This window comes from Bufo gargarizans, chromosome 2, assembly GCF_014858855.1.
Source record: "Bufo gargarizans isolate SCDJY-AF-19 chromosome 2, ASM1485885v1, whole genome shotgun sequence".
NCBI classification, from domain to species: domain Eukaryota; kingdom Metazoa; phylum Chordata; class Amphibia; order Anura; family Bufonidae; genus Bufo; species Bufo gargarizans.
The window spans coordinates 324,523,117-324,667,295 of NC_058081.1; the positions used below are offsets into that span (position 1 = coordinate 324,523,117).

At 44.4% G+C, this 144,179-nt stretch overlaps 1 protein-coding gene across 1 annotated transcript; it reads right to left on the reverse strand.

Moving 5' to 3' along the window:
• Nucleotides 1–35,575: 35,575 nt before the first annotated feature.
• Nucleotides 35,576–111,110, reverse strand: XPOT (exportin for tRNA). Its single transcript, XM_044280545.1, has 25 exons — nt 110,940–111,110; nt 107,879–108,015; nt 106,205–106,287; nt 101,702–101,758; nt 93,888–93,957; nt 80,984–81,202; nt 79,394–79,578; nt 77,711–77,879; nt 76,798–77,034; nt 76,315–76,353; nt 75,737–75,799; nt 73,046–73,170; nt 70,509–70,653; nt 62,875–62,994; nt 60,591–60,685; nt 59,665–59,734; nt 52,385–52,623; nt 50,427–50,712; nt 48,610–48,799; nt 47,079–47,195; nt 45,940–46,055; nt 44,977–45,024; nt 44,164–44,235; nt 36,597–36,653; nt 35,576–36,504 (listed from the first exon to the last, which is right to left on the reverse strand). The coding sequence occupies exons 2-25, from the start codon at nt 107,936–107,938 to the stop codon at nt 36,478–36,480; spliced, it is 2,889 nt and encodes a 962-aa protein (XP_044136480.1). The 5' UTR covers nt 107,939–108,015; nt 110,940–111,110; the 3' UTR covers nt 35,576–36,477.
• Nucleotides 111,111–144,179: the final 33,069 nt, after the last annotated feature.

Here is a 144,179-nt window from a genome sequence, read left to right on the forward strand (position 1 = left end):
TTTATATTTATATAGTTTCTGTATATGGGGTAAGTTTAGTGTATATAGTGTATGTATATGACATGTGTAGTCATTATAGTGTTACATGCGGTATGTGTAGTGTATATAGTGTGTGTGTGTGTATATAGTATAATTCATGTATAAAGTGCCTGTATATAAGGTAAGTGTAGTATATATAGTGTATGTATAGTGTATATAGTGTGTGTATAGGGTAAGTGTAGTGTATACAGTTTATGTGTAAGGTAAGTGTAGTCTACATAGTGTTTACATAGGATAGGTGTAATCTATATAGTGTGTATGTGTGTGTATATAGTATAATTCATGTATAAAGTGCCTGTATATAAGGTAAGTGTAGTATATATAGTGTATGTATAGTGTATATAGTGTGTGTATAGGGTAAGTGTAGTGTATACAGTTTATGTGTAAGGTAAGTGTAGTCTACATAGTGTTTACATGGGATAGGTGTAATCTATATAGTGTGCTTTTAGGATAAGTGTAAGTTATTTAATGTCTGTAAAAAAGGTAAGTGTAGTGTATAGAGTGTGTATATAGGTGTCAGCATATAGGATTAATGTAGTGTATATAGTATATGTATAGTGTAGTCTCTGGAGTTTGTATATAGGTGTAATCTTTATACTTAGTCTGTATATTGAGTATGTGTAGAGTATATAGTGGATATATTGTGTATATAGTGCTTGTATAGAGTAAGTGTTGTCAATATTTAGTGTATAAGGTATGTGTACAGTATATAGTGTATGTATAAGGCAAGTATAATGTATATAGTGTATAGTTAGGATACATGTACTTTATGTAATGTATATATAGAGTAAGAATAGTCTAGTGTATATTTACGGTAAGTGTAGTCTATATAGTATGTATATCAGGTAAGTGTAATGTAGTGTATATATATATTTATATATATATATATCTACTGTGCATACACAGGGTAAGTGTAGTCTATATAGTGTATGTGAAAGGTAAGTGTAGTCTGCAGTGATATAGTGTCTGCATATAGGTTAAGTGTAGTGTATATAGTGTATGATATCACTTCCTGTGTGATATCCATAAAATGTTACACAGTAATAGGAGAAAAGTTCTGTTCTAAATTTTACATTTAAGAAAAATCAAAGCTTGGCCTCCGCCACATAATGGACCAAAAACAAAAAAGCTTTTCCTCTGCAGTGACTGACTATACAAACATTGCATGGTGTACCAGTTGCAATCAATATTGTTATAACATTTCATGGGTTGAATTCTAACATAGTAACATAGTAACATAGTACATAAGGCCGAAAAAAGACATTTGTCCATCCAGTTCGGCCTGTTATCCCGCAAGTTGATCCAGAGGAAGACCCCTCTCTAGTAGCTATAGCCTGTAATATTATTAAGCTCCAGAAATACGTCCATGGCCCTCTTGAATTCCTTTATTGTACTCACCATCACCACCTCCTCAGGCAGAGAGTTCCATAGTCTCACTGCTCTTACCGTAAAGAATCCTTTTCTATGTTTGTGTCCAAACCTTCTTTCCTCCAGACGCAGAGGATGTCCCCTCGTCACAGTCACAGTCCTGGGGATAAATAGCTGATGGGATAGATCTCTGTACTGACCCTTGATATATTTATACATATTAATTAGATCTCCCCTCAGTCGTCTTTTTTCTAAAGTGAATAACTCTAATTTTGATAATCTTTCAGGGTACTGTAGTTGCCCCATTCCAGTTATTACTTTAGTTGCCCTCCTCTGGACCTTCTCCAGCTCTGCTATGTCTGCCTTGTTTACAGGAGCCCAGAACTGTACACAGTACTCCATGTGTGGTCTGACTAGCGATTTGTAAAGTGGTAGGACTATGTTCTTATCACGGGAATCTATGCCCCTTCTGATGCAACCCATTATCTTGTTGGCCTTGGCAGCAGCTGCCTGACACTGGTTTTTGCAGCTTAGTTTGCTGTTTATTAAAATTCCTAGATCCTTTTCCATGTCAGTGTTACCGAGTGTTTTACCATTTAGTATGTACGGTTGACTTGCATTTTTCCTTCCCATGTGCATAACTTTACATTTATCAGTGTTAAACCCCATCTGCCACTTATCTGCCCAAGCCTCCAGTCTAACCAGATCCCTCTGTAGTAGTATACTGTCCTCATCAGTGTAAATTACTTTACACAGTTTAGTGTCATCTGCATTTTTTTATTTTACTATGCAAGCCTTCTACAAGATCATTAATAAATATATTGAAGAGAATAGGGCCCAATACTGACCCCTGAGGTACCCCACTAGTGACAGTGACCCAATCTGAGTGTGTACCGTTAATAACCACCCTCTGTTTTCTATCACTGAGCCAGTTACTTACCCACATACAGATGTTTTCTCCCAGTCCGAGCATTCTCATTTTATATACTAACCTTTTATGTGGTACAGTGTCAAATGCTTTGGAGAAGTCCAGATATACGACATCCATTGATTCGCCGCTGTCAAGTCTAGAACTTACCTCCTCATAGAAACTGATTAAATTAGTCTGACATGACCGATCCCTCACGAAGCCATGCTGATATGGCGTTATTTGCTTATTTCTGTTGAGATGCTCTAATATAGCATCTCTCAGAAAACCTTCAAACAGTTTACCCACAACAGATGTTAAACTTACCGGCCTATAGTTTCCAGGGTCTGTTTTTGGCCCCTTTTTGAATATTGGCACCACATATGCCATGCGCCAATCCTGTGGGACATTCCCTGTCAGTATAGAGTCTGCAAATATCAGAAATAAGGGTCTGGCTATGACATTACTTAATTCCTTTAGGATACGGGGGTGTATGTCATCCGGTCCTGGCGATTTGTCTATTTTAATCTTTTTAAGTCGCTGATGTACTTCTTCCTGGGTCAGACAGGACACTTTTAATGGGGAATTTATTTTTGCATTCTGCATGTCATCTGACAATTTATTTTCCTCAGTGAATACATTGGAGAAAAAAATATTTAACAGCTTTGCTTTCTCCTCATCGCTCTCTGCGACTTCCCCCTCATTACTCTTTAAAGGGCCGACACCTTCAGATTTATACTTTTTAACATTTATATAATTGAAGAACATTTTAGGGTTAGTTTTACTCTCTTTGGCAATTAATCTCTCGGTCTCTAGTTTGGCCGCTTTTTTTTTTTTTTTTTTTTTAAATCTCTTTATTGGATTGAGAAATCAGTTGTACAGCATTGGGTATCGAAACAATACAATACAGGAAACTTGCATCAAAGCACAGTTGTGCAAGCAGTTTGGAAAATAAGATTTCTCAATACACATTTTATCATAATATTCCCCAACTCCCCTCCACTCCTCAACCCCCATCCCCACCCCCCCCCTCCCCACCCCTGAACACCAATCTAAGCTTTTTGGACTTGAAGTGGTTCACCCGCAGTACCCCATCCTCCACCCTGGATGATTCCCTCGCCTACCAGTCGAATTAATGGGCCAATCTCCCCAGCCTATCTGCCAGCTGAGCCTCTAGATACCACCCTGTGAGTTTAAATGGGGCCATAAGTTCCTGAATTTCAATAACCGAAAGTTGTTTCTCTATGAACCTCCTCCATTTTTTAATAAACTTCTCGACCAAGCGTTCTTTATCTTGTTCTACTTCCAGCCTTTCTAAATAAAGAACATTCTTCATCACCCCTATGACCTCCTCCCACACTGGAACTTCCTTTTCTAGCCAGTGTCGTAGGAGAGACTTTTTAACCGACATCAACAGAAGATGTACACCTGGCTTCGCAACCAGCGATCCCATTTCCTCCTCCTGATTTCTAGGTATGTAATGGAATACGCACTGTTGTGGTGTGGTACCCACCGTATCTCCCCAAATGTCATCAATAGCTTCTATGGCCTGTTTCCACAACGGTTGCACTTTCGGGCACTCCCAAATGGCATGTAAAAGACCCGCCTTCTGGAGGCTACACTTCGGACACTCACGAAGATAATGGGCAGGGGCGTCACGATAGGACAAATTGAAAGCATACGTCGCTCGATGCATAAGTCTTAATTGTGTCTCTCTCCACTGCTCATTATATGTCGCCCGTCTGACCAATTCCATGCCTTCCCTCATCTTTTTTGTTATGTTCGGGTCAGATAGCTCTCTCTCCCAGGGCTTGTAGGCCCCTTTTACCAGGCCAATCGTCTGGATACTATGAAGCCTGCGTTGTAATTCAGAGAGGGGCATGTGAGAGCCATCATTGCCTAGCAAGGCCGCAAACCATGCTAACCTATCAGCATCCCCAACAGAAGATGCCTGGGCACTACAATAGCTTTTAATTTGCTGGTAGGGAAGATAGTGGGCATCCTGAAAATCATATTGTACCTTAACCTGATCCCAATCTAACCAGTGGAGACCAGAAGTATGAAGCAGGTCTTTAAGTCTCAGTATATTTTTCTCCCTCCATGCCTGAAACATACTATTCTCCCTACCTTGGGGGAACGCCGGTAGCGACCATAATGGTAATCTGGGTGACAGGTAACAAGGTAGGCCATAGATTTTCCTGATCGCCTTCCACGCCATTATGGTGTCCTTCAAAAGAATGCACTGCCTTATTGACACCGGTATGTCTTTTATCCTTGTATGTAATAGGGCCTCCAAGTTTTCTCCATCAGCTAACTCCCTTTCGAATGCAATCGCCGAATAATACCCCGTGCCCCACACCCAGTCCCGCACATGCCTGAAGAGCGCCGCCAAGTTATAGTGGCGAATATTCGGCAATTGCAACCCCCCTTCATATTTCAGCATCGTTAATTTAGCATAAGCGATGCGAGGTCTCTTAGTTTTCCAGAGGAAACGGTTAAACGCCCTTTGCATCCTAACCACATCCACGTGTTTTATCAACAATGGAATTGTCTGGAGCGGGTAGAGAAGCTTTGGGAAGCTCACCATTTTGATTAAGTGAGCCCTCCCACACACTGACAAGGGCAAGTCCTGCCATTTCTCCAATTCATTCTCTATTTTAAGGAAGAGAGGGGGGTAATTCAGAGTGTATAATGACGCTGGAGTGCGGCCTATCTTAATGCCCAAATAGGTCAGGTAATCCCTCCGGACCTCCACTCTATTCTGTAGGTGTTTAGCTGCCGGAGACCGATGATCAAGAAACAGTAACTGGCTTTTTTCCACGTTGACCCTATACCCTGTGGCCCTGCCGTAGATATTCAAAGCCTCAAGAGTCCTCTCCAAGTGGAGCTCCGGGGACCCAAAATATAGTAGCATGTCATCTGCGAAGCAACTAACCTTCAGCACTTTGCCCCCTATCCTAACCCCTTCAAACGTTTCCGACCTAACTAGCCATCTCGCCAAGGGCTCCATTGCTAAGTTGAAAAGCAACGGAGACAAGGGACAACCCTGTCTCGTGCCCTTCTCCAGCGTAATTGGTTTGGATAGAAAGCCCGGTACATTCACCCGTGCCTGGGGGTTGGTATAGAGTGCGGTCAAGAAATTCCGGAAGCGTCCCGTAATGTTAACCCTATCCAGTACCATACCCAACCATTGCCAATTGACATTATCGAATGCCTTCTCGGCATCCACTGCCAACAACGCCGGAGAAGGCTTACCTTTGGGTTCACTATATCTGCTAAGAACGGTTAGAACCTTGCGCACATTAGTCACTGCTGACCTACCCTTCATGAACCCTACCTGATGTGAACCAATGAGATTCGGTATGCAAACGGCTAACCTATTGGCTAAAAACTTTGCCAGAATTTTAATATCTTGATTGATCAGGGAGATCGGTCTATACGCGCTGGGTTGAGTCAAATCTCTGCCCATTTTCGGGAGAATTTTAATGTATGCCATCTTGCCCGAGTCCGGTAAACTACCCCCGGCCATTATGTTGTTGAACAGACCAGTCAGCGTCGGGGAGAGTTCTGGGATCATGGCCTTGTAAAACTCCGCCGGGAATCCGTCGGGTCCCGGGGCTTTACAATTTGATAGCGACTTAATTGTTGTCCCTAACTCTTCATCACTAACGTCTTGACATAACGTTTCCACCGCCTCAGTAGAAAGGCGCGGTAAATCCACCCTGTCTAAAAGGTCCCTTGCCTCCTGGGGGCGGGGGGGATCCCCTGAATATAATGTTTGGAAATATTCTCTTAATATCTCCACTATGTCCTTCGGCTGAGAGCACAGTTTTCCCGACCTATCCTTCAGGGGATGCAAGGCCGTTTGTTTCACAAATGGGCGCGTTAGATTAGCTAAAAGCCGGCCCGCCTTATTGCCTACACGAAAAAGCTTAGCCTTTTGGTAGTCTCCAAACCACTTTTCCTTTCCTTCCTGACAGTAGTCAAAACTATGTTTGGCCGTGACCCATAGAACCTTATTGGGAACTGAGGGGTTTTGCAAGAATTGAGTGTACATCTCCCGCACCTTTTGGGTAGCTTCCTCAAACTTTTTACTCGCTTCCCTCTTCTTCCCTATCGAATATGATATTATTCGACCCCGCAGGACCGCCTTGGCCGCGTCCCAAAATAAATTCTGGTTCGATGCCTGTTCCACATTATCCTGGGAGTATTCCCACCACCACCCTTTTAGCTTATCCAGAAATTCCCTATCTTTGAGTAAGTGTTGCGGCATTCTCCACGTAACATCCGGCCCCCTGGGGACTGAGTCCATCATTTCCATAACCACTGGGGCATGGTCCGAGATTAACAAGTCCAATATTTCTACTAGCTTGACTTTTGACAACATCCTCTGAGATGTCAGGAGGTAGTCAATCCGGGACCATGACCCCCGGGCATGAGAAAAATGAGTATATTCGCGATCCACTGGATGGTGGTATCTCCAGGAATCACAAAGACCTGTATTGCGTATCAAAGGGAGCAGCGTCTGGGTCTGTCTTTGCGGGGTAACGTTTTCCAAAGCCCCTCTCTTCCTATCTTCCTGCTCGTTATGTACCCTATTAAAATCACCCGCCACCAGCAGCATCTGTGAGTCTTCTCCCAAAATGTCTTTCTCCAACGACCTGTAAAAGTCAGTCTGAGAGGTGTTTGGGGCATAGACATTTTGTAGAACTATCTGACCAACCGGAGAAACCAAGCTTATTCGCATCCACCTCCCCTGAGTGTCAATGGACATGGAGCGAATCTCGTACTGCAAGCGTTTGTGAAACAAGACCATAACACCCGCCTTTTTGCCCACTGAGGGTGAACCTATTACTTGTCCCACCCATAGTCTGCGCATCCGGAAAAAATCAGCCTCTTCCAAGTGGGTCTCCTGCAGGAGCGCCACATCTATTTTTAGTTTTTTAAGATGTCGCAACACCGCCATACGTTTAGTAGGGGATCGTAGGCCCTTGACATTCCACGTGATTACACGCATAGTAATTACACTATGTGTTCGCCCTCTGCAGGAGAAGCCACCAAGAACTGGTCAACACAGAATATCACAAATTGGTACCAAGGTATCTGCATCCTAACCACATACAATTTAGTGTTCACTCCCCTCCCTCCCCCCCACCCATAACCCCCCAACCCGCCCCACAACTTAGATAAAACAAATGTCGACTTCACTTTTTTCGAGCATCTAACAGTGTAGTAGTTGTCACTACCTTCTTCAAGCAACATTAGCTATCCCTAAACATAAACCGTTCCCCGGCCCATAGTACTCGGCATAATCAATGCGTTTTAACATGTTAACATAAATGAACACAAAGTCCAATGCTATCTCACGTGACTCTCCAGGACGGCCAATCATATTCCAACGATACCCGGTGCTGTCCATATTCAACCTGGAGTCGCCCCCAGGTGTTCTGGCTCTGCAGATCTGGACCCCACTCTCCCCGACTTCTGGGTAGCTCCTCTCCCTCTGACCGAGGAAGTTGATCGCTGGGAGGATGCATGCATCAAATCAGAAAATAGGGGATCCGAGTCCAGCGAACCCAAAGCTTCTCCCGGCGAAAGGAACGTGTCAACTGTCCCGTCTGGACGGAAAATCCGCAGGGTTGCAGGGTAAAGTAAGGCGAACTTGACCTTGTTGCGAGCAAGAGCCGAGCACACTTGCGAAAATTCCCTCCTGCGCTTAGCCACTTCTGCTGAGTAATCGCTGAATAGGAGGATCTTGTTGCCCCTAATCGTCAGCGGCCTCCCATTGCGCCGAAATTTTGCTAGTATTGCTTCTTTGGCGGCATAGTTCAAATATTTGGCTATGGCTGCTCTAGGCTTCATGTTGTTGGAGCGTGAACTTGCTGGCAACGACGGCCCCAAACGGTGCGCCCTCTCCACTGTACAAGTGCCACGCAGCCCCAGTGCTTGTGGGATCTCTACCTCACAGATATCCACCAATTGGGTCGGCGAAATCGACTCCGGAAGGCCGATGATGCGCAGATTGCTTCTCCTGGATCGGTTCTCCAGGTCGTCTAACTTCTCCTTCAGGTACTGGTTATCTCGCAGGAGGTCACTGATGCTCCTCTGGGCACTCCCCAGATCCTCTTCCACCACTACCACTCTTTGTTCCACCTCAGCTATCTGGGAGGCATGTTGCGCCACATCAGACTGCAGTTGTTGCAGGGCCGAGGAGACCGTGGCTTCCAGGGAGGCTTTTATGTCTGGTGCCAGCAGTTTAGCCACTTCTATGGCCATAGATTTACAAGAGGCTGTTAATTCATCAGCCGATGTTAGACAGCTCTCTCCCTCTTCCTCCTCTGACCCCGATGCCTCCGCACTCCTCTGGGTTGATTGCGAGGACGAACGGGTAAGTCTGTGCCGCTTCTCAACCGCCGGCGCCATTTTGCCCCTGGCCTTCAGGTCTTCACCTGCCGAGAGTGGTGTCCACGGTTCTTTCTGGGAGCCGCCTCTGACCACGAACTTTTCCATGGGCGCTCCCTACAGTACACGGGAGGTCTGAGGGTACCTTTCGGTCCCGGGATGCGGCGGCTCTCTAGGTTATCGGGCCGATCGAACGGAGGGCCTCTCACTCGCGCCTCTCCATGCGCGCGCCGGAACCGGAAGTCCTGGCCGCTTTTATTTGTTTTTTACATGTTCTATTTTTTTCCTTATAGTTTTTCAGTGCTTCCGTGCTCCCCTCCTGTTTCAGTGAATGATATGCTTTCTTTTTGTCATTTATTGCTTTCGTTACAGTTCTATTTATCCACATTGGTTTCTTTTTATTCCTTAACCTTTTATTACCATACGGTATGTACCTCTCACAATGAGATTTTAGGATGTTTTTAAAGATATCCCATTTTGTGGCTGTATTTTTATTTTTGAGGACTTTGTCCCAGTTAGTTTGGCCTATGGCCTCTCTTAGTTGGCTAAATTTAGCTTTTTTGAAGTTTGGTATTTTTGTTCCTCCCTGTAGAAACGCTCTTTTGAATGATAATTGGAAGGTTATTACTTTGTGGTCACTATTTCCCAGGTGTCCCCCAACCTGCACGTCTGTTGTTCTGTCCGGCCTATTGGTTAATACTAAGTCCAGTATGGCCGTCCCTCTAGTCGGGTCCTGAACCAGTTGGGAGAGGTAATTGTCTTTGGTTATTGCCAAGAACCTGTTTCCTTTATGAGATATACAAGTTTCAGTTTCCCAGTCTATATCTGGGTAGTTGAAGTCCCCCATAATAACCACCTCATTATGATTTGCCGCCTCGTCTATCTCGTTTAGTAATAGATTTTATGTGGACTCTGGTATATTAGGTGGTTTATAGTAAACTCCTATTAGTAATTTATTGTTGTTTTTAGCTCCATGTATCTCTACCCACAGTGACTCCACATGTTCATGTCCCTCATTTATATCTTCGCGGAGTGTGGGCTTTAGACCGGACTTTACATAGAGGCAGACCCCTCCTCCTCTCCGGTTTTGACGATCCTTTCTAAACAGACTGTAACCTTGTACATTAACCGCCCAGTCATAGCTATCATCCAGCCATGTCTCAGTTATTCCCACTATGTCATAGTTCTCCTCACACATCACTAATTCCAGTTCACCAGTTTTATTAGTCAGGCTTCTGGCATTAGTATACATACATTTGAGAGGTTTATGTATATTTTTTACCCTACACCTTTCCTTCTGAACTGTTCTAGTCCCTCCTTCCATTCCTCCATTCTATTTCATATATTAAATTCACATCTGTTTTGTTAGCCCTTTTGCAGTGCTTAATCCCTCCTTGTTTAGGTGGGTCCCTACACTAACACGTTATACATATAACAGGATATATTAAGTGTAACTGGTGTTATCACTTGCAGTGTGCTTTTACATTATTTTGTATACAGTAGTCAGTTGTTATAGAGAAACGCCAATATACTGCTTATCAGTTTGGCTTTTCAAATTAATAGTGCAAATCAGTGTAAATCATGTTATAAAAAAAAAAAGAGTCTTAGGGTAGGGACCTATCTGAATGAGGTCGCCTTGACGTGGCAGATGGGCTCACACAATGTCATCAGATTGTGTGCTAAGAACCTCATATTTTTAAAAGTGTGGGTGACAAGAGTCTTCTGAGAGTTTTTGAGCTTCCATATGTTAAGGAATTAATCAGTTGTCCCTCCTGAAGCATAGATACGTTCATAGAGACAGATGGCATCATTTATTTTTATTAAGGCTACGCCATGAGTGGGCAGCACAGTGGCTCACTGGTTGGCACTGGTGCCTTGCAGTGCTGGGGTCCTAGGTTCAAATCTGACCAATAACAACATCTGCATGGAGTTTGTATGTTCTCCCTGTGCTTGTGTGGGTTCCTTCAGGTACTCCAGTTTCCTCCCACACTCCAAAAACATACTGATAGGGAACTTAGATTGTGAGCCCCATTAAGGACAGTTGGACTCCACGTTTATGTGGCCCACGAAAAATAAGCCCACCTCCAGCGATAGTATGACAAGATGAATGAGCAAGTGGATTGTTATTTTTTACCCACAAGTCACAAAAGATGCTGAAAGTGGTCCCTGTTCCAGGCTATGCATCTTTGGGCACATGGGATTATGTTGGTCAATACTTCTTTCAGCTCTACAGCAGTGATGCTGCAGAAACAAAAATGTCCTGCTCTTTCCAACAAGATGGGACCTCGCTGGCACGGATTCATGAACTGTTGATGTAGGAGCAAACTGTGAGCAAGGGGTTTTGGCCACCACGTTCCTCAGACTTGTCCTTGTGCAATTTTTATCTGTTGGGAACTTCAACACAGAAAATGTCCGCTAACAATCCACATCCCTGGATGAACTGAAGGAAAATATCACAAACACTATCCGCAACATTACGAGTAGTATCAGCCGACATAATCCGACGTCCCGAAAAATACATAGATATGAATGGGGACCACTTTCTGCATCGTGTGGCATGTGGGTTATTAAAGAAACAATCCACTTGCTCATTCATTTTGTCATACTATTGCTGGAGACTGTCTACTTTTTCGTGGACCATCCTGTATTACCCCTTCTCAACATAGAGAAGGGATACATGATGACCTTTCTATGTGTGTCATTCCTATGCAATGACCTATTTGCGTATATTCTCCTACTAGTGACATCACTGTGTGCATTATTGCTATTTTGTGACATAACTGTGTAAATTATCTACAATATGTACAATAAAGTCACTTCAACTTTTACATTATCCTTGTGCATCAGGGAGACCATAATAATCATAAAATTTACTGGAATTGCTGCAGAAGGTGGTCATGATAGAGTGGGGCCCAAGTCCATTTTGCTATGAAGCCCCACGGTTACTTGCTATGCCCCTGGAATGTACATTATATATAGATTCTGCAAGCAGCTACATTCGGTCAGGGAGCTGTCAGAATGGCTAGAGCTGCTGCACAGATTTAGGGGGTCATTTACTACACTGAAATATCCGCCTCTTCATAACTTCGGCGGATACCCCGCTAGCTACAGGCTTTTATTATGACCGGCGTCTAAAACGCCGGTCCTAATAAATGTGCCCCTTAATTTCAACAGAACTTAAAGAGAACCTGTCACCTCACCACCAGGGCTGTGGGAGTGCACATAGGCCAGTGCCTTTTCCTATATTGTGTAAGCACGACCACCGCTGCTGGATTACAGGGTGGTCGTAACCATGGAAATGAGCAGTGTATAATGTGACTGAAAAATGAATCAAGCCAGCAAAGGAGGCAATATGGACAATAACAATACATTAGTGTTGTGTTTTTGTGCTTCAGGGTATTAAACATTGATATTTTTAATTTAACATATATATATATATATATATATATTATATATATATATATATATATAATGCTATATCACATTTGTAATAAGAGGAATTAATGAAATTGCTGGACCAATTGATGGGAGGATCATGAAACCAGTCATGGAATGCCCAGTGTATAGGAGTCGAAGACACTCCTTTGTGAGTCCAGAAGACTGAAAAGCAACAAAATACAGGGAGTGCAGAATTATTAGGCAAGTTGTATTTTTGAGGATTAATTTTATTATTGAACAACAACCATGTTCTCAATGAACCCAAAAAACGTATTAATATCAAAGCTGAATATTTTTGGAAGTAGTTTTTAGTTTGTTTTTAGTTTTAGCTATTTTAGGGGGATATCTGTGTGTGCAGGTGACTATTACTGTGCATAATTATTAGGCAACTTAACAAAAAACAAATATATACCCATTTCAATTATTTATTTTTACCAGTGAAACCAATATAACATCTCAACATTCACAAATATACATTTCTGACATTCAAAAACAAAACAAAAACAAATCAGTGACCAATATAGCCACCTTTCTTTGCAAGGACACTCAAAAGCCTGCCATCCATGGATTCTGTCAGTGTTTTGATCTGTTCACCATCAACATTGCGTGCAGCAGCAACCACAGCCTCCCAGACACTGTTCAGAGAGGTGTACTGTTTTCCCTCCTTGTAAAGTACAAGGAGTACTTGGACGCGTGTGATGGAGCATTGTCCTGCATGAAAATCATGTTTTTCTTGAAGGATGCAGACTTCTTCCTGTACCACTGCTTGAAGAAGGTGTCTTCCAGAAACTGACAGTAGGACTAGGAGTTGAGCTTGACTCCATCCTCAACCCGAAAAGGCCCCACAAGCTCATCTTTGATGATACCAGCCCAAACCAGTACTCCACCTCCACCTTGCTGGCGTCTGAGTCGGACTGGAGCTCTCTGCCCTTTACCAATCCAGCCACGGGCCCATCCATCTGGCCCATCAAGACTCACTCTCATTTCATCAGTCCATAAAACCTTAGAAAAATCAGTCTTGAGATATTTCTTGGCCCAGTCTTGACGTTTCAGCTTGTGTGTCTTGTTCAGTGGTGGTCGTCTTTCAGCCTTTCTTACCTTGGCCATGTCCATGAGTATTGCACACCTTGTGCTTTTGGGCACTCCAGTGATGTTGCAGCTGTGAAACATGGCCAAACTGGTGGCAAGTGGCATCTTGGCAGCTGCACGCTTGACTTTTCTCAGTTCATGGGCAGTTATTTTGCGCCTTGGTTTTTCCACACGCTTCTTGCGACCCTGTTGACTATTTTGAATGAAACACTTGATTGTTCGATGATCACGCTTCAGAAGCTGCATCCCACTGCAAGATATCTCACTATTTTTGACTTTTCTGAGCCTGTCAAGTCCTTCTTTTGACCCATTTTGCCAAAGGAAAGGAAGTTGCCTAATAATTATGCACACCTGATATAGGGTGTTGATGTCATTAGACCACACCCCTTCTCATTACAGAGATGCACATCACCTAATATGCTTAATTGGTAGTAGGCTTTCGAGCCTATACAGCTTGGAGTAAGACAACATGCATAAAGAGGATGATGTGATCAAAATACTCATTTGCCTAATAATTCTGCACTCCCTGTAGTCTCCCATTTGAAAGGCTGACCTTTCTCCCCTGGCAACTAGAGATGAGTGAATTTTTCAAAAACAAAAAATTTGGTTTGATCCGAATAAATTCCCAGCTAATTACATTAAAAAACGGCTATTTCCTGGCTGCAGAGAGCCTTTATAGTGGTGTAGGACACTGCGCCTTGCAGTTATACACATATGGAGTCTGCTTTGCTAGTGAAATAATACTGTGAGTTCATATGACATGCAGATGACAGGCGTCACTCTTAGAATCACTGCACACTCCACTTATTTGGGCAGTTACGGGCCAGAACTGACCAAATAACTCAAGTATGAACTCATCCGTTGCTCCGTTCCGTAGACCTGCAAAAATGATATATCATGTCCTATTCTTGTCCGTTTTGCTGAAAAGAATAGGCATTTCTATAAAGGACCATCCATGTTTTGCGGATCCGCAATTTGAAGACCGCAAAACACGGCACGTTTGTGTGAACAAGCCCTTAATCTGAAGATATGCTAACAAATCGGAGGCCTTTGGCTAAAACTTCTCAAAGGGGTATTCCGGTAGGTGAAAGTTATCCTGCTCTATCCATTTCTATGGAAGTTCCGGAGATAGGCGAGTACAGTGCTTGGCTATCGCCGGAACAGCCACAGAAATGAATGGAGCGGCCGTGCGCTTGTGCGACCGGCCGCGCAGGTCATTTCAGGGGAGCAGCAGGGGGCTTGCCGGGGGTACAGGGCCCTGTTCTTGTGATTGGTGGGGGTCCCACCGGTAGTACCCCCACCAACATGATCTGATCTGAACTTTTTCCTCCGCAATACCCTTTTAAAGGTATATAACTAAATTAGTACATACTGTATATCAACTAATGATTTAATACCTTGCGCAATCCATCCAGATGTTAGGATTAATATGCCTAATGTAGTTGTATATCTGATAATTCCAGTCTGGCTCAACATCTTCCTCCTTGAGTCAGCCTCCACACATTAAAGTGGTTTTCTGGGAGTTTTATACTGATGTCCTATCCTCTGGATAGGTCATCAATATCTGATCAGTGGTGGTCTGACATCCGGGACCCTCGCTGATCAGCTGTTTGAGAATGCAACAGACCTTCTCCCAGTTTACCAATCAGAACGCTGTACATTGCGCTTAGGCCATGTGACCAATGAATGTGATGTCACATGGCCTAGGGAAAGCTGAGAGAAAGCTGTGGCCCTACTGCCTTCTCAAACAGCTGATTGGCGGGGGTCCCGGGTGTAGTGATGGACGAACATCGGCCGGGACGGTTCGCGAACGCGATCAAATGTTAGCGAACTGCAAATTCGCAGCAGGCCCCATTCACTTTAAAGACAGGCGAAGCTGGAATACCTCACAAATAGTCCCTCAACATGGACAGTGACATACTAGATGTATTATTCAAATTTGCGATCTCCATTACAGAGGGAAACATTTTTTCTCCCCACAGCATATAAAGGCGTTGTCCCACAGAAAATATTCTACAGTTTTCAAACCAGCACCTGGGTCTGAATACTTTTATATTTATATGTAATTAAAAAGTTAGCATAGCCACAGAGTTATTCAATAAAATGTATCTGTGTAGTGCCACCTGCTGTTTGCTTTTTTCTTATTTCTTTGACCTGCTCCCTGAGATGGCCGCACATGCTCAGTTTCATCCTTCAACTGGCTCCTGAGCTGGGATAGGGAGAGCACGGGCGTGCCCCCTTAGCTGCAGCAGAAAAGACACTTCCTTTGAGCTGCCTTCTTGATATCAATCTAGCAGAGCATTGAATGGGGAGATCTCTGGATCCATGTGAGGTACAGGGCTGGTTCTAGCTTTGTTAGAAAGAGGTTGTCATGTACTATATGATGTCTGATTTGATTTTTTTACATTAGTCATGGGATAACCCCTTTAAGGATAAAACAGGGTCAGTGTCTACCTGCTTCCACCTCAGAGGATCACACAACTGTGTTTACAGTCACTCCAATAACTGTAGAACGGTAGAACATGTCCTATTCTTGTCCGTTTTGTGGACAAGGATCGGAAATTTCTACAGAAGTAAAAAAATAAATGGTGCCATGATTTCGGCTGGGATCTGGCTTTTAGAGTATCCGCCATTTACAGAGAATAAAACACGACCGTGTACATGAGCCCTAATATGTATATTTACTCATATTCCTATGTAGACCTACAGCCTGTCCACCTCATGCTGTGAGTAGAGACTTTATCTCTAGACCTTCATACATTTCAATGGGATTAAGTGATTTGCTTGTGTGAAGATTGGTGCTTACCTTATTAAACAATACCACAATGGCCCAGTTGACCCAACATCTGGTATTAGCATAATTGAATTGGTTAAAAAAATAGATGTTCCTATCACCACACAGCCTCCCAGATACAGCGGAGCCGAAAGTCATCCTTTATCAAATACAGAAGGATCAGAAGAATATGGGATACAACTCACACAATAAGATATATAATACACGCTACAAGATAGGCTATCTATAGCAGGTCCGATTCTACCTAACTGGTCAGAAAATTCCATTCTGGATGAATAAACTCAACCCGAATTCAAAGTCCTCCAACTGTCCTGAAAATTCTTAGATGACACTCAAAATGAAAGTCATAGCTTACTTCAGTGTAAGTGGTCACAGGGGAAAACAGCAGGATACTTTTATTTGGGCTTCCTATCACATAGAGAAATAAACATAAGACACGGTCATCCATTTCAAAATCATTTATTAAAACAAAATCCCTGCAGAGAAAAATTGTGATCCAGAAGAAGGCAAAAACCTGGACACATTTGGCCAGTTTGTGTCACAGGGAAAAAGACGAAGACTGTTGTGTTCTCTGTTGACTCTTGGTTTCTCCATCTGGGACGCTGGTCTGGGGCTTGTATCCTGAAAGCTTCTTGCCTTAACTATCAGCCTGGCGTCCACCGGCATGCCACGCAGATAGGAAGACTGTTGTAACCGTCTCCGTGTGGTTGGTGATTGAACCTGCTGCATCATAAATTTTGGTGATGCAATGACTGCTGTGTGTTTAATCCATAAAGTCGAGTTCCTATAAAAGCACAGAAAAGCAGGGTCCCTTTCTTGAGACAGCAGCAGGTGTCACTACCAGTTCTGGCACCTATGGCATGGCCACATTTTACTGCAGATTTTGCTGACATTCCACGGTGGATTTCAGTGCGGATTTACCAAAGATCTAACCCTACGCATTGCAAACAGTGAAATATACAGTGGAAATCTGTAGCATAAATTAAACCAATCAGATTCTATCTTTTATTTTGGACAGCTCCTTTGGAAAATGAAATGAGGAATCTGATTGGTTGCTATGGGCAACTAAGCCCGTTCTACTTTACACCAGTTTGATAAATGACCCCCTTAATTCTTCTCTGTACCAATCCTGATTCCTATTCGTTTTGAATGTGTACTCTTTGCGGAAGCTTCCATGCTATTATTTTTTTTAGATGAGTTACTGGTAGAGTTGAGCGAACACCTGGATGTTAGGGTTCGAGAAGTTCGGCCGAACTTCCCGAAAATGTTCGGGTTCGGGATCCGAACCCGATCCGAACTTCGTCCCGAACCCGAACCCCATTGAAGTCAATGGGGACCCGAACTTTTCGGCACTAAAAAGGCTGTAAAACAGCCCAGGAAAGGGCTAGAGGGCTGCAAAAGGCAGCAACATGTAGGTAAATCCCCTGCAAACAAATGTGGATAGGGAAATGAATTAAAATAAAAATTAAATAAATAAAAATTAACCAAAATCAATTGGAGAGAGGTCCCATAGCAGAGAATCTGGCTTCCCGTCACCCACCACTGGAACAGTCCATTCTCAGATATTTAGGCCCCGGAACCCAGGCAGAGGAGAGAGGTCCCGTAACAGAGAATCTGGCTTCATGTCAGCAGAGAATTAGTCTGCATGTCATAGCAGAGAATGAGGCTTCACGTCAGCCACCACTGCAACAGTCCATTGGCATATATTTAGGCCCAGCACCCAGGCAGAGGAGAGAGGTCCCGTAACAGACAATCTGGCTTCATGTCAGTAGAGAATCAGTCTGCATGTCATAGCAGAGAATCAGGCTTCACGTCACCCACCACTGCAACAGTCCATTGTCATAAATTTAGGCCCAGCACCCAGGCAGAGGAGAGAGGTCCCGTAACAGACAATCTGGCTTCATGGAGAGGTTCATTCAACTTTGGGTTGAATGAACTAAATAACTTTCCCAGCCACAACAGGACAGCGGTAACGAGAGATTTAGCGGGATATAAATTTGAGGCCTAGTATTTAGGCGCTGGGTGACCGGTATGGATTTACTAACAGAATTGGACTTGGAAATGCACAGTAGCGTGTGTGTGAAGTTATTCTGAATGACCCTATGTGCACCTTGAATATTATATACCCTTTTAGGGATAGATTTCAAATAGCTCTGATATAGCAGAAACCACTAAATTATGAAATTGCTAAATTGGGAATTGTATTTCAACCCAGAACAAAAAATGTGCTTTGACGGACACTAAATAACTTTCCCAGCCACAACAGGACAGCGGTAACGAGAGATTTAGCGGGATATAAATTTGAGGCCTAGTATTTAGGCGCTGGGTGACCGGTATGGATTTACTAACAGAATTGGACTTGGAAATGCACAGTAGCGTGTGTGTGAAGTTATTCTGAATGACCCTATGTGCACCTTGAATATTATATACCCTTTTAGGGATAGATTTCAAATAGCTCTGATATAGCAGAAACCACTAAATTATAAAATTGCTAAATTGGGAATTGTATTTCAACCCAGAACAAAAAATGTGCTTTGACAGACACTAAATAACTTTCCCAGCCACAACAGGACAGCGGTAACGAGAGATTTAGCGGGATATAAATTTGAGGCCTAGTATTTAGGCGCTGGGTGACCGGTATGGATTTACTAACAGAATTGGACTTGGAAATGCACAGTAGCGTGTGTGTGAAGTTATTCTGAATGACCCTATGTGCACCTTGAATATTATATACCCTTTTAGGGATAGATTTCAAATAGCTCTGATATAGCAGAAACCACTAAATTATGAAATTGCTAAATTGGGAATTGTATTTCAACCCAGAACAAAAAATGTGCTTTGACGGACACTAAATAACTTTCCCAGCCACAACAGGACAGCGGTAACGAGAGATTTAGCGGGATATAAATTTGAGGCCTAGTATTTAGGCGCTGGGTGACCGGTATGGATTTACTAACAGAATTGGACTTGGAAATGCACAGTAGCGTGTGTGTGAAGTTATTCTGAATGACCCTATGTGCACCTTGAATATTATATACCCTTTTAGGGATAGATTTCAAATAGCTCTGATATAGCAGAAACCACTAAATTATGAAATTGCTAAATTGGGAATTGTATTTCAACCCTGAACAAAAAATGTGCTTTGACGGACACTAAATAACTTGCCCAGCCACAACAGTACAGCGGTAACGACAGATTTAGCGGGATATAAATTTGAGGCCTAGTATTTAGGCGCTGGGTGACCGGTATGGATTTAGTGACAGAATTAGACTGGGATATGGCCAAAAAATAACCACACTATTGCTGGTTAAATGCACTTGGTGACGGGCGCAGCTTGCCCCTGATGTAGTATATGGCCAAAAAATGAACAGACTATTGCTGGTTAAATGCACTTGGTGTCACAGCTTGACCAACCACACTACTGAGGGTTAAATGCACTTGGTGACGGGCGCAGCTTGCCCCTGATGTAGTATATGGCCAAAAAATGAACAGACTATTGCTGGTTAAATGCACTTGGTGTGATAGCTTGACCAACCACACTACTGAGGGTTAAATGCACTTGGTGACGGGCGCAGCTTGCCCCTGATGTAGTATATGGCCAAAAAATGAACAGACTATTGCTAGTTAAATGCACTTGGTGACGGGCGCAGCTTGCCCCTGATTTAGTATATGGCCAAAAAATGAACAGACTATTGCTGGTTAAATGCACTTGGTGTGATAGCTTGACCAACCACACTACTGAGGGTTAAATGCACTTGGTGACGGGCGCAGCTTGCCCCTGATGTAGTATATGGCCAAAAAAATGAACAGACTATTGCTGGTTAAATGCACTTGGTGACGGGCGCAGCTTGCCCCTGATTTAGTATATGGCCAAAAAATGAACAGACTATTGCTGGTTAAATGCACTTGGTGTGATAGCTTGACCAACCACACTACTGAGGGTTAAATGCACTTGGTGACGGGCGCAGCTTGCCCCTGATTTAGTATATGGCCAAAAAATGAACAGACTATTGCTGGTTAAATGCACTTGGTGTGACAGCTTCACCCTGATGTAGGCTTTAGCCAAAAAACAACCACACCATTGAGGGTTAAATGCACTTGGTGACAGGCGCAGCTTGCCCCTGATGTAGTATATGGCCAAAAAATGAACAGACTATTGCTGGTTAAATGCACTTGGTGTGACAGCTTGACCAACCACACTACTGAGGGTTAAATGCACTTGGTGACGGGCGCAGCTTGCCCCTGATGTAGTATATGGCCAAAAAATGAACAGACTATTGCTGGTTAAATGCACTTGGTGACGGGCGCAGCTTGCCCCTGATTTAGTATATGGTCAAAAAATGAACAGACTATTGCTGGTTAAATGCACTTGGTGTGATAGCTTGACCAACCACACTACTGGGGGTTAAATGCACTTGGTGACGGGCGCAGCTTGCCCCTGATGTAGTATATGGCCAAAAAATGAACAGACTATTGCTGGTTAAATGCACTTGGTGTGACAGCTTCACCCTGATGTAGGCTTTAGCCAAAAAACAACCACACCATTGAGGGTTAAATGCACTTGGTGACAGGCGCAGCTTGCCCCTGATGTAGTATATGGCCAAAAAATAAACAGACTATTGCTGGTTAAATGCACTTGGTGTGACAGCTTCACCCTGATGTAGGCTTTAGCCAAAAAACAACCACACCATTGAGGGTTAAATGCACTTGGTCGCAGCTTGTGCTGGCGCACCACAAGACACAAAATGGCCGCCGATCACCCCAGAAAAATGTGACTGACAAACGGTCTGGGCAGCCTAAAAACAGTGAGCAATTGAGGATCAGCAGCTCAATGATCCACAGCTGCAGATCGATCAATAATCAAGTACTTTGGAGGAGTTAATCTGCCTAATCTCGCCCTACTGTCGCAGCCGCAACCTCTCCCTACGCTAATCAGAGCAGAGTGACGGGCGGCGCTATGTGACTCCAGCTTAAATAGAGGCTGGGTCACATGGTGCTCTGGCCAATCACAGCCATGCCAATAGTAGGCATGGCTGTGATGGCCTCTTGGGGCAAGTAGTATGACGCTTGTTGATTGGCTGCTTTGCAGCCTTTCAAAAAGCGCCAAGAAAGCGTCACAAAAGCGCCAAGAAAGCGACGAACACCGAACCCGAACCCGGACTTTTACGAAAATGTCCGGGTTCGGGTCCGTGTCACGGACACCCCAAAATTCGGTACGAACCCGAACTATACAGTTCGAGTTCGCTCATCCCTAGTTACTGGTCATTTCAAAGACAATGTATAAGAAACTGGTTATACTAAAATCTTGTTACTGTGATAGTTTGGTAGATCGCTACTTTTTGCCACCAAAAGAAAAGTCCACTGGAATCTGTGTAAATTCAAATGTAGCAAATGGAGGGCATGGGTGTGCATATTACTCCTCACATCGGTCACTACACTCCCTAACTTACTACTGTTAGGGCAGCTTTTAAATGCCATAGTGATTAGGGGCCTTTCTGGTGACAAGTATATTGTAGTCTCCAGTCAGTCAAGAAAGGGTTAATACTTGGGACCACTGTGGCTGACTTCACAGTTAAAGTGCATGAGGTAGGGATCAGTAATAAGCCCCTGTAGTAACTATGGCAACTGTGCTGCTGATGTCATAGATGCATAAGTCTATGACATAAAGGACCCACAGAGGAAGGTTCCATAACAGAAGGACAAACGGCCATTTGCAGAGCAATGCTTGGTGTGTCTGGAGACCTGGAGCTTCACCATCTGTAGACGGAGGAAAGGGGACGCCCGCCTACCGTGCATGCGCCAGCCTCCCTGTTTTTAAAGGGCAAGGATTTTGAAAGGTGGGTACATTGTTTCAAAATACTGGGATGGTAGGGAAGACAAATAATTTGAGCCATAATTTCGGAGCGACAGCTACTACTTTGCTCCTGCGGCAGGTGCTGTGGTATTCTAACATGACCGCTCCACTGTGGTGAACTAAATAGGAGGCTGCTCAGATGCAGCTTGTTACCTAAAACCGCCCAAAACCAAACCAGCCCATTGGAGTCTTCGGGTCCGTGAAAACCACTTCGTTCTCTCATATTCACTGACCATTGGTAGGAGCTGTGATTGAAACTTCATTTTCAGCCTAGCAGTGTATATGGAATACAGATGACACCTGGAGGGCAAAAAACGTTTTGCTAAAAAAAGAACTTTTATTAATATGCTAATGAGCCTCTAGGTGCTATGGGGGCGTCATTAGCACCTAGAGGCTCCGTCTACCTTCAGAAACTGCCGCCGCCCAGCGCGTCCCTCCAGCCCGCCCATCTCCTCCTGAATGCGATCCTCCTTGTGAGCGCCTGTATTCGGCGCATGCGCAGTGAATGTCTGACAGCTTCCCTGCTCAGACATCTCCACTGCGCCTGTTCCTCGGAGCACTATGGCATCATCGCGCAGGCGCAGTGGAGATGTCTAGCAAAACGGCTGCCCCAAAAGCAATTATATTAGGATGGTTGGGCAGAGCAGACACTAGCGGATCGCTAGTGTCTGACAGCTAAATATGTGAAACCGAAGTGGTAGAAACCCTTTAAATATCAGGTTTTTTTTATTATTATGCAAGTTCGCTCTTTCGACCAGAAGGGGATGGCCAGAAGCCTTGGAGCTCCGCTTTTGAAATGCCCATCTTCTCTCTGATTGACAGGGCCTGACATCTTGCCTAGCCCAGGATTTTCGTGCCTGTGCTGTGACTCAGTTCTTGTGGACCTGATCTTCTGCTTCCTGAGCAGATTCCGACTGCACATGCACCGAGACACGTCCGTCCACCCTGAAGTGAAGGCTCCAGGTTCGGTGCCTTCACTTCCAGGTGAAGTCTTGCATCATTGGAGCACGCACTTTCTGGATCTGCGCTGTTTGAGAAGTGGCAGAAGGAAAATATTGGAAAATAGCTGCTGCCGTGAGTAATGTCACTGTCATGTGACTTAGGGCTCATGTGTGACGGCCTTGCCTCTGTTGCGCTCCGCATGCACTACTTTTTTGCTGCGTAGAGGCACGGACAGAAAACCCACGGAAGCACTCTGTAGTGCTTTCATGGGATTCCAATCTGTCCCTCTGTCCCGATACCGCACCATATTTTCCGGCGTATACATACAGTAAGTGTAATCTATATTGTCTATATATAGGGTAAGTGTAGTCTATATAGTGGATGCATAGGGTGAATGTAGTCTATATAGTGGATGTATAGGGTAAGTGTAGTCTACATAGTATGCATATAGGTTAAGTATAGTCTACATAGTGTTAGTGTACTCTATATAGTGTGTACATAGGATAAGTTTAATCTATATTGTGTCTGTATATCAGGTAAGTGCAATCTATATTGTGTCTGTATATCAGGTAAGTGTAATTTATATTGTGTCTGTATATTGGGTAAGTGTAATTTATATTGTGTCTGTATATTGGGTAAGTGTAGTGTATTTCGTGTATGTATAAGGTAAATGTAGTGTATATAGATAATGTATAGGGTAAGCGTAGTCTATGTGGTATGTATTAGTGTATAAACAGTAAGTGTACTCTATGTGTTGTGTTTATAGAATATGTCAGCTTTATAGTTAGTCTGTATATAGGGTAAGTGTATATAGTGTATGAATAAGGTGTAGTGTAATAGTGTGTATATAGGATAACTGTAGTGTATATAGCGTATGTGTGTAGGATAAGTGTAATCTATATAGTGTCTGTATATAGAGTAAGTGTAGTGTATATAGTGTCTGTATAGGGGTAAGCAATTTATATCGTGTCTGCATATAGGATAAATGTAGTGTATATAGTTGATGTATAGGTTAAGTCTATGTAGTATGTATCTACTGTAGCATAAATGTAGTGTTTATGTTTTGTATATATGATAAGTGTAATCTTTATAACTAGTCTGTATATTAGGTATGTGTAGAGTATATAGTAAATGTATAGTGTGTATAGTGTTTGTACAGGGTAAGTGTTGTTTAATTTATATATTATCTGTATATTGGGTATGTGTAGTGTGTGTATATAGATATATATATATTTATATATTATGTGGGGTAAGTGTAATGTATATATTGTATGTATATGATAAGTGTAATTTATATAGTTTCTGTATATGGGATAAGTTTAGTGTATATAGTGTATGTATATGACATGTGTAGTCATTATGGTGTTACATGCGGTATGTGTAGTGTATATAGTGTATGTGTGTGTGTATATAGGATAACTAATGTATAAAGTGCCTGTATATAAGGTAAGTGTAATCTATATTGTGTCTGTATATAAGGTAAGTGTAATCTATATTGTGTCTGTATATCAGGTAAGTGTAATTTATATTGTGTCTGTATATTGGGCAAGTGTAGTGTATTTCGTGTATGTATAAGGTAAATGTAGTGTATATAGATAATGTATAGGGTAAGCGTAGTCTATGTAGTATGTATTAGTGTATAAACAGTAAGTGTACTCTATGTGTTGTGTTTATAGAATATGTCAGCTTTATAGTTAGTCTGTATAGAGGCTAAGTGTATATAGTGTATGAATAAGGTGTAGTGTAATAGTGTGTATATAGGATAACTGTAGTGTATATAGCGTATGTATGTAGGATAAGTGTAATCCATATAGTGTCTGTATAGGGGTAAGCAATTTATATAGTGTCTGCATATAGGATAAATGTAGTGTATATAGTTTATGTATAGGTTAAGTCTATGTAGTATGTATCTACTGTAGCATAAATGTAGTATTTATGTTTTGTAGATATGATAAGTGTAATCTTTATAACTAGTCTGTATATTAGGTATGTGTAGAGTATATAGTAAATGTATAGTGTGTATAGTGTTTGTACAGGGATAAGTGTTGTTTAATTTATATATTATCTGCATATTGGGTATGTGTAGTGTGTGTGCATATAGATATATATATTTATATATTATGTGGGGTAAGTGCAATGTATATATTGTATGTATATGATAAGTGTAATTTATATAGTTTCTGTATATGGGGTAAGTTTAGTGTATATAGTGTATGTATATGACATGTGTAGTCATTATAGTGTTACATGCGGTATGTGTAGTGTATATAGTGTGTGTGTGTGTGTGTGTATATAGTATAATTCATGTATAAAGTGCCTGTATATAAGGTAAGTGTAGTATATATAGTGTATGTATAGTGTATATAGTGTGTGTATAGGGTAAGTGTAGTGTATACAGTTTATGTGTAAGGTAAGTGTAGTCTACATAGTGTTTACATAGGATAGGTGTAATCTATATAGTGTGCTTTTAGGATAAGTGTAAGTTATTTAATGTCTATAAAAAAGGTAAGTGTAGTGTATATAGTGTGTACATAGGATAAGTAATCTATATAGTGTCAGCATATAGGATTAATGTAGTGTATATAGTATATGTATAGTGTAGTCTCTGTAGTGTGTATATAGGTGTAATCTTTATACTTAGTCTGTATATTGAGTATGTGTAGAGTATATAGTGGATATATTCTGTATATAGTGCTTGTATAGGGTAAGTGTCGTCAATATTTAGTGTATAAGGTATGTGTACAGTATATAGTGTATGTATAAGGCAAGTATAATGTATATAGTGTATATTTAGGGTACATATACTTTATGTAATGTATATATAGAGTAAGAATAGTCTAGTGTATATTTACAGTAAGTGTAGTCTATATAGTATGTATATCAGGTAAGTGTAATGTAGTATATATATATATATATATATATATACTGTGCATACACAGAATAAGTGTAGTCTATATAGTGAATGCAAAAGGTAAGTGTAGTCTAGGTATAGGGTAAATGTATGCAGTGTGTATATAGGATCAGTGTAATTTATATAGTGTCTGTATATAGGTTAAGTGTATTGTATATAGTGTATGATATCACTTCCTGCGTGATATCCATAAAATGTTACACAGTAATAGGAGAAAAGTTCTGTTCTAAATTTTACATTTTAGAAAAATCAAAGCTTGGCCTCCGCCACATAATGCACCAAAAACAAAAAAGCTTTTCCTCTGCAATGACTGACTATACAAACATTGCATGGTGTACCAGTTGCAATCAATATTGTTATAACATTTCATGGGTTGAATTCTATTTCATATATTAAATTCACATCTGTTTTGTTAGCCCTTTTGCAGTGCTTAATCCCTCCTTGTTTAGGTGGGTCCCTACACTAACACGTTATACATATAACAGGATATATTGAGTGTAACTGGTGTTATCACTTGCAGTGTGCTTTTACATTATTTTGTATACTGTAGTCAGTTGTTATAGAGAAACGCCAATATACTGCTTATCAGTTTGGCTTTTCAAATTAATAGTGCAAATCAGTGTAAATCAGTTATTAAAAAAAAATAAAAAATAGTCTTAGGGTAGGGACCTATCTGAATGAGGTCGCCTTGACGTGGCAGATGGGCTCACACAATGTCATCCGATTGTGTGCTAAGAACCTCATATTTTTAAAAGTGTGGGTGACAAGAGTCTTCTGAGAGTTTTTGAGCTTCCATATGTTAAGGAATTAATCAGTTGTCCCTCTTGAAGCATAGATACGTTCATAGAGATAGATGGCATCATTTATTTTTATTAAGGCTACGCCATGAGTGGGCAGCACGGTGGCTCACTGGTTGGCACTCCTAGGTTCAAATCTGACCAATAACAACATCTGCATGGAGTTTGTATGTTCTCCCTGTGCTTGTGTGGGTTCCTTCAGGTACTCCAGTTTCCTCCTACACTCCAAAAACATACTGATAGGGAACCTAGATTGTGAGCCCCATTAAGGACAGTTGGAGGCTAATGTCTGTAAAGAGCTGCGGTATATAGCAGCGCTATATAAGTGCATAAAATAAATAAATAAAAAAGGTCTGGACACCTTGGGAGACTTTTTGAAGAGTATGGGTTTCTACTGTAAAATACCAGAAATGCATTTTCATTCAGACATAAGGTGCAGCAAATAATGACTGTTGGGCTCCACGTTTATGTGGCCCACGAAAAAGTAGCCCACCTCCAGCGATAGTATGACAAGATGAATGAGCAAGTGGATTGTTATTTTTTACCTACAAGTCACAAAAGATGCTGAAAGTGGTCCCTGTTCCGGGCTATGCATCTTTGGGCACATCGGATTATGTTGGCCGATACTGCTTGCAGCTCTACAGCAGTGATGCTGCAGAAACAAAAATGTCCTGCTCTTTCCAACGAGATGGGACATCATGCCACACCTCGCTGGCACGGATTCATGAACTGTTGATGTAGGAGCAAACTGTGAGCAAGGGGTTATGGCCACCACGTTCCTCAGACTTGTCCTTGTGCAATTTTTATCTGTTGGGAACTTCAAAACAGAAAATGTCCGCTAACAATCCACATCCCTGGATGAACTGAAGGAAAATATCACAAACACTATCCGCAACATTACGAGTAGTATCAGCCGACATAATCCGACGTGCCCAAAAATGCATAGATATGAATGGGGACCACTTTCTGCATCGTGTGGTATGTGGGTTATTAAAGAAACAATCCACTTGCTCATTCATTTTGTCATACTATTGCTGGAGACTGACTACTTTTTCGTGGACCACCCTGTATTACCCCTTTTCAACATAGAGAAGGGATACATGATGACCTTTCTATGTGTGTCATTCCTATGCAATGACTTATTTGCGTATATTCTCCTACTAGTGACATCACTGTGTGCATTATTGCTATTTTGTGACATAACTGTGTAAATTATCTACATGTATCCATTTATTGTGTATGTTCACAAATCAGCAAAAAATAAAAAATAAAGTGGAATACGGATGACACACGGAGGGTAAAAAAATGGATACACAGACCAAACACTGATGCCTCACAGATTGATTTTTTTTGTTTTCACTGATGTGAAACAGACATGGATATGTGAAGGGGCCTTACTGGTGAAGCCATCCATTACCAATTATTGCATAGTGGCATAACAAGGAGCAGCCATTTCTGTGCTAATTGTTGGCCAAGCTACTCGCTGTCAACCGGAGGATCTCAATCCGCTGCCAAAATTCAAAGAGCCTGCGCAGGCTTACTAATAGCCAGGATCTTCCCCGTAAGGAGGCTCACACTCTGGGGCTTTTGTTGCAGAACTTTCCACAACTGAAAATCCGTTCCATTCATCTGAATGGGTCTTGCAGAAATCCACGTTCTTGCCTCCACATTTAACTGAATGGAACTGATTTTCTGTACAGGAAAGCTCTGCAACAAAATCTGCAGCATGTGAAGGCACACTTACGCTGTATCAGTGCAGACACCAACACAGGTAGCACACAGGACAGTGAGTAAAGTGACACACACATATATACACTGCTCAAAAAAATAAAGGGAACACAAAAATAACACATCCTAGATCTGAATTAATTAAATATTCTTCTGAAATACTTTGTTCTTTACATAGTTGAATGTGCTGACAACAAAATCACACAAAAATAAAAAAATGGAAATTTAATTTTTCAACTCATGGAGGTCTGGATTTGGAGTCACTCAAAATTAAAGTGGAAAATCACACTACAGGCTGATCCAGCTTTGATGTAATGTCCTTAAAACAAGTCATAATGAGGCTCAGTAGTGTGTGTGGCCTCCACGTGCCTGTATGACCTCCCTACAACGCCTGTGCATGCTCCTGATGAGGTGGCGGACGGTCTCCTGAGGGATCTCCTCCCAGACCTGGACTAAAACATCTGCCAACTCCTGGACAGTCTGTGGTGCAACGTGACGTTGGTGGATAGAGCGAGACATGATGTCCCAGATGTGCTCAATTGGATTCAGGTCTGGGGAACGGGCGGGCCAGTCCATAGCATCAATGCCCTCGTCTTGCAGGAACTGCTGACACACTCCAGCCACATGAGGTCTAGCATTGTCTTGCATTAGGAGGAACCCAGGGCCAACCGCACCAGCATATGGTCTCACAAGGGGTCTGAGGATCTCATCTCGGTACCTAATGGCAGTCAGGCTACCTCTGGCGAGCACATGGAGGGCTGTGCGGCCCTCCAAAGAAATGCCACCCCACACCATTACTGACCCAATGCCAAATCGGTCATGCTGGAGGATGTTGCAGGCATCAGAACGTTCTCCACGGCGTCGCCAGACTCTGTCATGTGCTCAGTGTGAACCTGCTTTCATTTGTGAAGAGCACAGGGTGCCAGTGGCGAATTTGCCAATCTTGGTGTTCTCTGGCAAATGCCAAACGTCCTGCACGGTGTTGGGCTATAAGCACAACCCCCACCTGTGGACGTCGGGCCCTCATATCACCCTCATGGAGTCTGCTTCTGACCGTTTGAGCAGACACATGCACATTTGTGGCCTGCTGGAAGTCATTTTGCAAGGCTCTGGCAGTGCTCCTCCTGTTCCTCCTTGCACAAAGGCGGAGGTAGCGGTCCTGATGCTGGGTTGTTGCCCTCCTACGGCCTCCTCCATGTCTCCTGATGTACTGGCCTGTCTCCTGGTAGCGCCTCCATGCTCTGGACACTACGCTGACAGACACAGCAAACCTTCTTGCCACAGCTCGCATTGATGTGCCATCCTGAATAAGCTGCACTACCTGAGCCACTTGTGTGGGTTCTAGACTCAGTCTCATGCTACCACTAGAGTGAAAGCACCGCCAGCATTCAAAAGTGACCAAAACATCAGCCAGGAAGCATAGGAACTAAGAAGTGGTCTGTGGTCACCACCTGCAGAACCACTCCTTTATTGGGGGTGTTATGCTAATTGCCTATAATTTCCACCTGTTGTCTATCCCATTTGCACAACAGCATGTGAAATTGATTGTCACTCAGTGTTGCTTCCTAAGTGGACAGTTTGATTTCACAGTGTGATTGACTTGGATTTACATTGTGTTGTTTAAGTGTTCCCTTTATTTATTTTTTTAGCAGTATATAATTAGTCCTCCTGCATACGATCATGGGGCTGTAGTACCCATGATCGTGTGCAGGAGGCCTTATAAATTGGCCAAAAACAGCTGTAGTGCAGAACACGGTCCATGGAATCTCATATCAAAAGTCCAAAACTGCGAGTTTAATTTGCAAGAACTGTGACCGAATAATAGTCCACTTACAGCAGTGCATAAACATGAATTATTTATCACCACTATTATTATTTCCATTCAAGTGTGGCTTTATCCAACTAGGCCAGGGATGCTCAACCTGCGGCCCTCCAGCTGTTGTAAAACTACAACTCCCACAAGGCCCTGCTGTAGGTTGATAGCTGTAGGCTGTTCAAGAATGCTGGGAGTTGTAGTTTTGCAACAGCTGGAGGGCGCCAGGTTGAGCATGCCTGAACTAGGCCATTCAGCCATTTTTATTGACCTCTGGGGTGTTTGGTAAAATATTCTTGCACATATGCATTATGTTTTTGATGTTAGCAATTTTTAAACTGGCATGCTGTTTTATTTTACCATTGGTATTTTTATTACCCTTCTCACCTTGAGTGCCAACCTCATTATTCTATTATTAAAGAGTAACCACATTTTTGTTAAAATGTCCCTAATACCATAATGAAAGTACACTCCAAAGACATACTGATCGGGACCTTCGATTGTGAGCCCCATTGAGGACAGTTGGATGCTAATGTCTGTAAAGCGCTGCGGAATATAGTAGCGCTATATAAGTGCATAAAATAAAAATAAATGTTACAATAAGTGTCAAGGCTTTTTGTATTTTTAATAGAGTTTACCCCCTCCTAAAGAGCATCTTTCCCTGTGCGCTTAAGGCTACTTTCACAATGGCTTTTTGGCTTTCCGTTTGAGATCCGTTCAGCGCTCTCACAAGCGGTCCAAAATGGATCAGTTTTGCCCTAATGCATTCTGAATAGATAAGGATGCGCTCAGAATGCATCAGTTTGCCTCCGTTCCGCTCTGGAGGCAGACACCAAAATGCTGCTTGCAGCGTTTTGGTGTCCGTCGGATGAAACTGAGCCAAACGGATCCGTCCTGGCACACAGTGTAAGTCAATGGGGACGGATCCGTTTTCTATGACAATATGGCACAAAATAGAAAACAGATCCGCCCCCCCATTGATTTTCAATAGTGTTTAAGACTGATCCGTTTTGGCTATGTTAAAGATAACACAAATGGATCCGTTCTGAACAGATGCCGACGGTTGTATTATCTGAAAGGATCCGTCTGTGCAGATCCATGACAGATCCGCACTAAATGCGAGTGTGAATGTAGCCTTATACGCACTATTCTGTACACCGCTGACTTCTCAGCAGGATACGGAGAACACATTTTATGAATGAGGCCGCAGAGCAGGGAGTACCAGCAAGAGCACACATTGCTGCTTCTGTCCCCCGGAGGTTTACCAACTCCTGGCATAGCACATGGGTACCCTGTAACCATGTGCTATGCCAGGATTAGCTGAGCAGAGCAGGCTCCTGCCTTTGCCAGCTTTGCTAAGCTAAGAGCTGACATGCAGGACTTTTAGCTTAGCGAAGCAAGCACAGGCAGGAGCCCGCTCCGCTCATCCTGGCATAACACATGGTTACAGGGTACCCATGTGCTATGTCATGAGTTAGTAATCCTCCAGTGAGCACAGGCAGGACCAGCAATGTGTGCTCCTGCCCGAACTCACAGCGCTGCTGCCCCATTGATAAAAATCTGTTTTCTGTACAATTTACAGAACAGTGGATTTTAAGCGCACAGAGAAAGGTGAGCTTTTGGGGGGGGGGGGGGGGGACATATCTCTTAAAAATGCATGGATAAAGTACATTACAAAAAGTATTAAGGATGAGCGAATTTCATATTTTGAAATTAGTTTTTTGGTTCGTGTTTCCACGGACCGTAAAGCAATTCCATGACGGAATCCCTTTAGAGGCAGTCATAATAGAAGTCTATGGCCTGCATAACGGATCCGTCCAGTTTCCGTTATGCAGGAGAATTGCGTTATGGTCCGTAATTCAGTAAATACCACAACACGAACCGAAAACAAATTTCAAAATATGAAATTCGCTCATCTCTATTAGGGATATTTTACCAAAAAAGTTAAAAGATTTTCAAGCTGAGAAAAATGAACTTTTCATGTATGCAAATTAGCCTCTAGGAGCAATGGGGGAGTCGCCATCACCTAGAGGCTCAGCTCTGCTCTCCGCACTTTGACAGTAGCAGGCAGTGTAAACCTCATCAGCCATGGCACTGTCAAAGTTGAGAGGTGCGGCTGCTGCAGACAGAACTAAGCGGGTCATTTATTAAGACCGACGTTTTAGACGTCAGTCTTAATACCAGTCGCTGGATGCGCCTAAATTATGTAGAGGTGCTGGCCTCTATCCAATTCCAGTGTATCCACCGCCACTTCATTGCTGGCGTAGATTTAGAAAATTTTCTACGCCTAAAACAGGCATAGAAAATGATAAATGAAACGGGCGTACTGGCCCACTACCTTTTTTTAGACCTGTTGAGAGTAGGAAAAGTCACAGATGTTGCTCCTAGAGGCTCATTTGCATATATTAAAATTTCATTTTTCTCAGCAATGCGGGCACATATGAACATGGGGCCAACACAGATGTCTTCAGCTGCCAAGCGCACATGTAACAGGTCAGCCAGTGTCATAAGGACAAATCTGCTGACAGATTTCTTTTAAAGTGGGCTTGTCATCAGTCCTGACATGTTCGATTGTTGCGACTAGAGGTTTATGAATACATGTACAACTGGGTATTACCAGTTAGGGGTGTACCCCTGCACAGTCTGATACTGGCAGTACTTATTGGAGTGTCAGACTGTGCAGAAGACACACCAACTGGTAGCACCCAGATGGACCTCTATTAATTAACTTCTAAGACAACATAGAGCTATAAAGAAAAGATGCTCCAAAATAGTTATTACATGGGGAATAAACTTATTTAGTAACACATACAATTTCAGGAGTGGTGACAAATCCTCTAACTTCAAATACCACTAAACAGTAGGTACAGATGTGAAAATGTGGGGTCTTTATTATCGTTTTACCCTGGTATCAATTCCTTTCTAGGTATACTTCCTAAGCATGTACACTCTTGGGCTCATGCACTTAGTGATGCAACATAAAAAAAAATAAAAAATCAGCTTCGATAGGAAGCAGCCAATGGGTTCCGTGAGGGAGGGAAGGGTATAGGATCAGGCAGTTTGCTATCAACATGCTTGATTCTTTGTTCTCAGGGAAAACACACCCTTGCCAGTGGTGTCTGGTGGTGGCGTTCTTCCTATTCAAATCACAAGTATGTTCAGCTTATGTGTTCAGTAAGAAAATGTATAGCCAGCATAAGGGATGATTCACACAACTGTGCTTGGTCCAGGAAATACAGTCCATGTGTCAACCGCTTCTCCAGAACTGAACGCTGCTCCCCTGACCCAAACTGACTGCATCATAGTGATTTCTGATTGTCAGTTCATATCCAATAGCGGATCTAATGTACTGTGTTGTAATTTTTAAAGTCTTTAGTTAAGGGAGGCAGTTCTGCTGCTCCATTGAGCTGCAGCCCTAATGTAAGGTCTTGGCTAGAGAGGTTTAGTCCAGAATACCACTGCAGCTAATTACTGGCTTCAGCAGTGTATAGCATTATGCCAATGAGGACCTTTCACTAGAATAAAACTTCTAAACTAATTATACAGCCATTGAGAGCGGCGCCCAGGGATCCCCCTGCACTTACTATTATCCCTGGGCGCTGCTCCGTTCTCCCGGTATAGCCTCCGGTATCTTCATAGTTGGGCTCCACCCAGGGGAACCTGCCGGCGTCTCATTCTCCAATGCTGTAGCGCTGGCCAATCGCAGCGCTCGGCTCATAGCCAGAGAGGCTTTTTTTTCTCTCAGGCTATGAGCTGAGCACTGCGATTGGCCAGCGCTACAGCATGGGAGAATGAGACGACGGCAGGTTCCCCTGGGTGGAGCCCAACTATGAAGATACCGGAGGCTATACCGGGAGAACGGAGCAGCGCCCAGGGATAATAGTAAGTGCAGGGGGATCCCTGGGCGCCGCTCTCAATGGCTGTATAATTAGTTTAGAAGTTTTATTCTAGTGAAAGGTCCTCTTTAAAGGGAACCTGTCATGTGGATATTTATTATAATCTAACTAATTATATACAATCATTAACTACTAAAAAGTGCCTTAGATGTATTCACTTACTGGTGTGACAGATGGTCACCTCATAATATACACACAAAGATGCCGCATGCTAACGAGCTGATTCGAGTCCGGTGTGATGTCATTGAGTCCGGCGTATATTTAATTCAGAGCTATAGCCACTCCCCTGCCTACCTGCTGCTGATTCCTATGGAAACAAACTGTCATTCAGCAGCAGGTGGGCGGGGAGAGTCAGGAGCTCATGAATATTCATGACTCATTATCAGCTGGAGCTTTTCAATACAAGATGTTGGCAGATTGACTGGGTCATTTAAAGACCCAGCATTTTGCTAAAAGAATCAGTCACTTATTTATGCTGCCCTGAGTTAGGACACCTTAAAACTGGTGACAGGTTCCCTTTAAGCCACATTCTAAATCAGTAAGATAATAACTGAACTGTAATGAGTGTTTATAAGAGCAGAGATAAGGAGTCCCTCTGCTCCTGGTCTGACAGAAAATCCAAAGGGTTCTACTATAGCATGTCAGCTCTGTACAGAAAAAAATGATGCCTTATTTTTTTTTAGTGAAGACCAATTTAAAAATTATTATTTTAGCTCTAAATGAGTACAATGCAGTAACAAAAAAATTGCCCCCCAAACACGTACATAGCCTTTAAAATCACATATTAGTAGCGTAGCAGCATAGCAATGGTCTGCAAGGTATATTTTGATGAAATACAATTATAACAATCTCAGGAGAAAAACCAAAACTAGATTTGACTACATAAAATTTATTGTGTTTCCTTTTATAAAAAGTTTATAGATTCAGCTCCTATAAATTCTGACATTCCAAGAAGCAATGCATCTCTAAGTAATTCATAAATACTGGTGTGGATTGCATTTCAGGGTTGTTTCCATTGTGGGCACACTCATGTCATCACAATTTCAGACTGTATTGTGGCAGGTTATACACTGACAAATACAGATTAATGGGTTTAAAAAAAAGAATTAAAAAATTGCGACCATCTACAAACGTGACTATTTTTTTTCTTTATTACTCCACAATACACATCAGGAGATTAGAACTTATAAGATTAACGCCTTCACGTGAAGCAATTAAAAAAATAAAAATGTACATAGCGATCCTCTTGACTATTTTTTTTTTTTACAGCTCTGGTTTTGAAATTCCAAAATGTTACACTGAATATAAATCAGACTAAGTTCACACTTGCTCTTTTTGCAGTTAAAAATAAACGAAAAACCTTACAAAATCAGTTAATAGGTCCTATTAGGGGTTGTCCCACAAAAAAAATACTCTACACTTGTCAAACCAACACCTGGATCTGAATACTTTAATTGCATGCAATTAAAATGTAAACATAGAATGTGTCGGCAGATAAGAACCATTTGGCCCATCTAGTCTGCCCAATAGTAGTATAGCCAGTGAGCTATTCAATGAAATCTATCTGTATAGCGCCACCTGCTGTTTGCCCTTTTTCTAAATTCTTTGTCCAGCTCACTTAGGTTGACTTACATGCTCAGTTCCATTCTTCAACTGCCACCAGCTGCAGCAGAAAGGACACACCTCCAGAGAAAGTGCACATCCCCTAAGCTGCCAGCTTGAAACAAAGTTAGCAGAGCAATTGCAGCAGTAGATGGGGTAGGATCCATGTGAGGTACAGGGCTGGTTCTACGTTGGTTAGAGACTGTAATTCACTATATAATATTTTTTTTTTACATTACTCATGGGATAACCCTTTAAATACATGCCAAAATGCATCAGTTTTATGTATTTTACGGCTGCATAACAATTTTTTTTAATTTTTTTAATTATTTACACTTCAGTGATTCACTTCTGTGCACGATCAGTGTTCTTTACAGACAAACAGATCCAGTGAATGGTATACGTGTATTCAGACACAAGTGTATTTCCGCAGACTGATTGTCAGCAGGAAATGCACCGGGCCTTTCTATTCGGCCGGTAAAAACCACGGACAGCATTTGGCTGGCATCCGTATGTGGTCCTTTTACACTGATCCATTGTATAGAAAAGTGATAAAAAGACAAGTTGACATGAGGTTCCATTAAATTAGTTTAGATCAGTTACAGGAAAAAAGCAAGTGTTAACACAATCTTATTTCAATTACAGTAAGCATGAAGCATGGTAAAAAAATTGATTTTATGCTCTTCGTTGAAGTCCCCACCACAAGTGTATCATGGATGGCCACACGGATAAGATGCGTCTATAGCTCCTAAAACCATAAATTCATTTTCTATGGTCGGAAGAGGCTTCTGTATAGAACACCAGTTTATAGGCATGTACAAAATTAGCAATCTACATAAATTAATAACTGGAGTTCCTGAGTATGGAGTCAGGTGCAAGACAATTCCAGTCTATTCCTCAGGGCTTTGCTCTGTGAAAAAAAACCTGAAATGGAAAAAAAAAAAAAGAAGTCAGTCCAAAGAAATGAAATGTTCTCGTCTCCAGATTTATCAGTTGTATTAAGAGACAAAGCATACCTTTAGATAATTCTTAAATACTTTAACATCGGGTTGTTGAAGTGCTTGACAAAATTCCTGGAAAACAAATCAAATAAACACTGAAATAAGATCATCTTAGGGTACTTTCACACTTGCGGCAGACGATTCGGGCAGGCAGTTCTGTCGCAGGAACTGCCTACCAAATCTGGCAATCCGGACGCAAACTGATGGCATTTGTCAGACGGATCCGGATTTTTTTGCATTTTTAAAAGGTCTGCACATGCGCAGATCAGAAAGCGGGATCCGTTTTGCCGGAAAACTTAATGCCGGATCCAGCACTAATACACTTCAATGTAAATTAATGCTGGATCCGGCATTCCGTCAAGTGTTCAGTATTTTTGGCCGGAGAGAAAACTACACCATGCTGTGGTATTTTCTCAGTCCAAAAAATGTAAGAGGGACTGAACTGAAGACATCCTGATGCATCATCAACGGAATGCTCTCTATTCAGAATGCATTAGGATAAAACTCAGTTTTTTCCGGTTTTGAGCTCCTGTGACTGAACTCAATAACGGAAAACAAAAACGCTAGTGTGAAAGTACCCTAGCCCACAACTGTCTCTGGAATGAGGGGGTGACACAATCTACTATTTGTTTCCTCCCCGATACATAGGTTTGAGGCTAGAGGTGTACAATACGGGCCCATAGTCTGTAGGCACTTATGTACCTGTACGGTACTAATACAGCCATGTGCATGGGTCCTAACATGAAGGAAATTAGGGAAGCTAATAAATAAGGAAATGACACGTACAGGTTTTATTACAGGATTAAGTATGACACGGTAATGACGGTCTAGTCGAAACTTGTTTTCAATATGCCTATTCTTAAAGTGTAACTGCCATTCGATTTTTGTGTAATGTATAGGGGCAGTGATACTGACCATTTTTGTAATATAATTATTGAAATCACACCTTTCTATTAGTAAAAAAGCTATCAAGTGGCCCATTTTGAGCCTTAGCAACGCTCCTCTGTTTACATAAGTGTTAGTAACTCTCCACAGTTATGTAAACAGAAGACAGAGGAGCGTTTCTAAGGCTCAAAATCACCTACCTTACAGCTATTTTTCTAATAGAAATCTATTTCAGTAATTAAAGGAAACCTGTCATCACTTTCTAAGCCTATGTATCCACTCACTTTTCTAAAAATACTTTAATACATTAATAATGATATTAAAATAAATTCTGAACGAACTAGCAGTTTAGAGAAAAACCTAAAATAAATGTTACCGCCATATATGTAAATGAACCTTAGAAGAGTCCTGTCTACTTCATGCTTCCGAGATGAGTCCAGCGTTCTGACTCTGAGCCCAGCACCGGGAAGGAACACTATGCCGACACTGTGCATGCGCTAGCTCGCGCATCGCGAGATTACGGTGCTCTAGCTTTGTGACGTCGGGGAGCAAGGAGGAGATTCTGAGGATGCGGGGTCGTGCTGGGCTCCTTCACAATGGGTGTGGCTGGGCTCCGGAAACGTTATTAAGAGCTCCTTGGGCTTCTTACTTGCCTCATTTACATATATAGAACATAGGTTTTTTTTCACACAATAAAAGCACACAGAGCTATGGGGAATGTTGCAGATGTGCTAGCGGCAATCTAGCAGCCCATGTCCTCAGCTCTATACACAAAATCCAGGTGACAGGTTCCCTTTAAAGTTTATTACAAAAATGGTTAACATCACTGCCCCTACACATTACACAAATAAAAATAGAAGGGTAGTTACACTTTAATCTTTAATCCCACTGCAAAAAGTATTAGAATTTTTTGTTTTGACTGGAGTTTTAAACCATTTTCCTTTACTCCATGAATGAAAAGGAGGGGGCCCTTGGGTTGTGCACTGATATTGACGACCTATTCTCAATATCGGGTTTGTGAGGGTCCAACTCCTGGCTCTCCCTGATTAGCTGTTTGAAAGGGCCGTGGTGCTGGGTCTTCTTCAATGTTTACCTGCACATCATCTAGCTCGTAGCAGAGGTGCAGTGTAATTACTACTTCCTCTCCCATTCACTTCCATGAGCACTATCAAGTCTGTGGTTACACATAGGCAGTAATTCAATTATTCAGAGAAGATGCCACAGATTAGAACTGGCATTCAGCATTAACACACAACAGTATGATACTACACCAGCACAATCTAGCAGTGAGAAGAAATCACCCAACGTTGCCCACAAACATTAGATCTTTTTTCGGCCAACCATCTAATGTGTATGGTCCTCCTGACTGCTGTTGGGGGGGAGACAAGTATTGGGCATGTTGTAATGAGTCGCAGCAGCTTTCTCCCCTCTCCCCACATGCATACAGTTAGGTCCATATATATTTGGACAGACATTTTTCTATTTTTTGTTCTGTACATTACCACAATGGATTTTGAACAAAACAATTCAGATGCAGTTGAAGTTCAGACTTTCAGCTTTAATTCAGCCAGTTGAACAAAATGATTGCATAAAAATGTGAGGAACTAAAGCATTTTTAACCACTTCAACCCCGCTAGCTAAAACCCCCTTAATGACCAGGCCACTTTTTACACTTCTGCACTACACTACTTTCACCGTTTATTGCTCGGTCATACAACTTACCACCCAAATGAATTTTACCTCCTTTTCTTCTCACTAATAGAGCTTTCATTTGGTGGTATTTCATTGCTGCTGACATTTTTACTTTTTTTGTTAATCGAAATTTAACGATTTTTTTGCAAAAAAATGACATTTTTCAGTTTAAGTTGTAAAATTTTGCAAAAAAAAAAACAACATCCATATATACATTTTTCGCTAAATTTATTGTTCTACCTGTCTTTGATAAAAAAAAAAAAATGTTTGGGTAAAAAAATAAAATAAATGGTTTGGGTAAAAGTTATAGCGTTTACAAACTATGGTACAAAAATGTGAATTTCCGCTTTTTGAAACAGCTCTGACTTTCTGAGCACCTGTCATGTTTCCTGAGGTTCTACAATGCCCAGACAGTAGAAAACCCCCACAAATGACCCCATTTCGGAAAGTAGACACCCTAAGGTATTTACTGATGGGCATAGTGAGTTCCTAGAACTTTTTATTTTGTCACGTTAGCGGAAAATGATTATTTTTTCTTTTATTTGGCTTACAAAGTCTCATATTCCACTAACTTGTGACGAAAAATAAAAAATTCTAGGAACTGGCCATGCCCCTCACGGAATACCCTGAGGTGTCTTCTTTCCAAAATGGGGTCACTTGTGGGGTAGTTATACTGCCCTGGAATTTTAGGGGCCCATATGCGTGAGAAGTAGTTTGCAATCAAAATCTGTAAAAAATGACCAGTGAAATCCGAAAGGTGCTCTTTGGAATGTGTTCCCCTTTGCCCACCTAGGCTGCAAAAAAGTGTCACACATCTGGTATCGCCGTACTCAGGAGAAGTTGGGGAATGTGTTTTGGGGTGTCATTTTACATATACCCATGCTGGGTGAGAGAAATATCTTGGCAAAACACAACTTTTCCCATTTTTTTTTTATACAAAGTTGGCATTTGACCAAGATATTTATCTCACCCAGCATGGGTATATGTAAAATGACACCCCAAAACACATTGCCGAACTTCTCCTGAGTACGGCGATACCACATGTGTAACACTTTTTTGCAGCCTAGATGCGCAAAGGTGCCCAAATTCCTTTTAGGAGGGCATTTTTAGACATTGGATTCCAGACTTCTTCTCACGCTTTCGGGCCCCTAAAATGCCAGGGCAGTATAAATACCCCACATGTGACCCCACTTTGGAAAGACGACACCCCAAGGTATTCAATGAGGGGCCTGGTGAGTTCATCGAAATTTATTTTTTTTGGGCACAAGTTAGCGGAAATTGATTTTTTTTTTGTATTTTCTCACAAAGTCTCCCTTTCCGCTAACTTGGGACAAAAATTTCAATCTTTCATGGACTCAATATGCCCCTCACGGAATACCTTGGGGTGTCTTCCTTCCGAAATGGGGTCACATGTGGGGTATTTATACTGCCCTGGCATTTTAGGGGCCCGAAAGCGTGAGAAGAAGTCTGGAATATAAATGTCTAAAAATGTTTATGCATTTGGATTCCGTGAGGGGTATGGCGAGTTCATGTAAGATTTTATTTTTTGACACAAGTTAGTGGAATATGAGACTTTGTAAGAAAAATAAAATAAAATATCTATTCCCGCTAACTTGTGCCAAAAAAAATGTCTAAATGGAGCCTTACAGGGGGGTGATCAATGACAGGGGGGTGATCACCCCCCTGTAAGGCTCCATTCAGACGTCCGTATGTGTTTTGCGGATCCGATCCATGTATCCGTGGATCCGTAAAAATCATACGGATGTCTGAATGGAACCTGACAGGGGGGTGATCAATGACAGGGGGGGGGGTGATCAGGGAATCTATAAGGGTGATCACCTGCCTGTCATTGATCACCCCCCTGTAAGGCTCCATTCAGACGTCCGTATGTGTTTTGCGGATCCGATCCATGTATCCGTGGATCCGTAAAAATCATACGGATGTCTGAACGGAGCCTGACAGGGGGGTGATCAATGACAGGGGGGTGATCAGGGAGTCTATATGGGGTGATCAGGGGGTTCATAAGGGGTTAATAAGTGACGGGGGGGGGGTGTAGTTTAGTGTAGTGGTGTTTTGTGGTACTTTACACAGCTACCTGTGTCCTCTGGTGGTCGATCCAAACAAAAGGGACCACCAGAGGACCAGGTAGCAGGTATATTAGACGCTGTTATCAAAACAGCGTCTAATATACCTGTTAGGGGTTAAAAAAAAATAAATAAATAAATAAATAAATCGCATCTCCAGCCTGCCAGCGAACGATCGCCGCTGGCAGGCTGGAGATCCTGTCGCTTACCTTCCGTTCCTATGAACGCGCGCGCCTGTGTGCGCGCGTTCACAGGAAGTCACGGCTCTCGCGAGCTGCCGCCTCCGGACCGCAGATCTGCGTTAGGCGGTCCGGAGGCGGTTAAAAACGCAATCCCTTCATTTCAGGCGCTCAAAAGTAATTGGACAAATTCAATAATTGTAAATAAAATGTTAGTTTCTAAAACTTGGTTGAAAATCCTTTGTTGGCAATGACTGCCTGAAGTCTTGAACTCATGGACATCACCAGATGCTGCGTTTCCTCCTTTTGAATGCTCTGCCAGGCCTTTACTGCAGCGGTTTTCAGTTGCTGTTTGTTTCTGTCTGAAGTTTAGTCTTTAACAAGTGAAATGCTCTATTGGGTTCAGATCAGGTGACTGACTCAGCCATTCAAGAATATTCCACTTCTTTGCTTTAATAAACTCCTGGGTTGCTTTGGGTCATTGTCAATCTGTATTCTGAAACGCTGACCAATCAGTTTGGCTGGATTTGAGCACACAGTATGTATCTGAAAACCCCAGAATTCATCCGGCTGCTTCTGTCCTGTGTCACATCAATAAACACTAGGGACCCAGTGCCACTGGCAGCCATGCATGCCCAAGCCATCACACTGCTTCCGCCGTGTTTTACAGATGTGGTATGCTTTGGATCATAAGCTGTACCATGCCTTCACTATACTTTTTTCTTTCCATCATTTTGGTAGAGGTTGATCTTGATTTCATCTGTCCAAAGAAAGTCCAATCTAGCCTTCTTATTCTTGAGGCTTATGAGTGGCTTGCACCGTGCAGTGAACCCTCTGTATATACTTTCATGCAGTCTTCTCGTTATGGTAGATTTGGATATTGACACACCTATATCCTGGAGAGCGTTATTCACTTGGTTGGCTGTGGTGAAGGGGTTTCTCTTCACCATGGTAATTATTCTGCGATCATCCACCACTTTTGTCTTCTGTGGGCATCCAGGTCTTTGTGCATTGTTGAGGTCACCAGTGCTTGCTTTCTTTCCCAGGATGTACCAAACTGTAGATTTTTTTTTCCTAATAGTGTAGCAATTTCTCAGATGTTTTTTTTCCCGTTTTCACAGATGGATGGCTTGTTTCACCTGCACGGAGAGCTCCTTTGACCGCATGTTTACTTCTCAGCAAAATCTTCAAAATGCAAGCACCACACCTCAAATCAACTCCTTTTATGTGCTTAATTGAGAATGAAATAATGAAGGAATTGCCCACACCTGCCTTTGAGTCAATTGTCCAATTACTTTTGGTCCCTTTAAAAACAGAGTGCCACAGGTAAAGGAGCTGAAACGTCTAAACCCTTCATCCAATTTTAATGTGGATACCCTCAAATGAAAGCTAAAAGTCTGGACTTTATGTTCATGGCCATTATATAACTATAACTTGAATATGTTTTAGTAAACAGGTTAAAAAAAAAAAACCACAAAATTTGGGTCAGTGTCAAAATATATATGGACCTAACTATGTATGAGAGGAGAGACAGCTGTTTGGCTGACAACTATCTCCAGTGTATGACCAAATGAATGGCATTTTTTTGCAGGCAGGCATCTTGTCTGGTAATGAGTACCATAAAGTATGTCAATCAGCACTTGTTACCGGCACGTCCACGTAGCAATCATTTTACGGTACAGGGACAAAATCGTTAATATGATAATTCAACCCAATACGGCTTTCATTTGTTGTTACACGGCACAAATATTAGGAACAAGCTTAGGCCGGTTTCACATCTGCATTGTGAAATCCGGTACTCTGTTCCGGCCACTGTATCAGATGTATATGCCGGAAAGCGGCCGTATCCCATTACAGTAAATGGTGATATGGCACTGCGCATTGGTATCCGCTGTAAAATGGTCTGTTCCTCTGCCGGAAGTGACTGCTGTAATTTAAAATGCAGATGTGAACGCAGCCTTTGCTCATTGCCAAAGACCCATGTAAAAGGCCCCTAAGTTTGACCAAACAGACAGTTTCAAACAAAACAATCATTCACTGGATGAAAATTTAACAACTGGTCATTAGCCGTCCAATTACAGTCGATCTGTAAAGAGCTTGGCTTAAATATTTTCATCTGATCATCACTAGTACTTTATTTTGGCCATTAGATGAATGATCATGCAGTGAAACAGTCCACAGTGAATCACAGTCCTGCACACAGTGGTAATAGATGAAATGGTTAGTGTATGGTCAGAGTCTATCACTGCAGCAGCCTAGGGTCGTCGGTTGGTGAAAAAGTTTGTTAAAATTCATAGAGTCAACAACTGCTTTGGTTGAGATGGCCACTTAAGTGGAAGGAAACACCTACGACAGCAGGAAGAGGGTGAAGAAAAGCGTCAGTGAAATTGACAATGCATCAGGGTAAATGTAGTCTGCAGCTACCAAACTGCTGTCACATGTGCTGCATCCTCCAACCTACCAGAGAGGCTAAAAAGGTATATATAGAAAGGTTTAAATGGAATCTGTCGTCAAGATCTTTGACTATTATCCGCATTACTACTTGACTTGATAAGGAGTCTAGATCACTATTCTTTACTTGCTTACTGTTCTCCAGCAACTCTCAAAGCTGCACTGAAATACATTGTGCCTGCACATGCGTTACAGGGAAACCAACTTTTAATCGCTTATGTGCAGTATTGATCAGTGGGCATACTATACCTATCAAAATATTAAAACCAAACAAAAAAAATAAAAAATTACCTGGATAATTTCTGGTGCTACCTGCAAAGAAGGTAGATATTCTTGCTGTAGATATTGAATGCACTCCGGTCCCTAAAAGATTAATATTACAGATTAGAGTTAAAGGGGATGTACAGGGGTTTTATATTGATGAACTATCAACAGGATAGATTATCAATATCTGCCTGGTACCTTGCCTATCAGCTGTATGAAGATGAGACGGAGCTCCATGCGAACGCTGCTTCCTCTTCATTAGACTATGTGTTGTCCTCCTTGCGGCGGCGCAGTGTAATGACAAGTATTCGCCCCAGTCAAGTGAACACAGAGTACTTGTCATTACACTCGCTTCAGAGATGATTGGCAGTGTAATGAAGAGACAGCAGCGCTCACATGGAGTGTCACCACCTATTTAAACAGCTGATCTGCAGGGGTGCCAGGTGTCAAAGCCCCACTGATCGGATATTGATGACCGATCCTGAGGGTAGGTCATCAATATAAAACCCCTGCACAACCCATTTAAGAAGCTATCACATTATTACATTACATGTCACAGATATATATATTATATATATTCTAATCTGATGTGGCTCCTTACTGATGAATGGAAAAGTGGCCAAGCTGTTTTTGTAATGCTAATTTGAGTTCAAATGTACAGTCACCGCTCCATGCATTCTACTGCTGGTTGTAGTGACCAGCAGACACCTCTCCAGGAGGGGCAGGGGTTCAAGATTCTCAATAAAGGGGAGTTCCAGAGGGACCTACCTCTATCTGACATACGATTATATAGCATACAGCAAACTGTGTGTATGTAATGAAGACTTCTCAAAACCTCACCCTTTTCAGATATATGGTTTTCATCGTAACCGCGCATTCCGACAAAGCCTGAAAGAAAAAAAAAAAGTGATCCTTGAGCATGCAGGAAGAAGGCTTTGTTAGAAGTGGTTTATGGTGAGCACTGAAGAATACTACAGAAAAGATGTAATTAACTGCAGATTACATGATAATAGAGGTAGCTTAATAATTTAAAGCTGCAGAGAGAATGTCCCTTTCTGCCACTATAACAGGTTATCCCACAAAAATATTACTGTGATTATATATATATATATATATATATATATATATATATATATACACACACACACACACACACACACACACATACATACATATATATATATATATATATATATATATATATATATATATATACACACACACACACACACTTTTTCTCCATCTGGTCCACCTTCTCCTGTATTTCAAGGTGAACTAACATTCTCAGTAGCTTTCTTGTTCTCTTCCCATCTGTGCTGGCTAATCATCTCAAAGTGAAGCAGAAGAAGTGGTCCAGACACACTTCATTCACTCATATATTTCTATGAATTTAGACATACAGATCTATAATAGACATCTAGACAAGAAAACTGTGGGAGAATTACATACCATATGCATCTCTGGGGCTATATGTGATAGACTATTTTCCGTGCAGACGAGGAAGGGGTTAACAAGAGCTAACTACACGCATCCTTGGAGATGCAGGTCCTTGACGATTTGCTGCCCACCCACAGAAATGGAAGAAAATCCTCCAAATGTGAGTAAAGCAGTTTTCAATATGTGTGATAACTACTTTAACCTTCGGCGTTTCCTAGACACGATGTGACAGAATTTAGTACATCGAAAAGAATGTTTTTGTATTTCTAGGTTAATTCCTTTCACTTATTATGGCAAGGAACATCCAGTGGTTTAGATATATTATCTGTATGTAAAACTGCCAACTTGCATTAGCAAATAACGTACCAAAATGGTCTGTGCATCTGCAAGGTCAAATGTAGGTTTCATTGGGGCAAGGAAGCAAGCGGGGACAATGTGTTTGTAGACAAAGTCTGCAAAGCCAACCAGTCCATCTTTGCCGCCTGTAAAATAAATAATTGAGGTTATTTTAAATGCAAAAGATACAGATCAATAGTCTTAAAAAGAACCTGTCGCCTGTACTATGAGGGCCTCACTGAGGGCAGCATAGTGTAGTGACCGACCCTACTTTTAGAGTACAGTCCTGCTAGGGAGAAGAGTCCGATGAGGCTCGCTATGCTCACTTTGGGATGACTGGAAGGATTTTTTTCCTGTTATGCATAGAAAAGAAACCTGTTAGGGCTCATGCACACAAGTGTATTTTCTTTCCGGGTCCGTTCCTTTTTTTTTTTTTTGCGCTGACTATGTGAATCCATTCATTTCAACGGGTCCACAAAAAAAACCTGAAATGATGCCTTGTGCATTCCATTTCTGTATGTCCATTCTGCAAAAAAAATAAAAATAGAATATGTCCTATTTTTTCTGTTTTGCGGACAAGGACAGGCCTTGTTACAGTGGATCCACACACAAAAAAAAAAAAAAAAAAAAAAAAAAAAAAAAAAAAAACAAAACACAACACATGAAGCAAAACAGGTGTCTTTTTTTGCGGATTGCTAAATACATACGGTAATATGCAGGAGTCCAGAGGTGTGGGAGAGCGAGTCTTAGGCTGGGATCACACCTGAGCGTATTCGATAAGCACTGTTTACAGGCATTTTTGAGGCATATTTTGGGGCGTTTTTGTATCTTGGAAACGTGCGTTCTTGCTTTTGACCACAATGAAAAACAGAGGTAACGCGCGACAATACGCCCCAAAGAAGCTCCTGTACTTCTTGGGGCGTAGGGCGTTTTACAGTGCGTTTCGTACGCGATGTAAAACACTCAGGTGAGAACCATGCCCATAGAGAAACATTGTTTTTTGCCTGTTGAGCGTTTTACAGCGCGTAGGAACGAGCTGTAAAATGCTCAGGTGTGAACCTAGCCTTAGACTCATCTCTCTAGCAGCGCTGGCACAAGCAGAAAGTACTGACTCTCAGTAAGGGCAACATAGTACATGCGACAGGTTGCCTTTAAACCAAAGTCCTTACCCCAAAGTTCAACCAGCTTGGAAAGGATGATGAAACAGGTTTTCTGAGCAATAGGATCTGGGTATTCTACAGCCCCTTGAATGATCGTGAATAAAACACGTTCCACGTTCTGAGCACCTGGACACAAAGAAGGAAAGGATTGCATAGAAATGATTGTGTTCTTTATTCAACTGGTGTAAATGGCTACAGCTATTCAGAACAGTCACACACAGTCTTCTTTAAAGGGATATTTTCATTTAAGGTTTTTAGAAATAAACTTTTCTGTTAGGTTTCTTCCAATCCCACTTAATAGAGGCAGCTACATTTTTATGTACTGGAAACACCCTATGGTGTCAGGATTCTAAAACACCAAACATGACATCCTGAATGGACTTCAGTTCTTTTATCTCTTCTATGCCCATTGTGGATCTTACTGCTTTAAAAGTCTATCCGTATCTTCTATTGGAAAACATGGTTTGCCACCTTCCTCAGAAGATAGGGACGAATTTTCAGAATGCCAATATAAGGTGGAGTGTATTTCATCTTCTTCAGAATGAGATGAAAAACTCCTGTGTGGTAATTAATCGTCTCAATTTTGGATCTCTTGCACCGGCCGCTCTTTTTGAAGATAGAGAGGAATTGACTTCTGATCTGACCAATGTCTGAAGACACTTATAAAATGACGGCGATTCCTCAGCCACTGTTCTATCAATGCAACTCTGACACATCCTCTTCACCCACTCAGGCGGTAAAACCGATTTACAAAGACCATACTCTATTCTTCTTCCTAGGCTTTGCCTGAAATCACATTTAGGTATAAGGGTATCAGAAGAAAAGCAGGACTCAATATGGCCCAGAACACTAGACTCTCTTGTGTGCTTTTCCTCCTCCTTGCTTCCCACTGGACCGCCAAGTCAGAAACTGATCACGATGCAGTCCTCCTGCTTACAGAGCGCCCTTCTAATAGGCGCACTGCGGTGACGCGTCCTGCACTGCGTGTTCCACATGCTTTCCCCGGCCTATCTCCTTGCTGGAAGTTCCTTCTCCTCCCCCTGTGGCCAGGAAGTCTGTGCCTCTAGCGCATCAGCGATGCCACCAGGCACACTGCGCTCCAGCACCCAAGACGCTCCCACCGGAGGCTTGCTGTGCCTCTGCCCGTCTCCAGAAGCGCATCAAATTATGCCGCTTCTTAACCCCCCGCCCCCCCCCCCCCTCGGGACTGCAGGTATGCCAAGGGAAAAAAAAAAAAAACAATGTTCCAGCCTAGAAACTGAAGCCAGCATAGGAGCACCACCAGGGGGGGAAGGATCTTGAAATAAAATTGAAGGCTTCCCCAGAAACAGGAAACCACACTGAATTGGGAGGAGAGTGTCCGCCCTTTTATTCTGTAGGTTTCCGGTCTATGGGGGCAGATCCTCTCTCTCGTGGTGCTGTTGTGGGAGAAGGGAAAATATATAGTAGTCATTAAAATAATCATCTTACAGAAATTTGCTATGGTAAGAAAGAAAGAAAAATCCCTGTCAAAACATGCCTCATAGTAGCTTATTCTTACCTTGATTGGCTATAACTTCACTCATCCCACTTCCAGTGACTGTTTGCAGAAAGGCAAAATAGCTCCGACGCAACATTTGCTTATCAAGTGCAGCAGACTGGTCGTTCTCCTCAGATGGGCGGACGAGCATTTCAAATATGGCATGAAGTAGTGGCATAAAGACTTGTTGAAGAAAAGGTGACACTTGTGCCTAAAGAAAGAATGTTTGTGGAAACATCAGCACAATCTGAAGTGTAGACTTGGCGTTTCTTGACACAAGTTACCCATAGATCTCAGTGATGCCACGTATGGGTAAAATTAAATGAGTGAATGTGGTGGTGAGGGAATCTTGCCCCTGCCCCTGAGGTTTGGCTTCTCATTATTCGTAGACATCTATACATGGACACAACCTACCTACCCCCTTTGTGTGCTACTATTCATGTCAAAACTATTTTAACCAAAAGGAAAATCATTAAAGTGGTCTCACTTCAGCAAATGGAATTTATAAATGTAGACAAAGTTAAAACAAGGAACTTTCTAATGTATTGTGATTGTCCATATTTGCTTCCTTTGCTGGCTTAATTAATTTTTCTATCACATTATACACTTCTAGTTTCCACGGTTATGACCACCCTGCAATCCAGCAGCAGTGGTCATCCTTGCACAATATAGCAAAAAGAGTCGGCCTCTCATGGCCAGGACCATGGGTGTGCGCATAGGATGGCACTTTTTCCTATAGTGTGCATGGCCAACACCGCTGGCTTGTACGGTTGTCGTAACCATTGAAGATAGAAGTGTATAATGAGATGAAAAAAAATAATAAATCCAGTAACAGAATCCATATGGACAATAACAATACATTAGAAAGTTGCTTGTATAAAATTTCTCTACATGATAAATGCTATTATAAAATATAGGATCCTACTACAAAAAATAAATTGGTTACTTACCTGACAGATCCCGTGCTGCTGTTCTGGCTCTCCTGCCGAGATCTGTCTACCCAGCTGCAGCAGTGATGTCAGCGGTGTACCATAGAGGCCAGGCCCTGTTTACCTGACTGCACTGGTGACTTCAGGTCAACAGTAGGTGACCGCTGCGGTCAGGGAAACAGAGCCTGGTTAGAAGAATGAAAGCTGCAGCACAGGATCTGTCAGGTAAGTAACACTTAGTTCTTTTTTTGCATAAGGATCCCTTGAGTTGTCCAAATTCTTCTTGAACCGGACAACCCCTTTGAGAACATTTCATTAATGTATGGTGGGGGCCCCAGAAACAATCACAGAAAGGGGATCACAAAGTGCCCTGTGTGAATACAGTGGTGGTGCATGGAATGCCAGTGAAATCTAAGCACTGCAAACCCATAGATGTCATGTATGCAAACCACCACTCTTGCATTCTCACGATTGGTGGATTCCCAACAACCATACATTTATCACCAATGGATAAGTGACAAATGTTAATGGGAAATCACCCTTAAAGAGAAATTTTAACCTTAAAATTAGATAAGTCATTGAGCTGTCCGCTTTCAAAAAGTTGTTATAAATATGATCTAAAAATGCTCATCATTACCACTTTTCCAGACCTTTAAATGGCAAGTCTACCTAGTTATGCAATGTTACTTTACCTGCCCCTAAAACAATGCTTTGCCGCCAAGATTTACCATTTGGTATTCTGATAAACCTCAATGATATATACCTTAAATCTTCTCCCCCTCTTTTTATAAATTTTAGGTGAACTGCACCTGACAATACTCAGAAGACTTAGTGTGCAAACAGTTTGCAGAATAGAGGTATAAGGAAGCAAGATCAAATAGGCGATTCTAGTTCTAGATACGTACTTACCTTGAACTTAGCAGTAATTTGGTTAATTAAGGGAATGAATTCTTGCAGGTCCTTCGCTTCACAGTCTTTAAGCATATGCTCCGAAGCAGTGGGGATAAAAGGAAGCACTTCTTCCTCCAAGCAGATGATCATACGGTGCAGAAAAGTGCGAACACCTCCTCTGAGGACTTCCTTCTGAACAGGACAACTCAGAGCAGGCAGAAAACTTTGTAAACAGTCTAAATAGACTTCAGAGCAGCCACACTGCTTTACTGTCTGCTTATTGCTGAAGGCCTTACTTGTACGGCTACAGGGGAGAGAACAGGCAGAATGAACGTACAGCATCTTATCCATTATGCAAAACCACCAAATCAACATGGAAACATTCAGAAAAATTGTATACAATGTTTTAGACAAGAGCTTTCAAGTAAGGTTGACATTGTAAAAGCCATTCCTCTACTCAAGACATCATGCAATGGCACCTTAGTGATCAACTATGTTTTGCATTGCTCAATTCATGACGACATCTGTGGATTTCTCAACAGATTATAAAGTATACCAATACAATTTTTTGCATTGAGGATTTGTTTGTGTCATGTGACCATGGAGCGGGAGTGAAGCGTTTGCCATTACTCACTGCTCCATGGTCACCCCCGGCATGTGAGCGTGCACTATGACCTGACGCTGTGTGACGACAGTGCAGTGTGAGGAGAAGATGAAGGAGCTGTGGAGAGGCACCCCTACAGGAGAGATAAGTATTTGATTTCACTGGCGTTGCGGACATGGCTGGGGGCGGGCAGCTGGTGGCGGGGAGTCTGATGGTACTATAAGGGGGTTGATGAGTTTTATAAAGAAAAACGTTCTTTTAATTAGTTTTTGGATATTCGAGTACTATTAATCATTGGATTAATCGATAGAATACTCTATTACAAAGATAGTCGATAGCTGCAACCCATAATTTTTTCCTCTCTTTGGTGATTTAAATAATTGCCCTTTTTGGTGACATGGGATTTTATTTTAGTATTTTGTTTTTCAAAAAGGAAAAAATGTAAAAAAGGGGAACAATAGTCTTAATTTGTTAACCGGACAGTGTGCACTTATTCTATTTTTTTTTTTATTATGTCCACTTTCCACAATGGTCATTTTGATATATGGGTTATGGTGGCTGGCGACGGGGCTAAAAGCTGCATTGCGTTGTAAAGTTGCATTTTTTTTATTTTTTGCCTATTTTTGTTTATTTTACACTTCAAGGGACATTTAACATTACATTGGTTTTTTTTTTATTGCTGATTTCTTCTGTAACTGGGGCTAACCTAGTAGCCTCAGTTACAGGGGGCAATACAGCCCCCAAGAGAGGTTGTACGGCACTATACAACTGCAGACCTTATCTGGGTTTGCTAAGACTAAACAGCTTTTGCAGAATCCAGGCCATCACATGACCGCTGGGACCAAAGCAGGAACGACATTGCAGCTTCCTAATCTCTATTCATAGCACTCATTGAGTGCTGTGTACATAGCGATGGTTCAAAAACATCCCTGCCTTCTCTACGGGAAACCCTGCTGTCACTGACAGTGTACCCTCTGCTCCCGCAGCTACACAATTAGCGATAAATTAGAGATATGTGCCGACATATAGTCAACAGGCGGGCAGCAAAATGGTGGGAAAAAAAACAAAAAAAACACATACAACTCAACTTTAAGCTGTGCTTATAACCCACTTTCCTCCTCAGTATAATGCAGATAAAAGTTAAAATGTATCTTTATGTAAAGGTGAAATCTAAAATAAATCAGTTTAGCAATCTGTAAGCTGTGACACAAACACAGAGACCCCCACAGAATAATTTGAAAGGAGAGTGATTGTTAGACATATATTTGATAATTTAAAGGACTAAAAAAGTTTCTCAAAATTATGCAAGAAGAAACTTGTACCAGCAACATTTCTATGCCATAAACTTTAAATGCCTGCTAGTGGTACGTACCTGGCAAATCCTACAGCATGATTAAGGCAGTCTGCTAGAACAGTCTGTCTCTCCTCATCTTGCTCTACTACTAGTTTTTCCAGAAGAATCTTGAACTTTTCCATTAAAGGATTAAGAAGATTCCTCATGAGAATACTTTTGCGCTCAGCAGGATACTCACTGTTTACTATGAGCACACCTGCAGTCTCATATATGAAGAGCTGATCATCACTGCTCAGCAACATGTGGAAACCATTCTCCTGCACAAAAATAAAAGCATAAGTGAACTGACGACATGAAAAAAAAAGCTCTCTTTTTCATGTACAGGGTCACTGAGTTCTCAGAAAACTTTTGACATGTCAGACATATCAAAGGTTTTGATTAGTGGGGATCCGAGTGCTGGGAACCCCAGCAATTACTAGAATGAGGAGATTGCGCTGTCTCCTCGCTGCAGAATAGGAAGTGAGACAGACTCAATAGAATGACTATGGGCCTACCTTGCTTCCATCTCCTGCAGCAAGAAGAGTGCAATATGCAAGCGCTTCTCTTCTCGTTCTAGTTATCGGTGTAGGGGTCTCAGCACTCAGACCCCCAGCATAATCATGATATGTCTCTACGAAAGATAGGGGTCAAATTCCTCTTCTATGTGGAGAACAGGGAGGTCCCCAAATCCCTACCTGTCTAGCAGTATCAAGGGAAGCCATGGCCCATTCCACTTTACAGTCCCAACTTACCTGGGTAACTATTTGGACCCTTCTGATATCAGAGGTTTACTTTCCAGGTATTAATCTGGATGGATAACTGAATACATTTTTAAATAATTTTATTCATGCACGTAGCTAATATGTTACCCGGTACTTATATTTAGTAAGGAAAGTAGCCAATATGACCCACAAACCTTGGGATCCTCATGAGGCTTTAAAATAGTTACTATAGAAGCAGCATAAGCTCTCTTAAAAGGGGTTGTCTGCTTTTTACTATGGATGACCTATCACCCCTCACCAATCAGCTCTGTTTACCTGCTGGTAATTGCAGTGGTGAGCAGCTGTAAATACAAATATGGAGTCCCCGTTCACTTCTATGCGACGGCTCTGTCTGTTCCATAGAAGTAAATGGAGATGCCAAACTTGTAATTACACCTGCTCACCACTACAATTGCTGATGCGAGCAGGGAAGGTAATGCTCGTATGAGCATGGCTTTCTCTTCAAACAACTGATTGGCTGGGGGCCTGGGAGTCAGATCCCAGTCAATCTGATATTGGTGACCTATCCAGAGGATAATCAATATAACAAAAAATAAAAAATAAAGTAGAAAACCCCTTTAACCTCGTGACAGTTTTCGCCCTTCTGCCCAGGTCATTTTTTACAATTCTGACATGTCACTTTACGTGGTAATAACTTTGGAACACTTTTACTTATCCAAGCCATTCTGAGATTGTATTCTCGTGACACATTGTACTTCATTATAGTCATAAATTTGAGTCAATATATTTTGCCTTTATGAAAAAAATCCCAAATTTACCCAAAATTTTGAAAAATTAGCAATTTTCTAAATTTCAATTTCTCTGCTTTTAAAACAGAAAGTGATACCTCATAAAATATTTATTACTTAACATTCCCTATATGTCTACTTTATGTTGGCATCATTTTGAAGTTAGAAGGCTTAGAAGCAAATCATGAAATTTAAGGAAATTTCTAAAACCCACTTTTTAAGGACCATTTCAGGTCTGAAGTCACTTTGTGGGGCTAACATGGTAGAAAGCCCCCAATAAATGACCCCATTGTAGAAACTACACCCCTCAAGTTACTCAAAACTGATTTTTAGCAAACTTTGTTAAGCCTTTAGGTGTTCCACAAGAATTAGGCTACTTTCACACTTGCGTTAGGAGCGGATCCGTCTGGTGTCTGCACAGACGGATCCGCTCCTATAATGCAAACGCTTGCATCCGTTCAGAACGGATCCGTTTGCATAACTGTTTATTTCAGATCTGATTTTTCACTTCGGAAAACTCAGATCCGACAGTATATTCTAAACACAGAAGCGTTCCCATGGTGATGGGGACGCTTCATGTTAGAATATACTGAGAACTGTGTACACGACTGCCCCCTGCTGCCTGGCAGATGCTGCCAGGCAGCAGGGGGCAGACCCCCCCCCCCTCCTGTATTTAACTTATTGGTGGCCAGTGCGGCCCCCCCTCCCTCCCCAGTATTAAATATGACCAGTGCGGCCTCCCCCTCCCTCCCCAGTATTAAATATGACCAGTGCGGCCCCCTCCCTCTATTTATTGGTGGCCGGGCCAGTGCGGATTCCAAGTATTGTGAGCAGTGCGGCCTCCCCTCTCCCCCCCCTAATTAAAATCCCCCCCCCCCCCCCCCCCCCCCCATCATTGGTGGCAGCGGAGAGTACCGATCGGAGTCCCAGTTTAAATCGCTGGGGCTCCGATCGGTTACCATGGCAACCAAGACGCTATTGCAGTCTTGGCTGCCATGGTTACTTGGCAATAAATACAAGCATTATACTTACCTGAAGAGCTGCGATGTCTGACCGGCCGGGCGCTCCTCCTACTGGTAAGTGACAGGTCTGTGCGGCGCATTGCTAAAGACCTGTCACTTACCAGTAGGAGGAGCGCCCGGCCGGTCAGACATCGCAGCTCTTCAGGTAAGTATAATGCTTGTATTTATTGCCAAGTAACCATGGCAGCCAAGACTGCAATAGCGTCTTGGTTGCCATGGTAACCGATCGGAGCCCCAGCGATTTAAACTGGGACTCCGATCGGTACTCTCCGCTGCCACCAATGATGGGGGGGGGGGGGGGGGGATTTTAATTAGGGGGGGGAGAGGGGAGGCCGCACTGCTCACAATACTTGGAATCCGCACTGGCCCGGCCACCAATAAATAGAGGGAGGGGGCCGCACTGGTAATATTTAATACTGGGGAGGGAGGGGGAGGCCGCCGCACTGGTAATATTTAATACTGGGGAGGGAGGGGGAGGCCGCACTGGTCATATTTAATACTGGGGAGGGAGGGGGAGGCCGCCGCACTGGTAATATTTAATACTGGGGAGTGAGGGGGGCCCGCACTGGCCACCAATAAGTTAATTACAGGAGGAGGGGGGGGGGGGGGGGGGGGGGGGTCTGCCCCCTGCTGCCTGGCAGCATCTGCCAGGCAGCAGGGGGCAGTCATGTACACAGTTCTCAGTATATTCTAACATGAAGCGTCCCCATCACCATGGGAACGCCTCTGTGTTAGAATATACTGTCGGATCTGAGGTTTACGATGTAACTCAAATCCGATGGTATATTCTAACAGAGGCGTTCCCATGGTGATGGGGACGCTTCAAGTTAAAATATACCATCGGATCGGAGAAAACTCCGATCTGATGGGGACTCCTGACTTTGCATTGAAAGTCAATGGGGGACGGATCCGTTTGAAATTGCACCATATTGTGTCAACGTCAAACGGATCCGTCCCCATTGACTTGCATTGTAAGTCTGGACGGATCCGTTTGGCTCCGCACGGCCAGGCGGACACGAAAACGCTGCAAGCAGCGTTCAGGTGTCCGCCTGCTGAGCGGAGCGGAGGCCAAACGGTGCCAAACTGATGCATTCTGAGCGGATCCGCATCCACTCAGAATGCATTGGGGCTGTACGGATCCGTTCGGGGCCGCTTGTGAGAGCCTTCAAACGGAACTCACAAGCGGAGCCCCGAACGCTAGTGTGAAAGTAGCCTTAAATGAAAATGGAGATGACATTTCTAAATTTCACTTTAGCAGATTTCCCATTTAAAACCATTTTTTTCTTTAACACATCAAGGGTTAACAGCCAAACAAAACGAAATATTTATTAGGGCTGTTTCACACGAGCGGATGCCGTGCGTCACATCCGCTCCGTGAATGATAGCCAAGACCCGATGCAGACTGCAGAGACACAGAGCAGTAACATGACTGATAATGCTCCGTGCCTCTCTGTGATCTCTTTACTACGAAATCACAGTGAGATAAAGTTGTCATTGTGATTTTGTAGTAAAGAGATCACAGAGAGGCACGGAGCATTATCAATGATGTTAATGTTCCATGCTTCTGCTGTCCGCATCGGGTCTTGGCTGTCATTCACGGAGCGGATGTCACGCACGGCATCCGCTCGTGTGAAACAGCCCTTACCCCGATTCTGCGGTTCACAGAAACACCCCACATGTGGTTGTAAACTGATGTAAGGGCACACGGCAGGGTGCAGCAGAAAAGGAACGCCATATGATTTTTGGAAGGCAGATTTTGCTGGACTGGTTTTTAGATGCCGTGTCCCATTTGAAGCCCCCCTGATGCACCCTTAGGCTGAGTTCACACGAGCGTGTCCGGATTAGGTCCGGATGTGTTGCGGCAAACCCGCGCAAGTAGGTACCCAATTGCAGTCAGTTTTGACTGTGATTGCGTTCCGTTGTTCAATGCGGGTGCAATGCGTTTTGCACGCGCATGATAAAAAAAAAAAAAAACTGACTGTGGTACCCAGACCTGAACTTCTTCACTGAAGTTCAGGTTTGGGTTCGGTGTTGTGTAGATGCTATTTTCCCTTATAACATGGTTATAAGGGAAAATAATATTCTTTAATACAGAATGCTTAGTAGGTGGTCAATTGAGGGTTAAAAAATACAAAATAATTAACTATTAGCATGTGAATGGACCGTGATGGACCATGTGATGTGATGTCACCACAGGTCCTTTAACCGGCAGCTCATGATTAAAAGTAGTAAGAGATCGGCAGCTACGCGATCAAGAGGAGAAGGTGAGTTAATTATTTTTTATTTTTTAACCCTCAATTGACCACCTACTAAGCATTCTTAAAGAATGCTATTATTTTCCCTTATAACAATGTTATGAGGGAAAATATTACAGTGAATAGACTGTCATCTTAGCAACCATGCGTGAAAAATCGCACCGCATCCGCACTTGATTGCGGATGCTTGCGATTTTCACGCAGCCCCATTCACTTGTATGGGGGCCTGCGTTGCGTGAAAATCACCGCTCGTGTGCACAGCCCCATAGAAGTGAATGGGTCCGGATTCAGTGCGGGTGCAATGCGTTCACCTCACGCATTGCACCTGTGCGGAAATCTCGCCCGTGTGAACTTAGCCTTACAGTAGAAACTACCAAAAAGTGACCCCATTTTGGAAACTAGGGAATAAGGTGCCAGTTTTATTGGTACATATGATTTTTTGATCATTCGTTATTACACTTTATGGGTGACCAAAATTTTTTTAATTTTGCCATAGTTTTTATTTATTTTTACAGCGTTCACCTGAGGGTTAGGTCATGTGATATTTTTATAGAGCAGATCGTTACGGACGTGGCTATACCTAGTATGTATACTTTTTCTTATTTAAGTTTTACACAGTAGCAGCTGAAATGATGCATTAGTGTCTCCATAGTTTGAGAGTCATAGCTTTTTTATTTTTTGACCGATTGTCTTAAGTAGGGTATAGTTTTTTGTGGAATGAGGGGACGGTTTGATTGGTACTATTTTGGGGGGCATACATACGCCTTTTTTATCACTTGGTGTTTAAATATTTGTGATGTAAGGTGACAAAAAAAAATAAAAGGCGCCAAAAAAGGCTTTTTTGGCACGTTTTTTTTTTTTTTACGGTGTTCACCTGAGGGGTTAGGTCATGTGATATTTTTATAGAGCAGGTTGTTACGGACGTGGAAATACCCAATATGTCAAAAATGTATATTTTTTCACTTTAGCACAATAATAGCAGTTTTAAACAAAAAATATATAAAAAATAAAACTCATATTTTAGTGTCTCCATTGTCTGTCGTTTTTTTTTTTTACTAATTGTCTCAGGTAGGGTCTCATTTTTTTGCCGGATGAGGTGAAAGTTTTATTGGTATGATTTTGTCTGACATATGCCTTTTTGATCGGATGGTGTTGCACTTTTTGTGATGTCAAAAATGGCTTTTTTTCTTTTTACACAGTTTCTTTTTTATATGGTGTTTATCGGACAGGGTGAATTATGTGATATATTTATAGAGCCAATCGTTACGCGGCGATACCCAATGTGTGCGTTTTTCCTTTTTTTTCTATTTTATTTTTTTCACTTTATTTCTTTCCCACTCTAGGACTTCAACTTTTTGGGGTCTGATCCCCTCTGTAATGCATTACAATACATCTGTATTGTAATACATTGCCTGTTAGTGTATTACACTGAGTAATACACTAACAGGTTGCCTAGGAGACCCAGCCTGAGGCTGGATCTCCTGGGCACCTGTAGAAGGCAGGTCCCGATGCCATGCAAGGCACTGGGCAGCCTCTACGCGGCATCAGGCTGCCTTGTCACGCATCGGGTCCCCGCCAAAGCAGCCCGGGGACTCAATGCGCTCCTTCACTCATGGCAAATCACTACTATGTCGCGGTCAGCGCCAACTACGGCATAGAAGGGGTTAATCCGCCGGTATACAGGGGTCCAGCAAGGGCCCGGCTCCCAGGGACTGCTGGACCCCTGTAGTGATAGGGCGCACACCGCTCAGGTGCCCGCTTGATCACCATGACGTACTATTACGTCAAAATGCGGGAAGTCACTGACTTCCATGATGTAATAGTATGTCACATGTCGGGAAGGGGTTAAAGGAAATCTGTCATTAGGTTCTTGGATTATAAGCTGCTGTAATACATGATTAATACTGCAGATAAGTCCAGGTTTGAACTTTTTATTTTCCTACTGCCCCCTTTTTCCCCCGCTGTCAGCATTCAAAGCGCTGCTAAAATATATCCTCAGGACATGCCTACTACATACTACTTGTACGACCGCAGATAGTTTAAAATCATTATGACAGATTTTCTTTAAAGGGAACCTGTCACCAAGATTTTGTGTATAAAGCCGAGCACATGGGTTGCTAGATGGCCGCTAGCACATCCGCAATATCCAGTCCCCATAGCTCTGTGCGCTTTTATTGTGTAAAAAAACAGATTTGATACATATGCAAATTAACCTGAGATGAGTCCTGTCCCTGACTCATCTCACGTACAGGACTCATCTCAGGTTAATTTGCATATGTATCAAATCATTTTTTTTTCCACAGTAAAAGCACACAGAGCTACGGGAACTGGGGTATTGCGGATGTGCTAGCGGCCATCTAGCAACCCATGTCCTCAGCTCTATACACAAAATCCCGGTGACAGGTTCCCTTTAAGCAGGGAGCAAATTGTTGTGAGAACACTGTATAAAAGCGCTCTCCTCCAGCGCAACCGTTCAGCAGACATATTGTGATGGAGCGAATTCTAAATATACACAGCTAGTCAGCTACTCACCGGAGGAGAGAGCTCGAGGAGATCTTGAATCCTACTCAATATATCTTCCACAAAGGCATTCATGTGTTTACTAGAGGACAGAGAAAATAACAATAAAATAAGAAGGTCCATATTCCTTGTTCACAGATAAAATTCTAAATTCCAATAGATTCTTGTTACTAAAGAACAGTGCATTATGGGACTTAATGTTCTGCTGCAGACATTTTTCTGTGCCAGGCTAAACTGCTGTCTCAACCAAGACAAGCAGAACATCTGTTGAAAGCAGATATGCATATGGATGGGGAAAACATTAACCTTTTCCAGCCCAACAAAAATGAGTGGGGTAGGTCATCAATATCGAGGGCAGAAACCCCCGCCGATCAGCTGTATGAAGGGATGGCATGCGCACTGTGCTTGTGCCATCTCCTTTCTCTCTTCCTGCTCGCCGTAGACATAGCAGCAGCGAGCAGGAAGGGAGACGACACACCCGCACCTTCCCTTCATACAGGTGATCGGCAGGGGTGCTGAATGTCTGACCAGCATCGATTTGATATTGATGACCTATCCTGACAAAAACAATAATGCAGTTTATATTAATCGTTACCTGTAAAATATATTTGGTAAAAAAGGATGAGTTTCACAAAGCAAAAAAAGCTGAGGACAAATTCATTTCTTGAAAGTATTTATCAAGGTAATAAAATAGTATAGATATAGTATTGGCAGGGCTGCCAAATCTGGGACATGTGAGGAGTGTACTGTGTGTTGATCAGATACAGCCTGTAACTTTAAGGGGTATTCCAGCTAGAAAAAGTTATCCCCTATCCAGTCAGACAGATTTACAAAGTTTAATGGTCTGTTACAACAAATTATAGTAATCAAGTATCAAAACAGTGACCAAGTAAATGCAGAAAAGAACATACAAATAAACAGCGAACAGAAACACTTACTGAAGAGACTTCACAAATCTTGAAAAAAGGTAAGCGGTCCTACTCCGAACTTTAGGACTAGAATGGCGCAGGCCTCTGTGATCCAAAAATGCCATCTGAAATGTATAGTAGTATATGAAAAAAATGTAACATACCAAAATATCCACAGCAAAATCTGCAATAAACCTGTGGCAAAATCTGCATGAGTTACAGGCGGATTTGTTACAGGTTTTGCAGCAGAGCTGCAGGGGATTCAACCCTATACATTACAAAGTGAAATCCAAAGCAAAAATTGAGATGTTGCTGATTTAAAGAGGTTTTCTGGGATTATCATATTGATGACCTATCCTCCCGGGAACCCCACTGAATAGCTCTTTAAGGAGACTGTGGTGCTCACTAGCGCCATCAACTTAATAGCAGCTTGCTTGGTATCATAGCTCAGCCCATTAACTTGAATGGGACTGAGCTGGCTTAGGCAATGTGTCATTACATGGCCACGGTACTCATCGAGTACCACAGCCTCTTCATACAGCTGATCGTCGAGGGTCCCAGGAATCAGACCCCCACTGATCTCATATTGATGAGCTATCCCGAGTATAATCTCAAGAAAAAAAACAACTTCAAAATCTGCAACACAGGTCAATTTCCATGCGAATTCTGAACAGATTTTTTTTCCTACAGAAGGTGGATGAGATTATGTAAGGTCATTGGCTTTGCTGTTCCTGTAAACGCTGTGAATTTTCCTCCTGCAATTCCGAGGCAGAAAATCTGTAGTGTATCCGCCTCATGGGAAGGGTTATTTTTTTTGCGGGATGTTGTACGTTCCAGAGGCTCTATTTTATATTGCATATGATGTAGTGGAAAGCTGGAAAATGGGGTGGAACTGGAGAAACCCCCCCCCCCCCCCCCAAAAAACGCAATTCCACTACAGTTTTAATGGGTTTCGTTTTCACAGCGGTCCCTATGCGGTAAAACTGACCTGTTACCTTCATTCTCTGGGTCAGTTTGATTACAGCCCAGATTTATATTGTTTTCTTGTGTTTTAATACTTAAGTTAGCATCGTCATATTCTGACTTCCACAACTTTCATATTTACATCTACAGAGCTATGTGAGGGCTGTTTTATTTTTCTTTTCTTCCCCCAGGGTGGCCTGTTTGGAGTGTGTATGACTTTTGTCACTTTTTCTTCAATGTTTTTAGGAGGTGAGGTGATTTGTATTTTCATTACAGCATTCAAAACCAGCTGAAGTCTGCATTTAAATAGTTTGGGCATTTAGGGATGTGGTGATGCCTATGATCTCTATTTTTTTATGTTAATCTTTACTATGGTGGGAAAAGGGGTGATTTTTGTTTAGTTTTTCCCCAAATATTTTATAATGTATAATATTATATTAAATAAAAAAAAATAAAAAATAAAAGAAGAGGGAAAAGGCGGTTACTACAGCGTTGATCCCATTCACTATAATGAGAGCAGTGTTACAGTAACCCGCTCTATTCATTACACAGTGATACTTGGGAAAGGGTGTGGGGTGCCAGACCGACGCCAATCAGATATTAATGTATAAACCTGAGGATAGACCATCTATATTAAAATCCTGGAAATAGTCTTTAACCCCTTAACACAACATCGTACATGTATGGCATTATGTGCAGGTGATTGTATGGAGCGGGCTGCTGCACTGAGCACCTGGTTGCAATGACACAGAAACCGGTCATAGGCCCTGTCCTTAAAGGGGTTGTCCAAGTTATATTTATTGATGACCTATCCTCAGGATAGGTCATCAATATCAGATCGGCGGGGATCTGACACCCGACACCCCCACCGATCAGCTGTTTGAAGAGAAGGCGCACCGTGCCAGCACTGCCTCTCCTTCTCTGTTTACCTTCTAGCCTATGCATCTGCAGCAGTGAGCAGGTGTAATTACACCCAAGCCGTCCTATTCATTTCAATGGTACGGATCGCTGTATAGGAGCATTGAAATGAATGGGACAGTTAGGTGTAATTACACCTGCTCACCTCTGCAGATGCAATGGCTAGAAGGTAAACAGTAAAGGGGAGGCAGCGCTGGCACGGCACACGCCTTCTCTTCAAACAGCTGATTGGTGGGGATGTCGGCCCCCCGCCAATCTGATATTGATGACCTATCCTGAGGATAGGTTATCAATAAATATAACTTGGATAACCCCTTTAAGAGGTAAAAGAAAGGTTGACATTTCGTTTTCAGAACGTCTCACAAAAGTGAAAATAGCATTTTATAATCAAGAATTGACTTGTATCAATGGCGATAAACAAGATAATACTTACCAGAACATTAGGAATGTGGATGGGTTCAACCGTGAAGAACTTTTCATACCGTACAACAGTTTCAAAAAATTCTAATGTAACAGATGTGTGATTATAAGCACTCACACCAGAGGTCACCAGCTACAAAGAGCAAAAACAAAATGTTACAGCTTCCAAGGATGTTTAGTACAAAGACCTACTCGTATACCTAATATCTCCACAGACTTCAGTGGTACTCTACTTGATCTCCATATGCCACTGCTTCCATACACAATCCAACTAGCTAAGGCTACTTTCACACTAGCGTTCTGAACGGATCCGATCATAATAATGCAGACGGAGGCTCCGTTCAGAACGGATCCGTCTGCATTATATTGGCAAAAAAAAAGCTAAGTGTGAAATTAGCCTGAGCGGATCCGTCCAGACTTTTACATTGAAAGTCAATGGGGGACGGATCCGCTTGAAGATTGAGCCATATTGTGGCATCTTCAAACGGATCCGTCCCCATTGACTTACATTGTAAGTCTGGACGGATCCGCACGCCTCCGCACGGCCAGGCGGACACCCGAACGCTGCAAGCAGCGTTCAGGTGTCCGCCTGCTGAGCGGAGCGGAGGCTGAACGCCGCCAGACTGATGCAGTCTGAGTGGATCCGCTCCATTCAGACTGCATCAGGGCTAGACGGAAGCGTTCGGGTCCGCTCGTGAGCCCCTTCAAACGGAGCTCACGAGCGGACCGACGAACGCTAGTGTGAAACTAGCCTAAGTGTAGCAGAAAAATAAATTCCGGCACTCTGCCAGGTGTCTAATTATTGTACTCCAATAGCAAAGGCACAAAACAAATGATCAGCACTCAAAAAGGTCAAAAAAACTGTTCCACAAAAATAGCAATACTTTCCATGCGTGTTCAATATTTTCTTCACTTCCATCAACAGAAAGAACCACTCATTCGCAATATGGACAGGAATAGGACAAACGGAAATAAATGTGCAAGTGCAAATCTGCTGCAAAAAAACTTGCAAATAAAATACAAATATATGGCAGCACAATGTGGGCACCAGGGTTCAAGTGCGCACTGAACACTTCATTTCATTACCACTATATTTACTATAGTTTAAAACTTTCACTGCTTGGATAATTTTCCTAAATAAAATAAAAACAAATGATAAAACGAAAAACTCCTAGCACTTTAGGCTACTTTCACACTCGTGTTTTGTGCGGATCCGTTCAGATAATACAACCCTCTGCATCCGTTCAGAACGGATCCATTTGTATTATCATCTTTAACATAGCAAAGACTGATCCATCTTGAACACCATTGAAAGTCAATAGAGAACGGTGTCAGTATGGATCAGTTTGGCTCAGTTTTGTCAGACAGACACCAAACTGCTGCAAGCAGCGTTTTGATGTCCGCCTCCAAAGTGGAATGAAGACAGAACGGAGGCAAACTGATGAATTCTGAGCGGGTCCTTTTCCATTCAGAATGGATTAGGGCAAAACTGATCCGTTGTGGACCGCTTGCGAGAGCTCTGAATGGATGTCACAAACGGAAAGCCAAAACGCCAGTGTGAAAGTAGCCTTACACTTATGGGTTCCAGTCATACAATTTTGCATAATTTCTTAAAAATAGCTAAAACAAGAAGGAAGGAAGGAAGGAAAGAAAGAAATAGGTGATGTGGTAGACCGGGAGCTCCATCCCTCTCTTTAACCACTTAGGTGACAAATTTAGCATTGACAGCAGCATCTAAGGGGTTACACAGCTGGGATCCAAGTTAATTCAGATCCAGGCAATAACCAGGAGGTGCCAGCTGTTCAATAAAGCCAGCACCTGCATGTAATGGCTTTTGTTCAGCTCCAGCAATGTACCATTATGGAGCAGTGTGGGGAGGGTTAAAATTGGATTTTTTGTACTCACCGTAAAATCCTTTTCTCGTAGTAGGCATTGGGGGACACAGCACCATGGGTATATGTCCAACTACCACTAGGAGGCACTAGACACAAAAAGTGTTGGCTCCTCCCAGGTGGGCTATACCCTCTCCACAGGCACGAGGCTATTCAGTTTGTACCAAAAGCAGTAGGAGAGAGAAGAAAAGCAAGGAACCAACAACTCCCGTACCGGGAAAGATCAAGAGACCAGCCCGGAGAAGCGGAAGTAAAAACATAGGGTGGGATCTGTGTCCCCCAATGCCTACTACGAGAAAAGGATTTTACGGTGAGTACAAAAAATCCAATTTTCTCGTGCATGGCATTGGGGGACACAGCACCATGGGACGTCCCAAAGCAGTCCCTGAGGGTGGGAAAAGAAGAGACGTGCCACCGGCTGGGCATACAGGTGCAGGAGAATGTGACCATGTGACCCAACAGGAAAAAACACGGAATGGGCAAGAGGTCTCATAACAAGGAAGAAACCTCAGAAGAAGCAGGGAAGGCTGCCAGCACCCCAGGACAAATGTCTGGAAGAAAATCCCAAATGCAAGAAGGTGGCAAAAGGGAACACCAAGCGCAGCCAAGGGCTGGAGAAAAAAATTAGGACAGCACTGCGTGTTGGATCGACCCAACGCCCTACATTGTCTCAGACCCATAAACCTGTGGCCATCCCCTGAAAGGCCAGGGGAGAAAAGAAACAGGGAAGCACTGGAAACCAAACGAGTGAGGGAAGCCATAGCAAGGCTCACATGTGAAGGGAGAGGGACTCCCCTCACCGCAAGGCCAGGTGAAGAAGCCAAGCGCCCCATGTAAAGGCGAAAACCCAAGGCTGCTAGAGGAAACTGCCAACCCTTGGAGAAGGAGGGGGTTGTAGGTAAAAGCCAGGAACAAAGAACGATCGCTCCTGCGTCCCCAAAAACAGGAAACGAGGCACAAGCCTCCGAAAACAAGATAGCACTGTAAAGCGCAAGACCAGAGGAAACTCTGGGCATGTGAAGTATCATGGAAAAAAGGAACCAGAGACAGGCCCAGGCAACCTTGGCAGGAACACACTGGACTGACAGACATGGGAGTAGAAGAAGAGCACTCCAAACAGCCTAAGGAGGAAGGGGTCTACAACAGGAGGAGGTCCCTCCCGAAGGAGACCATACGGTGGAATTGCAAACCGTAGCACCAAACCACTCAATACCAGGTACTTTACGTGGGAGGATGGAAAAAAAGACAAATCCCAAGAGGACCTCAAATGAACAGGGACAGGGACTCCAGAAAGGAGTACCCAGATGGGGTCACAAGGAACCAGGAGCTGAACCACCGGAAGACAACGCAAGCCAGCATATCCAGGAAAGGCGAAAAGAAACCGCCATAGGGGAAGGGACATTGGCCATGGACAACTAGCCGCACCAAAAACATTGACCAGCAAACCGTAAACATTGTCCCAGAGAGGGCAAGTACAGCAGCTCGGAGGTACCACAAAACGACAGACATCGATATGCATAAGGAATGCAGAAGTCGCCATGAAAAAACCGGGGTAGCCTACATAGAAATGTAGAAACCAGCTGCGACCGGCATACAGAAAACTTCCAGGGGGGAGAAAGTACCAGACAGGTGCAGACGACAGCAAGGTCCAAGAGGACTGCCCCTTCGCCATGTAGCACAACTAAGCAGAAAATACAAGGGAATACCGAAAACACCTGGACCCAGAAGGAACTACGGGGCCCTGTCCGATACCAGAGCAATCAGCTGAAAATTCAGACAGGTGTGTGTGGCGCTCAGAGGTCCTGTCCTTGACCCGTCAGGGAGGACGTCCAGCAATGATAAAAGCCGTGGACCCAGAAGGATACCGTGAGGCGGACATCCAGCGATGACCGAAAACCACTGCCGCGGCCGATGCTCACCAGCAACATGTCCAAACAAGGTAGAAGATCCAGTGGAGATCCTTGTACTACACCAGGAATGGCCCACTCAGCAATAGGAAACAATGTGAGTACTCCCCTATAACATGGGGTAACGCGGAGCACAGCATACCGTAGGACCTTAAAGAGAAAGCAAGAGCAACTCTAGCACAAAGGCCAACAACCACCTGGCCATGGAGTAGGAGGTTGAATGAGGACCACCCGCCGGACCAGACAGATCAGTCATATACTGGAGCTACCAGAAGCAGCACTAGACCGATAAGGTGGGGGATGGGCTGAACCACCCCTGCCAGATATGGTAACCATGCACATGCTGAACAAGGGTGACCTGGTGCTGACAGTGCCTTGAGCGGCACAAGGAGACCAATGAGGACGACAGTAACGGAGTGGCAGACGTATGGAAGAACCAAACGGATGGAACCAACATCTGCAGCACAGATTAGAACCCGTGGGCAGAAAACACCTAGTAAGAAAGAAACTGTCTGGGCCACAGATCGCACCACAGGGCCCAGCACTTGGGGTACTACAAACACACGCCTAAAATAAAGGTAAAGTGGCTGCATGTTGCCGACCAAGGAGAGTGGAAACATAGCCACAGCATCTGGGGATGCGACAGCATTCGGAGGGTACAGGTACACAACCTGTAAAGTAGAAATATGGCTGTGAAGAGGAACTTCATTTAAGATCGAAGCAATGTGGCCGCATGGTGCACCCCAGACCCAGAGAGGTGCAACAGCAACCGCGTTAACAATGGAACCCATAGGGCCGCACGGTACCACAAAGAACAAGACAGGTGCACACTACAATCAGGTAGGTGCAATGGCAACAGAAACAGGGCCGCATAGTACACCATAGAAGCCAGACAGGTGTAACGGCTGCAGCATCAAAGACGGTTCAGGAACTCTACCTATGAAGGAAGTAAGATGGCTGTGTGGTGCACACTATGATGAGGTAGGTGCAATGGCCACGGCAACTGGAGGAGGCCTCAAAATCTCGTCCTGTAAGGGAGAGAAAATGCCACATGGTACACCATAAAGCCGGACAGGAGGAACGGCTACCACATCCGGAGATGGTGCAGGTACTCTACCTGTTAAGGGATCAAGGTGGCAGGGAACAGACAGGTGTAACTGAACCGGACAGGGGCAACTCTATGGCAATAGAAAGTGGCCTCTATATCTCGCCCGTAGGGAGAAATGTTGCCGCCTGGAAGACAATAGAGCCCGCCAGGGGTATCGACCACAGCACCGGAGATGGCGTAGGTACTCTACCTATGAAGGGAGCAAAATGGCTGGGAATAGACAGGTGCAATTTCAACGGCAATTAAAGGCGGCCTGTAAATCTCGCCAGAAAGGGAGAAATAGTGCCGCACGGAACACCATAGCGCCAGCCAGGGGAATTGGCTACAGCATCAGGAGATGGCGTAGATACTCTACCTATGACGGGAGCAAAGTGGCTGGGAACAGACAGGTGCAATTGCAACGGCAATCGAAGCGGCCTGTACATCTCGCCCGGAAGGGAGAAATAGTGCTGTATGGAACACCCCAGAGCCAGCCAGGAGTAATGGCTCCAGCATCTGGAGTAGGTGTAGGTACACTACCTATGAAAAGGGGCAAGGCAGCTGTACAATTGCTCTTAACTCCCCAACCTACAGGAGGCGATAGCCGAGCTAACCGCTTGCCCAGAACAGGAACCCCCTGTAATGAGGTAGAGTGGCGAACACCACCACCAGGATGGGGACCCTGTGGAAACACTCTCAAATATGTAGAGGATAGCCCCTGGTATAGGGGAACCAGGAAGGCTTGTCAGGGACAGCCTATGGCAGTGGTGCAGGCATCCCCCTGTTAAGGAGAAGGCGTACGTATCAGAGACACCGCGTAGGTGACTCAGTATGCTAAACACGGGGACGGCTGCCTTACCTGTGCGGTTGAATACCTGTGTGGTCAGGGAGCACCATCCGAAAATCCACTAGAGGGGATACCAACCCTGGGTAGGAAAGGTTCCTCCGTCCACATTCGTCTTGACCTCCCAGAGGGCTTCTGTATGGAGGAAGACCGCCTGATGCTCTGTTCCGAGGGAATCGGCGCAGAGGTGTCCCCAGAGGCAACGGATGGGGTGACAGGAAGGATTCGTCACCAGCCTCAGGCCTGTCCTGGGGGGGATCCGAGGATGCCGAGGAGGGGTGGTACCCCGTTGAGACCACCCGAGGGAGTACCGTGAGCTACCCCTAGCCGAACCCGGGTGCAGGTACCCCTAACTGAGCGTGCCCCATCTGCAGGGAGGACCCTGGGAGGGCAGAGGTGGCCGCAATTTGGATTGGTAGCGGCCAGTGACACCGCCAGGGAGAGGCGGTCAAGGTTCCCATGGCATTGACACGGAGGGAGCCCATTCATGGGGGACCGACACAAAGGGATTGTTCGGGGAAAGGATCTGGGAAGAGGTACTGCACCCAGCAGGGACAGGCTGACCGCACGGCAGCCATTGTTAGACCCAGAGAGGTGCAGACAGCGGACGCACGTGAAAACACGTGGCGACCGAGGAGAGGCTGGGAGAGGAGATGCTCAAAAAGCAGCCAGCAGAGGCTGTCTATCCTGACCCGGACGCCCTGTTCCCCCAAAGAGGCGCTGCAGCAGCTTGTCCCCCCAAAGAGGTGGTCAGTAGGGCTGCAGGGGACATAAAGCAATTGAGGGGAGGGAAGGGGTTAACCACCCCCTTCAGCAGAAAAAACACGTTAGCCCAGGAAAGGGTGAAGAGATAGCCCCTCCCAAGGGCCGGGCGGGGCTCAGAAAAGCCCGGGAAGCAAGGAGGAGGGGCCGGGAAGATTGCGGCCTAGCAGGCCCAAAAGCCGGGGCCTCGATTTATTAAGGCGGCCGGGAATGGAGCGAGGGGGGCGGGGCGAACCGCGGCCGGCAGAGGGCCCACCGAATCATAAAAATAGGTGAGGAGGGTAGGGGGGGAGAAGCGACACCTAGGGACAGGTGGATCAGGGCAAACGGAGCACCTGGGAGCCGGGAACGGGCCACAGAAGATGAGGCCTAGTCCCGGCAGAAGCCGGGGACTAAAGTAGCGGAGAAGCCAGGGAGAAGACTGTGTGGCCAGGGAGGAGAGAAAAGACCAACCAAGGGGGAAGAGAAGGGAGGGAAAACAAGAATATAACCCCCCCCAGAAAAAAGGGGGGGTTGGCTAGGGGGAAGATGGAGGCTCCCCAGGACCCCCAGCTAAGGTGGATCCCATCCCCCTGGCCACAGGAGGGAACCTAACCCTGGGGCAGGGACACAGGGGAGTATACTCACCATCAGATATACTCACCATCCGATGTCTTCGGGCGCAGCAGGGTCACCCCTTCGGCAGACTCAACACGGAAACCGTGGGAATGCCGGCAAGCCACTGCGGATGCAGTCCGTGGGGACTGGGTGACCGGCGATGGTACCGAAGTACGCGCCCGCAGGGGGGCAACTAAAGTGGAACACGATGGAGCCCCAGCCTGCAGCAGGTATAACGGTGGAGAACACCGAGACCTGCGGAAGAGAGAAAAAAGAAAAGAATAAAAATAAAAAACAGCAGAACCTGCAAAAAAGCAGGACAGGTCTGCCTCCTACGGACACTAGACTAAAACTGAATAGCCTCGTGCCTGTGGAGAGGGTATAGCCCACCTGGGAGGAGCCAACACTTTTTGTGTCTAGTGCCTCCTAGTGGTAGTTGGACATATACCCATGGTGCTGTGTCCCCCAATGCCATGCACGAGAAATCTATATTTAATATTAATAATCTTAGTTACTGGTCTATATTAATAAAAGATGATAAAGCAGTAAAACATTTACCGTTCTCATCATATCCTGTAGAGCACTTGCTTTGGCAACATCACCACAAAAATGAGCTCCATGGGATGCTGGAATAGCTTCACCCAACATGTACAGCAGTCTGATTGCAACTTCTACCTCCATAAAAGGAGCGTTCTGCCAATTTCTTCCCCAAAAAATGAAACAATATGAAAAGTTAAAATCCAAAGTATTTTACAGCAAGATGTCGACAAAGCAGCCGCTTAGGCTGCAAACAAAGTGATTCAAAAATTTAATAATTCAAGGTAGGGATGCCCAACCGGCAACTACAAGTCCCAAGGCATTTTGGGATTTGCTATTTTGCAACAGCTGGAGTACAACCGGTTGTGTATTCCTGATTTAAGGCAACAGAAAAAGAGGATAATTCTAAAATGACTTAATTATTGATTAATTATTGCATTGTCCAAAATGGAAAAGCCCTTAAACTTGCATCAAGACCACAAGGCTGAAGTGTAGTTCTACAACTACAAAAACAAAACTCACTTGTATATGGATATGTTACATTAAATATGAAATCTAATCTGCAGGCAGAATGTTATAGAGCAGGAGGCACTACTTGTACGTTGCGTGAGAAAATTGTAGCATGTACTATATTCTGCGTTTTTCACGCAACGCAGGCCCCATAGAAATGAATAGGGATGCGTGAAAATCGCAAGAAAGTGCGGATGCAATGCGATTTTCACACATGGTTGCTAAGGAGACTAGGGATGAGTTACCCGGGACCCCATTTACGTTATTATTTTCTATTATAACATGGTTATAGTGAAAAATAGCATTCTGAATTAAAGAATGCCAAGTAAAAGGTCCATTGAGGGGTGTAAAGGAAAAAAAGTAACTCGCCTCATCCACTTGATCGCGCAGCTTGGCTAGTCTTATTTCTTCTTCTTGCAGGACCTGGCTGGAAAAGGACCTTCGGTGACATCATCGCGCTCACCACGTCGTGAGCGCAGTGATGTCAGCGCAGGTCCTGCACCAACATCACAGCGCTCACCATGTCACTGAAGGTCCTTTTCCAGCCAGGTCCTGCAAGAAGAAGAAAGACGAGCCCAGCTGCGCGATCAAGTGGATGAGGTGAGTTACTTTTTTATTTTTTTAACCCCACAATGGACTTTTTACTTAGCATTCTGAATTAAAAAATGCTATTATTTTCCATTATAACCATGTTATAATGGAAAATAATAAAATATACAGAACACTGATCCCAAACCCGAACTTCAGTGAAGTAGTCTGGGTACCACAGTCTGTTTTTTATCACACGCATGCAAAATGCATTGCATCCGCAATTGCATACCTACTCGGATGATTTTCCTTGAACGCAGACCGCATCTGGACCTAATCTGGACACGCTCGTCTGCAAGGGGCCTTAGGAGTCTGTCACACAAACCATACGGATTGTGTCGGAGCGTTTAGTGAACTTCGCACCATTTTGTAAGAAAGTTCAGTCAGTTTGGTCTGCGATTGCATTCAGTTTTTCTCACAAAACTATTAATCTTGTCAGCTCCATCTGCTCTATACCATGCAGCCAATATATTAAAACAGAATTTTCACTGTCACAGGTGCCCCTTAAAGGGGGTATTCCAGTCACAACCATTAATCATCTATCCACCTGATTGGTGGGGGCTGAACGGTTGCCATTGTGCTCAGCTGTTTCTCTCTCCCATACGGTTTGAATATTCTATTTATATGGTTCCTTGCCATGGTCATGTAGCTGAGGGGTCCCAAGTTCTACTGACTGCTTGGTGGAGGGCCAGTAGAAAGACCCCCACAATATCTTGTACCTAAGTGATGTGTGGATGGAATACTCAGCTTCCAATAAAACACTGAAGTGTGTTGCAAAGCTCAGTTCAGTCCATTATACATATGTAAAAATACCTTGAATACCCAAATAATTAGGTGTATTCTCATTAAATAAAGAAATAAATGGTAGGATAGGGGGAGAGGGGAGTCTATAAAATATCACCATCTCATAAAATAACAAAAGAATACAGCATTAAACTTGACTGACTTAAGACTTTGTTCCAGATTTACTGCGTCTAAGCCAAATATATGTCTAAGTGGTGCAATCTGGCACATCTACCCTTTTTTCGACATGCTTGGCAATGGGGTTGGGATTAATGAAAAAGGGAGGGCATAAGATGCACCATTTTGTGCCTAAATTGTGGCATATAAATCTGTCTGAAAGTAAGCCACCCAATAGTTAGTATAGAGTCAGTATAGTATAGTATAGAGTCAGGGAAAAATGTCTATCCTGATTTCTCATCGAGCCTGAGCCCCGGTGATAATCTGGTGCAGGGACAGGCAGCCTGGCTGAGCTTCCGCCATCTATAGGATTAGTAAATCTGGGCCATTGTAGAAAAATAAGAGGAAGATGGAACTATTTCCTCTTGACAAATTTCAGTACTTATGCTCTTTTCTTATACTAAATTCCCCTTAAGGCTCTGGCATCAGACAATTAGTTGCTGCGCTAAGCTTTTTAGTAATTTTCGTATTCAAGGAGCGAACTGTATCTCTGTACTTACTGTAGTGTACCATTAAAGACTCTTCGGACAGAAGCCAACAATAACTCTGGTGATACTTGAGCAAGACGATCTAGTAACAGTTTCAGCTGTTTTCTGTATTCCACAAACATTGCTTCATCTTCACCCTATATGTTTTTGTAATTACAAGGCAATTATCTAATATCTGCTTAAAACTTGAAGACAGATGGAATAAAGCTACAGTTCTACAGTCAGTTTTGCCGTGAGAAAGAGTTGAGTGCCCTCATAAGATAAGTGTGGTGTATTTTAAAGGGGTTTTCCAGGACTTAAAGGGGTTGCGTAGGAATTATATAAGATGGCTTCCAATGACCAATCATAGAATGTGAAAAGGATGGGATGTGTCCACTTGCAGAGCTGCCTGGGGAGAGGCCTCACTACCACTGCGCACTACACAGTGCTAAACCAACCGCTCAGGCCGCTGGCACACAGTGCAGTTTGGACATGCATTCAGGATGCTGTTTTTTTTTTTATTGTAGCAAGCTGAAATTACTTAAATCATTCCCACTATGCAGAACACCAGGGGTTAATGAGGCTGCTAAACTAAAAACTGCATCCTGAACACATGTCAGAACTGCACTGTGTGCCAGCACCTAACAGGGAAGTGCCACACACTACCTCCCCCTCCAGACAGCATCTGCTAATCCCATTCTAGGATGGGTTGCTTGGGCTGCAGTCCCATCAAACAGCTCATTGACTCCCACTGATCCCGAGGACAGATCATTAATATTTCATTCCCAGAAAACCCCCTGTAAGTCTGTCAAATGTAACAAAAATAATGTACTCAGAAACCAGGACCTTTCATTACATGGTTATTAACATCTTGTAAAGTGATGGTCTATTGCTAGGATATGCCATAACTGGTGGGGGGATCCCAGAGGTCCGACTCCCCAGTCTTGGGTATGAAGGGGCCGAAATGATGGTGGAGCACTGCACATCCTTCCAGGTTTGCACAGCAGTGCTAAAGCCAGCCTCAATGGCACTGTGTAGCAGTTCCCAGTAAAGTGGGTGGCTGATCATAAAATTATTCTATAACCTTTCTATTCAAATAAAGTTTACAAGACGCAAATACTCTCTTAAAAAGGCAGATCCAGGTAAAGTTGTATTTCCTATTGGAAAAGGATACCTTAATACATAACTTTTGTTTACTAATAAAATTACCCTAAAAATCTATGAATCACACTACATAAACCGCTGCGCCAATGGTAACCTTGGGCTAGGGGTGTCCGGGTGGCTAATACTGGGTCTCTTACAACTATCTGACCCTACAATATATATCGGATCGCTGCAGTTAGGGGCAATGCACACCCAAAAGAGGACCCTCTAGACCTAGTTGTTTTGACCACTGTTGTGATCGGCACTGCTGATCCCGTTACACGTTTGCCTTATGTTTTGCATGTTTTATGTGACCCCAGGACAGGAGGTTAGTATCTGGATGTGAGGCGATACATCAGCCAGGCACAAATTATTTGAAGGGCTGTTTCGACAGGGTCACTGCTATTGGTATTTTTCACATTGGTCCCCTGATTAGTTGGATTGTTACCAATGAAACGCGTCAGAACATTTTTATTTCAATTACCAGAATAGTAACAGGGTCCCCCCCACTGTAGCTTGACTAAGCTGGGCAGTCTCCATTGCGGCGCAGGGACAAGGAGGGACTCTTGGGTAACGAGGCCTAGAGGGTCCTCTTTTGGGTGTGCATTGCCCCTAACTGGAGGATCCGATATATTGTAGGGTCAAATAGTTGTGAGAGACCCAGTATTAGTCACCCGGACACCCCTAGCCCAAGGTTACCATTGGCACAGCGATTTTATGTAGTGTGATTCATAGATTTTTAGGGTAATTTTATTAGTAAACAAAAGTTAGTATTAAAGGTATCCTTTTCCAATATGAGATAGTTAAGCAGTGTGGTTACCTAGTATTTCAGCATTGACCATAGCTCAATTTGGTTGTGTATTCAGTCTATTAAAAGAGTAGCAAAGAATGTCTGATCTCTGTTCAGAAGGACACAGTGCTATGTGCTGTCTCCAAGGATCCTGAATATAGGATCCCAACAGCCTGATAATGTTGCTCTCTGGGCACAGGGTGCATAAAGACTATGACCAGTCAAAGCTGCAGCAGATAGAGATTATCCAGGAACTTGATATTGATGCCCTATCCTCAGGATAGGTCATCAATATGAGGCCAATGGACGTCTGACTCCTGGCACCTCCCCTGATCAGCTGTTTAGAGGGGGCACTCCAGTGAGCGCTGCTTTCTCTTCACAGCTTACCAAGCACCGCACATTGTATAGTGACCATGCTTTGTAAAGCAGCTCAGCCCTATACACTTAAATAGGATTGAGCTGCACCTAGGACATGGGACTGATGAAAAGGCCTAAATGCTCATGGAGCGCTGCAGTATCTGAGACCCGGGCCAATCTGATACTGATGACCAATTCTGAAGATAGGTCATCAAAATCAACCTTCTGGATAAATCCTTCAAGTGCAAAAATGACAATATTAAAAGTCATGGTAAATCCGAATCTTTTGTTTTTGAAACTGGAAGTACACTTTAAAAGGACTGCCAATAACCATATATACACTAACCATAGAAATATTATCCAATGAACATGTAATAAGTCATCAAGATACAAAACTTGCAACATTTTTTCTAAATGAATCTGTTAAGACTTACCTCATTTTCAAAGTTATACTCTTCATCATAAGTTAGTTTCTTCATAACCGCCAGCATTATAGCCTACAACAGAAAGACATTAATCGCACACAAAAAATAGCCAAATAACAAGAACTGCATTTATTTCAATTATACAGGCCAAAGGATGACATACCAGAAAATAGCGCAATCTATACTGTGTCATCTGTATAGCACCATCCCCTCCCTCTTATCTGTATTAATAAATCAATTTCTAACCAAAATACTGCGTGCACCACAAAAAAGTAGCCCGCCTCCAATATCTCCAAATCAAACTGCCTAATAGTAAATCTATCTTTGTTGTCCATAGCAACCAATCAGAGCTCAGCTTTCATGTCCTACAGGGCTCTGAAAAAATGAAAGCAGAGTTCTGATTGGTTGCTATGGACAACTAAGATATTTACTATTAAGCAGTTTGATTTGGGGATATTAGAGGTAGGCTACTTTTTCGTGGGCCACCCTGTATAACAGATGGAAAAAAAAACTAATAGGCAGTTTTTATTGAAAGACAATTCTTGAAAACTGAGCGAAAAGTCTAAAAAAGTCTTAGGAGCACTTACCTCAACATTAGCCTTTTGCTGGTCTGAAAGTAATACTAACTGCAAATGGAAACAAATGCAATTAAACCTTGAATCCATGACATTAAATCTTGCTTTAAAGGGAACCCGTCACCTGGATTTTGTGTATAGAGCTGAGGACATGGGTTGCTAGATGGCCGCTAGCACATCCGCAATACCCAGTCCCCATAGCTCTGTGTGCTTTTATTGTGTAAAAAAAAACGATTTGATACATATGGAAATTAACCTGAGATGAGTCCTGTCCCTGACTCATCTCACATACAGGACTCATCTTAGGTTAATTTGCAAATGTATCAAATAGTTTTTTTTTTACACAAAAGCACACAGAGCTATGGGGACTTGGTATTGCGGATGTGCTAGCGGCCATCTAGCAACCCATGTCCTCAGCTCTATACACAAAATCCCAGTGACAGGTTCCCTTTAAGGTTTAGGATTTGCAAAGTTTCTGAAAACAGCATTAAATACCTGTTTCAAGATGTGCAAATACTCGTAACAGAATCCAATAATATTGGAAGATATATCGTCATCTTCATGGATGAGCAACTGCAACGTCAGAGGCACTTTGGATTCAATGGACTGCAGAGTATCTTGGGCACTCTTCATATCTCCAGATTTTACCAGCTTGGTCCAGCTAACAATCAGAGATTGGCCCATTCCATTGACGAGCTTTGAGAATCTGGCCAGAAAATCCACATCTTCCTCCTAATGTAAAAGATTGTGCCTGTTACTTATGGAAGACAAAGCGGCCAATAAACTCAATAGCAAAAAAACCAAAAATAAATATGCTGGCTAATATTTTATACTAAAATATACAGTACTACAGCATGTCCGACTTTTTAGTCCGGCGGCTTTCGCCGTGCACCGCCGCGCTGCGCCGGAGCTCAGCCCCCGTCCTCATTATAGTCAATGGGGACGGAGCGACGGTCCGGCGAAACAGCAGAAGGACGGATCCGACAGGGAGACCAGCCTGCCGGATCCGTCCTGCCGCAAGTGTGAAAGAGCCCTTACAGAATCTTCACTCTTAGGAGGCATTCACACGACTGTAGTTTTGGTCCACATCGGATCCACATGTTTTGTGGATTGTATGCAGACCAATTAATTTCAATGGGACTGCAAAAGAGGAGGACAGCAGACCCGTGTGTTGTCTGCATCCGTATATCCATTCTGCACACCCCCCCCCCCCAAAAAAAAAATATAACGTCCTATTCTAGTCCATTTTGTGGGCAATACGAATGTCTAAGAAAGGACAGGACGCGCTGATCTGCAAAATGCGGAACGCACACGGCCGGTATCCGAGTTTTTGCGTGAATGCCCCCTTAGGAGGCTTACTAAACCATGTTATCAGAAAATGAATAAGCAGGATACTGAGGTCACAAACCTGATTAATGCTGAAGAACCCAGCAGACTGTAACACTTGACACAAAGATTCCACCAATTTGGTTTTATCAGCTGGATCCATTCCCTTATTTACTATTTCATACAAGCAATCACAGGCTTCCTCCCGCAGAACCTCCACCGACATGTGACCTAGCAGCATATTAATGAATCTGAAAGACCAGCAGAGGAAGGCTATAAGGCAACTTTCTAAAAGCAAATACAAAGAAAATTGACAGTGACTCATACATATGTAATGTCCAGCAGTATTGATCCCTTTAAAACGTAACTTTTACTCTTCAAATTATAAAATAATACAACCGTAGTGGTTCACCAGTGAAAAGTGTTAAGACGAACAACAATAATCATGGATACAAAGTGTTCCTGGGAGCTAGTCGTGGATACACTTATAGAGGGGTGAGTGAACACAAGGCAGCTAAGGGGAGCAGTGGGCAAAACTATACTCTCCCTATGCTCACCCTGGCTACAACCTCAGCCCAGGGACGTCCCCTGGTGGTGGAGACTCCCTGTCCTCGTTCCTGGGCTGACTGCCCTGCGTTTACCCTCCTCTCCAAAAATAACAGAATGTGCTCCCCAGGAAGCTGACGGGTGTAGTAATGTGTCCCTGGTAACTGAATACTCTCAGGGGCACTGATAGATAAAGACCATTTCAATGAACAGGTGAATTAGATAAATGTCACCTCTAAACATAAGGGACCAAGCCCTCGGGCATCAAAACGGTGCGTTCCCAGCCTGGGGCTTCTGTGGAACCAGCCTGGGAACGCACCGTTTTGATGCCCCAGGGCTTGGTCCCTTATGTTTAGAGGTGACATTTATCTAATTCACCTGTTCATTGAAATGGTCTTTATCTATCAGTGCCCCTGAGAGTATTCAGTTACCAGGGACACATTACTACACCCGTCAGCTTCCTGGGGAGCACATTCTGTTATTTTTGGAGAGGAGGGTAAACGCAGGGCAGTCAGCCCAGGAACGAGGACAGGGAGTCTCCACCACCAGGGGACGTCCCTGGGCTGAGGTTGTAGCCAGGGTGAGCATAGGGAGAGTATAGTTTTGCCCATCAATGTCATCAGTGGCCCTATCAAAGTGCAGAGGGCATGGCAGTGGCAGAGGTGTGAGCCTCTAGGTGTAATGGAAACGCCCCCGTTGCTCCTAGAGGCATATTTGCGTATATTAAAACTTAATTTTTCTCAGCAATATGGGCCCATATGAACAACACAGCTGTCAACCGCACATGTAACAGGTCAGACTGTTTCATAGGTACAAATCTGCTGACAGATGTCCTTGAAAGAGATCTTAGAGAGACCAACTCAGAGAGTGACCCATCCAGCTGGACAGGAAACAAGAATTTACACATGGGAGGTGTGTTCTACTGTTCTCAGGTTTCCTTTCCCGTGCCGGAAGGTCCTCTCCAGGGATGCCATCATGGGTGAGCGGTAAAACCATCTATAGAAATTAATCTGCATAAGAACTTATTACATTTCAAAACTGAACCATCACAATAATATGCTTCCCTATTAAAGTGCAAAATGTGGAGCAGTTGCTGATAAAAATACTGGGCGCTTGCTCTGAAATACACCTCCACTTTTGTTCTCTATTACTTCTGATAAATCATACCAATAAATTATAATAATGGTAAATGAAAGTAAAAAAATATAAAATATCCTACCTATCATTAGCAATCAATGTTAGATCTATCCAAGAAACATAGGCTCCAATTACTTCAAGGCACTGGCATGTCAGTTCAGAGTTAGTGTGCTGATACGTCTGTAAAATTTGGTACCATGATTCTACCAAGTTTGGGATACACTGTTCACGCATTGTGTCCTTCAGTAATGTATTCCTGCGTGCCTCCTGCAAGTCAAGTTACATACATTGAAAGCTTTTCCAAAAGACTACCCTCTTCATCCCGATCAGATTTCCGGTTACCGATTTTCACTTCTACCATAAATTATGCACACTAGCTATATTCTTTCAGAAGACCTCTCTCCTAGAAGTCCATATTTTTTATTTATTTTTTTACACAATTTTGCATGGTTGTCTCAAACTTTTAACTAGACCTACATCCATTGAGTTCAGCAATGGGAATGGGAGAAGACGTGGATGAATGGGAAAGAATGAGTAAACTTGAGAAATCTGTTTCTTCCTACTGATCCAGCCAGGTTTAAAAAAACAAAACAAAAAAAAAACATAGGCCTGAAGCAATCCGCCGTAAAAAGGAAAAATTCCCTCCGGCTTGTAAGTGGCGATCAGACTGGATTGACAATCTTGCCAGATATTACTATATAAAACTGCATCCTGTTTGATCGTCAATCCAGTCTGATTGCCACTTACAAGCAGGAGGAAATTTTTCCTTTTGACGGCGGATTGCTTCAGGCCTTATGCTTATACTGCAACTCATAAATTTATGGTATTTTCCAGACTTTAAGACACACCCCACTTAGACAACAGAAAAATAAAAATGTCTCTACATGCACACACCTGGGCGCACACAGTACTGCGACATGCACACAAACACAGCAATGTCACATGCAATAACACATACATAGGAAGCATCTTTAGTAATACACATAGGGTACATGTTTACTTATTTTTCAGCACTTCCCTCCTGGACCTGCCCAACGGTGACATCAAAGGTCCTTGCAGTACACAGCTTTGATCCCTGTAACCAGCAGCTTGGGAAGACCTTCGGACAGAGGTTTTTTGCTTAGTTTTTTTTCACAGTCTTCTGCTGTGCTGCATGTGTTGAAAGATCGTTCAGCCTTCTCTCCTGCCTGCACTGATCACATGGATCAGTGTAGGGCAGGGAGAGAGAAGACACAAACCTCCCTCATTGATCCAGCACAGCACTGTATGAGCACTCTGCTGGATCATTTAGGAAGCAGTTAGGGGGCCTGGCACTGCCGGATCACCCCAGACTGGACTGTAATATGCAGCACTCTTTAGCAAGATTTTTTTTTCTTGCTAAAAAGTGCCTGCGTCTTATAGTCTGGAAAATATGGTATATAAAAAATAAGATGACAAAGAAGTAGAGGTATTACTATATTGTTATAGCAATACATCTGAGAACCAAACAACTCTGCTGTTGTGGAATGTCAACTACACAGAGCGTCTCTTTTCCTATCATTATATTGTTTTAAAACGGGTGGGGGGGGGGGGTAGAAAGACAATAGACTGAGAAAAACTGAGAAAAAAAAAACTCAACAGTTTCACCCCTTTCAGAAATTTATAGCTATGTCACACCTTCCGTGCTTCTTACCTCTGGGGTATGAATAACATCCCGATCAACTACCTCTGTGTCGACGGCCATTAGAATTCTCAGGTACAAGTCAACACCTCGTGGGTTGAGACCCACAACAGACAAAATATCAAAGAAAAATTTGGGCCATGTTGTGAGATACTCTGTAACAAACACTAGAGAAAAAACTTGTGCAGCTTTGTTACGGATAAAGGTTTTCTCCGGTTGTGAATTAAGCATCTGCAACAGAAGAGAACATTGAACAACGTCAATGTTAAACAGTATGAACACATTTTCATAAATTATATTGACACAGCCAAAGTTACATAGTTGATACGGTTGAAAAAAAATATATATACACATGTCCATCAAGTTCAACCAAGGGATAGGTGGGGACCTGGAGCCCAGAAGAAAGTGAGACTCAGATTTCTACACGTTTTCATAAGCATTTATGTTCTTTACTTTTAAGAATTCATCTAAGGGTACTTTTACACTTGCGTTGTTTGATTCCAGCAGGCAGTTCCGTTGCCTGAACTTCCTGCCTGATCGGACAAACTGTATGCAAACGAATGTCGTGTTTTCTGACTGATCAGGCATTTATCAGGATCCTGATCAGTCTGAAAAAAAGCATTGCAATACCGGATCCGTTTTTTCCGGTTTCATCTGGCACTAATACATTCCTATGGAAAAAAAATGCTGGATCCGGCATTCAGGCAAGTGTTCAGTTTTTTGGGGCCAGGGATAAACAGCATGCTGCGGTACTCTCTCCGTCCTGAAAAGTCTAAAAGACTGAACTGAAGACATCCTGAACGGATTGCTCTCCATTCAGAATGCATTAGGATAAAACTGATCAGTTCTTTTCCGGTATAGAGCCCCTAGGACAGAACTCTTTGCCGAAAAAGAAAAACGCTAGTGTGAAAATACCCTAAAACCTTTTTAAAACTGTCTACTGTTCCTGCTGTGACCATGTCCTGAGGAAGTCTATTCCACAGATTCACAGTTCTTACAGTAAAGAAGCTTTGATGCTTCTGGAGACAACTTTCTTCTCTAGTCGAAGGAGGTGCCCCTTGTCTTTTGAGGGCATTTTACATGGAACAGTTTATTGTATGGCCCACTTATATATTTGTATAGGTTACTCAAGTCCACCCTTAGACGTCTCTTCTCAAGACTAAATAAATCTATTTTAATCTTTCTTCATAACTAAGACCCTCCTTGCCCCTTATCAGTTTAGTCGCTCTCCTCTGTACACTTTCCAGCTGCAGTGCGTCCTTTCTATAGACTGGTGCCCAGAACTGAACTGCATATTCCAGCGCACCAACGCTTTGTAAAGTGGTAATATTACATCCCTGCCCCGCGAGTCCATGCCTCGTTTAATGCATGATAATATCCTGGTAGCCTTAAAAGCAGTTGGTAAATTAAATAGCATACAATGTCAATCATCTACAAGGACCCCAAATCCTTCTCTATAAGTGACTCTCCCAATGTTATATCCACTAGGACATATGAAGCACAGAGATTACTACCAAGATGCATAACTTTACATTTGTCCACATTGACCCTCATTTGCCACTAAAAGGAGCTGTGCAGCCCATTTATATTGGTGACGAATCCTCTGGATAGGTCATCAATATCTGATCTGCGGGGGTCCGACACCCAGCACCCCATCTATCAGCTGTTTGAAGAGGAGGCGGAGTTCCATGAGGATAGGGCATCAATATAAACAGGCTGCACAACCCCTTTGAAGGGGTATTCCGGTTGGTAAAAGGTACCCCCCAATCAACAGGCCCCGTACCCCCCCCCCCCCCCACAGCTCCCATGAAATTACTAGAGCACATGACCATTCCATTAATTTCTATGGGAGTTCCGGATATTGCCGAGCACCGTACTCAAACCAAAACAGATTTATGGCATATACAGTGGTACTTGAAAGTTTGTGAACCCTTAAAAGGGGTTGGCCACTTTCTTGGTTACTGTTGACCAATGTGTATGTAAGATGATTATATGACACTTTCTAATATAGCCTTTGTTGCAATTCTGCACCATTTTCTATATGTCATAAGCAATGGCCCCCTTGTTTGCCAAGTCTTTTGTGCTGTCCACACAGAGGTCCTGTCCATAAAATGGCTGCTGATGGAGGGACATGTGACCAGGCAAAATCACATCCATGAGATGTCTCCTCCTTTCAAATACTGTGGACAGCAGAAAGACTTTGTAAACAAGGGAGCATACCCCATGAAATATGGTGCAGAATTGCAACAAAAGGTTATATTAGTAAGTGCCATGTACTTACTAATTACTGTAATTACAGACAGATTGGTCAACAGTAACCAGAAATCTATACTTAGAACTTATTGTAATGGATCTCCTGGCACCCCGTCCGGGTACCTCCGTTGAATGATGCTCCTAGTGCTTCCCGAGGACTCCAAGCACTCCACTTGACACCGTAAGCGCCACAGACCCCACGAACCGCCGAAGCTTGGTTGAGGTCTCACCGTCTCCTACCCACCCTGGACCTACGACAAGGCTCTAGGCTCCAGTGGGTGAACCTCTCCTAAATCCAGAGAGCAGGAACAGCTCTTACAAGAGCTAGGAGTTATAGCCAGGGGAGTATACAGCGTATAGCAATCCCCATACACATGAGACGAGGCTCTATGTTGAATGTAAAACAGGAACTCTTTATTGAGCACACAGAATTGACTTATATACACACATGCCATACTGAGGGCATGACATAGCAGCCAATCCTGTACAGTTTAAACACAAAACTAACCCTATTCAACAAACACAATGGCATTGTCTGTGACGCAATTAACAATGAACATGCAAACAGATATCTTCACCCCCTCCATAATTAATGAATGGGAAGAGGAGACACATGTGATGGGATTATCTCCTGAGTATCATAGGAGTCGGCTGCTATTATAATCAACTATCTTAATCCCATCACTAACACAATCAGTGGGAGTCTCAGTGCAGAGTTAACCCTTTTTGTGTTGCTGAATCCACACCATGCCTTTTTAATGGGCCATAGGAAATATGTGGCATATAAATTACACACATAAATCAGGGTTCATAGTTCCTTGTAACCCCAAAAGGTCTAAGGGGGTCTCCATAGTTCTTGGTCCATAGTCTGTAGGAAGGAGGCTGGCCCTCAGGCTTCTCCAGCAGCCCCAGTGATGGTTCAGTCCGTCACACTTATATTTCAAAAAAATCCTATTTTCTATAAATTTGACTTCAAACTACAAACTACATCAGATTTTCCCACAGGTCGTAAAGTAGATAAAAAAAACCCCTAAAAACTAAAAAGAAACAAATTGAGTCAAAAATATTAGGGCAGACACACAATAGAGTTCAGTGTGAGATCCCGTTCTGAACTCTGATCATGTTGCTGTGTAGCCCTAGCCTAAGGATTAGCAGATAATTTTTGCATCAAGGATTCGTTCATGCCATGTGACCACGAAGCGAGAGTGAAGAGCTTGCTATTATTACTCACCGCTCCGTAGTCACCTGCCGACCTGCAACGCACTTTCCTCCTGACACATCGTCAGGACATAGTGCACGTAAGCGTGCACTATGACCTGACGCTGTGACACGTCAGAACGATGGGCGAGCTGTGGAGCGATGCCCCTACAGAAGAGGTAAGTATTTTAGCTCACTGGTAGTGTTGAGCAAACTTGTGTTTTAAGTTCGGCATCTAAAGTTCGGGTTATCGAAGAATCGAGTTATGGATTCCGCTACCACAGACCATAACGGAATTTAGAATCCATCACGCGATTCTTCGATAACCCTAACTTTAGATGGTGAACTTAAAACACAAGTTCGCTCAACACTACTCACTGGCACTGGGATGGGGGGGAGGGGGCAAGCTGATGGCAGTGGTTGGGGGAGCAATGGCACTGGTGGGGCAGATTAGTTTTTATAAAGAAAAAAGTTATTTTGATTTCGTTTTCTGTTATTAGAGTACTCTATTAATCATTGGATTAATCAATAGAATACTCAATAAAAATAGTAGCTGCAGCCCTACCATGGACTAACAAAGATCATGACAAGAGCAAGGTGTGTAATAATCCGCGAGTTCACAAAAGAACCCAAGGTGTAACCACTAAGCAACTAAAGGTCTTTAGCTAATGTTAACTTTCATGAGTCCAGCATCAGGTCAACATTTAACAACAATGGTGTGCATGGTAGGATTACAAGGAGAAAGCTACGACCCAGTTTTTTTTAATATATATATATATATATATTATAAAATAAACACATTGCTGACTGTCTACAGTTTGCTAAAGATCACCTAGACAAGCCAGAAGACTACTGGAACAATGTTCTGTGGATGGATAAGACCTAAATAGAATATTTTGGTTTAAATGAGAAGCATTACATTTGGAGAAATCAAAACACTGCATTCTAGCATAAAAACCTTCCCATTTGTGAAACATGGTGGTAGCATCATGTTTTGGGCCCATTTTGCTGCATCTGGGCCAGGACAGCTTGCCATCATTGACAGAACAATGAATTCTGAATTATACCAGCAAATTCAAAAGGAAAATGTCAGTCAATGGGCTGAAGCTCAAGAGAACGTGGGTCAAAAAAAAAAAATCAAGAAAACGACACTAAGAACATAAGTCATTCTACCAAAGAATGCTTAAAGAGGAGTAAGGTCAAAGTCCTAACCTTAATCCAATAGAAATCTTATGGAGGGACCTGAAGAGAGCTGTTCATGGGAGAAAAATGATTACTACTCTTACTGGTACTTTGATTTTCCTGAGTCCATGACAGCACCAGGAGAGTGAGTCCTCCACCCAGGACAGGAAACCCACAGATATTTAAGAAGGAGGGACCTCTCCATCCCTCAGTCGTTTTCAGAGATGAACGAGAGCACCTCTGGAATCCATGCTTCTGATTAATCTGATTGCACACGTTTAATTTACCAAACTTTTTTTTTTTTTTTCCTGCACACCCTGTGCACCATAACCAGGACCCAATACCAACACCACGAAAAAGAAGGGAGGGAAAATTAGGGTGCTGTCATGGACTCAGTAAAATCAAATTACCGGTAAGATAATTTTCCCTTCCTCCTATGACAGCACCAGGAGAGATCACAGAGATAGAAACCTAAGGTGGGATAACAGCTTGTAGAAACCTTGTGACCGAAAGAAAAGGTCAGAAACAGAGGAAAGGTCCAGCCTATAATGTTTATAAAAGGTAAGGGCAGAAGACCAGGTGGCCACTTTGCAAATATCCTGGATAAATGCGTTCGTTCTTTCCACCAAGGAGGTGGATACCGCTCTTGTGGAGTGCGCAGTCCAACCTGTCGGTACTGGCTTCTGTAGGGAGACATAAGCTAGACAAATAGCCTGTTTAATCCACCTAGCTAGGGAACTTTTACTAGCAGGCTTCCCTTTATTAGGACCAGAATATTGAATGAATAGGGACCCAGACTTTCTCCATTCCTTAGTAGCATCTAGGTAGGCTAAAACACACTAGGGATCGACCGAATATCGGTTTTACCGATATTATCGGCCGATATTCTGGATTTTGACCGCTATCGGCATCTATTTTGCCGATATTCCGATAACGTATTGGGAACACGGATCGCACTGCTGACAGCGCTCTCCGTGTTCCCTCAGCAGCACAGGGGAGAAGGAAGCAGTGTCTCCCTCCCCCTGTGCTGCTGCTGCCGCCAATGAAAAGGCAGATGGGAAAAGGATGGGAGGGGCTGTGGCCACTGCACCACCAATGATGTTAACTTACTCATTCATTCAAATTGAACAGGAGGCGGGAGCTGGCTGCAGAATCACATAGCCGGCTCCCGACCTCTATGAGCAGTAGCCGCGATAGTTAACCCCTCAGGTGCCGCGGATCGCAGCTACCGCTCATAGAGGTCGGGAGCCGGCTATGTGATTCTGTAGCTAGCTCCCGACCTCCTGTATATGAATAAATGAGAGCGTTATCTTCATTGGTGGCGCAGTGCGTCCTCCCAAACCCCCCAGTATTAATCATTGGTGCCGCAGTGCACCCCCCACCCAATCCCCCCCAGTATTAGTCATTGGTGGCAGTGGCCACAGGGTCCCCTCTCCCCTCTTCCTCCGATCGGCCCTGGCTCCATGCTGCTGAGCACAGAGCAGCAGGGACAGTGTGATGTCTTTTAGGGTTCTAGTCCCTAAGGGGGCTAAAAGTTAGTAAAAAAAAAAAAATACTAAAATATTAAGTATAAATGAAAAAGTAAGACTTACAAAAAAACATAAACCTACACGTTAACAACATTCATTTTTCAGCAGATTTGTGTAGGAATTTATTTTTTTTCAAAAATGAAAATTCACAGAATATCAGTATAAATTAGCGGCTATCTGCCTAAAAGTTCACAAATTATCGGTCCTAAAAAAAAATCAATATCGGTCGATCCCTAAAACACACCTCCTGACTACCAAATAGCTGAACTCCAATTCCTTCTGACAACTGGGATTGGGGCAAAAAGATGGAAGCACTACCTCCTGAACCTCATGAAAGCTGGACAATAATATGGGAAGAAATGCAGGGTCCGGCCTAAGAACAATCCTATCTTCCTGAATAGACTCTGGAGATTCTAGCAGGGATATCCCTTGCTACAGCCTTACAAAACCTCAAGACAAGAGGGTGGGATGCTAACCTAGTGTCAAAAAGTACACTTAAGGCTGCAATCTGGACCTTAAAGGTGCTAAGGGACAAACCTTTTTCTACCCCTCCCTGAAGAAAAAGCAACATTTTTGGGATAGAAAGACTACAATGCGGAACAGGATCAATTCCTAAGGAGGCAAAAAAAAAGCCGCCCACGTTCTAGCATAGTGGTTACTGGTTTCCTACTTTTTTAACAAGGTAGAAATAACGGCCTCAGACAACCCCCTATTATACTAGTAGCGACCTTTCAAAAACCAGGCCGTCGGGTGGAGGCCTTTTACCGGAGGATGAATGACTGGACCCTGGCTCAGAAGGTCCGGAATCTATGGTAGCACCTAAGGATCCCTGACCGAAAGAAATCTCAGCCACGTGAACCAAGCACAACGGGGCCAAAACGGCACCATGATGACCGAGGCTCTTTCCTCACTTATCTTCCTGAGGACTCTGGAGATCAACTAAAGAGGAGGGAAGGCATAGAGCAGTCCCCTGTTCCATGGTTGTAGAAAAGCGTCCACTCCCGAGGGAAAATCCCCCGGAAAAATGGTTTAAAAAATAAAATAAAAAATGCTGCTTTCCTGTTTGCTCTTGTGGCGAAAAGATCCACCGAGGGCTCTCCCCAAAGCTGAACTAGCCTTGCGAAAACCCCTGAATTTAGAGACCACTCTTTGGTCCAGTTTGTGACAATTTAAAAAAAATAAAAAAAATAAGCCTCCTGGTTGTCTACCCCTTTGATATAAAGGGCTGACAAGGACAGGACTCTTCCCTCTACCAGGGAATAAATTTGAGCAGATACCTGTAGTAACTCCAAGGATCTGGCCCCCCCTGATGATTCAGATAAGCTACTACGGAACCATTGTCTGATAAGACCTTTAGATGACGATCCTGGAGCAAGGGAAAAATCTCCTGCAATGCTCTCAGCACCATCATCAGCTCTTTTACGTTTGAAGAAGCGGCACATATCAATCCTACCCAAGGGCATTGCAGAACCCTGTTCTGGACATGAGCCACCCAACCAACCGGACTGGCATCTGTAGTCAATACTATTGGATCTGCAATCTTGTCTGGGTCCAACCACCACCTTACTGAGCAGACTAGTTCAGTAATATGCCCAGGAACTGTTGAATCTTCTGCGGAAACATCCTGGATTTTTCCGTATTGATCAACCAACCTAGAGATTTCAAAATGGTAATCACATGCTCCATCTGGACCAGACCAGTCAGTTAGGACGGAGCAATAATCAAGAAGTCGTCCAGGTAAGGGACAAATAGGATCTTTTAAATGGGCGGGCAGCCACCTATGCTATCAGTTTCATGAAGATGCGACGGGCAATGGAAATCCCAAATGGTAGAACCTGGAACTAAAAATGCTTCAGACATCCTTGTATCTTCAGCGCCACTCAAGTATTTTTGGTGAGCTGGCCATATTGGAAGAGGATAGTACGTGTCCCTTATGTCTAGAACTACCATGTAACAGTCTTTGTACAAGAGGTCCACCACTGACTTAATTGTTTCCATCTTGAACTTCCTGTAAACTAAAAATCTGTTTAACCCTCTTAAGTTCATGATGGTCCTGTACTCTCCGCTTGGCTTTTATACCAAGAAAAAAGGCCAGAGTAGTACCCTGTACCACCTTCTGATGGACAGGAAATAAGTGCACCTTTTATAACAAGCCTTTCTACCTCCTCCACCTACCTCTGTAACTAAGAATTTTTCTTGGGGACGACTTTTGAACTCTAGTCTAAATCCTTCAGACTACCCTCACAAGGAATATTACAAAGTCTGTTTTTAGAAGCCACGTCCCCGACTAATTCTTGAGCCAAAGGGCCCTATAAGCAAAATTAGCCAGGGAAGATGTACGGGAAGATAAATCTAATGGCACCGGCAGAAGCGTCCGCCCCCCCCCCCCAAAAAAAAAAAAAAAAAAAAAAAAAAAAAAAAAAAAAATCAGCGGCTTGGGCAATAACAGGAAATAAAACTCCCTAGGAGTTTTATTTTTAATTTGATCTTCTAACTGCTTAACCCATAGAATGAGAGCTCTAGCAGTACATGTAGCCGCTATATTATGCTTAAGGGAGGCCCCCGCCGACTCCCAGGTTCGTCTCAGGAAGCTAAAAGCTTTCCCGTCCATAGCATCCTTAAGCTGCCCTAAATCAGACGACCTGCGTGAAACTTAGCAATTGGCACATCAATCTTGGGAGCATGATCCCATAGAATTGAATCCGTCCTAGGGATCGACTGATTATCGGTTTTACTGATATTATCAGCCGATATTCAGAATTTTGACCGATATTCCGATAACGTATTGGGAACACGGAGTTCCCTCAGCAGCACAGGGGAGAAGGAAGCAGTGTCTCCCTCACCCTGTGCTGCCGCCAATGAAGGGACAGATGGGAAAAGGAGGGGAGGGGCTGTGGCCACTGCGCCACCAATGATGTTAACTTACTCATTCATTCAAATTGAACAGGAGGCGGAAGCTGGCTGCAGAATCACATAGCCGGCTCCCGACCTCTATGAGCGGAAGCCGCGATAGTTAACCCCTCAGGTGCCACGGATCACAGCTACCGCTCAGAGGTCGGGAGCCGGCTATGTGATTCTGCAGCCAGCTCCCGCCTCCTGTATATGAATAAATGAGAGATTTATCTTTATTGGTGGCGCAGTGCACCCCCGAAGCCCCCCAGTATTAATCATTGGTGGCAGTGGCCACAGGGTCCCCTCTCCCCTCCTATCGGAGCCCCAGCAGTGTAATCCTGAAGCTCCGATCAGTTACCATGGCAGCCAGGACGCTATTGAAGCCCTGGCTGCCATGGTAAGCTCCATGCTGCTGTGTGCACAGAGCAGCAGGGACAGTGTGAGGTCCTAGTCCCTAAGCAGGCTAAAAGTTATTTAGATATAAAAAAAATTATATATATATATATATATATATATATATATATATATATATATATATATATATATATATATATATATATATATATATAAAAAAGAAAGATTTACACCCCCCCCCCCCCACCCCCCAAAAAACGACATGTTGACAACATATCAACATATTCATTTTCAGCAGATTTGTGTAGGAATTTATTTATTTTTTTAAATGAAAATTCACAGAATATTGGTATAAATTATCGGCCTGAAAGTTCACAAATTATCGGTCCTAAAAAAAATCATTATCGGTCGATCCCTAATCCGTACATCAAAGGGGTATTTGTGCTTAACCGATGGAATAAAATTGCGCTTATCGGGTTCTTCCACTCATTTGTTATCATGGCCGCCACATTTTTGTGAATGGAAAAAAAAAAAGATCTTTTTTTCCACCTTGCACCCCTCAAACATTACATCCTGAACCGATCTCACTTCCTTGGGATCCTCAATATTCATAGTGGCCCTGATGGCCTTTAAAAGTTGATCCACATCCTGGATGGGAAAGAATGGTCTACCACCCCTATTCTCTTCGGACTATGAGATAGACAGGACCTTACCACTTTCTGCCATATCTTCATCTGAACCTATCTTTACTCCTATGGCCTTTCCTTTTAGGCTTCAGGGCATTACCCACTTCCTCTGTAATCAATTTTTTCAGGCATTTCAACATTGAAGGAGACTCCTTCGCAATAGTATTTTCTATGCAGGGACAACAGAGTAGTTTAACAGAGGAGGGGGCAGTTTGATCTTACATAACCCACACTCCTCATGCTTTGCCTTAGACCAGGCATCCTCAAACTGCGGCCCTCCAGCTGTTGCGGAACTACAACTCCCAGCATGCCCGAACAGCCTACAGCAGAGCATTGTGGGAGTTGTAGTTTTACAACAGCTGGAGGGCCGCAGTTTGAGGATGCCTGCCTTAGACGCTACTTTTTCTGGGCTTATCCTGAAAGACAATATGCCACCATAAACAAATGTTAAAGGGGTTGTCCGGGTTCAGAGCTGAACCCGGACATACCCTTATTTTCACCCCGGCAGCCCCCTTGAGCCTAGCATCGGAGCATCTCATGCTCCGATGCGCTCCTGTGCCCTGCACTAAATCGCGCAGGGCACGGGCTCTTTTGTTTTCAATACCACTGCCGGGAGGTAACTTCCGCCCGGCAGTGTGTTCGGTGACGCCACCGGCTCTGAGGGGCGGGCTTTAGCTCTGCCGTAGCCATTTTACTGGCTAGGGCAGAGCTAAATCCTGCCCTTCAGTGCCGGTGACGTCACCGGGGTTCCTGTCAGCCCCATGGAGAGCCCCGGTACGTCACCGGAACTCCTAAAAATGCCTTTGCCCTGCGCGATTTAGCGCAGGGCAAAGGAGAGCATCGGAGCATGAACTGCTCCGATGCTCATGTCAGGGGGGCTGCCGGGTTCAGCTCTGAACCTGGACAACCCCTTTAAGGGGAAACAATGTACGGTACATGCCCTCCAAATCATACCGCAGATGCAGGGGTAGACTGTTTCTTGTGCGTTTCGCCAGCATCTTCCATATTGCCAGAGAACAAACAAAATGCCTTGTATCTGCAGAAACACAGCAAGGACCCCCCAGGCCGCTCCAGCTGGGATTAAGTGCGGTGAAATTTTGAATTTTCCGTGCTCTCCTCTCCAGGAACAAAGTATCGCGAGATCTCGCTCCCGGCGGCAAGCCCGCAGGGTCTCGCTATACCAGGGACGGGGAGGCGCACTCCATGTACTCCCGCCCTGCAACTTCTGCTTCTTCAGCCTTACTGGTCGTCCAGAGGAGTCATCCAGGAGGTCAAAGGGAGCGCGTAGCGGGGAACTCCCCAGCCCAGCCGACGTACAAGGATAGGGAGAAAAACTACTCTCCACCGAACACTGTAGGAATCCTCTTCCCAGGACAGGAAACCACTGAGGGATGGAGAGGCCCCTCCTTCTTAAATATCTGTGGGTTTCCTGTCCTGGGCGAAGGACTCTCTCCTGGTGCTGTCATAGGACAAGGGGAAAAACCACCAACATATCAGAGTTGAAGCCGTTTTGTACAGAGAAATTGACTTAAATTCCTCAAGCTGATCTTTAAGACTAATCAATAATTTATGCAGACATATAGAAAATTATGAAGGCTTCACAAACGGTTTTCTAATATTTTGTAAAATCTGACAATAATAAAGAAAAAACCCTTAACTTTTAAAATTCACACAATGCTGCTCCAGTCCCCGCTGGGCCTGAAGTGACTGGCTGCAGCAGCTATGTGAATGGCCCATGACTGCTGTAGGCTGAGCATGACATTTAAAAGGTGAGCAAGGGATTTATTTATTTCTTAATTTCATAAAGCCCTGTTCTCCGCCAATTTTTTTAAAAAGATATTGGAAAACCCCTTTAAGATATACTTTTTTTTATAGATCTGGTCTGATCTCAGTCATGGCTTTGTACTTCATATCATAGAGTATATGTAATGGAAAGAGGAATACAAATAAGACGCTTGCTCTTCCTGCATTTACTCCTCTCAATGACTGCCGTCTAGCTTTTCCACTTTCTCCTATTATATAGGGGTTCCAGAGGTTGCACAACACCTATTAGATTTTTATAGCACATCCTGCTGAAATGGCATAGCATGCAGCGCCATCTTGTCTGGTAAAAAGACGATCATCATGTGTTCACACTTCAGTTATTTGCTCAGTTATTGCCAACAGTTAGGGTCCATTCACACGTCTGTAGTTTATTTTGGATCCGCAAATTGCAGATCCGCAATACACCCAGCCGGCACCCCCATAGAACTGCCTATTGTTGTCCACAATTGCGGACAAGAATAGAACATATTAAAAAAAATTCGGGAGCCGCGGACCGGAAGATCAGGGCCACGCTCCGGAAAGGAGGATGCGGACAGCATCTTCCGGCCCCATAGAGAATGAATGGGTCCGGATTCGATCAGCAGCGCTGCGGAACGGAGCCGGACCCATTCTACGGATGTGTGAATGGACCCTTATTGTGAGCCAAAACCAGATCTGGGTACAAAACAGAGAACAGGTGCATATCTTTCAATTACAGATTCTCTCTGAGTAGGCTTCACTACAGGCTTTGGCTCACAAAAACTGATGGAAATAACTGACTAAATAACAGAAGTGTGAACCCCCATTACAGTCAATAGGGTCCGTTAGACACTTATGTGATGGATCAGTTTTTTTTTGCTTGCATTATGTTTTTCTGCTCCTATGAAAGATGGAATGCCTGGCAGAGATGTGAACAAAGCCTTACTATGCAGAGAGCAATAATCATGTAAAACACCACTGGTTATTGGTCGAATATGGACTTAAAAATAAGACCTTTACAGTGGTGTAGATGTAAAATACCTGAGCTTGAAGCCATGTGATTAGCGTTTCCCTTATTAGTTGTTGCTGGAGTGCCGTCAACTCAGCGTACCTGAAAAATATAAAAAAAGGAGATTTTTGTATAACTTACCAGTAAAATCTCTTTCTCGCTCTTCATTGGGGGACACAGGAACAGTGGCTATAGCTATGTCCTCTAGGAGGCGTAGACACTAGTAAAAGCTGTTAGCTCCTCGCCTGGCAGCTATACCCCCTCCAGCCTGGAGAGAGCGCTTCAGTTTATGTACAAGCAGTAGAAGAAGCAAGCCAACCAAGAAAAAAAACATGGAACACCAACCATGCCAAAAGACCCAACGGGGTTCTAACCAGCAACTGCCACAACTGTGGCCGAAGAACAATACTGGGTGGGTGCTGTGTCCCCCAATGAAGAGCGAGAAAGAGATTTTACTGGTAAGTTATACAAAAATCTCCTTTTCTCACCCATATTCATTGGGGACACAGGAACCGTGGGATGTCCAAAAGCAGGGAAAAACCACAGACCCATGGAAGCAAGTGTCCCTGCTGGCATCTAAGAAAGACCGAGCAGCCCAAGCAGCATCCGCCGATGCATAAGTATGCACCTGGTAAAATTTTGTGAGTGTGTGTAAGGAGGACCAGAAGCCGCGTTACACAACTGTGCAGCCGAAGCGCGATCCCGCAGAGCCCAAGAAGCACCCACCGTGGAGCGAGCCGTGACACCTAAGGGTGTAACCCTGCTCCGGGTGCGGAATGGTACAGCATTTGCAGATGGAATCCATCGTGCAATTGCCACCTTGGAGGCTGCCAATCTCTTGCGTGGACCCTCCGGATGACAAAAAAGGGGTACCGAACGCCAGAAGGGACTGGAGGCAGCCAATAATGATCAGAGCACTGACAACGTCAATGACGTAACTCCCCTAGGGAGTAAAGGAAGGACAATTTCTTCATTGATGTGGAAGACAGAGACCACCTTCGGGAGAAAGAAAGAATGGGCCGGAGAACCGCCTTATCCTTGTGAAGACCCAGGAAGGGTTCTCTGCAAGAGAGAACCCCCAGCTCCGACACCCGTCTGATGGATGTGATAGCCACAAGAAAAAACTACCTTCCAGGACAGGAGCCGGAGAGAGATCTCCCCAAGGGCTCAAAGGGAGTAGACTGGAACGCTGAAAGAACTATATTCAGATCCCAAGGCGGCAAAGGACGGTACGGAGGAACCGTATGTGTCCCTCCCTGAAGAAAGGTTTCCATGGGCACCAGGGGACGCTGGAAAGCTGCCCCAGGATAGAAGCGCCAACACCTGACCCATCAAGGAACTAAGGGCTAAACCAAGGTCCAACCCCGATTGTAGAAAGGATAGGACCGTGGGGAGAGAAAAAATAAAAAATAAAAAACTGAGTAAGGGAATGTCCCGGCTTACATAGAAGCCCAGGAGGACAGCCAGGTCCCATAATAGATCCTGGCCAGTGCAGGCTTCCTGGCCTGAATCATAGTGCGGATGACATCCGCCCAAAACCCTCCCCACATCAGAAGGGTGGTTTCAATAGCCATGCCGTTAACCAAGACCCTAAATGCTGATGCAAGACTGGACCCTGTGAAAGAAGGTAGTCTCCGAGTGGCAGTGACCAAGGGACGTCTCCTAGAAGGAGAACGAGGTCGGTAAAACCATGCGCGACGGGGCCAATTCGGAGCGACTAGGGTTTGTCGGAATGCCCTCCATCTGATCCTCCGTAGAACCCTGGGTAAGAGAAAAAACACGTAAAGAGGGAGAACTCCCACCAAGGAGATATCAGGACGTCCATGCCATATGCTTCCGGAACTCCTGCTCGGGAGAGAAAGGTGGGGAGCTTTCGTGTAGATACCGTTAGCACACCCAGACCAATGGAAGGAGTCCCAGTAGAAGGAGGGATGTGGAGGGCGCCACTGCCCACCAGTCGGGACCGGAGCGTGTCTGGAATGGAAGGCCGCCAAACAAATACCCCGTGCAAATGCAGATGAGGGAAGGTAGTAACGTAGGAACTACCATGGCATGCGGGGTGTCTATGAACCATGAGCCAGAGGAGGAAAGACAGGCAAAGAATAGGCTAGGTCTATGCCCATTCCCCGTTCGAAACTGGCGCTATACAGAAGTAGCCAAGGATTAAGTGGCTGCGCAAAAAACTCTGCCTGAGGAGGAAGCCAGGCAAGGGAAGTCACACTGTATTGCTAGCCCCATACTCCAGCAGAGGAGGGGGCAACCCGCAAGGCCACCGAACTCAGTGCTAGAAGAGTCCATCACCTGATGAAAGAGCTGAGCAGTAAGAACCCAAGTATGTAGTGGTAACGCAATACTGCTCCCACAGTAGTAGCCAGCACTTGCCCCGTCAGCGCAAAACTGAGGGGGAGGCCTGAGACTATCCATAGAAGCCACGTACTGTACTGCCCCAGTTTAAGTAGAGCAAACCTTAAAAACTCTACCTGGAAGGGCGCTGAACAGGAGAAACTGCCAAGTTAACGCTCCAGGGTAGGACCCCTACCTAAGGGGATGACCCACTGCAGCGACCACGAACTCGAGCATTAGTGAAAGGCTGCACCTGTGGAGGAGAACACGCTGTAGTAGCTAAATCAGAGAGCCAGCATAACCACTTTCCCAGAGAAAGAGGAGTGGTGATAGAGAATACAGAGTCAGTGAAACACTTGACTCGCTGGAATGTACTCCACATATATGTGCAATGGTGTACGCACTAGGGGTGGGCGATATGGCCTAAAATCTATATTGCGATATAATTTTAAGCATGTGCGATATGCGATATATATTGCGATATATTGTTTTCTATATTGGGGGGGGGGGGGGGTGTTTAAATTTTATTTATTTTTTACTTTTTATTTATTAACTATTGGCCTCCTTAAGGGCTAGAACCCTTGTCATATTCACCCTAATAGAGCTCTATTAGGGTGAATAGGACTTTACACTCTCCCTGCTGCCCTGTGCATAGTGCACACAACAGCAGGGAGCTGACCATGGCGGCAGCCTCTGATCTGCCCCCCCCCCAGCCTCTGATCTGCCCCCCTTCCCCAGCCTCTGATCTTCTCCCCAGCCTCTGATCTTCTCCCCAGCCTCTGATCTGCCCCCCAGCCTCTGATCTGCCCCCCAGCCTCTGATCTGCCCCCCTTCCCCAGCCTCTGATCTTCTCCCCAGCCTCTGATCTGCCTCCCTTCCCCAACCTCTGATCTGCCCCCTCTGGTAACGCAAACCCCCCCTCCCTCCCTCGCCAGTATTAATCATTGGTGGCAGTGGCCACAGGGTCCCCCTCCTCCCCCCCATCATTGGTGGCAGTTTGCAGTTCCGATCGGAGCCCCAGCAGTGTAATGCTGGGGCTCCGATCGGTTACCATGGCAGCCAGGAGTCACGCTGCTGAAGTCCTGGCTGCCATGGTATGTTAGTGAGCAGAGAGCAGCGCATTATACTCACGTGCGCTGTGGCTGCCGGTCGCTCCTTCTCATAGGTCTGTGCGGCGCATTGCTAATGCTGTAAGCATTAGCTATCCGCCGCACAGACAGAAGAAGGAGCGACCGCCGGCCACAGCGCACGTGAGTATAATGCGCTGCTCTCTGCTCACTAACATACCACGGCAGCCAGGACTTCAGCAGCGTGACTCCTGGCTGCCATGGTAACCGATCGGAGCCCCAGCATTACACTGCTGGGGCTCCGATCGGAACTGCAAACTGCCACCAATGATGGGGGGGAGGAGGGGGACCCTGAGGGATATGGCCGGCACATTCATTGGTAGTGCAGTGGCCACAGTTCCTCCCCTCCTCCTCCTCGGTCCTCATTGGTGTTCAGCGGCAGCCGCGCACAGTGGGGAGGGAGGGACTCCCTCCTCCTTCCTCCTTCCTCCGCTGTGCCGGCCGGCTCAGAACATGGTGCGCGCGATCATATCGCGGTCCGGCGATATGGCGAAAATCCATATCGTGGCCCAAATTCATATCGCATATCGCCTATATCGCCCACCCCTAGTACGCACTACGTATTGATGCGGACAATATCATGGCCGACTGGAACAATGGAGGCCCATGAAGATGGGGGTCTCTAGGACACAAGTGATGCTAGTAAACCACCTGAGAAGACAGAGGATGTTAAAATCATGCCCAAAACCAGCACCAAAAGAACAGAAGGATACAATGCGGAATAGCCACCGTATCCACTGGCAGCAGTCATAGCACTAGAGTAAGAATACCGGGCATCGTCAAGTACCGACTGTTGCTACACCCCCTTTTGAAATAAGCAAATGCACCTACAGCCGTGGCACAGTTGAATTGCAGTATCTGAAGATGTTTAGTTTTTTCCCCCGCTAGTGGATCACTTGTGAAAGAGGGAAATGCAAACAGGAAGCACGGTGATGTGCAACACTCCACCTATGGAAGGATAGCACGACAGTCGGGACCGTATGCAATGGTGGTGCAATTACCCTACCTATGGAAGGTGGAATGCGTACAGCAAGTACTTAAGCCAGTGGTAGGGAAAACACCCCACCTATAAAGAGGGGGGGGGGGGGTTTAATGCCCACGGCGAGAACTAGTGCATATGGTGAGTCCTGTACCCAGTGGGAGTAAAATAGCACCTAAGTAAGGGGGTAATGCATACAGCACACCTTGTAACCGGTGAGAATGTCATCGCACCACCTATGGAAGAGGCTAATGAATGCGACAGGTACTGAACCCAATGAGGATGCAATTCCGCCACCTACAGAAGGGGGAATGTATACGTCCGAAACTGAAACCAGTGTTATTGTACTTAGTCCACCAATGGCAGGGGACAATGTATAAGGCTAGTACTGTATCCCGAAGTAGTGCAATTACTCCACCTATGGAAGGGGGTAATGCATACGACAAGTACTGCTGGCCGCCGTAGACGTAATCTTAGGAGACTGCTTTGGATTCATATCAGGGTCTGAATCAGTGATTCTCACCCCCCCTCCCCCGCCCCCATCTGAGCGTGACCTGGGGAAAAAGGGAGGTGGGGACTTATTAACCAAACTACTAAGGGGGTGGAATGGAAACCTCTAGAGGTCCGTCCACCGGATTCAATCAAAAGACTCCGGAGGGTGATTGCACAGGTGGAGAATTATCAACCAAACGACCCGGGAGGGTGGATTGGGAAACAGAGGTCCATTATAAAATTGCGCCGGCAGAGAATTATCAACCAAACGACCCCAGAGGGTGGATTGGGAAGTTCCAGTTGTCCCCCACTGGATTGCGCAGGTGGGGAATTATCAACCAACAACCCAGGAGGGTGGATTGGGAAGTCAGAGGTCCTTTATAGAATGCGCAGGTGGAGAATTATCAAACAAACGACCCGGATGGTGGATTGCAAATACTTCAGCTGTCCTCCACGGGATTGCGAAGGTGGAAAATGATCAACCAAACGGCGCCGGAGGGTAGATTGGGATCTATGAGAGGTCCTCCCTATCAGAGATATGACACGGCCCCAGTGTGGTACCACACGGACAGGTTGGTCCCGCGGTAGTGAGGGCTGATGAGGGGGACCCGTATGGCGGACTTTTTTTTATTTCTTTTTTTAAACTAAGATGCCAGCCTCAAGTGCACAAGAGGCAGGAAAAGGTTAAATTCCTCACATTACCAGCTTTGCACTAGAAGATCCCCAGATATGCTGGCCTAAAGAGGTGGCTGGGCATGAAGGGTAAGGCCATTTTGAGGACCGGGGGCGGGCTCAGCATGCTTCTGGGGGAGGGGGAGCAGGTCGGGAAGAATTTCACTAGATATCGGCCCCAGAAAGTGATTGGGGAGGGAGCCTCTGCGCTTCACTCTCTACATGTTCCGATCTAGGGAGGGGAACAGCGGTGCGGTCAGCCTCCCGCAAGTTGGAGCGCCTGCCAGGGGGTTCCACCGTATTAACCCTTTATGTGCCGTTGTCCCTTGGAGGACAATAAGCACCTGTGCCAGGGGGTATACCAGAGGGGGAGTGTGCTGGGCTTGCTAAAGACCTGTGCCTGTTGAATCTGTTGCCACCAAGAGGGAGGGTAGGAGGGAGAAGACTAAACTACCCAGGAGGGTTAATCCACGTCAGAATGGACATACTTACCTAGTCCCGTGTACTCACCTCATCTTCATCCTCTTCTCCTGCCACCATCTTCACCTTTCCTCTTCTCCAGCAGGGTCACCCCTTCAGCTACTGGCATCGTAGTGGCAGGACACTGGAAAATGGGCTTGGATGGGTGACCCTTCTGCTGGAGGGATGCAGGTGAGCGAGGCTGCCCTGGTCCACCTTGGCTTCTGGTGGGGGGAGGAGACAGCTTGGCGAGCCAATGCTGGCGTGCTCCCCCCGGGAGAACAGGGAGGCGAGGCGACCACTGTTTCCCACCTAAAAGAAGAGAAAAAAAATAAACTAAAATAAAAAAATCTTCAGGAGGTCTTGCCTCCTACTGACACTAGAAATAACTGAAGCTCTCCAGGCTGGAGGGGGTATAGCTGCCAGCTTTTACTAGTTTCAACGCCTCCTAGAGGACATACCACAGTTTGTGTCCCCCAATGAATATGGGCGAGAAAATGTCATTATGCAAATTTAGACCTTAGAATCATGACTATTTATTCATCATTAGCACACACTTTTAATGATCAAATATTATTCTATCATTTACTCCAGTATACCGTAGTGAGCATATGGACACCTAGCTGGAAAGGCAATTAGAAAGGGTTATAGTTTAAGCTCAAGTCATAAAAAAAACACTAATATAATTTTTGGCTGTTCCTTTTTCATTTGGCAGTACTATGCCACTGAAAATTATAATATGAAAGATGTTATCTGCAGGTAATAGTCATAATAGTAGGTGTAGAATTGGGATGACAGCATTGCCGCTCTACAAAAGGAGGAAACGATAGTGTCTAGTATACCTGACAAGATTCTTACGCAGCCAGACTGCACAGACTACGTTAAGTAATAGAGCCTGAGGTCAACCAACCCGAGAAACCTATCGAAGAGCGAAACTGGTACCAGGCCTCCCATTGTTTAGCGTGCGCTACGCCCAAGCCTTGGTCTTCCGCACCCAGCTCTTCCAGGCGCGCCAAAGAATCCAAAGCCCCAACCCAGGTCACTCTGAGGAGAGTTTCTGTTGAACGCCAAACTCAAGGAATTATTTGGCGCATTGCTATGATAAAGAATCTGAAGACGCCTTTCTTGATCCCCTTAATTCTGCCCGAGTAAACTGAAAGAAGAGCTAACTGAGGAGAGCTAGGCGTACAGACTTTGTGAATTCTTATATTTTTTAAAACATTGTTTTTATTTATTTTTTTACACTTTTTTTTTTATAGTTCCCCATATTGCTTCTTTCATAGACTCCAATGAATTAGCATTGGAGTCTATGAGGATCACACTACATTCCTATGGAGCCCTGCCACTGGCAGTGTCTCCATAGGAACTTGTGTGGCAGCCTCTGATTATTCAGGAGGACCGAGGCAGCGGAACACACCATCTGGCTCCCCCGATTCCCGCTAGGGGGAGGCGGTGCATGCCAGGAAGCGCACTCTTCCAGGTTTTTGCGCTCCCAGATGCTGTGGTCAAGTTTAACCACAGCATCTAAGCGGTTAAATGCATGCGATCAACGTTATCATCTATCACATACATTAGCCCTGGGTGTCTGGTCTAAAAGGGGCGTTCTCTTAAAAAAATAAAAATCTGCAGGCACTGTGTGGGAATGGGTTAACAAGAAAAAACAAAAACACAAAAACACACCAAAATACAAAATAAAATGCTTGTAAAGGTGGCCACAGATTTATCATTTTTGGACATTCCATTTATGAAACATTAACATAACAATCGTACATACTTGAATCTGATTTGGTGTTCCAGAACTTGAAAGCAGAAGAACTTTACATGATCATCACTGAAAGAACAAATACTGTTATTTAGCAGATGATCAGAAAACATGATCAAGCTTCACTGAAAACAAGTTATGATTAAATTATTATAACAGCTCGACTGTTGCTTTTATAATTGCTCAATTAGAAATGTTGTCAAATTACCAACATAAATGGATCAAAACTCCCCACACATTCTCCTTTCATAACTTGCCAAGTTGTCGAAAGTAAATACAAAAATCGTTCTGAATTGGACGAGGTGGAGGAACGAAATCAATGGTACAGTTAGGAAGAGCAGTTGTGTGACCAGTCCATGAAGAACTGTATTGTCAATCAAACAGCCATGCTCTGTATTCCACTGAACTACAACATGGCAACTTCTTCTTAAACGTTAATACAAACACACAAAAAATCTTTACAAAATGAAGTCTTTATGACAACAGTATTCTAAAATTATACAGCTGCAGAAAATGGTTTTACAAAAAGGAAAAAACTTTAACTTCTAACAGGTTTTTCTACCAACGAAAGATACTCAAGATGGAAAAGCTGCTTGGTATGCAGTTCCACCATCTGGCCGTCTTCTTTGAGAATACCACTTTTTAATGCGATTTTAGGGGTCTGATTTGGGTGGAGGTTTCACAGTATGGATAACAATCAGCAATATGTCTGAATATATTTTTAAGTACATAATGTTGGGATGGTCTCCCAGCACATAGTATGCCCAGACAGAACCGGACATTTATATTAGTATAGTGTTGAGCGAGCATGCTCGGCACATCGTGGAGTTCGGCCGAACACTGCGTGTGCTCGAGCATCCGATGCTCGAGTCAGTGTATTTAAATCTAATTTACAAAATCGAGTATCTGTGGATCACTACAGCTTGACAATATGGAACAGGTGCTCTTGGTCTTTGTGACCCACCCAGCCACAGGAAAGTAGTCAATAAATAAAAGAATAGACCAGGCACTCTAAATATGTAGTCACAACCAAGATATTAATTGTAAAATATTTAATTATTTTAAATATAGCAGCATAAAAAATACCTACAACATAGGTGGCAGCAATAATACATGTATCAGCATAAAAGTTATATAAATGCACAATAGCATAAAAAACAAATTAACAGCGACGGGGGCTCAGCGAAAAATGCAATGGTGTAATCAATAACAGCAATAATTATCAAAGTCCAGCCATGAGCAACCGCAATCCATATACAGGTCTTTACTTATAATGTTCCTCCTATATCACAAGATGATACTATCAGATTCTTGAGTGTTCACAATTCCATATAATGTTACTACTGACTTTCTGTAACAGCGCACACACGTATATCACCAGTCTTTTCAATACAACAGGAGAGACCAGAAGACACAGTGCGGTAACTTCCCGCGGTGGCGTCCCACCTAATTGTAGTTGCAGTGTCAGTTTTACCTTAATCTGGTCGATGGTCACCTGTCTTAGTACGGGCTTGGCGATTCGTGATAGAACAGATGTCAGCTGACTGCGCGCTCGTCGAGACTTTGTATCACCAGCGGACTGTGCGCTCAATAAGGTTACGCATAGTCAGAGTTTATGTATCGTCAGAGTTTTCTTCAAAGTCTTTGGTTCAAATCCAGGGGAGCTTCTTTGCCAGCATGCCGGTGCAAGGTATTAGCCATACGCGTTTCAGGGTTTCTGAGGAAGGGGTCATACACAGTACAGACCCAAAGTTTGGACACACCTCATTCAAAGAGTTTTCTTTATTTTCATGACTATGAAAATTGTAGATTCACACTGAAGGCATCAAAACTATGAATTAACACATGTGGAATTATATACATAACAAAAAAAGTGTGAAACAACTGAAAATATTCTAGGTTCCTCAAAGTAGCCACCTTTTGCTTTGATTACTGCTTTGCACACTCTTGGCATTCTCTTGATGAGCTTCAAGAGGTAGTCACCTGAAATGGTCTTTCAACAGTCTTGAAGGAGTTCCCAGAGATGCTTAGCACTTGTTGGCCCTTTTGCCTTCACTCTGCGGTCCAGCTCACCCCAAACCACCTCGATTGGGTTCAGGTCCGGTGACTGTGGAGGCCAGGTCATCTGGCGCAGCACCCCATCACTCTCCTTCATGGTCAAATAGCCCTTACACAGCCTGGAGGTGTGTTTGGCGACATTGTCCTGTTGAAAAATAAATGATGGTCCAACTAAACGCAAACCGGATGGAATAGCATGCCGCTGCAAGATGCTGTGGTAGCCATGCTGGTTCAGTATGCCTTCAATTTTGAATAAATCCCCAACAGTGTCACCAGCAAAGCACCCCCACACCATCACACCTCCTCCTCCATGCTTCACGGTGGGAACCAGGCATGTAGAGTCCATCCGTTCACCTTTTCTGCGTCGCACAAAGACACAGTGGTTGGAACCAAAGATCTCAAATTTGGACTCATCAGACCAAAGCACAGATTTCCACTGGTCTAATGTCCATTCCTTGTGTTCTTTAGCCCAAACAAGTCTCTTCTGCTTGTCCTTAGCAGTGGTTTCCTAGCAGATATTCTACCTTGAAGGCCTGATTCACACAGTCTCCTCTTAACAATTGTTCTAGAGATGTGTCTGCTGCTAGAACTCTGTGTGGCATTGACCTGGTCTCTAGCCAGTTTCTTTGTAGCGCTTGATGGTTTTTGTGACAGCACTTGGGGACACTTTCAAAGTTTTCACAATTTTTCAGACTGACTGACCTTCATTTCCTAAAGTAATGATGGCCACTCGGTTTTCTTTACTTAGCAGAATTTGTATTATGGCAAGAAAAAAGCAAACAGTCTATTCAGTAGGACCATCAGCTGTGTATCCACCTGACTTCTCCACAACGCAACTGATGGTCCCAACCCCATTTATAAGGCAAGAAATCCCACTTATTTAACCTGACAGGGCACACCTGTGAAGTGAAAACCATTTCAGGCGACTACCTCTTGAAGCTCATCAAGAGAATGCCAAGAGTGTGCAAAGCAGTAATCAAAGCAAAAGGTGGCTACTTTGAAGAACCTAGAATATGACATTTTCAGTTGTTTCACACTTTTTGTTATGTATATAATTCCACATGTTTTAATTCATAGTTTTAATGCCTTCAGTGTGAATCTACAATTTTCATAGTCATGAAAATAAAGAAAGCTCTTTGAATGAGAAGGTGTGTCCAAACTTTTGGTCTGTACTGTATATTTAAATTAATTTTAGCCTCTACTTCTGAAAAAGTTTGTGACAGGATTTAAACTCACAGCTTCTGCATCACAGCCCAGAACTTTAACCACTACACTACATAGCCAGTCACCAAAAAAAAAAAAACAAAAAAAAAAATTATATATATATACTTTTATAAGAGACTTCTACTGTATAGGTCTCAATAGAAATACAATAGAAGTATGCAGCCATTATAGCTGAGTGGTTAAGTGCCTTGCCTCTAATACAGAAGGTCGCGAGTTTCAATCCCGGCAGAAACTTTTCTGAAATACAGGCTAAGGCCGAATGCACACGGCCGTTTTTCACGACCGTGAGCGGTCCGTGGAACCGCGGCCTGGATTCCTGCTGAGAGCAGGAGCGCACGGCGTCATTGGTTGCTATGACACCGTGCGCTCCCTGCTGCCACCGCAATACAATAATACACTTGTATGATCTATACCAGTGTATTACTGTACTGTGGCGGCAGCAGGGAGCGCACGGCGTCATAGCAACAAATGACGCTGTGCGCTCCTGCTCTCAGCAGGAATCCAGGCGGCGGTTCCAAATACCGCTCACGGCCGTGTGCATTCGGCCTAAATTAGATTTAAATACACTGGGGTGTCCCCAAGCACTGACTCCATATATGGACATAGCTATATATGGAGTGAGAGCAGGGACTCCTAAGCTGAACTAGAGTCCCCACACCCTCCCCTCTTCAGAGCAGGGGATGCATAGGGTTCTCCCACTGACTTCCATTGTGCTCGGTAAGTGTTCTACTTGAGCACCCGAGCACCAAAAGTGCTCGATCAACACTAATTAGTACAAATAGGCAGTATGGGTTGATGGAATATATTTTGTAGTCTGTGCAGACAATATATTTGCTAAAACATGTGATGAGCAAGTGACCAGAAAACACTATATATTAACAGATAAACATCGACTTGTGCTTTCGTTTCCACCTTTTTAGTTGCAGATCCACTAATTCTCGCGCTCCTCTTCTGCTGTCCAAGACGGCGGCACTGCTTCTCAGACTGACGCACACTGTCCTCAGCAGCCCAAGACACTTCCCACTTGTCCACCCCTGCTCTTGGATTGGCCAGCACTGTTCACATGAGCAATACTGGCCAATCCAAGAGCAGGGCTGGATAAGTATGACGTGTCTTGGGCTGCTGAGCATGAAGTACAACAGACAGTCTGAGAGGGTCACTGTAAATTATTTGAATTAGAAACCTGGAGACATCATTAATAACTCAAACATAAAATGAGACAAATGTCCTCACCTATATATACGCTGGGCTAAAGCTTCAGCACAGACCTGCCATGCATTTTGTGATACTTTCAACTGCTCAAAATAGGCCAATGCCTGAAATGAAACCAGACACTTTGTCATTCTTTTTACATGGTTAGACCATAAGAAACCTCACAACAATAAAAGTCATTACACCTAAGAGTCCTTTGACACATTGCAGGGCCATAATGATTGCTGACTGAAAATATAACATGTTCCTCGGTGCTTACTTAAAGGACCACAAACTACATGGTTAGTAGCTTGCCTATAGTCGGCAGTCATTAAATTACATAGAAAGATGCCCTGCTGAAAAATAATTATTTTGCGTCTCTATTAGGGGACCTTCACACACCACAGAGTTTGTTGAAGAAATTCTCTGCAACTGAAAATCAGTACTATTCATTTCAATAGGGTTGTTTTGGCGGCTTCTGGGCTTTATTCAGGCGAATGGAACCTTTTTCAGTCACAGAAAATCTCTACAACAAAATCTGCCATGTGTGAAGGAAAAGATCTGATCAGTGGGGTGTTTAGAAGGGTTGATGACTATTGCTATGAACTTTTGCTTCCCATCATTGGCCTGTGTAAAAAGGCCTTTAAGGGGTTTTCCGAGAATAAAGACTTTTTATCAAACGCCCACAGCCTGCCTGTGTAAATAGAAGACTCATACTTACCTGCTCCCAGACGCTGGCTGCTGCATGTCCACGTTCCAGCCGCCAGACTGTTTACATCCTGTGCTGCATGTCCATGTTCCAGCCGCCAGACTGTTTACATCCTGTGCTGCATGTCCATGTTCCAGCCGCCAGACTGTTTACATCCTGTGCTGCATGTCCATGTTCCAGCCGCCAGACTCTTTACATCCTGTGCTGCATGTCCATGTTCCAGCCGCCTGACTGTTTACATCCTGTGCTGCATGTCCATGTTCCAGCCGCCTGACTGTTTACATCCTGTGCTGCATGTCCATGTTCCAGCCGCCTGACTGTTTACATCCTGTGCTGCATGTCCATGTTCCAGCCGCCAGACTGTTTACATCCTGTGCTGCATGTCCATGTTCCAGCCGCCTGACTGTTTACATCCTGTGCTGCATGTCCATGTTCCAGCCGCCTGACTGTTTACATCCTGTGCTGCATGGGTATGGTCGCATGCTCCACTCAAGCCAATAGCTATAGCCACAAGCAGCACATCACCGCTGAAGCCAGTGTTTGGCTACAGCTGATCATGTGACCATGCAGCACCGCAAGTAAACAGTCTGGGGACCGGAAAATAGACATGTGGGAGGCAGCGAGGACGACAGAAGCAGTGGGGAGCAGGTAAATATGAATCTTCCATTTACGAATGCAGGCTGCAAGCATTAGAATTCAGGTGTGGGCAACCTGCGGCACTCCAGCTGTTGTGAAACTACAACTCCCAGCACGCATACTTGCTCTGCTCATAGAAATAAATAGAGCATGGTGGGAATTGAATTGTAGTTTCACAACAGCTGGAGTGCCGCAGGTTGCCCACCCCTGATTAGATAAAAGGCCTTTATTCCTGGAGAACCCCTTTAACAGCTAATGATAACAGAAACTACTGGCATAAAGTAAAAATCGGCATGTGTTATTAACATCATATGGTAAGAGCAAATAAATAAAAGCCCAAACATTTGTGCCCAGTAGCAGATGACACATACTCGCTCTCTGTAGTCAGCATTGGCATTTGGGTTCAGTCCAAGCAGGGCTTGCTCATCCATGTCTGCTGCTATACTTCAAGCTCCCCAGTTCTCACAATAGGTTTGCCCCTTTCTGGCACAGCAGAATCAACCAACATCTGCCAAAGAATGAAAAAGCAAAGTTAGGAGAAACATGGCATTACAGACACAATGGCGCTGCTTGTCTCAGCAAAACCCTGTAGAGAACAACAAGGCTGATAACATCCTGCGACCAGCGTGCACACAGATACATACACCAGCCATAGGTCACAGCACGGTAATATTTGTAGCTTCCAGACGTTACAGTTTTCTAAAAGATCAGGATGTGAATGAAAGATACAACATTTCAATTTACAAAGCAACTGTAAATATAGCTTGTACCATTACAAGGACTTGTGAATTTAGCTACATAATCCGTTACCAATCTACAGCTATTCCCTTTGGTTAAAATGGTTTCACTTTAAAATTGTTGTCGAACAAACCCTGTGCATACACCCTGTAAGAGGCAAACCTGCTCAATGAGCTATAATCAAAACTACTCCCAGCGGAGCGCCCACATAGAAGGGGATCATCCCAGCTATTAACTGGGTTTTCCGGGTCCTAGATTCTGATGACTTATCCGCAAGATAAGAATGCAGTAGGAAATTACTGGAGAGCACACAAAGTTACATTAAGGTGCATTTACACAGAACTATTATCGGGAATGAACAATCGTACGAAAACACTGGTTCACTGGATACAGTCATCGTGCTGTGTGAACAGTGATCTACTGCCCAGAAAAATAAATCTGCATGAGGACGAGCCATTGTAGTAGCCATCGCTCGTCCCCATACAGTGGAGGGATTGCTACATGTACCGTAAACGCAGCTCTCACCTCCACTGACAAGCAGGCAATTATCAGGAAAGAACGCTTCCTTTCCTGATCAGTCGGCACGTGTAAATGGGCCCTTAGGTAACATAACAATCATGCAAGATACACAGCAAATTCTGAAGGTACATGGTGCAGCCTTCAGTGTCTTATCTGAAAGGTATATCCAGAGCAAGCAGACACAATAGATGGTTACCACTCTCCTCCACAACAATGGTGGACCCAGCAAGGTCAGATGGGTAACCCTTTGCTGAAAACCAACGCTGCGGTATTATCTCCGTCCTGAAAAGGCAAAAAGACTGAACTGAAGACATCCTGAACGGATTGCTCTCCATTCAGAATGCATGGGGATAAAACTGATCCGTTTTTTTTCCGGTATAGAGCCCCTGTGACGGAACTCTATGCTGGAAAAGAATAACGCTAGTGTGAAAGTACTCTAAGTTATCAATATCAGATGGACGGCCACCGATCAGCTGTATGAAGAGACTGCAATGGTGGTAGGAGCACTGCTACTCCTCACTGTTTACCTGCTTGCCGCTGACACTGGAGCGGCGAGCAGATGGAATTACAACTCCACCATCCTCACTTCAATGCGACGGTTCTGGCTTCATTCATCCGTCCCATTCAAGTTAATGAGACAAAGGAGCTGCAGTTACACCTGCTCACCGCTACAATGTCGACGGGAAGCAGGTAAACAGCAGAGAACACAGTGCTCGCACAAAGCACTGCGTTCTCTTCATAGAGACGATCAGAGGTGCTGGAAGTCAGACCTCCGCCAATCCTGACAATAAGGCATCAATATAAGGTTAGCAGAGAACCCCTTTAAAGGGTCAATGAGTTTTCGGAAAACTTTTGATATCTCAGACATATCAAAAGTTTGGATTGATGGGGGTCTGAGTGCTGAGACTCCCATGATCGTCGCAAGAACAGGGTGAGAGAAGCGCTAGCATATCGCAGTCACTCTCCTCACTGCAGGAGACATGGCACGACACACTCAAAAGAAAGTCTAGGGGCCATCTCAATCCTGTCTCCTGCAGCGAGGAGAGGGAATGCACTATGAAGAATTGTTCCCAATAATTGACCCAAACTCACGCAGTCTCATGGGGCCTAAGGCTGCACTGAGGGTGTGATACACTTGGTTTGCGTGCGCAATGGTGTTCAAGACGGATCTGTCTTGGCAATGTTACAGATAATACAAACGGATCCATTCTGAACAGATGCAGACGGTTGTACTATCTGAACGGATCCGTCTGTGCAGATCCGTGATGGATCCGCACCAAACGCGAGTGTGAAAGTACAGCTTCCACTCAAGGGGCTCCTCGGTCAATAGCTATTCTCCTTCCGACCACACACTTGACCGAGTGTGCATGTGTTCTCAGTAGGAAGAAGGCAATAAGCCACTGCCAGGCACTTCTGGCAACTTCGCTCCCTTGAAAACGAAATAATAGGGCATGTTAGAGGGATATGTATGGGGGTGTTCCGCCTCTCTCCTGACATTAGCTGCTTGGCCCGTCCTGATGAAATCTGCAGAAATTCATGTAACGTGTATGTGTCTTCGCTGCGTGTGATCTTAATTACAGCTGGCATGGCCTGGCCGCTATGTAAACACACACACAGCAACGTGCATATGTCCCATATGCTATGTAACCCCTAAGTGCATGCCAGGGCTGTCATATGACTGACATCATGCTTGGTCCTAACCAGCTAGCCCATAGAGGCTTTACACAGGACTGCCTACTATTGTGCAGACTGGGGTCAAGGGCTGTGCTATGTATGACAGAATATCTGATAACTTCCTAAAAACTGGAGTGCCCCTTTAAACTGCACAGTCACAGCATGGTCAGGGTAGCAGGCTCAGGTCACGCCTGCTGATATTCCAGATGTGAATGTATGGGGGCACAGCACATGATGCAATAGGCGGTAAGCGGGCTGCAGGCAGGACACGTGTGGACCGTGACAGGCAGGGCACTGTACAGCGACACGTTGCGGGCAGCTCTGCGTGACACGTAGCTCCTGTTAGTGGCCAGTGCTACCCCACAGAAGATAGGCCAGCCCCGTGTGCAGTCTCCGTGTGAACGATCCTGACAGAGGCCGCCTGTCCTCGCTGACAGAAAACCACATGGCGTAAAGACGCTGAACCCTCACACACTGTTCTGCTAGCCCCTCACTCCTCACCTTCCCCGCAGATTACTGCTCCATACAGCGGCTCCACCTCCCAGCCGCAGATCCGCCACACCGGCGTCCCGTACGTGGTCTCCGCTGCACCGCGTATGACGTCACAGCGTCGGTTGAGCAGCACGCCTGCACAGAGGATACACTCTAGCGAACTACACGCTCAGCTAGTCGGCGCGTTCCAGGGGCGTGTCCTCAAGACGTACACACGCCGGCGACGCCTCCAGCACTCAGTGGTTGTTGTAGGTTACAAAGCGGCGAGTGTGACAGCGACACCTGATGGTATCCAGTAGTTAATGACGCCGTCTCTGTTACAAAGCGGCGAGTGCGACAGCGACATATGGTGGTATCCAGTAGTTAATGCCGCTGTCTCTGTTACAAAGCGGCGAGTGTGACAGCGACATCTGCCGGTAGCCAGTAGTTAATGCCGCTGTCTCTCTTACAAAGCGGCGAGTGTGACAGCGACAGCGACATCTGCTGGTAGCTAGTGCCGCTGTCTCCACTTTCTAGTATGAATGTCTACCTGATGTTCATACCACGTTTTGTACTCTGCTGCACAAAATGGATATGAACAGAATAACAGTTTTCAATTAGTCTTTGGAATTGACTTTAAAAGCTAAGTATAAGAATATTCAGGGTATTTTTTCTTGAAGGGGCAGAATAATGGACTATGTTGCATTTTCCGGTTTTTGTTTTATCATGCATTTGTACATGCCAGCCAAGTTAAACCACACCCCAAAGTGTGTAGGAACGTGGCCTAAAGGATAACTGTCACATTTTCTTTAAAAAAATAAATTTTAGCATATGTTACTGCTGCAGCCAGGGGCGTTGCTAGGGTCTCAAAAGACCCCGGGCCCAAGCACCAATGCATATGGCCCAATTCTCTAAGTTGAACAACCGCAACCCCCCTCCCCCTGCAAACACAAGCACTGAAGACATTTTGCTATACTTGCTATACAGCAGCACTTACCTCTCACATCCAGGGCCTCCCAGGTGACGTCTCCTCTGATGTAGATCTTCTTTGTCATCATCTTCTCCATTCGGTCCGGACACTTCTCTCTGCCGCCTCGTCTCTGCAGAGTGTGACACACAGACATCTTAGCTTCCTTACTTTTCTGTACCCCCAAATACTATCCTGAAGAAAAATGAGTGCCCCCCCCATAGTAACAGTACTCCTCATAGTCCCACCAATAGTAATTACCTTCTAGAATGCTCTCATTAGTAATACTGCCCCCTACTGGACCCACCTGTGATAATGCTCCCCAAGAGTGCCTCCATTAGTAGAAGAGCCCTCCATTATTATTAATGCTCTCATAGAGCCCCCAGTAGAAATAAGGCCCCCTATTGTTCCCCCAATGGTAATAAAGCTCTCTACAGACCTTCAGTAGTAATAGGGCCCCCCATAGTGCTCTTAGTAGAAATAATGCAGATCAAGTCCCTCCTATAGAGCCCCCAGTAGTAATAAGAACGTCTAATGTCCCCTGGATTTAAAATTCCCCCACAGTGCTCCCAGTATTTATATTGCCCCCTACTGTTATAATGCTCGCCCTGAAGTGCCCCAAGTATTTATGCCGCCTGCAGTGCCCCCTGTAGTTATATTCCTCCGTTTAGTGTCCTCAGAAATAATAATTCCTCACCCCCTCCGCCATACAGTCCCATGTAAATAACATTATTTCCCTTTTTCCGCCATAGAGTCCCATATAAATACCATCACACCATTTCTCCAGCCCCCTCCAATATACAGTCCCATGTAAAAAACATCCCTATCTAGCTACAACCCCCTCCAAAATACAGTCCTATGTAAATAACAACACACCATCTCTCCTGCCCCTTCCAATATACAGTCCCATGTAAATAACATCACCCCCTCCCCAGACACGTTCAACATACAGTCCCATGTAAATAAAATCACCCCCTCCCCAGCCACTTCTGACATGTAGTCCCATGTGAATAACATTACCCCTTAACATTCAATCCCATGTAAATAATATCCCTCCTTCCCACAGCTTCCTTCAACATGCAGTCCCATATAAATAACATTACCCCTCAACATATGTCCCATGTAAATAACATCACCCTACCCCAGCCACTTCCAAATTTTAGTCTCATGTAATTAACATCACTCCAGTTCACTGTCCCATGTAAATAACTTCCGTCCCTTCAGCCCTAACATACAGTCCCAGTTAAATAACTACAACTCCCAACTTGCTCTGCCTCTCACACTGAGTATTACCTCTCCTTATGTAGCAGATCTCACCTCAGCCTCTTCCCAGGGCGTCTCTTCACTGCTGAGCCGTCCCCTCCTGCACTGGTCACATGACGGTGACATCATTCCAGGTCCTTTTCAGCTACTGCATTTAGAACTGATCACATGACCTGTGATGTCACCACAGGTCCTTCAGCTTTTGCAGGGCATTAAATTCAATTGTATTGCCTTCCTGAGGACAGTAAGGACAATGGTGGCCTACTACTACTATTACCACTAATTCTGTCTGGATCGGTGGTGTTGCTACTACCCACAATCTGGCCCTGGGTCTTTTGTTTGGAACACTTTTGTAGCCCTGACATTTTTGGGCCTCTCAGATAATGTATGTATTACCTTATGTTGTGCTATATAAATCACGTATATATATATACTGGTTTGAATATAAACAACAACAACCCCCACCCCAAATAAAATGATAGGAAACATGTGAAAACTAATTTAGACCTAAATTCATTATCACTCACAGATAATTTTGTGTGCTACCCTGTTTTTTACTGCGAAAACGAACAGATAGGAGCTCATAATACCAAAAAATATATATGCTTTGTTAAGACATGATTAAAATTGACAAAAAATGGAATAATGGATAAATGAATGCGATGCCATAAACATGATGAAATGGGGGCGGAGGACAGAAAAGAAGAACGCCACCCTGGGAAGAAAAAGCACACGGATCACAAAACATGGTACATAGTATATGTATGACATGGGAATCACATGCAGAATAAATAATCAAACCCATGTACAAAATGCCAAAGCAATGAGGTACCAGATGAGACGCCTGTCAGCGCATGTCCCCTCAATAGATAAAGGCCGGGTATGCAGACAGAAAATGAAGATGGAGGTATGCTGCAGACCAAAATTCATAAGGAATGAATGAATGGAGGATAGCAGGAGACAGGAGCTCACCAAAACAAGAACCGTGTGCAGAAGAGACCCAGGGTGGCGCTACCCTAACGCGCGTTTCGGCGTGCCTTCGTCGTGAAACTTTTTTGCTTCTTTACTTCAATGGTAAATGGGGAAGTGCAAATACCATTGAAGTAAAGAAGCAAAAAAGTTTCAAAGGAAGATCATGTGACCACAATGATGATTTTGTGATTAGGTAGCTTTACGAATTAGCTTTTTCTACAGTGAGAAACCTCAAAAATGAAGACCACTTCCCTCTTTTAGAGTATTTGGTGATTTTATATAATTGTTATAGAATTTTAAACATTTTGTAGCTATTTGATTATTTCTTTTACATTTATTAATGGAAAGCAATCTGGGAGCAACTTTTCCTTCATTACCTGTATTCACCGCAACATTATTAGGAAAATATAAAAAAAAACGCATATGTTGCGCAAAAAACGCATCAGAAACGCAACAATATCGCAATGTGAATAAATACACACTCCAGTCCGGTATTTATAGAAGATCCGTGGGGATATAAAAGGATGTGATGTCACAACAGGGATTTAGCCACTGAGGAAGGGGAGTGAAGTATTCTTGTGACCTTTATGTTAATAAATGCTGTCGTTGTGACCCACATAGTGAGTGCCAGTCGCTTACTTACAATTTCTCATCTTACCTTGACTGATTGGGGGATCAGTCTCAGACTAGAGCACCTTAACCACACTGTGAAAGACGGTGAGCCATCCACAACTACTTAATCCAAGAACCAATGATTCCCTATGGGAATGGTTCTCACCTGAGCGTTTTACAGCGCGTACGATCGCGCTGTAAAACGCCCGACGCCCCAAGAAGTACATGAGCTTCTTTGGGGCATCTTGTCGTGCGTTCCCGTCCATAGACTTCAGCAGGAACGCTCGACAATGGGCGTTCGCTTGTCTCTGTATGCGCGATTGCAAACGCCCGTACAATCGCGCATACAGAGCGCTCCATCGCGAACGCTCAGGTCTGAACCCAGCGTAAGTGCTGACAACCTTATGCAATTTGCCAAGTAGTTAACCATATGATGTCCATACAGTGCCATTAAGTGCATGTATATAAAAAATCACAACTCAAACTAAATTTGGCTAAGATCCCTGGTCCCCTCTCAATGCTCACTGATCATCCAGATTTACCTGTGGGACTAAGGCAGGTACCCGCCTTTCGTACTAACCACACATTTACTGTCAGACCGAGAGACGTCTGTTCCTCTACTGGGATACGCCCTCTCGAGGACCTATCGCACATACTCCCACCATCTCCCGGAAGATGGTTCCTCTATTTTCAGCTCAGGGGTTTTGTTGGTTCTCTGATGCCTGGTTTGCAGTCCCACACATCTCTAACGGATTTTGAAAAGCTATGTGTTGCTCAAACGGCCCCTGGCCATGCTATTTCCTTACTTTATATCATGTTGAACGCCGAGGAGGCTGAGGGCAGCCAATCTGGAGATTCCTACCCCAAACTCAGGTTTATGCTTGATTGGGAGACGGAATTGGGTGATACATTTACTGGGGATCAATGGAAACGTTCTTTGCTTCTTACGCATAAGATCTCTATATCGTGTAATTTACAAGAACTCAATTATAAAATACTTACCAGATGGTATCGGACATCGGAGAAATTGCATCGGTTCTACCCCTCGGTTTCTGAACTATGTTGGAGATGCCATAGTGATAGGGGGACCATGGCCCATATATGGTGGGGTTGTCCGAGGCTTCACCCACTGTGGATAGATGTCTTCAAGCTTTATAATTTTCTATTCCGGGCCTCCATAGCATTTTCCCCTTACATCGCTCTGCTATCTATTTTCCCGGGGCGGATCTCGCATGTTAAAAAAGGTTCATTGAGGCTCTTTGTGCTGGCCATGCGGCAAATTATCCCACGCAATTGGAAGTCAACCGAGAGATTGAAAAGGATCACTTGGGCATCGGCTCTGGATGCGCTGTTTCACATGGAAGAGATGTGTGCCTCTGATCACAACCAGATTCCGGCGTTTCTTCGGAGTTGGGAGCCATGGTCCAGGTTTAGATCATCTGTTTTGTTCTCGGTTTAAGTGGCATCTGGGGTGCTCCCTGATTCCCCTCCTTAATAGTACCTAGCTATTCTCTAGTTATGCCCTACGATTTCTCCCCCCCCCCTCCTTTTGTGTGTCGTCCTGTCTCCCCCCTTTTATGTCAAGTTTGTCTGGAATTATTGGCCTTTACATCATTTGTTTGAGGCCTTGTTAAGCCCTTCAGGGCCTCTGTTTCCGCCGACTTTTGTCAGCTGATTGTTTGATTATACAGATACAGATACATGCATATGCCTTGTCTTTGATGCTATACTGCTGTTTACGATTGCATGTCGCAATGTAACCTTGTGCGCGGTATGTATACTGCAATGTGATGTTCTTTTATGAGTGAAGAGAAAATAATAATAAAATCTTATTGAACCATAAAAAATCACAACTCAAACTTTCCATTAAGTCTTTCAGTGGTAATTAACCCTTTGCAGTAGTCCTTTTGGAGTACAGCACTTTGCTTACTGTGTAGGGCACAGGTACTATATGAGCATTTTACGATGTTGGGAAATAGTTATGGGTCATAATCACTGTGAAGAGGCACTGAGAGGGCACTAGTATTGTGTGGATGGTATTAGGAGGATGCTCTTGCTTAGTAGAGTTCCTGTGTGCAGGGCACTATCAGGGTTCTCTAATTGACCAGGGAGCACTAAGGGACATTTTAGCAAATTCAGAGCACTTAAAAGACACTACTGTGTGGTTACAGTATGGAAGTTTTATTATTGTGAACTTTTTGGGTTATCTATTACTTTTAGGGTATCCATAGTTATGAAACGTATTTCAATTTTTTGTTAAGAACAGCATTTGCACAACTTTATTACATGACAGGGGCAAATGGCAGCAGTCACAGTAAAATTGGAGGTAGAAGAATAGTCTTCATGGAGGTCTGAATCAGATGGTGAAGAACAGGGGAGTGAAGGACTCTCATCAGAGTTGTCACCTGTAAGTCACTGAATATGAGTGTCGTAATTATGTGATGTGTCGAGCTCCTGTCTACAGCTGCTATATACCTCTCTATGTTTGTGGCAGGCACAGCACTATGAAGTGGCATTAGAAGAATTTTGATATCTCTGACTTTTAGTCTAACCAGACTGTCTATTACTCTGTTCTATGGAAACAGTAGGTTTAAAGAGCACACCAAATGCTTGAAATAACTTCTTTATTAACTTCAACTTTTCTTCATATAACACTGCCGCCTCCGCAGCAGATAGTCCATGTACAAAACACGTGTTAAGAAAAGAGATGGCAGTATGCATAAGATGGTGGTTCAACTGTTCAATCTTGTCATTCAACATAAAATGGTGGATATATTTCTCTCTTCAGTATCTGTACTCTCACTTTAAGTTATTTAAGCACTTTATGATCTCTCTGAGAGGTATATCTGAGGTCTAACTAATAGTTCACTTGCTGAATTTGGTCGCCATTTGCAATATGCAGTTAGCAGTAAGTATTTGCATATTGGTTGAGTATGATCTGGTATGGTTGTATGCAATTTGGATTGCAATATGGAATTTCAATGGTTGCAATTGTTTGCAACAGTTCTGATCACTATATTAACAGTAGGAACATTATATAACTGTTTTAAATACCTATATAATAAAGCTCTTAGTGGAGTGTGTGTCTGTTCAGCTCCTCTCTCTGGTGAATAATGATTTCTAGCAGCTCCTGCTAGGGCAATTTCCCACACAGGCTGTGTGTGAGGCTGGCTGTGATTAGTCTACTCCTGCCCAGCAACAACAGTTTAACTCTATGCTTTCTGTTGTGTCTGCTGTGTCATTGAGCTTACTTCACATCCATATAATGAATCTTAAAGGCATATTATCTTTTCTGCTTCTGTGAACACAATATGTAACAGTTATATGACATCCAGACATGAAGTCACTGTAAATAACTCTGCTTTTGTCTTTAACACACAAACATAGGAACTGTATTAAGGTTATTGGCAGATTTAGCTGTATAAACATGTAAGCTATATTAGCAACCTAGGACAGGTCTTTGCTGGCCAGCTACAATGTTCACTGTACAGTCGTCATGTTTGTTTTTGAATTAGTGTGTTATACTCAATATGTGTGTGATGATATCCATAACATGTGTGGTAGTAATACATTGTCATGATGGGGTGATAGGACTTGGCCCTTGTATAATGGTGTTGCATGCATCGGTATATTATTTCGAGGTGCTGTATACCGTTGTGCAGCCTAGAAATGATGCCATATCGCTATATCACTTTTATGTGCCCCTTAAAGTATCCTCATGTAAATGTATGTGATGAATTGCCTTATGACTTTAAACGGATAAAGAGTTTAGCACAGAAGTGGTTATGGACAAACTGCTGATATCTGCCGTTTAACCCCTTACATGCCACCGTCAGTTGTTGCATCTAAGTTTCTTGACAAAATAAAGGAGCTTTCGTCCTGGGGGGAGGAAATATAGAGACAGGAAGGCAGCACTATCTGTATGTGTATTATTTATGTGCCCTAACCTTATCCATTATCCATCCCTATCCCGATTGGAGTGGAGCGTTTAGCTCAGTCATCTTTTTTGAAAAGTTATTACACAGAGTTTTTCTGCACAGAACATATTGTCTAGCCCTAGAAAAAAACCTTAGACTTAAATTTTCGGACTCCTGATGAGCTATCCTCTGCGTAGGTCAGGGGTCAGTAACTTCCAGCACTCCAGCTACTGTGAAACTGGAACTTCCAGCATGCCCCATTTAGTTCTATGGCAGTTCGGAGAACAGTTGAGCAGCTGTGCACGCTGGGAATTGTAGTTTCACTATAGCTGGAGTTCCGAAGACTGCTGACGCCTAGCGTAGGTTATCAGTATGTTATGGGTGGGGCTGTGACACTCGGCACCCCATCCATCAGCTATTTGTTCAGCCGCTGACTCTGTAACTAGCACAGGGAAGGGTGCTAGGAACACAGGTCCACTCAAAGTGTAGTGGCCATGTCTGGTTACTGCAGCTCAGCTCCTAATTCTAGGGATAGGTGATCAATTATTAAAGGGCATTTATCAGCAGATTTGTACTTATGACACTGGCTGACCTGTTGCATGTGCGCTTGGCAGCTGAAGGCATCTGTGTTGGTGCCATGTTAATATATGCCAGCATTGCTGAGAAAAAGGATGTTTTAATAAATGCAAATGAGCCTCTAGCAGCAACAGGGGCATTGCAATTACACATAGAGGCTCTGCTCTCCCTACAATAGCTGCACTTCTGCGCTTTGACAGGGCCAGGCTTGTTAACTTTTTCACTGTCTGGCCCTATTAATCAAAGTGGAGTGGGTGCGGTAGTTGCAAAGGGTGCAGAGTCTCCAGGTATAACGGCAATGCCCCCGTTGCTCCTACAGGATCCCTTGCATATAATAAAGGGGTTATCCAGGCTTTTAATATTGATGTCTTATCCTTAGGATACTCCAAATGCAAATGACAGCAGCATATGTCCTTTAAGTATTTTTTTATTCAAATCAAGTCCATAAATATGTACACAAAGTGCCAAACATCATGCAATGTTTCGACTACATCATAGTCTTTCTCAAGCATAATACAGAGTGAACCATAATATCGTATACAGTATAATACAAAAAGCACTTCCCCTATCACATTTGACCAATCAATTCCTTGACACTATTGTTGGGTCATAATCACATTCAGTGTTCACCAATCAAATACCTCATATAAGTGATCGTCATAACGAGTGACCAATCTTTGTAGGTGAAATTATTGTGATATCATTAAGACAGATGGATGGGCTCTCAACATCGCGCACATGGATACGGCATCTTCTTAGCGCAACTGCGCATGTCTCATTCCCTACTCCACCCTTAAATCTCCATTTGTCCATATTTCACTGACGTCATCCAGTCATATGATTCACTCCCGACCACGTGACCAAATATGTCACATCCACCTGACCCATGTTTCCAAGGAGACGGTCCTGGCCGAGCGGCGCATCAGCGGCACACACCTCCACATGGTAAGTCGTCCAACTAGTTGCCTCATTATATCGGGCATCACAGAGCTCATCGTGGTCTATCGGAGTCTGTTTTATATATATATATATATATATATATATATACATATATATATAAAGAATATTATCCATGATAGTTTATCAGGGGTTACCATATGCAATTGGGATATAGATCTTTTCCGTGTGGTGATGGAGATCCTGTCCTTCATTCCTCCACCTGTCATAAAAAATTAAAAAACAAGTTAAAAATAACTCCAAAATTCAATCATCGGCAATATACTGATTTGTTATATACATCAATTATTCAATACCACTTAAATTAAATTCAGTATTCATACCATATGGTTGCATTGATCTCAAAGTAAAAATCCACTTAAGTTCTATTTTCCTCAGGATCTTCTCCCTATCACCTACTCTCCTTAATGTTCCCACTGAGTCAATGACACAAAACCTGAGCCGATGTCAAGTCTTCACAAACACAAAATGTTTAGCTACCGGTTTATCTAACATCTTCTTCCTAATTGTACTTTTATGCTTGTTGATCCTTTCGCTAACTCAGTAAATTTGTCCCGTACTCAGGTGTGCAAATGCATTTCCCTTGATCAGGTTTCCACATTTGCAGTAACCCAAACAAGGGAAATTATCTCTGTTTTCCCTTTTTCACATCATTTAGATCCGTTTTGACCAATCTGTCTAGTAGATTAATGTTCCTTCTATATGCCATACATGGGGGTAATCCAAATTAAGCAATTAATGGTAAACCCTTCTGCAGGATAGGCCACTCATTCCTCAATATCTTAGATATCTTGCCACTGCCACTATGTTTACCATACATAGAGACAAATGGAATCCTCTGTATCTCATCTCTTTTCCCATGGCCTATTTGTAGGGTAGTCTCTATATCAACAGCCTTAACCTTGTTGAGTGTTCTCTGTAATAATCTCTGGGGACATCTCCTCATAAACTTCTCACACATCTCCTCAACTCGGCTGTTGAACAATTGATTATCTGACACCACTTTTCTCACTCTTAGTAACTGGCTCCATGGGAGTGACTCTATCATGTGTCTGGGATGGTCGCTATCATATCTCAATAAATTATTTCTATCTGTTTGGTTTTAAAACAGATCTGCTTTAACAGTACTATCTTCTACATAACTCCTCACATCCAAAAATTGCAATTCTTTACAGGATACTGTTTTGGTAAATTGTAGGCCAGGAACACTACCATTCAGATGTTGATGGAATAGTTCTAACTCTTCATTGGTACCCCTCCAAAATAAAAATGTCATCGATGTAGCGCCACCAGCACAGGACCTTCTCCCAGAATAGTGAACGATAAAAATACCTGTTCTCCACCTTGGCCATAAAGATGTTTGAATAAGTATGGGCCACATTAGACCCCATCTTCGTACCCCATTTTTGTTGGTAGAGGCTGTCCCCAGGGAGAAAATAATTCCTCCTGAGGTAGAGAACAAACCGTGCACCATCCAAAAGATTATCAATGTCAGATCGGCAGGCGTCCGACACCCAACACACCCGTAGATAATCTGTATGAGTGCGCACGTGCTGTTTCCCTTACTGCTCACCGATGCTGTCTATGGCAAAGACCATAGACAGCATCAGCAGACAGGAAGAGAGAAGGGAGACGGCACGTGCACACTGCGCGCTGTCTCTTCATACAGCTGATCGTCTTGGGTGCCCAGGGTCAGACTCCCAACAATCTGATATTGATGACCTTCCATATGGGATGCCTACAATGTATTTGTGGTTCCCTGATGTCTGTGCATCCAACTTGAGGCCTTCTGGGGTTGGTAACTGATCTCTTAAAAAGGGCTATGTGATACTTTACCAAGCCTATAACATTACAGGTTCTCTAATGTTTGAGTTAACGTAAAGCCACTGATCTACTGAGGAATTTCAATGTTGTGTGACCACTGTGGTGAATTCCACTCTTGGGTAAAAATTCTTATGTCTTGGTTGGTTTCTAAAAGGGATATGATATTTCTGGATTATTTTGAGGGGCATTATTGTGGGTGTCTTGCTGGGCCTTCAGTGTTCTTAAGCAGTCTAGATTTGTAGTGGAAGTGATGTAGTGGGAGGCTTTGTGATGGCCTCCCATGTCATTGGAGGCCAGCAATTTCTTAGGCCCATTATTCTTCTTGCTGTCCCCTGAGGCAGCTAAAAAGAGAGTTTGTAAATCTTCTCATGCCATGTTTTGGCCATCCCAAAGACAATGTCTTTGGTTCTTTCTTTCCTCCACTGATCCCGTCAGCACAGCTGGCGTCTTCAGCTGCTTCCTGATCTTCACTGTTGCGTTCTTCCATCCAGCCGTCCACATCTAATGATAAAACGTCATAAAGGATGACATTGTCCTCTGGAACATGATATTTAGGTGGCAGCTCATCATCTGAGCAATCTGAGTCTTGTTCCTTAGTAGAATCCTCCATAAATCCTGGAGATGTCGATCTGCTGCTGCATGATGGTGCTCAAATGTGTCTCACATTCAGGTTTGTGCCATTTAGAAAAGTGTGTCAGCTCATCATTGGAGGCATTTACGTCTACCTCGTCCTCAGTTGAATACACCATGAAATCTGGAGATGTTGATTTGACCTCCTCCAATGGTGCTTGAATGTAGCTGACATGTATCTGAATGCTCTGCCAGTAGGAAATAGTTTCAAATCCAAATCCATTGTACGATATCAAGGTATAAGCAAAGTAATCCATCTCGTAATCCATGTGCTGTAGAGAGAACACATTGTGGAAATCATTAACATTATCTTCTTGTAAGATATGAAAGTTACCAGTATGACAGATATAAAGTGAGACAAGATATGGTCCTGATGATCCTCATCCATGACCATGTTTTAATGGTGTGGAAAATCCAATACTACATATAGAAAATTATAGCTAATAACCTGACTATAGAGGAGCAGAGATCAGGAGAACATTCCTGCCCCCTCACCAGGGAAAGGCTTCTCTAGGAATTACTTCTGGTAAAGAACCGGCCTAAAGCTGTGAAATAATAAGAATGGAGGTGTAAGAGAAAGCGTCCACTGGCGGTCCAGAGGTCAGTGGAAGAATGGGATGAGAAACTGATCAGATGGACAACATAATATGGAGAGAAGAGAAATACAGTCTACTTACAGCCATTCCAGGTGAGAAATGATACTTACTTTATGAATAAGAGACTGCAAGTAGATCTTCTGCTGATTGAGATGTCATAAGTGAGTAGAATCTGCATCATCCATTTGTCCATATTTTACTGACGTCAAGTCATATGATACACTCTCGACCACGTGACCAAATATGTCACATCCACCAGACCCTACTGCTCACGTCCAGCTCAAGACACATCTCATGTTTCAATGGAGACGGACCTGGCCGAGCGGCGCATCCGCTGCACACACCTCCACATGGTAAGTCGTCCCACTAGGCGCTACAGTATATCGGGAATCACAGGGCTCATAGTGGTCTATCGGAGTCTGTTATATATATAAAAAATATTATCCATGATAGTTTATCAGGGGTTACCATACGCAATTGGGATATAGATCTATTCTGTGTGGTGATGGAGATCCTGTCCTTCATTCCTCCACCTGTCATAAAAAATAAAAAAAACTAGTTAAAAACAACTCCAATATTAAATCATCGGTAATATACTGATTGTTATATACATCAATTATTCAATACCACTTACATTAAATTCAGTATTCATACCATATGGTTGCATTGATCTCAAAGTAAAAATCCACTTAAGTTCTATTTTCCTCAGGATCTTCTCCCTATCACCTACTCTCCTTAATGTTCCCACAGAGTCAATGACACAAAGTCTGGGCCGATTGACCTAATGTCATGTCTTCACAAACACAAAATGTTTAGCTACCGGTTTATCTAACATCTTCTTCCTAATTGTACTTTTATGCTTGTTGATCCTTTCGTACTCGGGTGTGCAAATGTATATCCCTTGATCAGGTTCCCACATTTGCAGTAACCCAAACAAGGGAAATTACCCATCCTGGGAGGGGCCAAATATCTGTTTTCCCTTTTTCACATCATTTAGATCCGTTTTGACCAATCTGTCTCGTAGATTAATGTTCCTTCTATATGCCATACATGGGGTAATCCAAATTAAGCAATTAATGGTAAACCCTTCTGCAGGATAGGCCACTCCTTCCTCAATATATTAGATATCTTGCCACTATGTTTACCATACATAGTGTGAGACGGGACCACTCAAACAGTCTCTTTTCAGGGTTTTATTCGGCACACAGTACAGTACAGGCTTGCTTTCTTCAAATAACAGAACAGTCCAAATGAAATAACAACACACAGTGATACAGGCTCCTCACCAGCGGCAGTCTTCTCCCAGCAAATCCTCACTGCCAAGAGGTTTGGTTCAGTAGTCTTCCTCTCAGACCACCATCCACACCCTGCTCTCTGGCAGAGTGTCCTTTTTAAAACCACCATCGCACCTGTGTGTGTGGTGGTAACACCCGAGATGGAGTATGGGAGTGACCTTCCCACCCAAGCTCTTCAGTCACTCCTAAATCCCGGACCCAAATTCCAGCTACCACCAACTCAGTGATCTACCACCACTGGTCACTACTTACCTCCGGGATTTACATCACTGAGCGTAGCAGCCTCAGTGACACATACCTACCATCCATGATGTCACCCACTGCATGCTTACATATCCCCCCCCCCCTCTGCCTAAAGCTGGGGGGCTTGGCACCTTCCATGACCAAACAATGGACTCTTGACAGGGCATCTGCATTGATGTGCAATTTGGCCGGCCTGTGTTCCACCACATAGTCATAATCCTGTAATGCCAGGAACCACCTTGTTGCCCTAGCATTATTCCCCTTGTTTTGACTCATCCACTTCAGTGGGGCATGGTCTGAGACGAGTCTGAACTTTCTGCCTAGCAGGTAATACCTTAGGGACCCTAGGGCCCATTTTATTGCCAGACATTCCCGTTCCACAATCGAGTAATTCCTCTCACAGGGGTTCAGTTTCCTACTTAGATACATGACAGGATGCTCTTCTCTGTTAACCTCCTGGGACATAACAGCCCCTAGTCCCACCTCTGGTGCATCTGTCTGTACTATAAATTCCTTGGAGAAATCTGGCGCTATTAGCACTGGTTGCCTACAAAGAACGGACTTTAGTTCTACAAGCGCCTTTTCTGCCTCCGGGGACCACTGAACCATAACTGACTTTTTCCCTTTCGTGAGGTCAGACAAAGGAGCCGCAATACTGGCAAAGTTGGGGACAAATCGCCGGTAATACCCGACTATCCCTAAGAAGGCCTGCACTTGTTTTTTTGTAAGAGGCCGGGGCCAACTCTGTATGGCTTCTACCTTGTTGGCCTGGGGTTTAATCATGCCTCTTCCTACAACATAACCCAAGTATTTGGCCTGCTCCATACCTATGGCACACTTCTCTGGGTTGGCTGTAAACCCTGCTTCTCTGAGTGAGTCTAGAACGGCCTGGACTTTACTTAGATGGCTTTTCCAATCCAGGCTGTAGATAACAATGTCATCTAAGTAGGCTGCTGCATATTCCCTGTGGGGAAGCAAAATGTCATCCATTGCCCTTTGAAATGTAGCAGGGGCCCCTTTCAACCCAAATGGCATCCTCACATAGTGGAAACATCCCTCTGACGTAGAAAAGGCTGTTTTCTCTCGGGCCTCTTTTGCTAATGGTATTTGCCAATACCCTTTGGTGAGGTCTAATGTGGTTATATACCTGGCGGGACCCAACCTTTCAACCAGTTCATCTACCCTAGGCATAGGGTAAGCATCCATCTTGGAAACCTCATTAAGTTTCCGAAAGTCATTACAAAAGCGCCAGCTTCCATTTGGTTTTGGGACCAACACAATTGGGCTGGACCATTCACTTTTGGACCTTTCAATTACCCCTAGTTGTAACATTCTCTGAACCTCCTCTGAAACTGCTTGTCTACGGGCTTCTGGGATGCGATACGGTTTTACTTTAACCCTTATGTGGGGTTCAGTGATGACATCATGTTCCACCACATTAATGCAACCCGGTAAGCTAGAGAATATGTCCGTATTACGTTGCAACAACTCTTTAGTTTCCTGTCTTTGGGGACGTGACAAGGAACTAGCAATGGTCACCTTTCCAAACTCAGGACTGGAAACAGTGGGAGATAAGAGCGTAGCTGACAAGGACTCCCGTTCTCTCCAAGGTTTCATTAAGTTCACATGATAGACCTGCACTGGTTTCCTTTTCCCTGGCTGATGGACTCTATAATTTACTTCCCCAACTTTTTCCATCACCTCAAAAGGTCCCTGCCATCTAGCCAATAACTTGCTCTCAACCGTAGGTACCAGAATTAATACCCGATCCCCTGGCTTGAACTCTCTAATTCTGGCAGAACGGTTGTACACACTTCTCTGAGCTTCTTGGGCCCTCTGGAGATGTTCCTTCACTATGGGCATCACCTTGGCAATTCTCTCTTGCATTTGTACCACATGACCAATGACACTCCTATATGGAGTAACTTCAGTCTCCCATGTCTCCTTAGCTACATCAAGCAAACCCCGAGGGTGTCTACCATAAAGCAACTCGAAAGGCGAGAACCCTGTAGAAGCCTGTGGAACTTCCCGGATTGAAAACAACAGATATGGCAACAAACAATCCCAATCCTTGCCATCTTTCTCAATGGCCTTTTTTAACATGGCTTTCAAGGTTTTATTGAACCTTTCTACGAGGCCATCAGTTTGGGGATGGTACACTGAAGTTTTTAACTGTTTAATTTTCAATAGTTTACACAGCTCGAGCATGACCCTGGACATAAAGGGGGTCCCTTGGTCAGTCAAGATTTCTTTGGGGAGTCCCACTCTCGTGCATATGTGAAACAACTACCGAGCAATAGTTTTAGCGGAGGAGTTTCGTAACGGCACGGCCTCTGGATACCGGTGTTGAAGGAAGGGTCATATTTAAATATATATGTATGTATGCCGTGACATATATACATATATATTAGCCCTTGTATATGGGCTCCTCCAGGTGGGATCTGTGGATATGCACAGAGATGTATGTAGGCCCCTTGGCAACATGCATCTCTGTGTATATGTATTAATGTGCCCCCTTTATAGGAATGTGTCCCCTTTATAGGAATGTTCCCCCTTTATAGGACTGTGCCCCCTTTAATGTGCCCCCTTTAATGTGCCCCCTTTATAGGAATGTGCCCCCTTTAATGTGCCCCCTTTAATGTGCCCCCTTTATAGGAATGTGCCCCCTTGATAGATATAACATGCCCCCATGTGTAAAGTCCGTTCCTATATGCCTATGGATGTGCCCCACGCATCTATAGGCATATATGGCCGGAATCATGCCACTTGCTGGGAGGAGACCGACAGTTGGACAATCATGTCCAGCGTCGGCCTCCACAAAGGACAGAGGATCAATAGATCCTCTGCCCTTTGTCACCATCTCCGGCCACGCCGGGGATGATGCTCCTAACAGAGACATGGGAACAAAGAGTTCCCATGCCCCTGCGAGTGGCTGACCTCCGGCGCTGTAATTACAGCGCCGGAGGTAAGCGTCCGCTTCACAGGCGGGAGGATCAAAGGATCCCCCCCCCTGGAAGCGCGCTCCGAGATCCTCGGGCCGGCGCGGTGACGTCATATCACCGCGCCGGCCCACGTATTGAGGCCGGCGGTGCGCATGCGCGCGGCGCGAATAGGGAGACTGCGAGCGGGCGCCGCCAAGTTTAAATAGACAGGCGGCGCTCCGCTCAGCAGTCAGGTAAGTGACCCGGCGGAAGAGGCATCCCCTAGACCAACGAGCCCCCCTGGACAACGAGCATAACACCGCTAAGTATCTCCCCCTTCTACTCCCTACCACTATCCCACCAACGCTTTCCCTGACCCCATAACCCGGCTGTCCCTGACCCCATACTGCTCCCTGACCCTATACTGCTCCCTGACCCCATACTCTATCACCAGACCCCATACTCTATCCCTGACCCCATACTGCTGCTATCCCTGACCCCATACTGCTATCCCTGACCCCATACTGCTGCATACTGCTGCTATCCCTGACCCCATACTGCTGCTATCTCTGACCCCATATTGCTGTACCCTGTTACCCCTGATTCTCTGCCCCCAACCCTTGCTGTGTTTTGTGATAGCCCTGTCGTGCCTACCCCCCAGATACCTCACCCCTATTATCCCATAGGGATATTATAGAGCCAGGCGGGAGGGCTGTTATACCTGTATGATTGTATAGTTAGATTGTAGGTGGGATTTGGGACTGTGTAGTGTAGTTAGAACCGTGTCAGTATATTGTATTAGTGTGTGTATATTTATATTGTAGTGCGTGGTTATAACAATATATATCTATCCCCTTGTTATAGATATATATAGTTATAAACCTAATACCTTTTTGGTTGTAAAGTAACGCCGCAATAGAGTTAGTATATTGTTGGTGTTGTATAACTAATGTATTATTAATAAATACCGTGTCATTTATACCAATTGTGTAATGTGTGATCACTAGGGGTAGTCAGTAAGGCGCTTGCAGCTAGTTTAGTGATTAGTGTAGGGCAATCAGTAGTGATTTGTTATTCATTAAGGCATAAATAGGCGGAGCCATCACAAGACGATTACGCCTATTTATGAATATTAATTACTGAGATTTGCATAAATATCAATAATTAATATCCCCTTTAACATTGGCGAGCCAGGCCCACTGCTGTGAGTTTGTATCTGTGGTTGGTTTTGGAACGGAAAAACCGCTTACGCTGTGAACTAATCAGGTGGGAAGGACGCGGTCAGTGGATCTGAGCGTCCATAGCCTGCAAGTTCGGACAGGTAGAGCGGGTTTTTCTCGATCAGAACCGGACACAGAGCAAACTCTACAGCAGAGAATCTAAAATCTTTCCTGATCTTTGTGTACTAATATTTTCTGATTCCCTTACACGCCAACTGGAGAGAAGTCATCACAACACCACTGAAGAGAGAACCATCATCGTTGAAACAAAAGTCGTCTAGCTGAACGGGAGAAGGCGTTCCGAATATTGAAGGACCTCCTCCACGCAGCAACACAAGTATCAACGACACCAATGAAGATGGCCTCTCGTCAAAAAGTGAGTATGAACTTCACCACACTGCAACACCTCAGCAAACATAGCACATACAACCCCATCATCCCCACCACTTACAAATCCACTGAGCTGCTATGGTCCACTTTATTGGACCAGGCATACGCTCACGATAAAATGTGCATTAATCGTAGTGTGTTCAAAAAAACAAAAAAACGACTCCAAATGCTAGCCAAATTGGTTCATACCTTTGAGGATATCATTTGGAAGCCAGAACATCTAGAAACACTTAACAGCACAACAAAGGCAGAGGAAGTTTCCAACATGGCAAACTTTCACTGCAATTGTTGTGTTGAGAACATTAAACAGTTACACACATTACAAACACAACTACAAGAGAAGTCCCAGTGTACAGCCGAGAGGGGCAGGGAGATTTGCGTGTTAGAGTCTAGACTCTCGGATAAGGAGAGTTTCTACTCTGACATGGACAAGGAACTGCTCAGACTGTACACTGAGATAAATCAGTTCAGGAACAATACGGTATCTATGGATAGCATGATTGTTCAACTTCGAGAGGACCTGGCTGCAAAAACGCAAACCATTGCGGATTTGCAGCAGGTCATCTCGAATCTGTCACGGCCTGGTACTAATAGCATGTTGCCCACGAAACAGGTTTGTGTTTCGGGAACGGCACATGGGGAGACAGCGGCGACAGCGCCAATATCTTCCACGGATCAAACACCCGAGGCAGTAGACACCAGGGGACAGGTGGAACGGACGCTACCTTTTACCCAAACACCCAGGGAGAATAGGGGTAGCAACCGATTCCAGGAACAGGACAACGATTGGAGAGAGGAAAGTGGTTGGCCATTTACCACTTCCAATCCGCCAACGCGTCCGGAAAGACAGGAAGATTTTTATCCTAACCATTCCAGTATGGAAAGGATAAACTTCCTGTTACGGATCTGCAAGGAGATCCCAAAATATGATCCCATTGTAGATCCGTTTACTTCATGTGATATCTTCGAGGGTCACTGTAACAAGTATTCAGTGGCTCACGAATATCGCATGGAGTTATTCAAGTTATGGTTACCTACACACCTAAACCAAAGGTATGAGGTAACGGGGAGGACACAACCCATGAATGGACAGTTTTATGACAAGGAGGAACGTCTCTCCATACTCATGAGACTGGCAACGGGCCATTGGGACGTCACTCCAGATATCCTGTCCAAGTTCAAACCCACTATACATGACGAACCTTTGTCTATGTGTAGTAGGTTTGAAGCCATGTATAGAAGGGTTACAAAGGATCACGGTGTCGGAATTCCACAGGGTATGATACGTATGTTTGTGGAGAAATTCCCATACCTTGATACTGCAATCCGGTTGAGCGCAGCCAGGGAACCATCCCTCACGGATGCTGCTATGATTATTGAGCAGTGCAGACAGGATACACTGCTCAATAAGAAATTCGTCAAAGTGACGGAGCGTGCGCCTGTACCTGATATATCTCAAGATGATCGGGTACAGCACACAAAGGGTAATTCAACTATTCGCCCCACGGCCCCGCCATTGGAAAGGATAGGAAGCATTCGATGCTTCCTATGTTTACAATACGGGCACATAAAGAGGAATTGTCCACAATGGTCACGTAATAACCGGACAAATCCTGAGAGAACGGGCAATAATAACGGTTTCAAGATGAAACCTAATTATGCCAAACCAGTGGGGGAATATCTGGGACATTCACAGGTCCAGACACCAAAACGTGTGGCTGTTGTGAATGACCCTGCGCGTTCGGTAAGGAGTGTGGAATCCCTGGAATCCACACTAAGGGTCCATAACAAGAACCCACAAGTGGCAGTATGTACCTCACAGGTACCTACTGGGAGTCTGGTAGAAATTGATTGAAGATCAGGGATCCCTAAAGAACTGGCGCCAGTATGTCCTATCATACTGGATTCTTCAGGGAGACCCCACATAAAAGCCAAAATCAAAAATCAGGACGCCGAAATCATGCTTGACACTGGTGCGGAAATTTCCATTACCAATGTCAAACATGATTTACATCCCAACAGCCCTCAGTGTGTGGTGATCGGATTTGATCACCAACAAGGGGGGGTGAAGGCCCACAGAATAGAAGAAGTAATTGTCCAGATTACCACTCACACAACCCTTAGGATCCCCATGTGGTATTACCCCGGTTCTGACAACATTATTGGAACCGACGTAATGACACAAAATGGGTGGATCCTAGATCTGGCAAATAGTATTGTATGGAAGGGTCCCAGACAATCCAAGGTGTTTGTCATCCAACGCCAGTTTCTGGGACCACCATTGCCAACAGTAGATGACTCTACTGAAGTACTTGAACACAAATGGCCTGAGATCTCGCATAATCCAGATCTTGAGCCTATTGTGTATGAGTACCCCGACCTGTGGGCCCAGGGAAAAAACGATTGTGGCAGACTGATTGGAGTTCAGGTGGACATACAAGGTCCCGACCCTCCACCTCAACGCCAATACCGCTTTCCGCCAGAAGCCACCCATTCAATTTTGGACACTGTCCAAGAATTGAAAACTAAGGGGGTGGTCATAGAGGGCAATTCTAAATGCAACAATGCCCTCTGGCCAGTAAAGAAAAAGGACACCAATGCATGGAGGCTCACCATAGATCTCCGGGTCCTCAACAAGTACACCCCAATGTCCGCTCCAGTGGTGGCACAGACTCCCGACATCATGGCCAGAATAAGCGGCAAAAGTCGCATATTCTCAACCATAGATGTTGCCAATGGGTTCTTCTCTATTGAACTCACTGAAAACTGTAGGTACAAATTTGCCTTTACAGTAGGGGACAAACAGTACATGTTCGGTGTACTCCCCCAGGGATTCCACAGTAGTCCCACGTATTTTCACCAGGCATTGGCGGCCGTTCTGAGTGTATTTTCACGGCCAGGATGCCTTTTGCAATACGTGGATGACCTGCTCTTACAAACAGAAACCATAGAAGAACACTTGGTTCTGTTAAAAGAGCTATTGGGACTCCTGGCCAAGTCGGGACTCAAGCTGAGTCCCCACAAGGCAAATTTGGCCAGAACGGAGGTGACTTTTCTTGGAGTCCAAATTTCTTTTGGAGCCAAAGGGATCGTGGCAGCCAGAGTGGAAGCCATGGTAAAGTTACCTAGGCCGGGCACTCTACAGGATTTAAGAAAATTCCTGGGAGTTGCTAATTTCATGAGGGAGTTCATAGAGGATTTTGCTGCCAAAGCAAAACCCCTCTATGAACTCCTCAGAGGAGAAGACCCTTCAATCAAAGGTTGGTCTGATGCACAGGAAGAGGCCTTTTCTACTTTGAAAAGGGACCTCTCCTCTGCCCCTGTATTGGCTACCCCCCATCCTGAAGGGGAAATAGCCATACAGGCGCATGCAGGGACGGAGTCTATCTCAGCGGTCCTCCTACAGCAGATAGGGTATGACACTAGACCGCTGGGATACTTCTCCAGGTTACTTTCGCCTGTTGAACGAGGGTTCGATGAGTGTGCCAAACAACTGGCAGCCATACACTATGCCGTCAAAACCACTGAGCATATTGTAGGCTTCAGGCCCCTCACTTTGCAGACTCCACACTCTCCATTGGCCCTCCTGCTCCGTGATACACTCCCTGGAGTCTCCCAACAGAGATTTGGGAGGTGGATTATGGATCTCAGTGGCCGGAGTCTACAGGTGAACCACAAAGCCAAGTATGTTCTGTCCCAGTTACTGAACCTAACTGGCACCGAACATGACTGTGGCCAACCAGCGCACATCAAGGCGCCACAAATTTTCAGGACCGATAAACATCCAGAAGACAGAGTCATCTTTGTTGATGGCTCTCGATTTTTCATGGATGGGACATATGTCACAGGTTTTGCTGTGCTGGATGAGACCACAGGTACCCAGAATCTTGTCAAGTTACCAGGTCACATGTCGGCACAGCGGGCGGAACTGGAGGCAGTCAAGAAAGCCTTGCTTCTTCAACCCCCAGGGAAACGAATTATATATAGCGACAGTTCATATGTAGTTCGTTCTCTCACCCTGCACCTGGACACATGGAAAAGACGAGGATTTGTGGATAGCCAAAACAAACCTCTGGCTCATTTGTCGGTCCTGAAAGAACTTTGGGAATGGGGCATGGCACACCCGGCGGAAGCAGCCATCATAAAAATCCCTGCGCATCAGAAAGGGGATGAGCCTTTGACGCTAGGTAACAACAAGGCGGATGAATTGGCCAAACTAGCGGCAGTATCTGGGATCCTTCAGGAAACAGACACTGAGGCGCTACCAGCCTACCACATTGCAGTTCGTACCAACCTGAGTAAAGGCCCGGTGTCATTTGAGGAGGAACAAGCAAAAGACCCTCTTCTAATGACACACCTCACATCTCCTCAGCATCCCTGGTCAAGACAGCAAGGGATCCTGTGTTATGATACCGGTACACAACAACTTCCTCTTCCCGTGGTTCCACAGCATCTGCAAGCAGAACTGACCCGATTGAACCACCAACTGTTTGGACACCTGGGCCGGGATAAACTCTTGTCTCTCCTGAGAGACAAATTATACTGGCCGGGAATGTCCAACACAGTAGAGGAAGTAACACAACAGTGCCTGGTATGTGCTCAGGTTAACCCAAGGGCGTCAGCCCTGAAGCCGGTGTTGCAGCGAGTCCCTCCTGCAGATGGTCCATGGTCCGCACTACAAATAGATTTTATAGGACCTTTACCAACAGGAAGTCGTAACTATCGTTACGCACTGGTGGTAGTGGATGTTTTCTCTAAATGGGTAGAAGCCATCCCCACGGTTAACGATTCGGCTACAACCACTGCCCGTGTTCTCTGGGAACAGGTTCTGTCACGATGGGGTATCCCCAGATTGATAGAGTCAGACAGAGGGACCCATTTCACGGGTAAGGTAATGAAAGCGCTTTGTGGTCTTTTAGACATAAAGCAAAGATTCCATGTGCCTTACCACCCTCAGTCAGCGGGCATCGTGGAGCGGATGAACCGGACCATAAAAACACGACTTTCTAAAGCACTACTGGAGAAAGGTTCCTCATGGGTAACCTCTCTGCCAGCCGTGCTAATGGGAATCCGAGCTACCGAGGCTACCAGTACCGGTATCACCCCGTTCGAACTAATGACCGGACGCAAAATGCCCCTATGCCTGCCCAATGAACCCCTGGTGTCAGAACCGATGAAGAACGCCATCGCCAGAGACCTATTTCTCCAACAGGTACAACTAAACCTGAAGGAGTTATTGCCTCATGCAGCAATACGGCTACACAGACCGTATCTACAGGGGGAAACACCAATGCCCTCTGTAGGAGAGCTGGTGATGGTGAAAATCTTCCGTCGGGCCGGCCCCTGGGATGCAAACTGGGAAGGACCATATCAGGTCCTTGAAGTAATGGGTGACACCATGCTAAAGGTGCAAAGGCCGATGACGACCAAGAAAAAGTCACGTAGGCGGCAGGGAGTTTTATGGATCCATATCGACCAGGCCAAGGCCACCCGAGCCTCCCCAACTCAATAACAGGAACCCTCACAGAGTTGGGTGACCAGGGGGGGGGGGTATTGGTGGGTCGAGGGTGGATCCATGAAACTAATTACACACACATTGAATTAACAGATCACAGGAGGGAGACTCACCAAGGCTACGACTAGCCTGAAAAGATGTAGAGATCCTCTGAACATGGCATATCCCCAACTTGTGGCACTGGTGGTAAGCATGATGATGGCGGGCTCAACCTCTTCGGGGGAGGGCCTGGGAGTTAATAAACCCGGCCTTTTAATGGTGGAATGTTTGGAGGGCAAAATCTTGAAACCATACGAGAACTCTTCCTTTATACCAGGACAATGGTATCTGTATGGTTTCCAGAGGGAGAGTTTTGCCCAAGGTGTAATTCAACACTATACCCCTGTGGAGAATGTGTCTGCCATACAACATGATTTACATGCCCTCTGCCTCAAAGAATTCAGACATTTTCGGGACTCTGACCCTACTCCTATGAGATCCTTAAGATGGGTGTCTAGGGACCCTCACTTGCATCCTTACAAACAAGTGGAAGCCAACACTACCACAGTGTTGTGTACCAAGGAGGGGGTTCTGAGTCCCGAGGATGTCACGGGTGCAGAATATAGTGGCTGGTATATCCTTAAAGCTACCTTCATAAGGAGGGATAGCCAAGATGGGCTGAGGGTAAGGACATATTTTGACAGACCCATTCCGGTAAAGGGCACCCTAAAAGCTTATTGTATGTTAAGAGATTCCCAGATGATCATCACTAGGGAATCCAGTTATGTTCAGGGACATGTGTCCACAGATTACATACGAACCAGTATAATGATGCTAAACTTAAACTGCAGTAACTCTGGCCAGGTCCTATGGAATGACCAGAGTGGTCCGGTAAAACTGGAAGGCTTTTACCGAGCCACCATTTTAAAAGTACGGACAGATGCCAAGGATCTCAGGTATGCTCAGTTAAAGGGATCTCCATCCATACGGTCTTTTATGATCACCATCATGAGAGACAATTGTGTTCAGGAGGTGACTGGATATTATTTCATCACCTATGCCCACTGGGAACAAGATACCCAGATGGTAACCTTGGACACTAATCCCTGGAGATGGGATTTGGTGTGCAATGGAGTGGATACCCCTACAGTGGAGGTATGGATGGACGGTACCCCTATGAATGAGGAATACCGGGGTAGGTATGTGTCTTCCGATTGGAAAGACCCCAGTAGCAGGGATATTAACTTTGACATCAATATAGATGGTTCGTTTAGATGGCCTTTTTGCGAGGCAGTAGATGAAGGGTGCTGGACCTTTACACAATGGGTCTATCTGTCTAAATCCAAACCCGTAGGAAAACTAGTGCTACAGGTTGGAGAAAGTGACCAATGGTATCCGTTCAAAGGTAGAGGGCAAGTTTGTGTAACCGTGGTGAGGATCCCCTATGAAGCAACAGGTCTCCAACCTGTAAAAATGCATTTAGACTCTTGCAACGCCCCTATCCATCAATTGGCAGATCCTATAGCTCCTCAACTGTCATCCCCATGGAAGATCATCACGGGGACAAAATTTGTCCTATTTACTTGGAGAATTTCCGTAGATGACTTCCGAGTCGACCAATGGGATCACAGATGTGGGGAGTTTGTGAGGAACCAAATTGACATGATAAGAGGTTGGATAGAGGCGGGGCAAGAGGTAAGAAAGGATGATCTCATACACAGGAATCAAAGGGGAAGAAGAGATCTGATAGCCATGGGACTAGGCGGAGGTGCATTGGGAGTGGGCGCCCTGAACACTATGGACATGGAAGTCCTGAGAGGTAAACTTGGGGATGTTGCGCGACACGCCGGAGAAGGATTCGAGACCCAGCTTGATGTAAACCACGTCTTAGAGGGTTTGCAGCATTCGCACATAGATGCCACTACCTCTCTATCTTCTGCTTTACGAGAGAAGTTTAGAAGGTTAGTCGTGGGTCTCTTGGAAGAACAGGATAGAGCTCAGCTCGCTCTGGCGTGTACGCAAGTCCAGAGTGAACTCTCAGGCAACCTTAAACATATTGTATCATCGTTGTACGGCGGCCACTTTCCATTTAACCTCCGCCAACGTGTAAGTCCTCTTATATCTCCTTTTGCAGCCAATCACACCAACTGGTGGGTAGTACAGTGGCACGGCTGTAGGAATCTCACTTGCACTGCTTCGTCATTGGCTCCTGTATCTGGCCATCTTAGACAAGGTTACAGTGCAATTAACTTAGGGGTTGTCATAAATAACCAGACGGTGCTTCATCCACAGCTCCCCGCGGGCGTTCTAACCTATGAGAAAGGCCATCCTTATCTGTTAGACACAGAGGGATGTTGGAAGAAAGGGGATGCTATCCTCTGTCAAGGTAGTCAGGATCGGGTGTTAAGACACCAATGTTGGAGCACCGAGGGGTCCTGTGAGATGAAGGCCAGCCCAATACCCTCTTCCCTTAAATACTTGGGACAGGGGTATTGGTGCTGGTACCAAAGGCAAAACATGTCTTATACAATCTATGGAACTAACTGCACTGAGAGAGGAGTACTCCTCCCTGGAGCGTATTGCACCCTTAGCCCCGTCCTAGGTTTAGATGTCGCAGAGATACAAGGAAGAACACCAATCACCCCGGAGAAAAGACTTGACATCCGCCCCGACGTACCCGTGAGACTCCAGAAAATTCCTCTTGGCTTTGGGGTAGAACTCAAACATCTCCTGCTGGACTTCAGCCAAGAAGACAAAATACTTAAAGATCTTCGAGAAACAGAGAAACAGGCCACCATCCAACTGACGCACGACAAGAATAAAATTACGGCAATCACAACCGCATTGGACAAAGACTCCAAGATCTCCTGGTGGGAAAGTCTGTTCGGCTACAGTCCAAAGGCAACATCCTTCTTCAACCTTTTGATTCATCCGGTGATAGTTCTTCTGGTTCTGGTAATAGTCATGTACACGGGACTGTGTCTAATCTACAGGAGGGTCAAGAGACTTGCGGACCAGCTAAACCAGAACCAGACAGAACTTCACGAAGTTAATCGCAGGAGGCTCAGGACTTAGCTCCAACAAAGTCCTGAAGACAGAGATCGCATGGACATACGGTTTCCTATGAAGGTCGGGATGAAAATCCAAAAGCCATCCTGTGACCTCATAACATTGTGTGTATGCATACACGTATTGTAGTAGATTTTTGTAGGAGGATTCGGGGTATAATCATAGACCACCCTGTGACCTCATATATTGTGTATAGATTTACATTGATTATTTGCATGTGAGTTCCTATGTACCCATGGACACTCTAGGTGCAGATGGGCGACAGCCATACTACAATATGGCTGGACGCACGTGTGCATCCTATAGTCATTTCCCCAAGGACACAAGGGTCGGTTAACTACCAGTGTCTTGGGAGGTATAGAAAGTAAGGCCAGGTGGCATGAGTCTCTATGGGTACACACTGAATTGTATTGGGAGGGATATGACATGTTTGTGTGAGTGGGGTAGAGTAGATTCCCTAGGGTCAGGCCCCTCATCACTAAGGTATTTGCCGCTTCAATATTGACAATGGTGATTTTTTGTAAGGGTTGGACTGAATGATGGTAGTGCGGGGTTCCTTCCCGCGGGTAAAATTTAGGTACTATGACATCACCTCTCACCAGAAAATCTGACCTGCCTTGTAAAAACCTATGTATCTGTCCCGGAGAGAACCTCTCCAACAACTGAGTCTTCAATTAAAATGAAAGTCATTAAAAGGTCAGCCTACGGCCGTCCGTACCCCATAAGGAGGTGCTACATTAATTACCGGCACTAACAGTGGGGGTAACGGACGCCAGAAGAACAACACTGGCAAAGAGAGAGAATACGGTCGCTGAATGGAGTGATCTAAAGACTGCAAGGGTGAAGCCATTTTAGTCAGGAATAGACTACGTTGGGAGTGGCTGACACCTGAAGATCATAGGATACCAAGAAAGTTATCCAAGGAGAAGAACATGGGGTACTCGGGGGATGGAGACGTTTTAATGAGAGGCAGGATGGAGCACGATGGGTGATGTCTAGGTACCTAAGAGTCAGATCACTTTAGTCCTCCCGGAAAAGTCACCAGGGGTAGATTGAAGAGGCAAAGGCAGCCCTACCCTTCCCCCAAAATGTTTATTGTCGTATTCCCTGACAACAGGGGGATTGTTGAAGGAAGGGTCATATTTAAATATATATGTATGTATGCCGTGACATATATACATATATATTAGCCCTTGTATATGGGCTCCTCCAGGTGGGATCTGTGGATATGCACAGAGATGTATGTAGGCCCCTTGGCAACATGCATCTCTGTGTATATGTATTAATGTGCCCCCTTTATAGGAATGTGCCCCCTTTATAGGAATGTGCCCCCTTTAATGTGCCCCCTTTAATGTGCCCCCTTTATAGGAATGTGCCCCCTTTAATGTGCCCCCTTTATAGGAATGTGCCCCCTTGATAGATATAACATGCCCCCATGTGTAAAGTCCGTTCCTATATGCCTATGGATGTGCCCCACGCATCTATAGGCATATATGGCCGGAATCATGCCGCTTGCTGGGAGGAGACCGACAGTTGGACAATCATGTCCAGCGTCGGCCTCCACAAAGGACAGAGGATCAATAGATCCTCTGCCCTTTGTCACCATCTCCGGCCACGCCGGGGATGATGCTCCTAACAGAGACATGGGAACAAAGAGTTCCCATGCCCCTGCGAGTGGCTGACCTCCGGCGCTGTAATTACAGCGCCGGAGGTAAGCGTCCGCTTCACAGGCGGGAGGATCAAAGGATCCCCCCCCCTGGAAGCGCGCTCCGAGATCCTCGGGCCGGCGCGGTGACGTCATATCACCGCGCCGGCCCACGTATTGAGGCCGGCGGTGCGCATGCGCGCGGCGCGAATAGGGAGACTGCGAGCGGGCGCCGCCAAGTTTAAATAGACAGGCGGCGCTCCGCTCAGCAGTCAGGTAAGTGACCCGGCGGAAGAGGCATCCCCTAGACCAACGAGCCCCCCTGGACAACGAGCATAACACCGCTAAGTATCTCCCCCTTCTACTCCCTACCACTATCCCACCAACGCTTTCCCTGACCCCATAACCCGGCTGTCCCTGACCCCATACTGCTCCCTGACCCTATACTGCTCCCTGACCCCATACTCTATCACCAGACCCCATACTCTATCCCTGACCCCATACTGCTGCTATCCCTGACCCCATACTGCTATCCCTGACCCCATACTGCTGCATACTGCTGCTATCCCTGACCCCATACTGCTGCTATCTCTGACCCCATATTGCTGTACCCTGTTACCCCTGATTCTCTGCCCCCAACCCTTGCTGTGTTTTGTGATAGCCCTGTCGTGCCTACCCCCCAGATACCTCACCCCTATTATCCCATAGGGATATTATAGAGCCAGGCGGGAGGGCTGTTATACCTGTATGATTGTATAGTTAGATTGTAGGTGGGATTTGGGACTGTGTAGTGTAGTTAGAACCGTGTCAGTATATTGTATTAGTGTGTGTATATTTATATTGTAGTGCGTGGTTATAACAATATATATCTATCCCCTTGTTATAGATATATATAGTTATAAACCTAATACCTTTTTGGTTGTAAAGTAACGCCGCAATAGAGTTAGTATATTGTTGGTGTTGTATAACTAATGTATTATAAATAAATACTGTGTCATTTATACCAATTGTGTAATGTGTGATCACTAGGGGTAGTCAGTAAGGCGCTTGCAGCTAGTTTAGTGATTAGTGTAGGGCAATCAGTAGTGATTTGTTATTCATTAAGGCATAAATAGGCGGAGCCATCACAAGACGATTACGCCTATTTATTAATATTAATTACTGAGATTTGCATAAATATCAATAATTAATATCCCCTTTAACAACCGGGTAGCATAATCCAGCACTACTAGAATATACTGGTGTCCCCTAGGTGATTTGTCTAACGGTCCCACTAAGTCCATGGCGATCCTTTCAAATGGTATCTCAATAATAGGAAGTGGCACCAACGGACTTTTAAAATGAGACCGCGGGGCCTTTAATTGGCATGTAGGGCAGGATTTGCAGTATTCGTCTATTTCTTTATAACACCCCGGCCAATAGAACCTCTGAAATATTCGTTCGCGGGTTTTATCTGTACCTAGATGACCCCCTAACACATGAGTATGAGCCATTTCTAGGACCATTTTCCTATAGGGCCCGGGAACCACCAACTGTTCTACCACCTCATTGTGAGCTTTGGTAACCCGATACAAGAGGTCATTGTGCATTTCAAAATACGGATACCTGTGGTCAGCATCTGGCTCTTGGGGAATACCATTTAGAACAGTCACATTTGCTAAAGCCCCTTTTAGAGTGGGGTCTTGTGCCTGGGCCGTCCCAAAATTCCCTTGTGGGATATCCAAGACAGATAGCGGAAATCCCTCAACTACCTCAGCCGGTTCACTAGGCATAGCCTGGTTTGTGATTTCCTCAACATGAGACACATCATAAGCAGGTGCAAACTTTACTTGTTTGGGTGACATTTTACCCCACAGTTCCCAAAACAACGGAAAATCCCGCCCTATTATCATGGCATGCAATAAGTTCTTCACCATGCCCACCGTATGCAATACAGTCCCACATTCAGTGGCTATGGTGACCTGAGCAACTGGATAGATCTTAACATCCCCATGCACACACATCACCCCCATGCCCTGTCCAGGTGCCGGCAATACGGGAACAAGATTTTCTCTAACAAGTGTCACCAGGCTTCCTGAATCTAGTAGTGCAGTCACAGGGCTAGCATTGACAGTCACCTGGCCCATATGAGGCCCGGTTGCCTGGTACTGGATGGCACTGCAGGCGGGATGGGCAAACAGGGAGCACCATCGTGCCATGTCACAATCCATACGTTCATTTGTCATGGGACAGTGAGCTGCAATGTGCCCCAGGTTATGACACCTCCAACAGACAAGACGGCGGGGTGGAGGTGTAGAACCAGTTTCTGGTGATTCTTTTTACGTTTCCACGGGCACTTGTCCCCGTTCTCCCCTGGGTTTAAACCCCCTCCTACTGGGTTCCGCATAAACCTTGGGGTTGCCGGGCGTTATTTTTATTTTCTCAGCTCCTGCAAGGAGGTTCTCCGCTGCAGTGTACCTCTCAACCAGGTTTATCAGCTGGTCAGCATTCTGGGGATCTCCCTGGGCCACCCAGCGTTGTACTGGCCCAGGAAGAGAGTGCAGGTAACGATCCATTACCACTTTTTCCACCATCTGCTCTGGGGACGATGACTCTGGTTGCAACCACTTCCGTACCAAGTGGAACAGATCAAACATCTGTGACCTCGGTGGTTTGTCCTGGCAAAAGATCCACTGTTGTACCCGCTGGGCCTGGAGTGCAGGACTGACTCCCATGCGAGCCAGTATTTCCGCTTTTAATTTGCGGTAGTCTCTCGAATCCTGCAAGGTCAGGTCATAGTATGCTTTCTGCGGCTCCCCAGTCAAATATGGAGCCAGCACCTCAGCCCACTGATCCACAGGCAGTTTATCCCTGTCTGCAATACGTTCAAAGACAGTTAAATAAGCCTCCACGTCGTCCTCTTTTGTCATTCTCTGTAAAGCCGACTGCACAGTTTTCCGAACCCCATCTGAAGCTTGCCCAGCCATATGCACCAGTTGAGGTGCTGTCACAGCGTCTCTGAGGGCCGCAATTTGCTCAGTCAACAGGCGGTTAGTCTCGTGTTGCTGTGCATTAGCCTGCCGTTGAGCCTGTAAAGCCTCTGTATGGGCTCTTTGTTGCTGCTCCAGTGCCTGCCGCTGCTGCAGATTGCTCTGCACCATCTGCTTGAGGAGCTCCTCCATTTCAACAGATTCTTGTTGCAATCCTGCTGCTGCCTTAACCCACGACATTCACCACTGACAGGTTTTCATGTCTTTGCTCCTAGCAACCATTTGCCCGCATCCTCCACCATATGTGAGACGGGACCACTCAAACAGTCTCTTTTCAGGGTTCTATTCGGCACACAGTACAGTACAGGCTTGCTTTCTTCAAATAACAGAACAGTCAAAATGAAATAACAACACACAGTGATACAGGCTCCTCACCAGCGGCAGTCTTCTCCCAGCAAATCCTCACTGCCAAGAGGTTTGGTTCAGTAGTCTTCCTCTCAGACCACCATCCACACCCTGCTCTCTGGCAGAGTGTCCTTTTTAAAACCACCATCGCACCTGTGTGTGTGGTGGTAACACCCGAGATGGAGTATGGGAGTGACCTTCCCACCCAAGCTCTTCAGTCACTCCTAAATCCCGGACCCAAATTCCAGCTACCACCAACTCAGTGATCTACCACCACTGGTCACTACTTACCTCCGGGATTTACATCACTGATCGTAGCAGCCTCAGTGACACATACCTACCATCCATGATGTCACCCACTGCATGCTTACAATAGAGACAAAAAGAATCCTCTGTATCTCATCTCTTTTCCCATGGCCTATTTGTAGGGTAGTCTCTATATCAACAGCCTTAACCTTATTGAGTGTTCTCTGTAATAATCTCTGGGGACATCTTCTCCTCATAAACTTCTCACACACCTCCTCAACTCGGCTGTTGAACAATTGATTATCTAACACCAATTTTCTTACTCTTAGTAACTTGCTCCATGGGAGTGACTCTATCATGTGTCTGGGATGGTCGCTATCATATCTCAATAAATTATTTCTATCTGTTTGGTTTTGATACAGATCTGCTTTAACAGTACCATCTTCTACATAACTCCTCACATCTAAAAATTGCAATTCTATACAAGATACTGTTTTGGTAAATTGTAGGCCAGGAGCACTACCATTCAGATGTTGATGGAATAGTTCTAACTCTTCATTGGTACCCCTCCAAAATAAAAATGTCATCGATGTAGCGCCACCAGCACAGGACCTTCTCCCAGAATAGTGAACGATAAAAATACCTGTTCTCCACCTTGGCCATAAAGATGTTTGAATAAGTATGGGCCACATTAGACCCCATCTTCGTACCCCATTTTTGTTGGTAGAGGCTGTCCCCAGGGAGAAAATAATTCCTCCTGAGGTAGAGAACAAACCGTGCACCATCCAAAAGATTATCAATGTCAGATCGGCAGGCGTCCGACACCCAACACACCCGTAGATAATCTGTATGAGTGCGCACGTGCTGTTTCCCTTACTGCTCACCGATGCTGTCTATGGCAAAGACCATAGACAGCATCAGCAGACAGGAAGAGAGAAGGGAGACGGCACGTGCACACTGCGCGCTGTCTCTTCATACAGCTGATCGTCTTGGGTGCCCAGGGTCAGACTCCCAACAATCTGATATTGATGACCTTCCATATGGGATGCCTACAATGTA

Coding starts and splice junctions, on each gene's coding strand:
- XPOT (XM_044280545.1), bottom strand. CDS start 107,938: ATGGATGAGCAAGCCCTGCTTGGACTGAACCCAAATGCCAATGCTGAC. Junction 59,735..60,590: donor AGATTTGTGAAGTCTCTTCA/GTAAGTGTTTCT, acceptor TCTGTCCTCTAG/TAAACACATGAATGCCTTTG. Junction 48,800..50,426: donor AAATTACTGCTAAGTTCAAG/GTAAGTACGTAT, acceptor TTCTTTCTTTAG/GCACAAGTGTCACCTTTTCT.